The sequence below is a fragment of the Moschus berezovskii genome, chromosome 19 (assembly GCF_049115385.1).
Source record: "Moschus berezovskii isolate FMDL1 chromosome 19, NW_MosBer_1.0, whole genome shotgun sequence".
In the NCBI taxonomy this organism is placed as follows: domain Eukaryota; kingdom Metazoa; phylum Chordata; class Mammalia; order Artiodactyla; family Moschidae; genus Moschus; species Moschus berezovskii.
The window spans coordinates 48,407,777-48,551,955 of record NC_142478.1 but is presented as its reverse complement, the minus strand read 5'-3'; the positions used below and the strand labels follow the sequence as shown (position 1 = coordinate 48,551,955).

At 45.9% G+C, this 144,179-nt stretch overlaps 1 protein-coding gene across 4 annotated transcripts; it reads left to right on the top strand.

Moving 5' to 3' along the window:
* Positions 1-59,945: 59,945 nt before the first annotated feature.
* Positions 59,946-142,651, top strand: SFSWAP (splicing factor SWAP). 4 transcript variants are annotated; one of them, XM_088828093.1, is made up of 19 exons: positions 59,946-60,298; positions 62,832-63,001; positions 63,585-63,716; positions 67,902-67,987; positions 76,554-76,779; positions 77,683-77,795; positions 78,694-78,829; positions 99,137-99,377; positions 100,358-100,489; positions 101,061-101,154; positions 101,908-102,079; positions 108,806-109,036; positions 110,129-110,319; positions 122,245-122,510; positions 127,142-127,297; positions 128,521-128,646; positions 140,659-140,814; positions 141,914-141,986; positions 142,318-142,650. In XM_088828093.1, the coding sequence occupies exons 1-19, from the start codon at positions 60,081-60,083 to the stop codon at positions 142,381-142,383; spliced, it is 2,985 nt and encodes a 994-aa protein (XP_088684219.1). In that variant the 5' UTR covers positions 59,946-60,080; the 3' UTR covers positions 142,384-142,650. The 4 variants fall into 4 exon arrangements, with proteins under 4 accessions (XP_088684219.1, XP_088684220.1, XP_055260376.1 ...); XM_088828094.1 differs by lacking the exon at positions 108,806-109,036 and having other exon boundaries at positions 142,318-142,651; XM_055404401.2 differs by lacking the exon at positions 127,142-127,297 and having other exon boundaries at positions 142,318-142,649.
* Positions 142,652-144,179: the final 1,528 nt, after the last annotated feature.

Below are 144,179 nucleotides of genomic sequence, written 5' to 3'. Positions count from 1 at the left end.
GGAGTTCACTCAAACTCATGTCCATCGAGTCGGTGATGCCATCCAGCCATCTCATTCTCCGTCGTCCCCTTCTCCTCCCACCCCCAAACTTTCCCAGCATCAGAGTCTTTTCCAGTGAGTCAACTCGTCGCATGGGTGGCCAAAGTATTGCAGTTTCAGCTTTAGCATCAGTCCTTCCAATGAACACCCAGGATCGATCTCCTTTAGAATGGACTGGTTGGATCTCCTTCCAGTCCAAGGGACTCTCAGGAGTCTTCTCCAACACCACAGTTCAAAAGCATCAATTCTTCGGCGATCAGCTTTCTTCACAGTCCAACTCTCACATCCATACATGACCACGGGAAAAACCATTGCTTTGACTAGACGGACCTTGGTTGGCAAAGTAATGTCTCTGCTTTTTAATATATTATCAAGGTTGGTCATAACTTTCCTTCCAAGGAGCAAGCGTCTTTTAATTTCATGGCTACAATCAGCATCTGCAGTGATTTTGGAGCCCAGAAAAATAAAGTCTGACACTGTTTCCACTGTTTTTCCATCTATTTCCCATGAAGTGATGGGACCAGATGCCATGATCTTTGTTTTCTGAATGTTGAGCTTCAAGCCAACCTTTTCACTCTCCTCTTTCACTTTCATCAAGAGGCTTTTGAGTTCCTCTTCACTTTCTGCCATAAGGGTAGTGTCATCAGCATATCTGAGATTATTGATATTTCCCCCAGCAATCTTGATTCCAGCTTGTGCTTCTTCCAGCCCAGCGTTCCTCATGATGTACTCTGCATATAAGTTAAATAACCAAAGTGACAATATACAGCCTTGACGCACTCCTTTTCCTATTTGGAACCAGTCTGTTGTTCCATGTACAGTTCTGACTGTTGCTTCCTGACCTGCATACAGGTTTCTCAAGAGGCAGGTCAGGTGGTCTGGGATTCCCATCTCTTTCAGAATTTTCCACAGTTTATTGTGATCCACACAGTCAAAGGCTTTGGCGTAGTCAATGAAGCAGAAATAGATGCTCTTCTGGAACTCTCTTGCTTTCTCCATGATCCAGCAGATGTTGGCAATTTGATCTCTGGTGCCTCTGCCTTTTCTAAAACCAGCTTGAACATCTGGAAGTTCACGGTTCACATATTGCTGAAGCCTGGCTTGGAGAATTTTGAGCATGACTTTACTAGCGTGTGAGATGAGTGCAATTGTGCGGTAGTTTGAGCATTCTTTGGCATTCCCTTTCTTTGGGATTGGAATGAAGACTGACCTTTTCCAGTCCTGTGGCCACTGCTGAGTTTTCCAAATTTGCTGGCATATTGAGTGCAGCACTTTCACAGCATCATCTTTCAAGATTTGAAAAAGCTCAACTGGAATCCCATCACCACCACTAGCTTTGTTCGTAGTGATGCTTTCTAAGGCCCACTTGACTTCACATTCCAAGATGTCTGGCTCTAGGTCAGTGACCACGTTATCGTGACTATCTTGGTTGTGAAGATCTTTTTTGTACAGTTCTTCTGTGTATTCTTGCCACCTCTTCTTAATATCTTCTGCTTCTGTTAGGTCCATACCATTTCTGTCCTTTATCGAATGTGGTCCACTGGAGAAGGGAATGGCAAACCACTTCAGTATACTTGCCTTGAGAACCCCGTGAACAGTATCAAAGGGCAAAATGATAGGATACTGAATGAGGAATTCCCCAGGTCGGTAGGTGCCCAGTATGCTACTAGAGATCAGTGGAGAAGTAACTCTAGAAGGAATAAAGGGATGGAGCAAAAGCAAAACTAATACCCAGTTGTGGATGTGACTGATGATGGAAGCAAGGTCCAGTGCTGTAAAGAGCAATATTGCATAGGAACCTGGAATGTTAGGTCCATGAATCAAGCAAATTGGAAGTGGTCAAACAGGAGATGGCAAGGGTGAACATAGACATTCTAGGAATCAGTGAATTAAAATGGACTGGAATGGGTGAAGTTAACTCAGATGACCATTATATCTACTACTGTGGGCAGGAATCCCTTAGAAGAAATGGAGTAGCCATCATGGTCAACAAAAGAGTCTGAAATGCAGTACTTGGATTCAATCTTAAAAACAACAGAATGATTTCTGTTCGTTTCCAAGGCAAACCATTCAATATTACAGTAATCCAGGCCTATGCCCCAACTAGTAATGCTGAAGAAGCCGAAATTGAACGGTTCTATGAAGACCTACAAGAACTTTTAGAACTAACACCCAAAAAAGATGTCCTTTTCATTATAGGGGACTGGAATGCAAAAGTAGGAAGTCAAGAAACACCTGGAGTAACAGGCAAATTTGGCCTTGGAGCACGGAATGAAGCAGGGCAAAGGCTAATAGAGTTTTGCCAAGAAAATGCACTGGTCATAGCAAACACCCTCTTCCAACAACACAAGAGAAGACTCTCCCCATGGACATCACCAGATGGTCAACACCGAAATCAGATTGATTATATTCTTTGCAACCAAAGATGGAGAAGCTGTATACAGTTAGCAAAAACAAGACCAGGAGCTGACTGTGGCTCAGATCATGAACTCCTTATTGCCAAATTCAGACTTAAATTGAAGAAAGTAGGGAAAAACACTAGACCATTGAGATATGACCTAAATCAAATCCCTTATGATTATACAGTGGACGTGAGAAATAGATTTAAGGGACTAGATCTGATAGATAGAGTGCCTGATGAACTCTGGATGGAGGTTCATGACATTCTGCAGGAGACAGGGACCAAGACCATCCCCATGGAAAAGAAATGCAAAAACACAAAATGGCTGTCTGAGGAGGCCTTACAAATAGCTGTGAAAAGAAGAGAAGTGAAAAGCAAAGGAGAAAAGGAAAGATATAAGCATCTGAATGCAGAGTTCCAAAGAATAGCACGGAGAGATAAGAAAGCCTTCCTCAGTGATCAATGCAAAGAAATAGAGGAAAACAACAGAATTGGAAAAACAAGAGATCTCTTCAAGAAGCTTAGAGATTCCAAGGGAACATTTCATGCAAAAAGTATAGTACTGGCACCAAAACAGATACATAGATGAATGGAACCCAATAGAAATCCCAAAAGTAAAGCACATATGATCAGTTAATTTATGACACAGGAGGCAAGAATATACAGTAGGGAAAAATAGGCTCTTCATAAATGGTATTGGGAAAACTGGACAACTGCATGTGAAAGAATCAAACTGGACTACTTTCCTACACTATATGCAAAAAAAATCCTCTAAATGAATTAAAGATTTAAATGTTAAAATGATCTGAAGCCATAAAACTCCTGGAAGAAAGCAGGCAGTCTGCTCTTCGACATTGGTCTTAGCAGTATTTTTTTATATGTACCTGCAGACAAGAGGGGCTTCCCTGATAGCTCAGCTGGTAAAGAATCCACCTGCAATTCTGAAGACCCGGTTTGATCCCTGGGTTGGGAAGATCCCCTGGAGAAGGGAAAGGCTACTCACTCCAATATTCTGGTCTGGAGAATTCCATGGACTGTATATAGTCTGTGGGGTCACAAAGAGTTGGACACAACTGAGCAACTTTCATTTTCACTTTCTGACAAAAGAAATAAAGCAAAATAAATGAGACTACAAACTATAAAGCTTCTGCACAGTGAAGAAAACTGCCAAGACAAAAAAGCAGTCTACTGAAGAGGAGAAGACATTTGCAAATGTCCTGAATCGCTAAATTGTGTCCAACTCTTTGCAACCCCGTGGACTGTAGCCTGCTAAGCTCCTCTGTCCCTGGGGATTCTCCAGGCAAGAATACTGGAGTGGGTTGCCATTCCCTCGTCCAGGGAATCTTCCCAACCCAGGATCAAACCTAGGTCTCCCGCATTGCAGGCTAATTCTTTACCAACTGAGCCACCAGGAAATAACACATCAAATAAAGGGTTAATATCCAAAATATACAAAGAACTTGTATAACTCAGCATTTGAAAAAATAATTTAAAATTGGGCAAAGGTCCTGAATAGATGTCTTGTCAAAGAAGACATTTAGATGGTCGACAAACACATGAAAAGATGCTCGATATCAGGGAAATATAAGTCAAAACCACAATGAGATATCACCTTAGGCTTGTCAGAATGGCTGTTATCAAAAAGACAACAAATAAATATTGGCAAGGATTTAGAGAAAAGGGAAACCTCATGCACTGTTGGTGAGAATGTAAACTGGTATAGCCACTATGGAAAACAGTATGGAAGTTTCTCAAAAAATTAAAAATAGAACTAACATATAATTCACCAATTCTACTTCTGGTTATTTTTTCAAAGAAACAAAAAGTCTAGTTCAAAAGATACACACACCCCAATGTTAACAGCAACGTTGTTTATAATAGCCAAAATATGGAAACAACCCAAGTGTCCATCAACTGATGAATAGATAAGAAAGATGTGATACGTGTGTACAATGGAATATTACTTGGCCATAAAAAGAATGAAATTTTGACATCTGCAACACTGTGGATGGACCTGGAGGGTATTGTGCCAAGTGAAATAAGTCGGACAAAGAAAGACAATCATATGATTTCAACTGTATGTGGAACCTAAAAACTCAAATAAGAATGAACACAACAAAACAGAAGCACAGACCCAGAACACAAGGCTGTGGTTGCCAGAGGGTAGGGTGATGGGGGGATAAGTGAAACAGGTAGATTAAGACGTACTAACTTCCAGTCATAAAATAGAAAAATCACAATGATGTGATGTACAGCATAAGAATGTACTCAATAACACTGCAATTGCTTGTATGGTGACAGATTGCAGATAGACTTTACAAGGTGAACAGTTTATAATGCATAAAAGTATCAAATCACAATGTTGTACACCAAAACTAGTATAATAAGTCAATTATACTTCAATTAAAAGATAATAAATAAGAAATCTCAAGAAAATAAGGAAATTGTGTTAGTTAACGCTCAGTTTTACTTTCAAGTAGCCATGTTCTTCTCTCTGTCTTCTCTTTCTGTGTGCAAACTTTGATTTCCTTTGCCTCATATTGACTCTTCCCCACAGACCACCTAAAGTACCATAGAGACTCACACTGTCAATATAATCCCTCGGTATATAACAGATAAGATCCTCCCCTCTGTGATTCTGACTCAGAGGTCTCTACATGTTCCATGGGTGTCAGCAGCCCAGCTTTAGACCAGTTACCACAGCTAGGAAAGGGAGTCAGTTAAGAAGGCTGAAGTTTCATTTAAGAGAAGCATCTTCCAGAATGAGGTGGTGTGATCTCTTACTGCATCATGTATGTGGATGATAAATGCATGAGTGATACCCACATGCACCCCTTTCCCAAGAGTTTTTCACATGATATCCTATTTCATTCTCAAAACCTCATTGCCAAGTACTTCAGTTTTGCAAGTGAATAAATTAACATTCAGAGAGAAAAATTAATTTTCCATGCTGATTAACCCAGTGGGTGGTGGGGCTGAGATTCTAATACACATCTGACTCAGTGCCACCTGCTTTCTATGCCACTGATGACAAGCACAGTTACTAAACTTCTGCTTTCAGTAGTCTTTCTAGGACACTTGAAAGTTATTTTTTCCCATAATGATGTTTCCTAGGTTCAATCAAAGGTCTCTTCTAAGACTTCTCATCTTCCTTTAGCGTGTACATTGATGGCTTATTTGAAACATTTTCGTGGGCTGCAGAGAAGTAAACTGTCAACCACATCTAATGAACCACTGCTCATCTTACGTTTCTGTCACAGGAGGAGACAAGTATGTGAATCCTGACTTTGGAAGGAAAGATGAGCTTTCACAAAATGCATACACACATAACACACTCACATATAATCACTCTCGAATATACATACACACACTCACAAAGACACGTGTATGAACACATAGTCACCTTTGAGAAGTCACCCCAATATGCTCTTGGACGTGCATCTTTCTCTCCCCACATCTCATGGAGCCTGGTCCAGGCACTATGTCAGTTCTGCCCAGCAGAAGGAAGTCAGGGCACTTGTGCACATTGAGCTGGACACGACTGCATATTTCGTTACAGAGCTTGAACAAGTCACTGCTTCGCTCAAAGGAATGGCATCCCAGTAGTGGAAAGCTACCAGATGGACAAGATCATTTTGATCAGGAGCTAGATCTTCCTTCTGCACAGCATCACACTACTTGGATTACGACTTATATGCCCTTTGCAAAGTTGGTTCTGCATATGTGACGACCACACCTGAAGGGCAACCTACCATCCATGTGTATGATGTGGGTGAAGAGGAATTTTCAAGTTCAGCTGGTGTTCAGCTTTCCAGGACCATGAGATTACACATGGCTGAGTCCCTGGAGGGCTGTGGCATCATTACAACATTGATCCATCCATCCATCCATATTAACCAAGCTCCTAGTATGTGCAAGGAAATGCTACATTTTTAGGTAAGCAAATAAGAGGAGAAGAATTAGAGGTACAGTAGTCATAACAGGCTGAACTGTGCTGCATGAACAATATCAAATTTTCATTAGTTTAGAATTTTACAGATTTGTTCATCACTCATGCTACATGTTCATCATGAGTCATTGCAGGTGGAGCAGCCAACAACATAAATGCTGGTGGTTGCTATGCCGAAAAGAAAGAGAGTCCTTGAGAGTTTCACATTGGCAATTAAATGCTTTGATTGGATGGGCATGTGTCATTTTCATTCATAACTCATTTGAAGTGCAGTCCTTCCTTGTGATAAGCAGACATACATGGTGAACATCACTGTGACATCACATTGGGACTGTCTCTTTTATCGTGATTTTGCCCTCCAGCTTTTCCCAGGCTTGCTTCTGGCTCAGACCTGGAGTTTAGAACTTGGAGCATCTTTATTCACCTGTAGTTTTGTCCTAGGGCCCTTTCTATGGAGAATTAGACTTGACATTGCTACTTCCCTGTATCCACGGTCCTGTAAGGACTAGATAAATCCTTACTGATGATCTATAGATAATGAGTCACTCACTTGTGATGGAAACTTTAGCAATGCTCCACCACCCACTCTTGTGTATAAGATTTCCTGAGATGCTCAGAGAAACTACTTCTTACTGGGGGACAGGTGCTATCAGGTGACTAGAATGACCATACATATGGAACAATCTTCAATGACTATGGACTTTCCTTAAGGCAGGCAATTCATCTGCAAGGAAGGAGATGAATTTGTAAATCTGAAAAGTTTGCAAGTGTCACTTTTTTTAGTTCCCATCACAATACTCGGTTTTATGTTCCTCTAGAAGGAAATGGCAACCCACTCCAGTGTTCTTGCCTGGAGAATCCCAGGGACAGGGGAGCCTGGTAGGCTGCCATCTATGGGGTCGCACAGAGTCGGACACGATTGAAGTGACTTAGCAGCAGCAGCAGCAGAACAAGAGTTGGACTGTGAAGAAAGCTGATCGCCGAAGAATCGATGCTTTTGAACTGTGGTGCTGGAGAAGACTCTTGAGAGTCCCTTGGACTGTAAGGAGATCCAACAAGCCCATTCTAAAGGAGATCAATCCTGGATGTTCATTGGAGGGACTGATGCTAAAGCTGAAACTGCAATACTTTGGCCACCTCATGCGACGAGTTGACTCACTGGAAAAGACTCTGATGCTGGGAAAGGTTGGGGGCGGGAGGAGAAGGGGACGACGGAGAATGAGATGGCTGGATGGCATCACCGACTCTGTGGACATGAGTTTGAGTGAACTCCGGGAGTTGGTGATGGACAGGGAGGCCTGGCGTGCTGTAATTCATGGGGTCGCGGAGAGTCGGACACGACTGAGCGACTGAACTGAACTGAACTGAACTGAGAGCACTAGTTTAAAAAAATATGTCACTTGCTATTCCACATAAAGGGAGGTGGACTTGAGACTGAACATCATGGGACTTTATGTCCTAATGCTCTCCAGTATTTTGGTTGAAGTTTTTGGTTCACAGGTTTGGTGTGGGCTCTCCTTCCATGGAAGGCAGCACAGGAGATGCTAAGCTCATTATCTCTGGAAGATATTCCCTCTTGGCTGAACAATGGCTTTGGCCAATCTTATATAGGATATGTGTGTGAAAAGTATAAGTCCTTGTCCACACTGTTTAGGGTTAATTACTTTATGACTTTAGTTTTGAGGGCTCCAAAATCATTGCAGATGGTGATTGCAGCCATGAAATTAAAAGACACCTACTCCTTGGAAGGAAAGTTATGGCCAACCTAGACACCACATTAAAAAGCAGAGACATTACTTTGCCAACAAAGGTCCATCTAGTCAAGGCTATGGTTTTTCCAGTAGTCATGTATGGATGTGAGAGTTGCACTATAAAGAAAGCTGAACGCCGAAGAATTGCTGCTTTTGAACTGTGGTGCTGGAGAAGACTCTTGAGAGTCCCTTGGACTGCAAGGAGATTCAACCAGTCCATCCTAAAGGAGATCAGTCCTGGGTGTTCATTGGAAGGACTGATGTTGAAGCTGAAACTCCAGTACTTTGGCCACCTGATGCGAAGAGCTGACTCATTGGAAAAGACCCTGATGCTGGGAAAGATTGAGGGCAGGAGGAGAAGGGGATGGCAGAGGATGAGATGGGTTGGATGGCATCACTGACTCAATGGACATGAGTTTGGGTAAACTCCAGGAGTTGGTGATGGACAGGGAGGCCTGGCGTGCTGTGGTTCATGGGATCGCAAAGAGTCAGACATGACTGAGCGACTGAACTGTGTTCATAATACCCATTTATTTTATATAAATGATGTCAGTGGTTTATACTCTTCTTTTTTTAATATTAATTTATTTTTGGCTATATCGGGTCTCAGTTGCCGCATGCACGATCTTCATCGTGGCACAAGGGCTTCTCTCTAGTTGTGGCATGTGGGCTTCAGAGTGCCTGGCCTCTATGGCTGTAGCTCATGGACTTAGTTGCTCTGCGGCATGTGGGCTTTTAGTTCCCCAACCAGGGATCAAACCCACACCCCTGCATTGGAAGGAAGATTCTTAACCACTGGACCACCAGGGAAGTCCCTATACTCTTCTTTTACCTTCCACACCATAGTTGGAAGGTAAAAGATATGGTCCAGATACATATTGGTTCCATCTGCAAACTCCACTTGCCCCCGAGTCTTGGTCAAGCCATCTAACATCTGTCAAAACTCAGGGTTCTCCTCTGATCAATGACATCATAATGCTTAGCCCTCGCGGCTGTGGGGAGGGTTAGCAAGGACGGGAGCTGGTCGTTGTAGGGTGGATTTCAATTTCCATTTGTCTTCCTGAAAAAGAGCAGGACCCTATGGTCCTTGCCACTCCGTGTCCTCTGCCTGCCTTTTGCCTGTGGAAAAGCTTCAGTTGAAAAATAAGTTTAATTAGAGAAGCAGAAGCAAAGTGAAACAGGACAAAATATTAATAGTTTAGCCATTAAGCATAGTCAAGACCTTTTAGTTCCATCTCAAGGGCTAAAGATAATATTCTGAGCCATATCCTGTGAGCTGTCTTATGGATACTGAAACCCCCACCAGGTGGAATAAATTAACCACATGAAGACCAGACTGTAGCCATGACATTCACTGCCACAATTCCAAGAACTGGCCTCAAAGAAATGGGAACAAACTGATCCTAGAACTGAAGATTAACTGTACTTAAAACAATCAAGAAAATACTGCTCAGAACACTGATGACCAATTTCAAGATGACTGTCAGAGGTGACTGTGCTGTTTCTGCATTTAGCCTTCTCCCTTTGTCTATAAAAGCTCTTGCCCACTGATTGTCACCAGGGGGGTGGAGGGGGTCGGCCTTTGGACATGAATTCACACTACCCCCCACCCACCCCAGTTGCCAGCATCCAAAATAAAGCAAACTTTCCTTTCTACCAACCTGCCTCTTCATCGGCTTTGAAGTTGCAAGCAGCCAAACCCCCGCTTTCGGTAACATTACCTGTGGCTCTGACCTGAGAGGCGTGGAGGCTGTGGGAGCCCAGAGGTGATCCAGAATCTCTCTTTGTCCATTTCTTCAGGAGACAAGACCAACTTTACCTGCCCGAAGTGAGGAACCTGGCTGGGATTGTTGGGCAGCAGTTGGTTTTATTCCTACATGCTTTTCACCTGCCCAGGATTTGGGTGCATGGTTTTTGAAACATTTTTGGAGATTAAGCAGGAGTACTATACAGGACACTGTACACGTGCAAAGTTCCAAGAACTGAGAGAACACATTTACTGTCATGTCTCATGTGAAACATCAGTGTTTTCCCACTGAAGTCAGGAAAACATATTAAAGGTGCCTAATGGGCTATGGTTTTTCCCATGGTCATGTATGGACGTGAGAGTTGGACTGTGAAGAAAGCTGATCACCAAAGAATTGATGCTTTTGAACTGTGGTGCTGGAGAAGACTCTTGAGAATCCCTTGGACTGCAAGGAGATCCAACCAGTCCATTCTAGAGGAGATCAATCCTGGGTGTTCATTGGAAGGACTGATGCTAAAACTGAAACTCCAATACTTTGGCCACCTCATGTGACGAGTTGACTCACTGGAAAAGACTGATGCTGGGAGGGATTGGGGGCGGGAGGAGACAGGGACGACAGAGAATGAGATGGCTGGATGGCATCACCGACCTTGTGGACATGAGTTTGAGTGAACTCCGGGAGTTGGTGATGGACAGGGAGGCCTGGCGTGCTATGATTCATGGGGTCGCAAAGAGTCAGACACGACTGAGCAACTGAACTGAACTGAATGTCACTGACATGAACAACTTTTGTTGGAAGATCTGGGTAATGAGCGGTAATCTGGTAATGAGTGAATACATTTTTTAGACGACTACAAAGGAAGAGAGGCAGTCATTCATCTGTGCAGGATAGATAACTGTCTACATGCATGCATGCTAAGACGCTTCAGTTATGCCTGGCTCTGTGCGACCCTGTAGACTGTAGCCTGCCAGGCCTCTCTGTCCATGGGATTCTCCAGGCAAGAATACCGGAGTGGATTGCTGTGCCCTCCTCCAGGGGATCTTCCCAACCCAGGGACTGAACCCATGTCTCTTACTTGTCCTAGTGTTGGCAGGCATGTTCTTTACCACTAGCACCAATTGGGAAGCCCAGTTGCTTACACAGAAAACCCAATAACGAATATCACAAATCATAAGGACATAAAGAAAAATTCAATATAAAAAATCAAGATTGTCCTAATTATTAGCAGTAATCAGTTAGAAGATTCAATGCAAAAGTAATTTTCCGTCTACAATAGCAGTGAGATTTTAACATACCTGAGTGAGCCTAACTAATGGACGAGATCTTTACAAAGATGATGGCACATCCCTGCAAGACACCAAAACTCCCTGACAGGAGGGAGCAGCGATTTGCTGCATCCCTAAATAGGAAGCCTCAACATTATGTGGCTGACTTTCTTCCATTTTCATCTACACGTTCAGTACAACACCAACCAAAAGCTCAACATAGATTTTTAGAGATATTGACAAAATTCATCCTGAAGAGAAAGGGCAAAACAGTAAAGATAAGAAGTGTTAGTCGCTCAGTCGTGTCTGACCCTTTGTGACCCCATGGACTGTGGCTCACCAGGCTCCTCTGTCCATGGAATTCTCCAGACAGGAATACTGGAGTGGGTAGCCATTGCCTTCTCCAGAGGATCTTCTGATCCAGGGATTGAACCCGGGTCTCCTGCATTGCGGGGCTTCCCTGGTAGCTCACCTTAGTAAAGAATCCACCTTCAATGGAGGAGACCCCGATTCAATTCCTGAGTCGGGAAGTTCCCCTGGAGAAGGGATAGGCTATGGACTCCAGTATTCTTGGGCTTCTCTGGTAGCTCAGCTGGTAAAGAATCCACCTGTAATGTGGGAGACCCCAGGTTGATTCCTGGGCCAGGAAGATCCCCTGGAAAAGGAATAGTCTACCCACTCCAGTATTCTTGCCTGGAGAATCCCCATGGACAGAGGAGCCTGGCGGAGTATAGTCCATAGGGTCGCAAAGAGTCAGACACGACTGAATGACTAAGCACAGCACAGCACTCCTGCATTGCAGGCGGATTCTTTACCATCTGAGCCACCAGACGGAAGCCCCCCAAAGATAAGAAAAGAAGAAGAAAAAGAGGAAGGTGGGGGAGAGGGAAAATGGGGAGGATGGGGAGGAAGAGGGGGGAAGTGGTGATTCTCTCTCCAGGTTGGGCACGTAACAAAAGTACACAGAAAGGAGTGCTGGAGCTGACTGTGTAGAGCAAACAGATCAAGAAGCGTAACGAAAAGCCCAGAAACAGGTTCATTAGCATACATGATATTAATATACAAAAAAAGATATCAAATCCTCAGGGACTGATGGCATGAAATGGTGTTGAGACTCTTGTCTACTATTATGAAAGAAAAATAAAATTAATCTTCAGCCTCACACCATTTCCCAAAGTGATTTCAGGTGAATTTCAGACCTAAATGTAAAACAAAACTATAAAAGCATTGGACAAAATATAAGAAAGTATAACTTGGAGAGACAAAAGATCTCAAACAAGACACAGAAAAGGCAAAGGCTAAAATAAAGAACACATGGCTTGACTACCTCAAAATGTAAAATCCCTACACAACTCAAGATACAGTTAAGAATTACCCACAGACTTGGAGAAAGCACTCACACCATACAAAACAAAGGATCACAGACAGAAAATATCATCCCCTCCAAACAGCAATATGAAAAAGATAAGATAAGCAACTGGTAGAAATTCAGGCAAAGGATATAAACACACAATTCGTGAGAGAGAAATTACAAATGACCAACAGACATGAAAAATTCTCAGCTCAGTAGGAATGAGGGGAAAACACGTTAAAACAAGATACCCTTTCTCACCCATTTGATTGGCAAACGTGCAGGACTGACAATAGTATTAACAGAGATGTGTGGAAACAGGATTCCCACGTGCTGCTGGTGAGAATGTAGTTTGAATGGGTTTTTGTGGAGAGGAATCTGGGCACATCTATTGGCACAAAGACCTCACACGCCCTGGCTTCTCTACCTCCCAGATCTAACCTGGAGACATGCCCGTGCGTATGCAAAGGGGGCGAGAGACAGAGCATTCCCCACGACGTTCCCTGAAGGAGTCAGAGCTCGGAGGACAAATTTAATGTTTTACAGCGGATTCAATGCAGAGGAATCTGGTGGTTACAGTTCACAGAGCCTCGGAATCCTGGGGGAGGGTTTGCTGTAAAAGGGTGTGTGGGATAGTGTGGTTGTCAGGAAGGGGCATGCAGCTGCCCACCCCTCGACTATGATGCAGTGAGGCTGGGTCGGGGGGGTCTGTAAGTCTCACAAGGTGGCCATCACTGCAGGACAGACAGCGAATCTCAGGGAAGCAGTGCCTGTCCTTCCCTGGCTCAGCCAGCCCAGCCCAGTGGGCAGAGCCCTGACTGGTCAGTGTTTGCACCATACCAGTCCTTGTGGTATTAGGTTTACAGGGCTCTCTCACCTTTTGTGAGGATTAGCTGATGTTGGACTTCAGAGACACAGGATGGAGGCTGTGGAGACATGGCTACCAGGTCCATGATGAGAGTGCATCCTGCCCACAGGGCACTGCAGCCTGGTTCAGTGTGGCCCCCGTTCCTCCCTTATCACCAGCACATTGAAACATGCCTCCTGACCCAGGAGGCTACAGGGGTCCTCTCTCTTTGCTGGTCCTGGGACTCAAACACATCAACCTCTGAAGTCTGCAACCAAGAGAGATTGTTGAGTGTATTTAGATTCCTCTCTCTGAATGCAGGTGAAATTTTAATGAGCAAGATTGGTGATGCATGGGGTATTGTGTAATGTGTACAGAAGAAATTACCCCTCTGCTAAGCCAGCTCTGTGCTCTCATACACACATTGGCTCGATGCTGGGAAAACAAACACAGGCGCCAGGCATCCTGGGGACCCATTCTGGGGGAGAATCCACGGCAGGAAATGCTCCACTAATTAGCAGAGGAAACCATGATGGTCTGCCCTCAGAGGTCCCTCAGGAGGCTTTGTGGAAAGGACCAGGGACCTGATGGGTTACATGACTAAGTAGGAAACCCCTAGGGTTCTGAGCATGGGCCCCCCCACAGGGGAAGACACAGGGTTTGCTGAGCCCCTAAAGTTTTGCTACTTAGACTGGGATCTGTGGACCAACAGCATCTGCATCACCAGCAGCTCGTCATAAATGCAGATTCCCAGGCTTTCTCCTTCACATCTGCCCTTTGGTTGGAAATGAACCCTGAGCATGCTCAGGACACATGGCTGCCCAGGGCAAAGACCACACTTCCCAGCTTCCGTTGCAGCCTCAGAGGGCGTCTCACCAAGGGATTTGAGTTCTGACCAATGCACTATGAGCAGAGGTCACAGGAGCCACTTGTGTGATACCCTGAGAGGATGGAGGGGAGCCCTCCTCTCGCCCAGTCAGCTTGGGTCAGCTTCTTATCCAGGCCCAGGAGGACCCAGGAGAAAAGGAGATTTTTGTGAACTTTGGAGAAATGTGACCTGCTTCATGTGGTGATCAATTAGATCCCTGTGGCTGGGCTTCCAAAGCTGTGAAATAGGGGTGATGATAGTGATGATCCTGGTGATGATGGTGATGGGGATGGTGAAGATGGTGCCTTTTGCCAGGGAGATGAGGAGTTGTGATGAGGTAATGGCACGGCTTGGAGCACGCTTTGTGCTACTATTTTCATTATTATTATTTTCTCCCATTCTTGGTGGAGCTTTCCCCCTCCTCCCCTGGGCCCCTGGTTGTAAGGCAGGAAATGAGCTCCCCTTTAGAAACCTCCCTTCCCAGCTTGTCCTCAGCAGGAGGTCTCTACAGAAGGCTTGAATGCCCCCAGGCAAGAAGAAGACTCAGGTGGGTCCGCCAAGGGCCTCACTGAGCCTGGGATCCGGAAGGCTCACTGACAGAGCAAACCCTGTTTCCTGCTCTAGCACCAGGATCGGTGGTTCCCGCCATGCTTGGCTGAGGGGAATCAGGAATGGACGTCAGCGGCAGGTGCTGGGACTCTATGTTAATGGGGTTGATGTGCCCACCTCCTGGGCAGTTTCCAGGGGATGCATCAGAGCCGCCCCTGCAAGGAGGTGGGGCGGGGTTTCCCCTGCTGCTGTCTATACTCCAAAGCACATTGGCCTGGATCTGGAGGCAGACATGTCACAGGCCTGCCTGAGCATCTTCCCTCGTGTTTAACTGCACTCTCCCGTCCTTCTCTGTGAATGTCTATTCCTAGCGTCCGCCCACTTCTTTGTCAGATTTTCTCTGCTTGTTACTGATGGTGGAGGCCCCTTAGATGGTTCTGTGCCAAACCTCTGTCTGTTAAACACGACAAACGTCCTTCCGCATCTGCCCTGTGCCTTTGCCCTTGCGTAGGGGGTGGCGTTCTCCCTCAGGGGTCCACAGTTAATCACTAGCTCTGCGAAATGAGTTTTCTCACCTGCCCCTCCACCCTGCTCTCTCCGGCAACCAGTGGACGTTTCTCAACTAAATTGAATTCAGGGTGAAGCTTTGGAGAACTGGCGAGCCATCAGGAGAAAGAAAGTCTAATAACACAATTTTCCTGGCAGTTTCTGTTTTGACACATTTCCCCAGGAGACAGATTCAAGCTGGAGGCATTTGTAACCAGGCTGATCTTGGCCTGGAGACTGGAAGGCACCCATCCCTGCAGGGGTCCCTGGAGCCTCTCCCAGTGGAGGTGAAAGGCCAGAGGTGGAGCTTGGGGGAATCTTTGAAGACCCCAGGCACACAGGCTCTGGGGTCAGAGCTGTGGCATTTAGGGGGAGCCCGCAGAGCCCAGATGTTTTCTGGGCCATGACCTCCCTGCTCCGGGCTGCCCCTCACTGAGCATCCTGCTGTCAGGGTCCAGGTCTGGAGGAGTGGCCCCTGGACACGTGAGGATCCGGGGGTGTCTCAGCATTCAGGTCTCTCCTAAGGAACTGGGGGAGCAGCAGTCCTTCCCCTTCCTGCCTGGACCCCATCTCTGTGGGATAAATAATGCATTTCTCTGAAGCCTGTGATGAATGGTGAGGGCAGAGCGTTTGCCCTGGGCTGTGAGCAGATTTACTCCCCTACGTGCTCAAGAGGGAACCTGACCGAGAGCTGTGAGCTGGGCCTCCTGTGGGTGCTTGGGGGTGGGGTGGGGAGGGGAGAACCAGGAGCCCCCAGGGGTCCGTACAGAGTAGGGGAGCTGGTGGCCATCAGAGCCAATGTGCGTATCCTCTGAAGGCTGCCCTTGCCCCCAGGGGTCCCTGTGCCCCGGCACCTCCTGATTCCATGCCTGGGGGCCCCCTCCACCTCCCTTGGGCCATGGTCCCTGAAGTCAGCTTCCAGGGGAGCCTCAGATATGACCTGTGCTACTCCAATGGTTTCCTGTATGATTTAAGTGTTCATATTTGCATCTAAACTATTGTTGTAAATATAAAAACAAGTGGTAAAATTTATTCTAACAACCTAAAAGTTTAATCTTATTTGCATACATAAAATAACAGATGAAAAAGCCCATTGCAAGTCTAGAGCCACCATGGAAGAAAGAAAGAGCTCATATTTCAGTCCCAGTAACAGCGCTTCTTCCTGATTCTGGAACAAGGGGCTCTGCAGTTAACATCTTGCTCTGGGCCCACAGATCTTGCCCTTGACTCACCCTGAGAGCCCCTGGGGGGTTGCCATGTCCCCAGGCTCACCCTCAACCCCAGGCCCACACCAGGCTCTCTGAGGGGGGGTGGGCACCAGTCCATGCCTGAACTGTGTCCCTGGAGACCCCACTTCTCAAACGTCAGCTCTGCTGGCTCTGGGGCTTGGGGGATTGTCCAGGCTGCTGGGGTAAAGCTCTGCCGTTTGGGGCAAGTGTTACCCTCAGAGGGGGCTGGGGACTGAGGATGAGGGGTCTTGGGGGGTCTTGGAACAGGAGGCCCAGGGACAACTTGGAGGCCCCTCCAGCCCCCACCCCTTGTGCTGAGGCCTCTGTGGGGCCCCAGGATTGCAGGTCCCTAGAAGACAGGGTGATCCTGCCGGAAGTGTGGGGAGGCCCTTGCAGAGCCCTGACAGGCTTCCCCTCCCCCTGCTGAGGACACCCCTCTACCCGGGGGCCGTTTGAGCCAAGGGTAGCACTGAGCCCAGGTCTATGGACATCAGTGAGCAGAGCAGCTGGGAGCATCCATCCTGGGGTTCATGCTGTCCTGTCCCCGGGATGGATGCTCAAGGACAAATTGGAATCATCACCCAGAGTTGTTCTCAGCAGGGAGCACCCTCCCAAGCTCCTGCCAATCACACACAGTTTAGAAAGAAATTCATGAATTAAAACATTCGACAAGCTGTGAGTCATGCACATGGTGCCCAACGAATTGAAAAGAAAATCTTGAAAAATGCAGGCCTTCATTCTGCACCACAAAAATGAATGTGCTGCTCAGGCTCATAAATTTTTGGAAAGGGATTTTTGTCAAAGAATCAGAAACATTCTCTGCTCTCACAGCTATGACACAAGATCACAGCCTCCCCCAACCAGGAGAGACTCCCCTCAGTCCCTGGAGATGCCCAGGGACCTTCACCCGTGGGACCACGTGGGACCCTCAGCATTGAGGGCTTGGATGGTCCCAGAGCTGGGATGGATTGAATTTAAGACATTCCCTGGAATTCCAGAATTTGTAGACAAGCTTGTTGATTGTGGAGAAGCCAGAGGTGAAACAGCAGGAAAATGGGGAGCTGACAGGTGACAGAGAGTGTCACACTCTGGAGAATCAGGAAGATGTGTTTTGCCCAGTCTTCCCTCCATGAGTTCTTCCCACACCCATGTACATGCCAGCTGTCCTGTGTATCTGTAGAAAGACTTATTGTGAGGAATTGGAACAGGTACTTGTGGAGGCCTGTGCATCCAAAATCTGCAGGGTGGGCTGGAGACCCAGGAGAGCTGATGGTGAAGTCCCAGTCCGAAAGCCATCTGCTGCAGAATTCCCCCTTGACCTTGGGGGGGTCAGTCTTTCGTTGTATTCAAGCCATCACCTGATTAGACAAGGCCCACCCACACTAGGGAGGACAATCTGCTTTACTCAGCATCCACGATTCAAATGTCACTCTCATCTAGAAACACCCTCCGTTCCATTCCGTTCCATTGCTCAGTCGTGTCCGACTCTTTGCAACCCTGTGGACTGTACCCTAACCAGGCTTCTCCGTCCGTGGGATTCTCAAGGCAAGAATATTGGAGTGGGTTACCATTTCCTTCTCCATAGAAGAAACACCCTCACAGAACATCAACCAACTACCTGGGCACCGTAGCCCTGCCAGGTTGACACACAAAACCACACCTCACAGCCCCTCTCTCACATGTGCCCAGGCCATCCTTGTCTGATGTCTCTACTGGAGAAGCTGTCCTGATGTGAACACAGGACCAGGGGTAGGAAGGATGCAGGTGTGCAGAGGGTGGAGGGTAGGGTTGTTCCTGGCCTCAGGGTGTGAGCAAAGCAACATTACAGCAGAGCAGTGTCCTGCTGGGGGTCCACAGGAAGGTCTGGGGTGAACAGGCCAGTGAAGAGGGCAGGGGCAGACATGGAATGGAGCTCACGGATGGGAAGTCCTAGTGGACATCAGCTCCTTTGAGCCCAGCAGAAGGGCCCCTTCCCGGGTGCAGTTCTCTACCCTCCCCTTGGTTCTTGGGGGTATGATTCTTTGTGTTCACTCAACCCCTGAGTGGTGAGGGCTCATCTACCTACCATGAGGGAAGCTTGTGGAGCAGGCAGGTGACCCATAGGAGCCTATTAGAATCAGGCCTTATCTGAGTTAGAACCTGGGGAACCCAAGGAGCTCTCATCCCACTACCCAGGACCCTAGAAGGTTGTGGCTGGAGCTGCTGCCACCACCTCATCACCTCGGGGATTTTTCAAACTCATTAACAAGCTTTGGACAAGTAAATCGTGTTTTCTTTTATAATGACAACAAACATTAAAGCCCATTATAAAAGTGGAATAGAGTCAATGTCCCATTGTGGAGGGGAAAAGATGACGGTTTAGACTTTCTGTAATAACCAAGAGTGTATAAACAAATATCATAATGATCTGAGAATTGCATTGTGCCGAGAGCATCGCTTATTTCCAGCTGCGGCCATTCGGCTCCAGAGAGAACATGCTCGCTCCCCCACCCCACCCCACCCACACCAACTGGTAACTGGCTGCTGAGGAGACCTCTGTGGCCTCTGCCTGAGAATTTACAAGGTCACTGTCACAAGCCATTCATCCACCTCATGGTGTAGACAAGGGTGAGCATAGACGTGTTTATGCTGCTGTCAGAGTGACCTGCTAAGTGTCCATTAAATAGCATCAGCTCGCTCTGCATCACTTGACTTGGAGTAATTTTGATAACGTGCTAAGTAGGTAAAACAAGTGGAGAAATGAGCTACTTCCTGCTCCCCTCCCATCAGCTGCCCCCACAGCAGCACTGAAGTCTTCTTTAAATCCATAGCTCTGGAATGCACTGAGAATAAAATCCAAACTCCTCCCTGTGGCTGAGTCAGGACACACCGCCTCCCCCACCTCCCATATCTTCCTCCTCCCACTCCCTCCCAGCCACACTGGTCTTCTGTCCCTGAGCCCCTGGGTCCCCGGCCTCAGGGCCTTTGCACATGCTCTTCCCTCTGCCTGGAGCACTCTTCCTGCCAGTGGTCAGCTGGCTCCTCCTCACAGGGCAGGTCTCCCTCAGAGGAGCCTCAGACCAGTTAGGACAGAGACCCCGTCCTGCCCCTGCCCAGCCCCCTAGAGCACTGTCATCTTTCATTTCTCAGCCCTAGCACTGTGGATTTATCTGATGTCTGTGTGCATGCTCAGCTGCTTCAGTCATGTCCAACTCTTTGTGAACCTATGAACTATAGCCTGACATGCTCCTCTGTCCATAGGATTTTCCAGGCAAGAATACTGGAATGGATTGCATGCTGTCCTCCAGGGATCTTCCTGACCCAGATATTGAACCCACGTCTGCTGTGCCTCCTGCATTGCAACAATTCTTTACCTGCTGAGCCATCTGGAAACCTGCTCTAATGTCTCCATGTATTCATTTATAGTGTCTCTCTACCTGTCCTGGAGTAAAACAGCACCTGGCACGTAGCAGGTGTTGGTTGAGTGAATGAATGTGGACCTTGTTCAAGGTGATGATCGGTTGTGGAGAGGTCAGTTACCAGGTCCAACTTAGATACCAAGGCAAGCGGAGGAGGAGAGTCTAAGGTCATAGATTCACAGGTGGACCCAGAAAGACTGTTTCAACCGACATTTACAGCATATCACAAACAGCAGGATATTAAATATTAAACTGTATCAAACTCATTTTACCTTTAGGCAAAGCCAGAAATCCGGCTTTGCAGTCACCTATCCTTCTGTAAATTGCATTTTCAAGACAGCTCCCGAGAGCAAGTGAAAGCTCCATCCCCCATCACGTTCCTGTCCCTCTGACCTCCACCCCCAGTTCTGAGCTTGTGATTTTGTCCACCCGGGATCTGAGCACCGCACACGGGACAACAGGTGGGACCAGGATTTCCAGACACAGATGTGCGCACACCCTCCTGGACTCATGAGAACCATTCCTGCTGCATCGTGATCACCACCCCAGAGCTGTGGTGTGAAAACCCTGCAGGAACCGCACAGCCCAGCTGGGCTCACCTGCACCTGTCCTTTGGGCTTCCCAGGTGGCACTAGTAGTAAAGAATCCACCTGCCAAAGCAGGACACAAGGGACGCAGATTGGAAATGGCAACCTGCTCCAGTATTCTTGCCTGGAAAATTCCATGGACAGAGAAGCCTGACGGACTACAGTCCGTAGGGTCACGAAGAGTCAGACACAACTGAGTGAGCACACACCTGTTCTTCTTTGACCCTCTTTTCTTGGCACAGCCTCCTTGCCTCCAATGAAACCACGTCTGGCACCAACAGCCCTTCCTTCCAGGCAGGCGGGCTCCACTCCAGCATCAGACCCAACTTCCTGCTGTGCTTCTTGACTGAAAGGGACCCTCCACCCACCAGCTGCCAGAAGAGTCATTATTTCCTCAAAGAAATACCCTGCGCCTGGAATCACCCTGCACCCTCACTTTTCTCAGCAGGAATGTTGAAGCTGAGACCCCCTCCCTCCAGAGCAGCTGTGCAGGCCCTGGGCTTCTGCACCTCTGAGCCACCCTACCTCTCCCAGGGGTGCACTCGGGACCAGGACTGGAGTAGCCCCGGGGCAGGTGAGCATGGCTGGTGCAGGTTTGTCTGTCAAACAAGAAGCACTGCCTTTAGGAGGGGTAGATGTTCTTCTGTTCTCTGTAGTCTTCACCCACCCCCATGACTCACCTCCATGCCCCTGCACTCCTCGCATTCCTGTCTGTGTCCCAAGGACACGTGAGTTCATGGCCTTGCCCTCAGTCATTGTGGGGAGCTGTGGGTTGGAGCTGGACGTGAGGGGCTGAGCTGCCTGGAAGTGAGGGTCCCACACTTTGTGTCATCCTGGCAAGACCCCCCCTCTTCCCAGGGCTCTGAGCCTCCTAGATGGTTTTGGGTAAATTAGAAATGGACCCTTCCTCAGACTTGTTACTGCCATCTGCTGGGAAACCATGCCAGCATGTGTATAACTCCTACATGACTGTGGTGTGAGCTGTGCTGCTTGAGTGAAGCAGTGCACAACCTGAACAACAGCACCTGGCAGCCCCGCCTCCTCCTCTTCCGTGCCCCCTGCTCCTTCATCCTTCCCCAGAGTTCCGATCACCAGCTGATATTGTATATTTTATCTAATAAACATCTGTTTCACCTTTTGAATATATTTTCCATGAGGGTTGAGAGTTTCATCTGTTTTATTCAAGACTGTGTTTCCAGACAATAAAACTGTCTAACATAAAGTAGGGACTCAACAAATATGTGTTGAATAAATGAACCGATGAAGGAATGAGTTCTCCTTCCTTCTTTCCCCTCTGCACCTTCCGGTGTCACCAGTAGAGACAGTGAGCAAGGGTCACTGAGTTTTGTGCTGCCCTGACCAGCCTCAGGGATCTCGGACTTGGTCCAGGGGAGATGCTCAGAGCAAATTTGGGGCTAATTCCTCTGTTTGTAGAAGCTGCATCTGGGCACAGCTGCCAGGGACTCAATTATGCTGTTAAGTGAAGACAAAGAAAATGAACCGAGTTAGGTTGTGAGGTTTGAATGACTGCACAGCTGCCGAGGAGCCACTAGTGAAAAGTCAAGCTTTGACCGAAGTTTTGACTTCTGTAGAATTAAATGTTTACATTGAATATTAAATTCCTGAGCAGTGGAGGTGGGCTGGGAATGGTGGTGCCTGGGGGAGGAGATCACTTCCTAATTAGATGGAAGGAGGCTGATTCCATCTCGTGGGATCCTATTCTGATAACAAAACCTCCGCCCCATGACCTGGTGACTCTGTGAACCTCCAGAGAAAGCAGCAGTTTACCTTCATTGCTTTAAAGATAATGTAGGGCTTCCCTGGTGGCTCAGAGGTTAAAGCATCTGCCTCCAATGCGGGAGACCCGGGTTCGATCCCTGGGTCGGGAAGATCCCCTGGAGAAGGAAACGGTAACCCACTCCAGTATTCTTGCCTGGAGAATCCCATGGATGGAGAAGCCTGGTAGGCTACAGTCCACGGGGTCGCAAAGAGTCGGACACGACTGAGCGACGGAACGGAACGAAAATGTATAAAACTTCCCGCTTCTGCTCCAGTGAAGGGTCAGTGAGCTCAGGGGTCTGTCACCTCCTCCCAGGTTTATCCTAAGGCTTTTGCACACACAGGATAGGGATGTTAACCCAGCAGTTGTCAGCGCTCAGACAGTCGTTGAGGGACAATCACACCCAAACTGACTTTAACCCCAGGAGCTCTGCTCACATGACTGAAGCTGCAGGGGCAGGTGGGGACCAGATTCCAGTCTGCAGGTCCTGGGGTTCAAGGGACGTTGTTACCAGGTCTCCCTGAATCAGACATTCTCTCTGTCTCCTGTGAGTCCCATCCAGGGAGCCTCCCCTCTCCTGGAGCACAACGTCCACTCCCAGCTCAAGACTTGTGCTCTCTACTGACCCTCCTTCCCATGGTTCCAGACCCTGGGGTCCCACATCACATGCCCAATGCAATGGTTCCCCATCCTGAGCCCCTCCCTGTGACCTGGGCCCTGGGGCTACTCTGGAGCCTGGCAGCAGGCATGGGGGGTACAATGCCTCCCCCAGGTCCACATGCCAGACAGGAGGGGGACTGCCTCCAGGGATGGTGAGAGTGGATGGTGCTCATAAACCAGGAGACGCCAGCACCCAGTCCCCAGGTGAGCAAACAGGGCTCCCAACAGGTGACTGAGCTGCTGGACCACATGGCTGGCAGGAAGCAGAACTGGGGTCCCAAGGGCTTCCATCTGTCTGTCTGCCTGCCTGCAGGGTCCCGTCCTCACCACTCCCCCACAGGCTGTGTGTGCAGTGACTGCTCCCACTCGAGCATCTCTCCTGCTCCCTGAGTTAGAGTTAAGATGTCATGTGGATGTTCTGTGTATGTGAAGGGAAATGATGGCAGGGACTCAGGAGGAGCCGGGCGGTCTGCTCCTCAGAGATGATGGAACGACACGTGGCCACAGAGTGAGACAGATACACGGCTCCTGGGTCAGTGCAGGGACCTGCTGACCCAAAGCCCTCTGTCCCAGATGGACTCAGCCCCCATCTCCTGGGCTGCAAGGCTCTGATGGGGACATCTTTCTGGTAGAGAAATGGCAGATCCTGACTGACTGCTGTGCAGGCAGAGAAGGAAGTAGAGGACACAGCAGGGACTTGGAAACAGAAATTCAATAAGCACACTGATTATAAAGGCGGGAGACTGCTGAGAGTGGGGGGAGGGACACCCTGAGTTTGGCCACAGAGGAAACTACTGCCACAAGAGGGCTGGAGAGTGGTTGTTGGGAGGAGTGAGCAGACCAGGGGCTGGGTCTCCATCAAGTCCAGAGGGTCAGGCACAGGCGTCCAGAGTCCTCTCCCCGAGCAGCCACCCAGGAGGTCATGCCAGCAGGTCATGCCAGCACCTGTGACACGGTGTCACCATGGAAGCTCATCAGAGACTCAGTGCCCAGAGTTGCACTGGGAGCTGGCCAAGTAGCCAGCCTGCCTGGCATGTCCTCAAATCCCAGACCCGGGAGGGAAGCAGATGCCCAGCATCAACCATGTTGTCTTCACAGTGGTTTAGATGGGGGGGATGGGGATGGGGGAAGTCCTCTTTAGCACTGAGAAAAAATTCCCATCCGTATCGGGAACTCTTTGCGGTCCCGCTCCCAGACCCTCACTCAAGACAACTTTGCCAGCAGCCTTTCTAAGAATCGTGGTTCACGTGCCAGGTTAACTCTTTTCTGTACATTTTCTCACAGGGCTGCTCAGGGAGCAAGATGGAAGTCCAGAGAGTACACGGGCCATTCCCACGAGGGGACCCTGCTGAGAGTTATTACATCCAGAGGTGAGGATAGGATGGAGGAAGAGGAAGACCCCACCTGACTCCCCACAGAAAAGTCAGCTTGAAAAAACACACGGTCCACAACCTTTATGAGATGGTTACAACTGGGTGAATAGACACAAAACATAAGGAGATGTCATTGTGACGTGGATGAGATAAAGCAGCAAGGGTGTTTGTAAAGAAGTAGGGTTTTTGAGGGGTGACTGGAGGTAAGGTGTTATCAGTTCAAAATACACAGTTATGTCTATAAGATGTCTTCTGTAATCCCCTTGGTAACCACTCAGAAAATACCTATGGAGGATCCACCCAAAAATTGAGAAAGAAATCAAACATATCACTATATGAAAAACAAAACACAATGGAAGGCAATAAGAGAGGAAAGTCACTAAAGACACACAGAAAACAACATACAATGGCAATAGAAAGCCCTTCCCCATCAGTAATTTACATGCAATTTAATTACATGTAAACATGTTAAACTCCCCAGTCAAAACATATTGAGTGGCTGATGAATAAACAAACAAAATCCAAGTATATGCTGCCTACAAGAGTCTCACTTAATACACAAGGATGGGGACTTCCCTCGTGGTCCAGTGGATAAGACTCTGAGCTTCCAGTGCAGGGGACACGGGTTTGATCCCTGGTCAGAGAACTGAGTTCGCATGTGTCATGCGATGTAGCAAAAAAAAAAAAAAAAAAGTTAGACTCAGGGAGAGACACAGACTTAAAGTAAAAAGATGGAAATAGGTCCTCCACCAAACAGTGACCAGAAGTGAGCAGGGCGAGCTATACTTACACCTGATCTCACATTATAGACTTTCGTCTATAGTAAATAGAATCACAGGAAACAAAGAACATTGTATGATGATGAAACGGTCAATTCAGGAAGACAGAACAATTGTAAATATATATCCACACAACACGTAGTTCCTAATCACAGGAAGCAGCATTGGTAGAACTGAGGGGAGGCATAGATAGTAATGCAATGACAGCAGGATCACTTCCAGTAAGTGGTGGATCAGCTGGACAGAAGTTCAACAGAGATACATGGGGCTAAAGCAACATGGCAGGCACACGCAGAACATTGCACCCAACAATGGCAGATACACACCCTCCCCCAGCTCACACAGTGCATCCCCCAGGAGGAACCACACGCTAGGGCACAAAATGAGTCTTACCCACTCTAAGAAAATCGAGATCATACATGTATCTTTACTGACCAAAGTGGAATGAAACTAGAAATTGGCAACAAAGAAAAGCCAAGAATTCACAAACACATGGAAATTAAGACACAGTCTCTTGAACAATCCACGGGGAAAGAGGGAATCACAAGGGAAATTAGAAAATATCTCGAGACAAATGAAAATGGAACTCCTCATACCAAAACTTATTTGATCCAGCAAAAGCAGTGCTAAGAGGGAAGATTATAGCAGTAAATGCCTACATTTAAGGAGAAGAAAGCTCTCAAACGAGCAACATAACATTACACCTCAAGGAGAAAAAGGAGAGCAGATTAAACTAAAAGTTAGCAGATGAAAGGAAATCTTTAAGATTACTCCAGAAATAAACAAAATAAGAATAGAAATAATTAATGAAAGTAAATTTGTTTTTTAAGGATCAATAAAATTGTCAAATGCTTAGCTAAAAGAAAAACAGAGAAAAGACTTAAAAATCAGAAATGAAACAGAGACATTATAACTGATGCCAGGGAAATACACACGATCATGAGACTTCCTTAAACAATCATATCCACAAACTGGACAATTGAGAAGAAATGGATAAATTCCTAGAAACATACAACCTACCAAGACTGAATCAGGAAGAAATAGAAAATAGACTTCCAATTAATAAGGAGGCTGAATCATTAATCCAACATCCCAACAGAGAAAAACCCAGGACCAGGTGGCTTCACTGATGAATTCTACCAAACATCTCAGAATTAACACCAATCCTTCTCAAACTCTTCCAGAGAGTTCAAGAGGAGAGGACACTTCCAAACCCATTCCACGAGGTCCATGTTATGCTGTTAAATCCATATCAGACAGAGATAGTATAGAAAACTAAACCAATATCCCTGGTAAATATTGATGCAGAAATCCCAGCAGGCCCTAAGATCCTCCAGAACCCCTGGAGAGAGGCTGGAAGTGAGATGGCTGGGACTCACCTCCTTCCCATCCACCCCTCTTCCCTGGCCTCATGGGACCCCGAGGGCCCTCTTATTTGGACAAGAAGCCAGAAGCATCTGAGGCTGGCTAGGCAATCATGCTTCAATGAAGACTCCGATGGAGCTGATGAAGGACCAGGTTGGAGGGGCACCTCCCTTCTCATTAGCTGGCCTAACGAGCCTGCACCCCATGGATCCCATCTCAATGAATTATCAGCTGCTAATCAAAGGGACAATTGCCAAAACCACCCCACTACATCATGGGAGGGAGCGAGTGGGAGACTCCACCCCACCCCAGCCTCCAGGGACACCTCAGGTGTGATTAAGTAAGCATCCTGAGACAGACAGAGGTGAGTGTCCTCCTCCCATCCTGACTCCCAGAGCCGAGAGGCCAGCAGAAGTGCCCAAGTCTACTGGTGCTGGATTTGGTATGAAAAGGTGTGGGCTGGGGGAAAGGTGGTTTTAAAGACAAACAGATCATGTAGCTTCCCTGCTCCACACCCTCCAGTAGTTTCTCGACATCCTGGAACAACACAGTTTCAGGCTTGATCTTCAAGGCCCCCCTGATGCCCTCAGTTTACTTCCCCACTCCCCTCCCTTCTCTCTGTGCAGCTCCCACTTCAGGACCTTGCACCTGCCATGCCCACTCCCAGGACAGCCCTTCTCCCATCCTTACCTGACTCTCTCCCTATCTTCTTCCAGGCATCTGCCAAGCGCTGCCCCTCAGGAGCTCTGTCCTGACCCAGGCCCTGCTCTGCACACCCACCGCCCAGTCAACTTGCTCCTCTTCCCCATGTATTTCTGTTCACTCCCCTACACATGTATTGCTCTATCTGCTCACGGATCTGGGCAGCTCCATCTCTGAGGTTCCTGGGATTTCTCAGGGTCATCCTTGAAGTTCTCTTCCTGAGCTCTGACCCAGGAGCCTTCCCTCTGTTTCCTTTGCCTCCTGCCCCAGACCTTTCCCATCCACCTTTCAGGAGCCTTGCCCACCTGCAAGAGCTCCTTAGCCGCCCTTGTTCCTCTGGTCCAGGCCACGATCAGGTCTGAATTGCTAGCTCTTCCTTCACGTGCTGGGCCCTCAGCCCAGAGCAGCAGAGCTAGTGGACATATCCTCTGTCCACTGTCACTTGGAGACAGGTGAGCCCTCACACCTGGTGGGGGCTTTGTTCTTCCATTGCCAGGAGGTCACGCAGTGATGCTGAAAAGTCAACAGCATGGAACTGGCCTGACCATTTAGACTAAGATACTGAAGCCATTGGTGGTGTTGATGGTGTTTGATGTCCCTAAACAGCTTTTTTAGCACAAGGGTCTGGGCAGGGCCATGTTCCCTCACAGCCAGGTCCTGGGTGGTCCAGTTGCACTGAGTCCAGATGGAGTCTGTCCTCCTGGGAGGGCTGTCACCAGGACCTTAAAGAGCTGGAACCCTGACCATCCTTCCCCAGGGGCAGCACAGCCACTGCGCCCTGCACACCTGTAGGGGGCGCCGTTCATACGTTCACCCCTCTCCCCTTCAGATTCTCCCCCTTTGACGGAGAAACTACCAGGTTGCCAGATCCCATCAGCACCTGCCACTGCTGCTCGTTCTCACACTCACTTTGAAATTAGAACACGTATTTGTCTTATGACCGTGTCCATTCTTGGTTTGCAATTCACTGCAGAAACTCCCCTTCCGGTAATTTCCCTGCCCCGCTTTTCCCTGGTAATGATCACACACAATTACAGAGCTATGTTGGATTAAAGTCATAAAGAGCAGAGCTCGTGTGAGCAGGTCCTGGAGGAGTCGTTCCATGAGTGGACGGAGCAGCCTCAGGGAAGGGTCCTCTGTGCCTGGGCTCCCTCCATGGGGAGGCTCACCCCCTGGTGGATGTGCCATTTCTGGAACTTAAAATCCCCACGTGAGTACCCAAGGGGCTGCTTCTAGGGTGGTTCCGGGTGTGGGGCCTTCCCCAGCCCCTCTGCCCAGCTGCCCCACCTCCTCTCTGCCCCACCCTTGGGGTAGACCATGACTCAGGGACCCAGGTGACCCCACAGCTCCTGGCACCCGCCAGCTCATGGGAGCAGAGAGAGCCCATAGGAAGGCTGGGCTCCGAGGCTGCTCCTGGCTACACTCGCTGCCCGGGCTGACCTCCAGGAGACTCTGTGGACATCCCGTGACCGTCACCCGCTCTCGGGCCCAGGCCTGGCCACGTGCACATCTCACACCCTGGCCGCCGCCTTCGGTTCCGGGCTGGACACAGGCCCCGAGTCAGAGCGGTGAGACGTTGCCCGCGGATATCTGCTGGGACTCTGGTCACATAGAGGGCCTGCTTTCTCCGGGGCTGGCAGCTGCCGGGACGCCTGCCCGCGCTCAGGGACTGCATCCGCTCAGGTCCGGGGAGACGGCCTGTGAGCAGAGACGGGAGGGGCGGCCTCAGGCTGCTGCCCGAGCTCGGTCACCCCGAGTCTCTCTGCCCGGGACCTTGTCAGTTACAGGAGACAGAGCGCGCTCTCTGCACTCGGCTCATGTGTGGTGCGAGCCTGTGACTTGTGACCTCTGAGACCTCTGGACACCTGACCATTGTTAACATTGAGCAATGACACAGTTTTATCTGAGCTGGAAAGGAGGAGCTGAGGCCAAAGCAAGGATGAAAAGCACTCCCTATCCCCACACCCCCGCGGGCCCCTCTGCTCTGATGTCACTCTTCCTGCGGGGACAGCAGGGACAAGAGATGCCTCGTCCTCCAGATCCTGTTCCTGTCACCCCTCAGCCGGCCCTGGAGTCAGGCTCTCCCCACCCCCCCGACACCGCAAGTCAGCCTTCTCACGGGTTTGCAAGCTCAGAGCAGGGACAGGTTTCCAGGGGGACGGACTGTGGCCCCACCTGAGAGAGAGATTACAAACAAAGCTCCGTTTGGGATGGGGTGGGGGTGTGTTCCCCGCAGGGGCTGCTATAAACTGGTTATTAGTGTTACTGCTCAGACCCTGGTCCAGCATCCTTGGGGAGAAAACCATGTGTGTCCTTAAAAAAGAACAGAAAGTTCAGGAAATCAGAGGAGACTCCAGGAAGGGGGCATCTGACTCAGGAGGACTTGGTTGAAGCCAGTTCTGGTCCTTCCAGGTCGGAGCTGGTAGCTTTGGGAGATTCAGGAAAATGAGATGGAATCTGGGGCACAGAACGGGAGGTGGGGTGGGGCAGAGGAGCAGAAGGCTTTTCCTGTTTGCGTCACCAAAGCCAGAGCCGCTTATGTGAGAACAAGATTCACTAGTCTCTTACGCGGTTAATCTGATGCTGCTTGGAGGTGTTTGAGTAACACCTTCACTAAGTATTAAGAGAGGAATCAAGGACTTCCCTGACGATGCAGTGGTTAAGACTCCGCCCTTCCACTGCAGGAGGCAAGAGTTCGATCCTGGTCCGGAACTAAGATCCCACATGCCATGCAAGGTAGCCAAAAAAATTTTTTATAAAGGGGGAAGGGCAAAGGAATTTGTCGGCTTATGTGTAAGGGCCATTCATGGGATGAAGGCTCTGGGCACAGCTGGACCTTGAGTTTGCCCCTGTCTGTCTTTGTGTCTCTCCTGACATTGCCAGGCAGTTGTCTCCCTGTGGTCACACCGGGGGGGCACCTAGCACCTTCAGGCTTATACTTCCCAGATCTCTCTCTCCTGACGGCAGAGAAGGGGACACCATGGTCCAGCTTCCCTGTGGACCACGGAGTGTCCCCTGTGTCCAAGAAATGAACTGTCCCCAGTCACCAGGCTTGAAGGACATGCCTCCTGATGAGTGTACAGCTGAGTCCTGCCCCCTCGAGGGAGGGACTGAGAACGTGGTTGTGGTTCCCGAGGAGATGCTGGGCGGGTGCACGTACACACACGTGTGCACACGCTCATTTGTACTCACAAATGCTGTGCGCACATATGGACACACACACCTGTTCCAGAAGGAACAGAGAAAGCCCTGGACTGGGAACTGAGAGCTCCCTTTCTGATGGGGAACCTCAGGCCGGCACTTTCTGGGGGACGCTCACTGCCCACCTGGTGAGTGTGGATCAGGTGGGCTCTAACCAGGTGGGGCCAAGATCCCAAGACAGGACAGGTCAGGCAGAGGGTGAAGGGCAAGTGGATGTTCCATTCTAGGTAAGCAGATGGCGAGCAGGGCGCGGGAACATGACCACATGGCTTCCAGGTCAGCATCCACCCATCCTTCCCATCCTCCCTCCTAGTGAAGAACCACACCAGCTTCCTGTCCAGGGAGGACTTGGAGGGAGGGACAGGGCCTCAGGGGTCCAGAGGCAGGAGCTGTGGACACCGAGAGGACCAGGCTGACCTCAGGCGAGTGAGGCTCGGGAGGGCTGGTGGGGAAGCCATGTGAGGTTTCCTCTGCTCTCTGCTCCCCCAGGGAAGCTCTCTGGGGTCCTGGGGGCACACACATCTTTCCTGTGTGGACAGACAGAGATGGGAGCCCCCCAGATAGGGTCCACGGAGAGGAGATGAGTGAGAACCTGTGGTGAACGCCTGGCCCCATGGCCCTGGGCACATGCAGAGAGGCTGTCAGGGCCCTGGGTGTCCCCAGGAAGGGGGATCAGGGGACAGAGGTGAGGCAGAGGGTCACATTCCTCAGGCATCCTGCGCAGCTGCCTGATGCTGGGTACTCCCCTCCACAGACACACAGTTGAGGTAGGTCTCTGGTGCCTGGGTACCATGGTGACGGTGCCATAGCAACTCCCACCCCTGCAGTCTCCACGCCAGTGAAGGTGGGATTAATGAGTTTAGGTTCATTTAGTAATGTAATTGCCCTGGGGAGTCAGAATCTGAAGCCACTTTGATTGCAGGGTTCTGACCATCCAGGACCCGCCATGAGAGGACAGAGAGGAGACAGGGTCACAGGCGGGTCAGGAAGGAGCCGGAGCTTGGGACTCCCGTCTGCCGTCACTGCCATCTCCATGGCTGTGGGCAGGGGAGAGGAGGGAGGGCCCGGGCTGCAGGTGTGGGTTGCGTTTGCACGGTCCCTGTGGCTGGCAGCTTGCACTTTGGGTGGTTCACACTTGGGACATCATCAGGACCACAGCAGCCCCGGGTCCCTCCCAGGCTCCCTCCCCCTTCCTCCCAGGGACCATCTCCTCCATCCTGCCTCCCCCCCCACCTTGTATTTGTTTCTGTTTTAACCCCCTTCACGCACCCTTCACACACAGAAGTGACTGTGGTCTCTCTGAACATTTACAGGATGTAATCGTCCAGCCCCGATCCCCTGTGACTCGCTTATTGTGTTCAACTTGAGCTTTTGAGCATCTCTGTGTTAAAGGGCCTGCTGAACGTGCATTTTCAAAGCTGTATACAATTATTTGTACCACAATTTATTATCCATTCGATGGCTATTCATTCCACACATTTATTGCTTTGTTCTGTGAACAATGCTTCCATGTAGTTTGTCGAGAAGATTAAATCCATCTGTCTTATGTATCCATCCATCTTTCTATCTACCTACACTGAGCGTCGTGCCTGGCAGACAGAAGGAGCCACAGGTGTGTCATTATTATCCCTCGCACTTCACTTTCACACGTTGGAGAAGGAAATGGCAACCCACTCCAGTGTTCTTGCCTGGAGAATCCCAGGGACGGGGGAGCCTGGTGGGCTGCCGTCTATGGGGTCACACAGAGTCGGACACGACTGAAGTGACTTAGCGGCGGCGGCGGTAGGATCAGAGACAGTGCCTGAACTGGGCATTCTGTTAGCCGTGGCATGTGAATACACAGGTACACTCATTCACACACTCACACTCACCCTCACACAAGCATACTCTCCATGGCTGGATGTTATCAAAAGACACCATGGATTGATGTGGAGAATGTGGCCCCACCCACCACCAGTCTCATCTCTGACCTGTGACGGCTACACAGGGAAACAGACCCCAAGCAAGGCCAGCCAGGCCCTCTGGGCAGACAGAGGTGCAAGGCTCTGGCCCAGGGGAAGGCGTAGGAAAGAGAGGCTGGGAGAGGTCTTCTAGAGCTAGAGGGAGGTGAGCTTTCCCCAAACCAAAGAGCTGGGATCCACGGGCATGAGGTGTCAGAGGTTTACCAACTGTGCCCCACTAGGGGAATCTGAGGGCTCCATGGAGACACACCAGCACCCCTCATCCCATGGGGAATCAGTAGTGAGATGGCTTGCTGACCTCAGCATGGGGCCACAGACTCATTCCCACAAGTCTGGGGACCGCAGCCAGGTAGTCCAATGACCTCTGAGAAATTAAAGATCCAAACACACTGCTCCAGAGTGAAGCTGACCTGAGGCAGCATCTCCTGACCTCCATCCTGCTTTGGTCTCCACCCTAGGAGCCAGAGCCCCTGCCCAAGTTCCCGAGAGGGTCTGGGGGAGGGGGAGGAGTCTGAGGATGAGTGATTTGTCTATGAGCGAGCTCATTGCAGGATGTTCTCCACAAAGTGGTCTTTTCCTGTTTTCCTCAAGGATGTGATCCCACTGCTTAGGGCACCGTGGACACATGGTATGTAGTCAACATACCAGCAGGATGTGGCAGGACTTAGAGGTCTCCCCTGGGAGGTGGAGCCCTGCTGGAATGGGGTCCACAGGCCTGACTCTGGGTTGACCAGATGACTCATGGAAGGAAGGTCTTCAGTTCTATTCTAGAATGAGCACGCAAGAGAAGCTGGCGCTGAGATGATCCCAGAAAGAGGAGTTCCCACTGTAATCAAAAGTGGGGTCCAGCTGTTCACTGCATGAAAACCAATCAAGAGGCCAGGTTGGTGGAAAGGAAAGTTTGCTTTATTTTAGATGCTAGGGGTGAGGGCAGACTCCTGTCCAAAGGACTTCCACTGACCACCAGCAGGCAAGAGTTTTACTAGGCTGAGGGAGGGGGCTACGTGCATAAACAGCATGGTCAGCTCTGCCAGTCATCATGAAATTGGTCATCAGTGGTCTGACCAGCTTTGATTGTTTTAAGTAGTTATTCTTCAGTTTCAGGGTCAGTTTTTTCCCATTTCTTGGAGGCCAGTTCTCAGAACTGTGGCAGCTTATGTCATGGCTACAGTCTGATCATCATGTAGTTAACTTCTTCCACCTGGTGGGGGTTTCAGACACTATGAGACAGCTCACAGCAGATGGCTCAGAATATTGTCTACAGCCTTTGAGAAGGAACTAAATGTCCTCTGTGTTGCTTAATGACTAGAGTGTTATTACTTGGTCTCCTTTGACTGTTTTGCTTTGTTTCTGTATTTTCTCATTTCTCTGGTTAAACTTATTCTTTAGCTAAGTTTTCCACAGACGAAAGGTAGGCAGAGGACATGGTGGGTACTGGGGGGAGAAGGACCATAGAGTCCTGCTCTGTTTCACCGGGAGCAGCAGGACTCGAGATGAGAGAGGGACTGAACACTCCTGCTGAAGGAGGCTGTGGTTGTGTCTGTGCTGCTTTAACGAGGTTATCTGTCTACTCCCCACAACTCAGTGATGCCAACATGATGACTGTTCCCATTTCACAGATGGGCAAACTGAGTCTGAGCAGTGACATCATTGCCTCAGGTCTCAAGGCTGCGAGGTGGATTCTAGCTCAGGTTTGCCCAACCTCTCAGCCTGTGCTCTTCACGTCCTTCTGCCCCAGAGGTGGGTGTTCATTCAGCACATCGTGGAGTCCTTGGCGTATGGAGACCATGGGGCCTCCTATCCCAAATTCCAGGCTCTTCTTCACCCACTACAGCTGAGGTTCTGGCTTTTCTTTCCTCCCCCTCTCCCACCAGCATAGACGCAGACCCAGGGGCAGCAGTTCACGATGTCTAAAGCCGCCTTGGATGGCGCCTGGTCAGGACCTTTCTGACTCGGTCTCCACAGACTCTACATCACCAGCATATCAGCTTCAGCGGGAATCCCAGGGGGAGTAAACTGCAATAAACTCACTACCAGGAAGTAAGGGGCACAGCTCCAGCTCCAGGGATGTGGTCCTGAGTGACAGAGCTGCTGCTGCTGCTAAGTCACTTCAGTCGTGTCCGACTCTGTGTGACCCCATAGACGGAAGCCTACCAGGCTCCCCCGTCCCTGGGATTCTCCAGGCAAGAACACTGGAGTGGGTTGCCATTTCCTTCTCCAATGTGTGAAAGTGAAAAGTGAAAGTGAAGTCGTTCAGTCGTGTCCGACCCATAGCGACCCCACGGACTGCAGCCTACCAGGCTCCTCCATCCATGGGATTTTCTAGGCAAGAGTACTGGAGTGGCTCGCCATTGCCTTCTCCGGAGTGACAGAGCAGATGAAGCTTTATCAGGAGCCCAGCATCCCAAGTCATCAGTCCACAATCCAGTTCTCATGGGCTGAAGACTTAATTTGTCACTCAGGTGTGAAATAGGCAGGGCTTTCAGCCTTTTTTCCATGGCGCGGGCATGATGGATGATGTTTGAATGCACATCACTTTCCCCAGTGCTTAACTAAAGTCCAGAGAGCTTGTGCAGAGGGTGAGTGGACACAGCAGTTCTTGAACCCCTCACGACGACCTTTAATGAAAGTCATTCTTGTAGAAACTAAGAACACTGTAAAGCAATTATACTCCAAAAAAACCTTAGCCTACAAACCACATTTAATGTTTGCTTAATTGAATCGAAATTCTAAAAGTCAAACATTATCACAGAGTTAAACTTTTTGCCCTCAAATTGTCCATATATTGCTTTCAAAAGTCAAATAAGTTACTTTTAAAAGTCCTACAAATTTGAAAATACTATTTTCCTTAGTGTGGGGAACTCACAGTACCACTGCTAGTTTTGAAGTTGGTCTGTGTCTGTCTGTGCATGTATGCACCAAACACAAGATCCTATGTGTGTGTGCTCAGTCACTTCAGTCATGTCTGACTCTTTGTGACCCCATAGACTGTAGCCCACCAGACTCCTCTGTCCATGGGATTCTCCAGGCAAGAATACTGGAGTGGGTTGCCAAGCCCTTCTCCAGGGGATCTTCCCAACTGAGGGATCGAACCTGTGTCTCTTGCATCTCCTGCATTGTAGGCAAATTCTTTACCACTGAGCCACTGGGGAAGCCCATACAAGAGCCTATAAGCAGCTCTTAAGTTAAAATCTAGAAGAAAAAAAAAAGGTTACTGTCCACCATTCGCTCTGAACTTTTCCTCCCACCACCCCTCCACCTCTTTTGTGAATGGCTTTCCTTTAGGGGTTGACCCCCATATATCCCCCATACCGACCCACATGTCAGTGCTTGTGGTCTCAGGAGGCCCTTTATGTTTTCCTACCTGTGACTAGTATGACTTGAGTCCAGGCAATAAATTAACAGTTAATTAACATGGGACTTCCCTAGTGGTCCGGTGGTTAAGAACCCACCTGCCAATGCAGGAGACATCGGTTCAATCACTAGTCCAGGAAGATTCCACACGCCGAGAGGCAACTAAGCCCATGCACCCAGCTACTGAATCAGCCTTCCAGGGCCCCAAGAGCCACAACTAATGAGCCCTTGAGCTGCAACTCCTAAGGTCTGTGTGCCCTAGAACCTGTGCTCTGCAACGGGAAGCCACCGCAGTGAGAAGCCCGTGTGCCACAACAAGGAGTAGTCCCCTCTCGCTGAAACTAGGAAGCCTGAGCAAAGCAATAAAGGCCCAGTGCAGCCATATAAATAAATAAACGATTTTGTAAATGAACAGAAGCAGTTCTACCAGTAGAGTCTGATGCTGCTGTGAGCTGTGTGCTCCTGCTTCAATCATCCTTGTCCCCGCTTCCCTGTGGGAGAACCCTGGCTTGATTATATGTGTCTCAGTGTGTTCCTCCTTGGGTTTATCCCACCTGGGACTCTCTGTGCTTTCTGGACTTGGTTGACTATTTTCTTTCCCATGTTAGGAAAGTTTTCAGCTATTATCTCTTCAAATATTTTCTCAGGTCCTTTCTCTCTCTCTCTCTCTCTTCTCCTTCTGGGACCCCTATAATGCCAGTGTCAGTGTGTTTCATATTGTCCCAGAGATCTCTTAGGCTGTCTTCATTTTTTTTTTCATTCTTTTCTATATTCTGTTCTGAGGCAGTGATTTCTACAATTCTGTCCTCCAGGTCATTGATCCATTCTTCTGCCTCAGTTATTCTGCTATTCATTCCTTCTAGTGTATTATTCATCTTTGTTTGTTCTTTAGTTCTTGCAGGTCTTTGGTAAACATTTCTTGCATCTTCTTCATTGTCTTCCTGCGATCCTGGATCATCTTCACTATCATTATTCTGATTTATTTTTCTGGAAGGTTGCCTGTCTCCACTTCATTTATTTGTTTTTCTGGGGTTTTCTCTTGTCCCTTTATCTGGGACATAACTTTCTACTTTTTCACCCTGATTAACTTTCATCATGATTAATTTAGCCTCCTTCTTAGATGCTAAGAGGCTTGTGTAAGCTTCCTGGTGGGAGCCATGGGAAACACTGGCTTTTTCTCTGGTGGGCAGGGCCTTGTTCAGTAAAACTTTAATCCAATTATCTGCTGATTGATGGAGTTGTTCAGTTCAATTCAGTCACTCAGTCCTGTCTGACTCTCTGAGACCCCATGGACCGCAGCAGGCTTCCCAGTCCATCACCAACTCCCAGAGCTTGCTCAAACTCATGTCCATACAGTCAGTGATGCCATCCAACCATCTCATCCTATGTCATCCCCTTCTCCCCACTTCAATCTTTCCCAGCATCAGGGCCTTTCCCAATGAGTCAGTTCTTCACATCAAGCGGCCAAAGTATTGGAGCTTCAGCTTCAACATCAGTCCTTCCAATGAATATTCAGGATTGATTTCCTTTAGGATGGACTGATTTGATCTCCTTGCAGTCCAAGAGACTCTCAAGAACACCACAGTTCAAAAGCATCAATTCTTCGGTGCTCAGCTTTCTTTATGGTCCAACTCTCACATCTGTACATGACTACTGGAAAAACCATAGATTTGACTATATGGACCCTTGTCAGCAAAGTAATGTCTCTGCTTTTTAATATGCTGTCTAGGTTAATCATAGCTTTTCTTCCAAGGAGCAAAGCATCTTTTAATTTCATGGCTGCAGTAGCCCACACCTATTTGTGGTGCTTCCCACCAAGGCATCTAAACCAGCACACCTGGGTTTAATCATATGTGAGAGGAGCCCCATGGTGCCTGCAGGGGCTTCTTGAGTGGAAAGCAGGAGGGTCGTTGGGTGAGCATAAGAATCTGCAGGAACAGCAATTGTTACATCCTCTTGAAACCTTTGGGTGGTGTTTGGGGGGCTCTGAAGAGCTCCAGTACCACAGTCCTTTATGTCTCAGCACAGAAAATATTTCGGCCAGAGGCAAAGTGATAGATAAGAAGTGATTTACTAGAATAGGACACTTGTGAGGCTTACAAGTGGGCAGGTGAGGAGGTGCGTTGACCCAAGAACTTACTGGGCTACAGTTTTATGATCATAGGAAAAGTAGGGAGGAGGAGAAGAACTTCGTTGTCTTTCTTTGTATAGACATCATGCTTCCAACATCAGCTCCTCCTCCAGGTTGAGCAGAGTTTTCTTTTCCCTGCATGGTCATGCTAGGTCTGTGTGCAAATAGCATGTCCTAGGGATCATTCGGAGAAGGCAGACTTCACTTTCACTTTTCACTTTCACACATTGGAGAAGGAAATGGCAACCCACTCCAGTGTTCTTGCCTGGTGAATCCCAGGGACGGGGGAGCCTGGTGGGCTGCCGTCTATGGGGTCACACAGAGTCGGACACGACTGAAGTGACTTAGCAGCAGCAGCAGCAGCAGCAGGGGTCATTAACTTACTGAGCAGGATGTGGGTCTCCTGCCACCATTGTTTCACTGTTTGGGGGGCACGTTTCATGCTTCTGTTGCATGGTTTTGTTGCTAAGCAAGCCTGCTTGCTTGGTTCTGTGTTTTAGCAAACATTCTTTTGGACTAATCATTAACTTACAAGAGTCTCCCATATTTTTTCTACTTACAATCCCCTAATGGGATTAACCATTTAATCATCTACTTTATCCCTTTATTTTGTCCCTATCATTCTGGCTTAATCAACACCATGAGTCGCATCATCTAAGGGTCATTCAGACGGGGGTCTCCTCCCCTCTCCGGACAGGGGAGCATGGAGTTCACTCCCAGTGGGTGCATCCTTGTGCTCATTTCTGCCCTGTGAACATCGAAGTTATATTCACCTATATTACGCTTTAAATAGAGCTTGAAATGTGCCCAGTTGAGGAAATATTTACACATGATCAAGGAAATGTGACAGAAAAGAAGGTTCAACTGCAGGAAACTGCCCTGTTCTTGGAAGGAACCCAGATGGGAGTGCAGGCCCTGAGTGATGAGGCCATTGCAGAGACTTCATCCTGCACCTTTCCCTTCCCTGCCTCTGGAGCCGTGTCCTCAGGATGTGCTTCCTTCCTCTGTGTGGACTCTCTGTTGAGCCATCAAAGAGAGAAAGGGTTGTGGGAGACGTGGCCACAGATCCTTCCTGAAATGCCCCCATCCCCCTGAATGCCCAGAAGGTGTGCAGTGACCCTGAGGACCGGACACAGGCTGGGCAGGCGTCCTCTCAGGTGCCCCACAGGTGAGGGCGAGGGGCGACGGTGCGGATGGGCACAGAGGCTGCTCCACGTCCTGTTCCCCTCTGCCTGTGTCCAGTAATGGAGTCTGCACAAAAAAAAAAAAAAAAAACCTCTACATCCTCTCCAAGACATGCCAGGTGTCATGGAACTGTAGCTTCCCACTGCGTTTGCTCGTGACACCAAACACCTAGTTTACACCCATGGAATTGTCCACTGCTGGTAGTAAGCTGGCCAGCACATCCTCTCTGTGTCTAAAGGACATGGGGCAGCTCTTGTTGGTACTGAAACTGATTGTTGTCACTTCTGGGGGCTCCAAAGAGCTCCGGCACCACAGTCCTTCATGTCTCAGCACAGGAAAGAATTCAGCAAGAGGAAAAATGATAGATAAGAAGTGATTTATTGGACTAGGATGATCATGAGGCTTACAAGTGGGTGGGAGAGAGAAGTCATGCCCAAGAACTTACTGGGTTATAGTTTTAGAATCAAAGGAAAAGTGAGAAGGGGGAAATTTTTTCTTTGTCTCTCTTGAGATGTCATCCTTCCATCATCAGCTCCTCTTCCATCTTGGGCATGGGAGTTTTCTTGTCCCTACATGGTCAAGTTAGGTCCACAAACAACTGTTTTTCATGTGTGCAGAGAGCATGTCTTAGGGATGGGATCATCAACTTACTGAGCTTACTGGGCAGGATGTGGGTTTCATACCACCACTGTTTTATTGCTTTGGGGTATATCTCATGCTTCTACTGGAGAAGGCAATGGCATCCCACTCCAGTACTCTTGCCTGGAAAATCCCATGGACAGAGGAGCCTGGTAGGCTGCAGTCCATGGGGTCGCAAAGAGTCAGACATGACTGAGCGACTTCACTTTCACTTTTCACTTTCATGCACTGGAGAAGGAAATGGCAACCCACTCCAGTGTTCTTGTCTGGAGAATCCCAGGGATGGGGGAGCCTGGTGGACTGCCATCTATGGGGTTGCACAGAGTCGGACACGACTGAAGTGACTTAGCAGTAGCAGCATGCTTCTACTTCATGATTTTGTTGCTAATCAAGCCTGCTTGGTTTTGTGTTTACGCAAACCTGCTTTCTTGAGTAATTATTAATAGGGGTCTCCCACATATTTTCTACTTACAGTCCCCTAGGGGGGTTAACTATTTAATCACCTACTTTGTCCCTTTACTCTGTCCCTATCAGTACCACAGTCAGAAGAGATGTAAAGGTGAATGAGACCTGAGATGCCTCCAGTAGTGATGCAGGCAGGACCAAGATTATGTGCAGACTTCCCAGGACCCCAGGGGCAGCTGCTGTGGATTGACCTGGTAACTGTACAGGAGAGACCCTCAGACACTGCCTGGCCAGGCAATCAAGGTCAACATCAACAGTGATGAGTCGTGCTGATGGGAGGTGTTCTGGCTGATGGGATGGGAGGGCACTTCACTTCTGTACACCCATCACCCCAGGGTAATCATGAGAAAAACACCAGACAAATCCCAGTCTAAGCTCGTACTCCTTGCCACACAACAGGCCAATAATTGAGACAAGTCATTGGGACAAGGAATAGTGACTTTGTTGGGAAAGCCAGCTAATGGATGAAGAAGATGGTGGGCTCATGCCCCAAAGAACCATCTTGCCTGAGTTAGAATTCAGGTTCCTTTTCTACAAGTGGAGGAAGTAAGGTCACACTTCATGGTTCCCATCAGCCTCCGGATGGGATATGTTAATTACATCCTCCCTGAAGTCATTCACAGGTGGACCTGATCAGGCTATTTCTTGCGAGACAAACTGAAGTATTTTAGCTTAATGCTCATTACCTGGGAGGTGGGGTGCCCAGAGATGGGTCATTATGTAAAATTTAAGCTTATTGGCAACATCCCTTTAGTGATTATCCTGTAATAGAATATAAAGTATTCTTCGCTATTGCAAGAGGACAGAAGGAGAGGGAGGAGGTGCTAAGCCTGGACCCCAGGAGGAGACTGGTAGCAGGGACAAGGGAGTGGACCGTGGAGGGAACTCCTGGGAGGGTGAGCTCCCCACCCCAAGCTCAGGGGGTGGGGGTGAGATCTAATGCACATTTTATTTTCTATCAACTGATTAAATTTCTCTCTTAGCTCCAAGCAGCAAAGGACACTCACTGGTCCAGCGTTCTCTGCGTCCTGCTTCTCCCCCTGCATCATGTGACCTCACATGCCACAAACCGAAGCCCACAGCTCACAGGGATGGAGCAGGCATGGTTCCAGTCTCTCTGACCCTAAAGTCACTGATGCACCACTTCCCTCCCTGGGTGGGGAAGGAGGGACTGGACATTGTGGGTCCATTGGTATATGAGGACAAGGGGCCAGGGCTCCTGGGGAAATAGCTAGCTCTGGGGCTGGAGCAGGAAACACACAGGTGAGCGGGGAGCCCCTGGAAGTGCAAGCCCACATGCACACACACATAGGCCCATGTACATAATCACAGGACAGCACAGACTGGAAAGAGCTCCCATGGCCAAACTGGCAGAACTTGAACAAGGAACATAAACTCATATTGCCTTGCAACTCAACGTTTGAAATAAACACCCATAAACTTATACTGATATTGAGTAAATAAATGGTGAAGGATAGTCAAATCTCCAGTGCAGAAAAATCCCAAATAAAGTAAGTAGATCTCCCTCCTCAAGCAGGTGGACTTTTAAGTGTGGCCTGAGTCAGTGACTTCCTTCCAAGAAGGACAGTGTGGAAAGGGGAGAATGGTAACTGTACAGGAGAGACCCTCAGACACTGCCTGGCCAGGCAATCAAGGTCAACATCAACAGTGATGAGTCGTGCTGATGGGAGGTGTTCTGGCTGATGGGATGGGAGGGCACTTCACTTCTGTACACCCATCACCCCAGTGTAATCATGAGAAAAACACCAGACAAATCCCAGCATGAGATGTCCCACAAAGCATCTGACCAGCGCTCCTCAAAACTATCCAGGTCATCAAAACTGTCCAGGTAATCAAAACAAGGAAAGGGAGAAACTCTGAGCCAAAATAAACCTAGGAGACACGACATTTAAATGTAGTGTGGTCCCTGAAAGGGATCTGGGAACAGAAAAAGGACATTCAGGGAAAGTGAGGAAATCTGATGAAGTGTGGAATTCAGTTAAAAATGAATCCATGTTAAGTCAACTTATACTCCAATAAAAAAACTATTTTAGAAATTAATAACAATATCAGTTACACCAAAAAATGCAACAATATTCGTTCATTGATGGTGACAAATGTACAATGTCAGTAACTGCAGAAGCTGGCTTGCAGTAAATGGAAACCATATGTACCATCTTTGCAATAATTCTGTAAATCCAAAAGTGTTCTAAAATGTAAAGTGTATTAAAATTATATGAATACATACAGTGGGCACTGGGGTTGTGGAAACAAGGGTGCAGACCCATGACCCTTGAAGTTCATTTCCAGCGTGAAGTTGGATGTTGCCGTAAGAATCTCAGTCCTGAAAGATCTGCTCATTTTCCCAAGGCAACCAAAGTACTCTCAGCCCTTTATACTTGTATGTGTGGTTATGCTTTGTTTACCTCCACCCCAAATGAAGTATGTGATACTTGAAAGCATGGAGTATAAAAAGGGATTCAGTAGGGGGACTTTCTTCTTTGTTACTTTGGCCACAAAGCCTCATGATGGCCTCACTGGAGATAGTCAGGATGTGAACAAGTTTATACATATATATGGATGTATATCTACAGGGCTTCCCTGCTGGCTCAGATGGTAAAGAATCCACCTGCAATGCAGGAGACCCAGGTTCAATCCCTGAGCCATGAAGATCCCCTGGAGAAGAGAACGGCAACTCACTCCAGTATCCTTGCCAGGAGGATCCCAAGGACAGAAGAGCCTGGTGGGCTACAGTCCATGGGGTCGCAAAGATTCGGACATGATTTGAGCAACTAACACACATACATGTGTATCTACACATACGGTTTGTCCACAAATGGTAACACACACGTATATTTGTATACTATACAACCTTCCTTTCCTCAATGAACAAAAATTTCAAAGATTCTTCTGCATTAGAACTACCTGGCCATCACTATGGTCCAAGCCTGCAGGGTATCCATGGTACAGATGCCCACGATTCACTGAAGTGGTCCTCTCTCTGCAGATGTTTATCTCAGTCTTTTGTTACAACAGACAGCCTGCAGTGAACATCCTGGCACTGACATCCTTGTGCATATCACAGCACTATTTTTAATGCCTGCTCAGAGAGCTGCGAGAATATTGCACGATCATTTATTTAATGGATCCCTGTTTTTAAACATTTAGATTGCCTCCAATTTTTCCACCATTATAAATAGCATTGCTATGATCATAAATCTTCATACACACCCCGGAATATTTCCGTGGGATGAACTTCTGGAAGGAGGTGCTGAGTAAAAAGGTTTTAACCTTAAAGCTGCTTCAAGTTCATTTCACAAGAGCTGAGTCAGGCCTGCTTTGTCTGGTGGTGCAGGCTCCACACTGCCAGGAGGTCTCAGAAGGGGCAGGAAGGAGCCCCTGGTCCACTTCTCAGGTATCCAGGTGTCCCCTGGAGCAGAGAGGTTTTTCTCATCTGCACAAAGCCACTGCAGATGCTAGCAGGGCTCTAGCTGAATTGTCAGAGGCAGAGTCTGAGGTCAGAGAAGCCCTCTGATTGAAAGCACTCGCCTGGGCACCAGAGCCTCAGGGAATGGGGTCAGTGCCAGCAACTATTCGGCCTCATTCAGGTGACCCTGCGCATCATCTGGGGTGAGGGGCAGTGCGATCTCCCTTCTATCAACAGCCCTGGGCCTGTTACCAGCAGCAGGCATGGAGTCCCCCACTGGTCACCAGCTGAGTGATGCTTCTCTGGGTGCTGAGGGCTTGCCCAGTCCCCATAAATCACCCCACGTGGACGGTCCGTGTCCTGTGGTCCTGAGAGCCTATGGACCCCAGAATGGAGGGCAGGGCCTGGGCAGCAGAGGGATGGTGCTGGGGGCAGTGGGGAAGTCCCTGCCCCTGACAAGGGGCTTGGACAATTGGGACTTGGGGTGCCACTGAGCTGTGGGGCCCCTAATCATGTCCAGCACAGGGTGAGGTGTCAGGGTGTGGAGAGCAAGCTATAGAAGGGAAATCAGGGTGGTGAGGGAGATGCAAACAGATGCTGTCCTTGTGAAAACCTAGTCCCCGGGCTGGGGAGCACCTCTGTCTCCAGGAGCCTGCCGGGGCTCACCCAGCTCCTCTTCCATGAGGGTGGGTGTCTCAGCTGAATTCTCCCAAGGTTGTCATGATTATGCTTTCTGGTAAAATCCCAGCAGAGAGGCAGCCTCCATCCACAGCAAATAACAGCAGTCACAATAGAGTGGATCTAAGTGGATGGAAGACACTTAGAGTAACCTTTTCTATGACAATGTTCCAGACAGGTTTGCAGGGTCTGAATGGAAGCAGCCCCTCCAGGCGACTCTGTGATGGGAGAGTCAGGACCATCTTCACCGCAGAGGCAGCAGCAAGAGTCCGGGAGCTTCCAGCCGCCTTTGATTGCAGAGTTAATGCACTGACCTTGTGCGATTTCAAACCCCTGCTTGGTGCAAAAGCGGCTCTTCTGAGACGATGGGCTTTTAATGATCACCCTTGACCTTGTCAGCTCTGTGACTAAATCTACAAGAAAGAAACAGAGAGACAGAGAAAGGGAGAGAGAAGAAATGGCATCAGGACTGTCTTCCGGGAGATGCAGACCAGCCCTGCCAGGACCCTAATCTCTAGTCCTGTGAGGTGGGTCTGGGCAGGGGGCAAATTTGGCATTCTCCTTTTTCCTTCCTTTGCAAAGAGAGGAGGAACCAGAGCCAGAGGGTGGGGGCGGAGAGAGGGAGAGAAGCGTCTTATGATCCCAATAGGCACATCCACAGGTGTCCCTGATGGTGTCAGACCCGATCAGGGAGAGAGCAGGGTAGCCGGGCAGCTGGAGGGGTGGTGCTCATGACACAGGCAGCTGCCACCACCTCCCAACCCTCCCCGCCCTGTGGCTTTGAGCTCACCCGGCCCCTGACCATTGTTAATGCTGAAATAACATGAATGAGTCTCTAAATGTGATGAACAGGTACTGCCCCGAGTCCCCTAAGTGCCCAGCCTTCTGCCAGGTTCCCCCATAGATCCCTTAGGACCCGATGACTAAGGGATTAATGCCTGGCAAGACTGAGTCAGGGAGGGATGGGGGAGGGATGGGGCTACTTCCCAGCCCCTCAGTGTTTCCACACCAGAATCACCAGAATGTGGCCAAAGATTCCAGTTCTTTGAGAGTAGTTTCCAAATATGTAAATATTGCTTCAGATTTTTATATACTTTTTTTTTGCCAAACCATAAGGTAAGCAGAATCTTAGCTCCCCAATCAGGGTGAAATCCATGTCCCATCCCACCCGCCGGCCCCCAGCAGTGGAAGGCAGATTTGTAACCACTGGACCAGCAGGAAGTCCCCAGATTTAAAAAAAAAAAAAAAAACCTCCGTGGATCAAACTTGACCCATTCCAGACTGAATACAGACCGTAGGCAGCAGGGAGAGCTTTTTGGTCCAAAACCCACCTATGTCTTCAGTTCAGTTCAGTTCATTTCAGTCGTTCAGTCATGTCAGACTCTCTGCGACCCCATGAACCGCAGCATGCCAGGCCTCCCTGTCCATCACCAACTCCTGGAGTCCACCCAAACCCATGTCCATTGAGTCGGTGATGCCATCCAACCATCTCATCCTCTCTCATCCCCTTCTCCTCCTGCCCTCAATCTTTCCCAGCATCACGGTCTTTTCCAATGGGTCAGCTCTTCCCATCAGGTGGCCAAAGTATTGGAGTTTCAGCTTCAACTACACTCCTTCCAGTGAACACCCAGGACTGATCTCCTTGAGGATGGACTGGTTGGATCTCCTTGCAGTCCAAGGGACTCTCAAGAGTCTTCTCCAATACCACAGTTCAAAAGCATCAATTCTTTGGCAATCAGCTTTCTTTATAGTCCATATATGGTCATATCCATACATGACCACTGGTAAAACCACAGCTTTGACTAGATAGACCTTTGTTGGAAAAGTAATGTCTCTGCTTTTTAATATGCTGTCTAGGTTGGTCATAACTTTCCTTCCAAGGAGTAAGCGTCTTTTAATCTCATGGTTGCAGTCACCATCTGCAGTGATTTTGGAGCCCAGAAAAATAAAGTCAGCCACTGTTTCCACTGTTTCCCCATCTATTTGCCATGAAGTGATGGGACCAGATGCCATGATCTTAGTTTTCTGAATGTTGAGCCGTCTACACCCCCTAAATTCTGCAAAGCTTCAGGTCCCCTAAACCCACCAATTTTCATTTACATGGGGATTCAGACTTGGAAGCCCAGTGGAGCCAGGACATTTGGGGACATTGCCCAGGGGATGCTCAGGTGGGTTTTCTCCTTTTGATAATCTCCTCCCCCACTCATTCAAAAGACCCTGATTGGGCTCCCAGGGCCATGGGCAGGGCTGTGAAAGGCCCAGACAGCTTTACTCAGCACCTTGACAGAGTGAATTCCCTGAGATTTAACTCTGGGAACACAACAGTACCCCAGGTACAGGAAACACTGTTCATTGCCATCATTTCTATGCTATTCACTCACCAGCCATCATTATATGCTAATCAGCCTCTCCAGCCTACTGGACACGAGGTACTGCTTGCCTCCACTTCTATGTCTGGGCCCAGCACTGAAGTCACACCTCTGGGCTTCCTAGATCAAAACTTCCAGGTTTAGCCCACACCCCACTACTCTTTACCACCTCAGAGTCTGCCAGGCTGGGTGCCCCGGCTGCCAGCCTCTTAGGCAGGAGGTAGATGGTTCCCACTGAACCCCCCTGACCCAGGCCCTGGGAATCAGAAGGCAGAGGCCAGCTCTCTGTGGATTGGGCTCAGATCACGGAGACTGTCTGTGCATGTGCTAGCCTCACAGGCCTTTACTGGGTGAACACCTCCCTAACAGATCCTCCTAATGGCAAAACTACACAGCCCTGGCAGTGCGGTGGCGACAAATCCACCTGCCAATGCAGGAGATGCAGGTTTGAATCCTGGGCAGGGAACTAAGCTCTCACTTCAAATCACACCCACTGCTGTCTCTCTGAGATCAGATGCATCATCCAGCAAGGAGGCCCACATGGGAGGAGATTTCTCTTCCTGGAGCCCCCGGAGGAGGCAGCCATGGTGGGGGTGAAACAGTCCCATTCCCTGAGGAAGCACATCCCTACAGGGCACATCCAAGGGGACAGTTAAGGGGCAGATGCTCAGGCTGTTCCAGGGATCTGAGAAGCACTGACCCCCTTAGGGTCCCTCTGCCAGAGCCCCTTCATTAAAGCATGATTTCAGTTCAGTTCAGTTCAGTTCAGTTCAGTCGCTCAGTCGTGTCCGACTCTCCGCGACCCCATGAATCACAGCACGCCAGGCCTCCCTGTCCATCACCAACTCCCGGAGTACACTCAAACTCATGTCCACAGAGTCGGTGATGCCATCCAGCCATCTCATTCTCCGTCGTCCCCTTCTCCTCCCGCCCCCAACCTTTCCCAGCATCAGAGTCTTTTCCAGTGAGTCAACTCGTCGCATGAGGTGGCCAAAGTATTGGAGTTTCAGCTTTAGCATCAGTCCCTCCAATGAACATCCAGGATTGATCTCCTTTAGAATGGACTGGTTGGATCTCCTTGCAGTATAAGGGACTCTCAAGAGTCTTCTCCAACACCACAGTTCAAAAATATCGATTCTTCGGCGATCAGCTTTCTTCACAGTCCAACTCTCACATCCATACATGACCACGGGAAAAACCATTGCCTTGACTAGACGGACCTTGGTCGGCAAAGTAATGTCTCTGCTTTTTAATATACTATCAAGGTTGGTCATAACTTTCCTTCCAAGGAGCAAGCGTCTTTTAATTTCATGGCTGCAATCAGCATCTGCAGTGATTTTGGAGCCCAAAAATACAAAGTCTGACACTGTTTCCACTGTTTTTCCATCTATTTCCCATGAAGTGATGGGACCAGATGCCATGATCTTTGTTTTCTGAATGTTGAGCTTCAAGCCAACCTTTTCACTCTCCTCTTTCACTTTCATCAAGAGGCTTTTGAGTTCCTCTTCACTTTCTGCCATAAGGGTAGTGTCATCTGCATATCTGAGGTTATTGATATTTCTCCCAGCAATCTTGATTCCAGCTTGTGCTTCTTCCAGCCCAGCGTTCCTCATGATGTACTCTGCATATAAGTTAAATAAGCAAGGTGACAATATACAACCTTGACGCACTCCTTTTCCTATTTGGAACCAGTCTGTTGTTCCATGACCGGTTCTAACTGTTGCTTCCTGACCTGCATACAGGTTTCTCAAGAGGCAGGTCAGGTGGTCTGGGATTCCCATCTCTTTCAGAATGTTCCACAGTTTATTGTGATCCACACAGTCAAAGGCTTTGGCATAGTCAATGAAGCAGAAATAGATGTTTTTCTGAAACTCTCTTGCTTTCTCCATGATCTGGCTGCCTCAAATCACATTTAAAAGCATGTAAATCAGAGATTGCAAAGTGGTGACCTGAAGGAGAGATGTTTTGTTTGGCCAGCTTCTTTCCACTTTAAAAAGCAGAGGAAGAGGTTCACATAAAACCCCACACTTTTCACCTGCTCGTCAGCAGCCCTGGGCTGAGGTCCTCTTCAGCACTGTGGCATCCTCATTGGCGTCATATGCCTGACACGTTTCATATTCCAGATGCAGAGGCCAAGACTGTTTGGAGACTGTTTTTTTAAATAAAAATTTTATTGGAATATAATTGCTTTACATTTCTGCTGCATAACAATGTGAATCCACTATATGTGTACATATATCCCCTCCCTCTTGGACCTCCCTTTCAAACCCTGCCATCCCACCCCTCTAGGTCATCACAAAGCACTGAGCTGAGCTCCCTGTGCAATACAGCAGCTTCCCACTAGCTGTCTTTTACACATGGTAGGGTATATATGGGAGAAGGCAATGGCAAGCCACTCCAGTACTATTGCCTAGAAAATCCCATGGATGAAGGAGCCTGGTAGGCTGCAGTCTGTGGGGTCGCTAAGGGTCGGACACGACTGAGCGACTTCACTTTCACTTTTCACTTTCCACTTTCACACATTGGAGAAGGAAATGGCAACCCACTCCGGTGTTCTTGCCTGGAGAATCCCAGGGACGGGGGAGCCTGGTGGGCTTCCGTCTATGGGGTCACACAGAGTCGGACACGACTGAAGTGACTTAGCAGCAGCAGCAGCAGAGTATATATGTCAATCCTAACCTCCCAATTCATCCCATCCTCCCATTCTTCCCCTGTCCACATGTCCATTCTCTATGTCTGTGTCTTATTTCTGTTTTGCAAATAGGTTCATCTGTACCTTTTTTCTAGATTTCACACATATGTGTTAATATATGATTATTTGTCTTTCTGTCTCTGACTTACTTCGCTCTGAACCATAGACTGTAGGTCTATCCACATCATTACAAATGACCCAGTTTTGTTCCTTGTTATGGCTGAGTAATATTCCGTTGTATATATGTACCTAATCTTCTTTATCACTTCATCTGTCAGTGGACACTTGGGGGACCCTTAAAGAACCAGGTTGTTTGGGGGGTTGTAAGAATTTTGAGGCTTAGGAAAGATTTAATACGGGATAGATCAGTGAGTGGATAGCTGATTTGCCGAGACCACCTGCTCGTTGTGGAAGGAAATCCACTAAGAATTGGTCTTAGTGTCTCAGGGGAAAAAAAACAAACATTTTCCCACTTTGCTTCTGCCACTGATTTGGAGCAGAGTCTTGAGTGAAAGACAGGATCATTCAAGAATGACCCTGCATGAGGGCAGTTGGGTGCCACCATTTTCATTCTTTCGGGGCTCTTTTGACAGATGGCAAAGAATGTAACTTGACAACAGCATACTAAATGTTCTCACACGTGCTTCACACATCACCAGTGAACCTGCACACACTTTATACACTATGCCATGCCATGCTCCACTGCGCTAAGTCGCTTCTGACTCTCTGCGACCCTGTGGACTGTAGCCTGCCAGGCTCCTCTGTCCATGAGATTCTCCAGGCAAGAATACTGGAGTGAATTGCCATGCCCTCCTCCAGGGGATCTTCCAGACCCAGGGATCAAACCCCATCTCCTGCAGCTCCCACATTGTAGGCAGATGCTTTACCAGTGAGCCACAGGGGAAGCCGGCTTGTACATTATACATGCCCCAAAATTAACCCCACCACCACCACCACCGTGAGGGGCTGAATGCTTCCTGCAGTGGTCCTGGGCTCAGAGTGCCATGGAGCAACTAAGCCCAAGGGCTACAACTACTGAGCCTGTGCTCTAGAGCCCATGTTCCACAACAAAACAAGCTTCCACAATGAGAAGCCTGAGCACCACAGCTAGAGAGTAGCCCCCAATCTCTGCAACCAGAGAGAAGCCTGTGTAGTCAGGGAGATCCAGCACAGTCAAAAATAAATAATTTTTTTTTTAAAAAAAGAAAACATGTCAGTATATCATAATATATGGAAAAGATCATGATTTTTATATGAGCAAAAGATTTTAATAGGCACTTCACCAAAGAATATATCTGAATGGCTAAGTACATGAAAGACACTCGATATTATTCATCACTAGGGAAAAGCAAACTAAAGCCATAATGAGGTACACACCCCCTAGAATAGCTGTGAAATCAAAATGATGGGCTATGGAAAATGATGCAGCTATTTGGAAAACAGTTTGGTAGTTCCCCAAAAGTTAAATACAGAGTTACACATGTCTTCATCTCCCATTGCTGCTGTAACAAATGCAGCAGCTTGAAACAATACAAATGTTTTGTATTGTTACACCTCTGGAGATCAGGAGTCTTAAAGAGGCTGAAACCCAGGTGCCAGCAGGGCTGGTTCCACCTGAAGTCTCCAGGGGAGACTCTATTTCTTGCCTTCTTCTCTTCTAGAGGCACCGGCAACACTTCTAATCTGCTCCCATGTTCAAGGCTGGCCCCCCTGACTCCCAATTCCCGCTTATAAGGACACTTGTGACCACACTGAGCCTAAGCAGATGATCCGGGATAATCTCCTATCTCAAGATCCTTAACTTAATCCCATCTGCAAAGCCTCTCTGGCCATACTAGGTCACATTCATAGTGAACATGTGGGTACTGACGCTGAGACACATCTAACAGAAAAGGTGAAATGGGTGTTCCAGATGACGGGGGTGGGGGCTGGGAGGCACAAGACAGCTCCAGGTCAACTACTGATGGATTTCACACAGGAAACAACTTCCCTTCTTCCTGACTCTCATAGAGTATCTCAAGCTCTGACCCCAAATTTATCACAGTGGCTCAAGTCAGATGAAACAGTCTGTGAATGATACCAAACAGTGAAACTGGAATACAACTTCAATGGATGAAATGACAGGTAACAATTTGGTCGAGGGTAAAATGGATATTCTCATTTTCTTTAAGGTTTTTAAAGTAAGATTTCTTTCAAAGGCTAATATGTGCATAACAGGAAACCAAAATACAAAGTCATTCATATCACAGGCAGTTGACCGTCTGATGTATCCTTCTAGGTGTCATTTGCGTATTTTCAAAACTAAGCATCCATTTTTATGCAATTAAGACCACACAGTTATGTATCACTCTGTTCCACACATCATGAATATTTACCATTTCAAAGTCCCAAAGCTATGAATATTCTGATAACCAAGAATATATCAACTCAATCTGGAAGGAATAAAAAAGTAATCCTGCCTTTCTTGGTGGGTGACAAAAATTTCAGAAAACACAAAAATGGCAACAGGCCTCTAGATAAAGATACTAGCAGAGTTATGACTAAAATACTACATCCCCTTAATGTTCAATTAAAAATGAAACATAAAGCAACAGAGTACAAAAAGAATAATGCCTCCAAGAGGATTCATTATCTGATCTAAATTATTAAAATGTTAGCGAAGAGGTATATTTCCATTGAATTACTGAACAATGAGTTCCGCAGCACAGCCAAGAGATGTGCACACATCCATAAAGTGAAGCTGTTCAGTCATGTCCAACTCTTTGCAACCCCATGGACTGTAGCCTACCAGGTTCCTCCATCCATGGGATTTTCCAGGCAAGAATACTGGAGTGGGTTGCCATTTGGTCATCATCAAAATATAAACATGAACACATCCACACACACCCCTCCCTTATACTTCCTTCTGCCATCTGCCGCTAACCTAATGAACAAGTCCTGACATACATTTCTCAGAGACGGTTTAAGAATTCCATGCCCAAGATGTTGTTTTGTTGTTTTTTTTTAATCAATTACAACAAAGATAGTTGGGCTTCCAGGTGGCTCCAGTGGTAAGGAACCTGCCTGCCATAAGAGAGACATGAGATGCAAGTTCAGTCCCTGGGCTGGGGAGATCCCCTGGAGGAGGGCATGGCAACCCACTCCAGTATTCTTGCCTGGAGAATCCCACAGACAGGGGAGCCTGGTGGGCGACAGTCCACAGGGTTGCAAATGGTCGGACACTCCTGAGGCAGCGTGGTACACATGCACAACAAAGACATTTACAAACTGATTAATTCACTGGCTCAACTCATCCTACACTGTCACCTCGGGACTTCTAAAAAGCCAAGATGTTGCAAAATAAAGAATGAACCTTGTCTGCAATAAACTAGGTACTTTACAAAAATGCACGTAAGACGTAAAACTGTCTTCTAGATATGGAGATATTTAGCCAAGAGCCCTTTCCCTCAGCGTTCCTCCAGCATTTCAACGATGTACCAGACTACACCGAACTCCAAGACACTCCCACGAGACACAGCCCTTTCTAAAAACCAACAAAAGGACATCTCTTGAGGGTTATTTTACTACTTCTACTTTTAATGCACTTTGGGCATTGAAAAGAAAAGGGGAAAGGGCTTCTCTGGTGGCTCAGACAGTAAAGAATCTGTCTGCAATACAGAAGACCAAAGTTTGAACCCTAGGTTGGGAAGATCCCCTGGAGAAGGGAATGGAACCCACTCCAGTATTCTTGCCTGGAGAATTCCACTGACAGAGGAACCTGGCAGGCTACAGTCCATGGGGTTGCAAAGAATCGGCAACAGGCCTCTAGATAAAGATATTGGCAAGAGTTATGATTACAATACATTTCCTTAATGTTCAACTTTGGGCATTAGCACCTGCTTATTCTTTAATGCACAGCAATATCAACTAAAATGCACAAACACAACAACAGTCAGACAATCAGAACTTGTCTAAAGACTGATGCATACTGAAAGCTTCTCTCTGCACTTCCCTCCCTGTCCCCTACTCCCACCCTCACCCCCAGTGAACGGTCAGCTTACCCTCCAAGACTCGTTTAACAAGGCCACTCCCCAAATACAACCATTCCTGTCAATTAACAGAAAACATACTTTAAAAATGTTACTTTAACTATCTACTTTCAAAATAGGCCACGTACTTTTACACATCTAGAAAGGCTAGATGTTTCAAATCAGGGTTTAAGTTTGTCCAGTATACATACACGTAGCAGCAATGAGTACACTGCACACAGAGGCTAGCTAGTCCAAACTGTCATCTAAATAGAACCACTCTAGCCAAGAATGACACCCCTTCTCATCTCCAGCAACCCAGTGGACAAATCTAACAAGCATCTGTAATGCTTAGGGGGGATTTTAACAATTTCACTTCCACCAGTCGTTTTCAGAATCTTTCCTATGAAGTTTAATATGAAGTGTACCCAATGTATTTATTTGCTATTTTTGTCATACACTGGCAACCTCTTTAACATCTAGGAAGACTAGATGTTGTAAACTTGGACATTTATCCCTTACCTACAGCAATGAGATCAAACTAGTCAATCCTAAAGGAAATCAACCCTTGGAAGGATGGATGCTGAAGCTGAAGCTCCAGTACTTTGGCTACCTGATGAGAAAAGCTGACTCACTGGAAAAGACCCTGATGCTGGGGAAGACTGAAGGCAGGAGAAGGGGACGACAGAGGATGAGACGGTTGGGCGGCACCAACTCAATGGACATGAGTTTGAGGAAGCTCCAGGAGATGGTGATGGACAGGGAAGCCTGGTGTTCTGCAGTCCATGGGGTTGCAAAGAGTTGGACACGACTGAGTGACTGAACAACAATCCTTATGAACACTATATACACAGGTATGTAAAACAAAATGCAGAGACACATAAGGGGCAATGGTTAATCTTGCTTCACTATAAACACACTAGTATAAATGCCCTGGTACTTTCTTTTTCCCTGAACCAGCACAAACAAAATAAAGTGTGCTGCTCAGAGACGTGGTTAAATCATTCCATTTCTAGAATTTTTTAAAAAGGATATAGCTACAAAATATATTATTTCATGACCTCTATTTTTAACATACTTTGCGCACTTCTAAACATCTAGAAAGACTAGATGTTTCAAATAAGAACTTAAGTTTATCCACTATATACACAGTAGTGTTGAATAAACTAGACACCGGTAACAATGGCTATATTCAAAAGTATCCTCTACAAAGGAAAATTCTAGTCTAGAATCTTTCATGTCTCCCAATTCCTCCTTTTCACCACCCAGCCAGCAGTGGGCGGTAAGTACAGGCACATGTCACTTAGATATGATTTACAATTTCACTTCCAAAGGTCCTTTTCAGAAGACAGCCTTTCAATGAATTTTTACACAAAGTGTACAAAATGTGTTAGTTTACTAACCCCATTTTTGTCATTTACTGGCAATCTCTTTAATATCTAGAAACTAGATATTATAAAATTGGGACCCATTTGTCCAGTATATATACATCAAAGTTAAACGAAATACATTTAACATAAATGCTAAATTGAAATGTTCTACACATCTTTTGCAGTCTTCCCTCCCACCTCCCTCAACCCAATGAAAAAGAACAGAGTATACTGTTCAGACAAGAGGTTTAACAATTCCATTTCCAGTAAGTGGTGGATCTGTGCCGTTCATAAATGAAGGTGACCACAGGCTCAGGTGTGACATGGCCAAGTCACACACCAAGGATCAAAGACCTATCCGTCCAGTGTTGACAGCAGGAATAGAGATCTCCCCTTACACATCTGAGCCAAGCAGCGGCCCAAGTAGGAGGGGAACAATCACAATAAAAATCAAATCCCATACCTGCCGGGTGGGTGGCCCACAAGCTGGAGAATAATACCAGAGAAGTTCTCCCACTGTTGTGAAGGCTCTGAACCCTAGGTCAGGCCTCCCAGGCTGGGGATCCGACAAAAGGACTGGGAATCCCGAGGGAATCTGACCTTGAAGGCCAGTGGGATTTGATTACAGGACTTCCATAGGACTGGGGGAAACAGAGACTCCAGCCTTGGAGGGCACAAACAAAATCTTGTGCACAGCAAGACCCAGAGGAAAGGAGCAGCCACTCCACAGGAGACTGAACCAAAACTACCTGCTAGTACTGGAGGGCTCCTGTGGAGGTGTGGGTCAGCAGGGCCTCACCACAGGGATGGGGGCACTGGGAGCAGCTGTCCTGGAAAGTCCCCATTGGCGAAAACCCTCTTGGAGGTCACCATTAACCCTATCATAGAGCCCTTAAACCAAGGGCCGGGTCACCTCAGGCCAAACAACTACCAGGGAGGGAGCACACCACCACCAATCAGCAGATAATCGGTTTAAAGCTTTAGTGAGCAAAATCCAGTTTTTCCCATCACCAGTCCCTTCCATCAGAAAGCCTACACCAGCCTCTTAGCCTCCTCCATCAGAGAGCAGACAGAACCAAGAAGGATCATAATCCCACAGTGGCTAAACAGTACAGAAAGTTAATCACGAGGAAAAAGTAGAAAGTTATGTCCCAGATAAAGGGACAAGATAAATCCCCAGAAAAAAAAAAAAAAAAACCTAAATGGAGAGAGGCAATCTTTCAGAAAAAGAATTCAGAATAATGATAGTGATGATCCAGGATCTTGGGTAAACAATGGAGAAAATGCAAGAAATGTTTACCACAGACCTACAAGAATTAAAGTAACAGAAATAAATACACTAGAAGGAATCAATAGCAAGTATGAACTTCCACTTACCGCGTCACTCTGCTTAAGCCCCCAAATTGTATGCAATTATTTTATATTGTTAGGTTAATCATGTTCCCATTATGGCTTGCAACCGTAATCATCTTTTGTCTGGCTATTGATACTCGGGGAGTTGTTGATGGACAGGGAGGCCTGCTGTGCTGCGATTCATGGGGTTGCAAAGAGTCGGACATGACTGAGCGACTGAACTGACTGACTGTGAAATTTGATAACCATCTTTTGCTACTGTGATTATGTTAACTATTACCTAATCATGTTATATCATGATTGGTCAACAGAAAAGTAATAGAATTCTATATCACCGAACTATCATAGTTTAACCTGTAATCACTTTTTAAAATCCAGATGCATATCAGAACCATCTTGGAATTTTTTGAAAAATACAAATGCCCAGGTATTGCTTTTTTTCTCCAAGGCTCCAGATATATTTCTAATGAGCAGCCATATTTTAAAACAACTGGACTATAGGAGGATTTTTTACTTTTACCTAGTTTGTTTCACTTTTTCTACTTCATATTCAGTGCTCCCACTTCATTTAGTTTGTTTTCCAATTTTTCTATCCCTTCTATGTTCTTTCTCAAGTTTTTATCAATTGTAGTAGAAAAGCTTTTGAATAAATATATATATAAATAGTATGTATAATATATATATCTTAGAAAACTTTTGAATTTTTGCCTAACTAAAAAATAAAGAGAACTCTTTACATTAAAAAAAAAATTTTAATAGTACTGGTGAAGACAGATAAAAAAATGAGATGTTTGTTTGCAGTCCAAGTTTTTGTTATTATTTTTTGCTAAGAAATGCGTCTCTTCCTGAGGTTCCAAAGCTTCTGAAAATAACAAAATGGAAGGGATGGGGAAGAAACTCACTTGTGAATGGTTAAATATATGGTATCTTTAAAAACAAGATTCCCTCACCAACACACACACTACTGTACTGGCACAACACTATATTTTTTTCCATCTTCAAACTAGGTTATTAAAATATCCAGTTGAAGGAGACAAGCCCGGGTCACACTGCAGACAAGATGCTTTCATGTTGAGAACATAACAGCAGAGGTGAGCTGGAAGGGCATTCCGACATTCAGTGTATAGCATGAGACGGCAACCCGGTAAGAAATATCCACTTACAAAATATTCCAACAGAACAGATTTATCTTTACATGTCTGTCTCCCCACCTTGATCAGGAGCCTTTCAAAGACAGGGATCATCAACTCTCTTATTTCCAGTGCTGAGCACATTCAGCCTGGCAAGACAGTTGCCTTGATGGGTAGGAGCACAGGCCCTGAGGGCATGCAGCCAGGGATGTGTGACCTTGGATGAGTTAACAAACATCTCCAGGTAAAGACTGAGATCACAGGACAACTTCAATCAAAGAATAGAATTCAACTGAGCAAACCTTAAAGATCTTACTGGTTTATTCAATGATTCATAAATCAGGCAGCATCCAAATTAACATAAAGAAGCACCAAAAAAGCTGTACAAAACAACTTTTATAGGGGACTTCCTTGGTGGTCCAGTGGCTAAGACTCCATGTTCCCAATGCAGGGGACCTGGGTTCAATCCCTCGTCAGGGAACTAGATCCCTGCATGCCACAATTTAAGACCCAGCACAGCCAAATATATATAAAACCTTTCATAGGTAGAAGGGAACAGGAACAAGAAGTCATACTAGCCCCAAAACAGGTTGGTTATTGCAAGATTACTCTCCTGGAGGAGGTGGCAGGGGTCTAAAAGCAAGTGACCTAACTAGTGCTAACTAGTGCTTATCAGGTGATTCCTGATTTGCTGATTTAAGATTCCATTTCTAGGAGAGCCAAAACCATAATTAAATCAGGTCTTAGTTTGATGACATAAGGCTTAGCATCATCAACCCCATTTGGGGACTTGTTTTGTTTCTCACCGGGCCTCATGAGGACCAAATGGGTCCTACATGTGCTTGGGAAGGCACCTATCTGCCCTCAACACCACTGATGCCCTTCCATCCAGTGTTACAAGAGGCTTGGTCTGCAGGCTGAGCATACAGGCTTCCTTGCCCACTGGCTTCACCTCCGTTCAACAAATGCTGTTTGGGTGCTGGAGGGCAGAGGCGGTGTATTTGTCTGCTTCTCTGTTTTGAATGGTATCTCCTGTTTTATCTGTATCTTCTTCCTGATTCTAGGTCTCGGCACAGCCCTTCCTTCACAACCAAAGCAGGTACCCCACCCCAGCTCTGAAGAAGCAACCAACTCCAGCCTCCATGGTAGTGGGGGTGCTGGTTCGTTGGGCTCAGGGTTACCCCACCTACCTGTTTTCAGCTCTTCCTAGACCTCTATTGGAGAAGGAAATGGCAATCCACTGCAGTATTCTTGCCTAAAGAATCCTGTGGACAGAGGAGCCTGGTGGGCTGCTGTCTATGGGGTCGCACAAAGTCGGACACGACTGAAGCGACTTAGCAGCAACATCAGTAGACCTTTATTACCAGCTCAGTGTATTAATTTCCCTCTGCAGAACCACCTTTGTTCTCTTAACTGAACCCGGGTTCTTAACCACTGGACCACCAGGGTGCTCCATTTTAGCCTAATTTTGACTGAAATTTAGGATTGGAATCACAAAGGTACTATTTGCACTTTTCTGTCTTGCTTCCTTTGCTCAAAATTGTTTCCGATTCATCTGGTTTCTTGCTTGTAACTGCAGCTCATTCAGTTTCATTGTATATTGCACTGTGTATATAACTACAATTTATTTTAGCATTCTGTTGTCAATGGACACTTGGGTTGATTCCAGTCTGGGGCCATTCAAGAAGGATGCTATAAACACTTGTGTCCAGGTCTCCTACAGCATTCCGGGTATCACATGAGGGTACCCATCATGGTATCCACAGACAAATGGAACTGCAGGGTACAGGTAAATACGTTGAACTTCATCAGAGTGACAGTCTCCAAAAGTAGTTGTACCAGTAAACTAAAGAAGAGTAAGAAACGAAACAAACCAAAGCAAAATCAGCCCGCATTCAATTGACAGGTCTCCACAAACGGAGTTCCCACCACTCTCCTCCCACACGGGTCCCCAGGACCACAAAATCCGTCAAGGCAAGAGGCTTCGCATCTTACTAAGATCTCTGACAATCGCTGAGGAAACCTTCTGATGGAGGCGAGACTAGGGTCATGACCCCCAGGACCGAGAAGAAACCAGGGCTTCAGAAAAGACACGAGACCTGCTCCCAAGGCACACCCTTGTCAACCTCCCGGGCCCCAGAATCCCTGGCCCAAAGCAGTCGATGCAACGACCCACGGCCCCCCTGCCTCACGACCCCACGGCCCCCAAGCACTCGACTCCACGGTCCCAGAGCACCCGAGGCCACGGCCCCCAAAGCGCCGACCCCATGGCCCCAGACAACTCCACAACCCACGCCCCAGAGTGACCGACTCCACGGTGCCTCGGCCTCAGCGCTCCCGACCCCAGAACACTCAACCCCACGACCGCATGGCCCCACGGCCCGCAAGCACCCGACCCGACGGGCCCTGGCCCCAGAGTGGACGGCCCAGGGCCCGGCTGACATAAAAGCCTCTCCCAGGAACCAAGAGCGCCCGCCCCACCAAGCCGCGTACGCAGCGCACGGAGCGCCCGCCCTCCTCCCGCCCAGGGCCGGGACGCGCCCGGGTGTAGGTAACGCACGATCCGAAGCCGCGCTTTCGCCACCGCTCTGGACTGCCGTTGCAGAAAATCCACTCCAAAAATGCGCTTTCCTCTGATAACGGAAGTTCCTAACGTGGCGGCACCTCCGAACGCGAAAAGCTAGAGTCAGATATTTTTTAGAGGCTCAAACAACGCGAGTGGATTATCTAACCGGTGGAATCTGCTCGCCGGAAGTAGGGCTGCACCTCGCCGGAAGTTGCGCTCCTCCATTTTATTGCCCGCAATGGCGGCAGTGTCTAGGTTGGGGCCGAGATGCGGCGCTCTTAACTGAGCGGGTAGGCCAAGCGGAGGCTTCAGGGACATCGGCCGCGGCGCAGAAGAAAACAAGCCTGGACGCCGAGGACGCTGTCATGTACGGCGCGAGCGGAGGCCGCACCAAAAGCGAGAGGAAAAGCGGCGCGAAGGAGGAGACCGGGCCCGGCGGTGCCGGCGGTGGGGGGAACCGAGTGGAGCTGCTGGTCTTCGGCTATGCCTGCAAGCTGTTCCGAGACGATGAGCGGGCCCTGGCCCAGGAACAGGGACAGCACCTCATCCCCTGGATGGGGGACCACAAGATCCTCATCGACAGGTCGGTTCCTCCCCCCACCCGCCGGTCCTCCCCTTCCCTCGCCCGCTTGATTTCGTCTGATGTTGACTTGATGGCCAGGACTGAAAGGGGTTTTCTGGAGTCATCGGGGATCTGGGGGACACCCCTCCCCTGTCCCCACATCCCCCTGGTTTTGGGGGGGAGGGGATGGTGAAACCTGTCCTAAGGCACTGGCTGGAGCTGCGTGCCGCGTCGGTCGCCGGAGGGATCGTCTCTGCTCCAGCAGCCCCTCACGACCCCTCACTCTTGTCGCTGGGTTGCAGTTGCCACTCCGGGCAGTGGAAGCTGCCCGGGCCCTGGGCCTCTCCTGACCGGCGCTCTGGGGCCCTCCGTGCTCCCGCAGCTCCGTGTGGTGGGAGGGCAGCCCGAAACGCCGCAAGCTGATGTCGCGATTAGAGACCTCTTGGACCCCAAGAGCTGGCTTTGAACCTCTCTTATCCCCAAGGCTCTCTGTGAAGCGCGCGTATTTTGCTGTCATGACATTTGATCCCCCACCTCATTCCTCCCCCTTCCTGTGTTAATCCGATGAGTTTCACAGATTCAGGCTGAAGTTGCCAATCAATTGAAGGCCAGTTGACTTTGACTTTTTGCAGACACTGGCCTTGCTCTTAGAGGTACTACTGTTCTTAGGGCTGGTTTCACTGTCTCTTAATACTGAAGGGTGGAGCTGAGACAGAGATGTTCTTTTCAAATCAAACATGCTTTTAGGTAGTCACTCTGGAGGGTATTTGGCCACTTTGAACAGAGGGGTCATGGGATTGAAATTTCTAAAGATGTTTGATTTGAAAAGGATGACCTTACATGATGTAGGTTGTTTGCTCCCCTCCCCTCCCATGTTTTCAGTCCCCTTTTCTCCTTGGGATTTTTGTTTGTGGGTTTGGTTTTTGCCAATTTGGCAACTCTGCTTCTGGGGCCCGGACTGAAAAGTAACCGTGACCAACCATTAAACTGTGGAATAGTCTCTCCGAGTGAAGGAAGCCCATCGTTTGAGACAATTAAAACTGGATTCTACAAAGCCCTGGAACCTGACTATAGGGATGACCTCTGAGCTGGCCAGAATGGACACATTAATGACCAAACGCCTTTTCCATCCCCGACGTTTCCACTTGGAGTTAGATCTAGACAAGAAGAACTCGTGGAGGGAGGGTCGCCAGCTCAGGTCTGGACCTGAGGGCCCCAGCACTCTGCTCAAGCATGCTGTACCTTTAAACTGTGGTTTCTATTGAATGATGCTGCCTGAGTTGTCAGGCGGCTTCCTTTTGCAAAGTGTTACTTGTGGTATTGTTAAAGTTTGATAAGCGAGGAAGTCTGAGCTTTTTATACAGTTTTCCATATCATTCTGTACATGATGTGAGTTAGGTCTTCCAAAACCAGTGGGGAGCAAACGCTACACATGTAGATGTGTAATATTTTAAGATAATGATCTACATTTGTAAGTTAAGGAGGTTTACAGCATAGTAAAAATAACTTTTAAATTTAATAATATGCAATAACTTGGCTACCCTGAAATATTTGGCCTTTTTTCCTGTAAATGTCTTTTTTTCCCTATGTTTTCTAGTCCTCATTACAAAAGTCAGCATTAAAATATTAAGCAGACTTTTGTCTCTCTACATCTGTTTTTGCAACCCTAAATCTGAGTGTTTTAAGTAAAATTCCCTAATTCACTCATTATCTGAGAGTTGCACTTTGACAGCATCTTCATTGAACTTTTTGTATTTAAAAACATAGCAGAAAGTGCTTCCTTAGTCTTCATCTGGCTAACATATCTATGGGTCCATGCAAGTGCACATGGCTGTGTGTTCATGTATGTATATCCTGGGGGCATAAAGTTTAGAAGCACATATTTTATGCTGCATCTTCTAATAGTTTTGCTCTGTTTCTAGTGAACCTCCTTAAACTGCACGTATATGTCACTGTTCCTATGTATGTGTGTCTCTCTATCACATAACCCAGCACTTATTTCCTCAGCCAAGTGGCTAGGGGGCGAGCCTAGCCAAGATTTTACCTCCAATGGACGCAAGTTTCTTTGGTGAAGATCTCTCCTGAGAGTTCGGGACTAGCAGAAAGAAGCGAGGAAATTTCGACCGTTTGGTTCTTACGGATAGGTATTTATGTATTCGGTTTGTGTGAATGTAAGCTATGATATTTGACTTTTCAGAAAAAAAAGTTTTTTCTTTTTTTTTTTTCTTTCTTACAAATGGCATTGAATGGTTAACCAAACCATAAAGGGTAAGAACTGCCACTGAAGTGGATACCATTTAAGCTATTAAAGGATTGTTTACCTTTAATTATAAGTTTTATCATATGTTAGAAAGGAATTTAGACTTTGTTAAGATAACTTGAGTTTAAAAGTAGGTGAGATATGACTAGCCAAATTAAATATAATGAGAATTTTTATGTTTGCTTTAATATTTTTATTTCTTTGTTTTAATTGGTAAGTATACATAGAAAACGTCACACACGAACCAACCCAAACGTTAATTTCTTCCCATTGACCAGCATGTTCATATTACAGATATGATGGGCGCGGTCACCTGCATGACCTTTCTGAGTACGATGCTGAGTATTCCACATGGAACAGAGATTACCAGCTCTCCGAAGAGGAGGCACGAATAGAGACCCTGTGTGATGAAGAGAGGTATTTAGCCTTGCATACGGACTTGCTTGAGGAGGAGGCAAGGCAAGGTACTGCTCAAGAAAAACTTACTTAAGCAACAAACTTTTTAAAAAATTTTTAAGTATTTAAAAGTTTACTCCCATTCATTTTTTTATACTCACTCTTTCTGATATTATCTTGACAGTACCCAGTGGATTGGAAAAACAGCAGTCTTTGCGTTCTGAGAGGACCTCAGGATAGTTTATATATAGAGCCACAGAGAATTTTCCCAGCTTTTGAGGGCAGACTGGGATTTGAAAAAACAAAAACCAAACTCTTTAACTGTTCTTCTTTAACAGTATCGTATAAATTAAAATTGATGTTCTTGTCTTTGCCATAACAATCTTTAATATAGTTCTTAATCCCCAAGTTTCTCAGCAGGAAGAAATTTTCCACAAAAGACGTGTAATCCGCTGTCTGTGGTAAACATGTACTGGCAAAAGTACATATTGATAGATGTGAAGTGTGAAATTTAAAAAAACATTTTTGCCTCGAAAAGAGGTTGGAAAAAGTGTGTTGTATGCTTAACTGATAGCCACAACTTTAGAAATATATAAAATGTTTCTCAGTAAATTTCTGCTTCTGTTAACATAATTCTCATTTTTGTTCAAGAGGAAGAATACAAGCGGTTGAGTGAAGCGCTGGCGGAGGACGGAAGCTATAATGCAGTGGGATTCACCTACGGCAGTGATTACTATGACCCATCGGAACCCACGGAGGAAGAGGAACCTTCCAAACAGAGAGGTGAGGTGAGGGGGCTGCCCGGGCAATGATGCCGGGCAAGCACTGCGTGTAACCATCGAGTCTTCAGGGCACGATTATGGGCACTAAACAGCCACAGTGTCACCGTGGGACAGGGAGGAAACATGATTGATGTTAGGGTGAAACAAAGCTGAGGAGTAGGAAAGGAATTGTTGCTGGAAGTGGGGAATAAATTCACAGTTCAGTTATCTTCCAAGGATCTGGTTGCCTTTTTCTTTCTTTCTTTTGGATTCATGGAGCAGGAAGTTACTCTGGATTCTGTGTTTCCGGACGGGCAGTGTATGTGTTGAAATCCACAGTAACTCATTCTCAGGGCATTGAAGGGACAGGCATTAACCACCCTCCTGCTAACCTGCTTCTTCATAGCCGCTCCAAGAGTGAAATAATGACAGGTGTCCTGGTTAGGCTCAATAGGCCCTAGGACATAGACTTACCACAGTATTTTAAAGGAAGTAATATTTACCTAGAAATAAAGATTCTAAATTTATGCATTTTTGGATTAACTCTGAATATTTTTTTAAATAAACGATAGTGCTACTAAAAAAAACTGGAGCTGTGCAATTCAGAAATAAACTCCACATTCACTTTGACAGGCCCTGAGAACACCTTTATTACAGCCCTGCATACTGGTCAGTCATGGATTATCAATAGTGATAACACACACTTGAAACATTAAGGTTGGATCACTTTATTCAGGATATTCTGTTTAAAGAGAAGAAGAACTTCAGAAACTTATTCAAATGTTTGGAGTAACGAACTGGAGTCACATAGAGAAACGGAATTCTGGAGCTAGCTGAACCTTTGATAAGGACTTACTTAATTGTTTTCTCCTCAAGTAACAAATCTTCCGGCAAGTATGAAGTAACTGTGGCAGTTACTATCAAATGCCATCTGCCCTGCACATTAAAATGCCTGTGCCCTGCAGCCACGCTAGGGTTCTCCCGGCTTCTTCGCCATGGGGCATGACAGCAAGATATGGAGGCCAGCTCATATAGACACTTGCCTCGTTGCCCTTGCTTTCATTCTGCTCATTACTTTATGGGCATAAGAATCACTGTTGCACAGCTTTGTTCTGCAAGCTTCTCAAGAGTTTTCCCAGATGTAATTTTAATCATATTGAGTTAAAGCCTAGTTAAGGTATTAAACACCTCCTTGCATTAACTTTTGAATCTGAGCAGACCTCAGGAGTTAGGGTGCGGCGGACATGTTCTTGCAGGTTTGAGAAGTATACACTCATTCCTTAATCTAGAGTAAGTCATCCGTCTTCGGATTCCAGACAGTTCCAGTTTTGTTATTGTCTCTGAGCCTTGTACATTATGTTTGCTTTAAATATGCAGTGTTTGATCAGAAGGAAGGAATGTACACTATCTCCATTTCACAATGGAAGAACTGAGATCCATAGAACCCAGATGGCTTTTGCAAGGTCAATCGACTATTTTGGGAAAATCTACAGTAATATTTTCTTAACATGTTAGATCGGGGATCAGCAAACTATGACTGAAGACCCAGCTGGCGCGTTTCTGTGAAGTTATTTTAGAACAGCCATGCTCATCTGTCCCTGTTTTGTCTGTGCGGCTTTTGCACTTCATTGACAAAGCGGAGTAGTTGAGACGGAGGCCACCTGGCCAAAGAGCCAGGAATATTTACTGTCTGGCTTTTTGCAGAAAGATGTCGCAAACGCCTGTTCTAGGTGTTGGGCACCTGTCTCAGTGTAATTGTTGGGCTACCTGATGTCAGATACGGTTAGATTATTGAAAACACTCCAGTATTCTTGCCTGGGAAATCCCATGGGCAGAGGAGCCTAGTGGGCTACAGTCCATGGGGTTGCAAAAGATTTGGACACAGCTTAACAGCTAAATAACAACAACATTGAATTTTAAGAACTTCAGTGTGGCTTAGTTTCTCTTCCAAGTTTTAGTGTATTTTCTCTTTAATGTAAATTCTCCATATTTAAAATCTTGTTTCTGTAACCATATTCTCAGAACTTTGCTTTGTGTGCTGATTAATTTTTTTAGTGGAAGTTGGGCCCCTGTAAAACTTACAGCTCAACTTTTAATTTACCCTAGTATAAATAAAATGCTACATATACAAATAACATGTATGCGTGCACAGACACACATACATACTTGTATGTGTACCTGTGCATACACACACTTTTTAAATAGAATACAGGTTGGTACCCAGTACCACTAACAACCAGATTGTCCTTTACTGCTGCATTATCTTACAGTTTAAAATTTTAATTTTTGTTTATTTTTCTGAGTCACCAACATGTCTCAATATTCCTTGATTTCCAAAAATGCCATACGGTTGACCGTTGAGCAACACAGGTGTGAACTGGGGAGGTCTGCTTATTGTCAGATTTTTTTTCTTCTTTCACTATAAAGCAGGACTGTGCTGTTGGTCAAATCCACAGAAATGGAGCCACAGATACAGAGGACCAGCTCTGGGATTTGAGCATCCCTGGATTTTGGTGCCCCTGCAGACACTGAGGGGCGACTGCCCTGTCCTGGTGTTCAATTGCTGTAAATCCTTGTGATATTAACCAGAGCCTTTGACGGCGCCTTTAGTTCTGTATAACTTCTCTGTTCCCTTTCTGCAGCTTACTGTTTCCAGCCCAGTTCCATCCTTTATTTTCACAGGTTTTCATCATTATCACCTATCCCTTTTTTTTTTTTAACAAGAAAAGATTTAAATTTACTTGAATCTGAGTTAGCATTACAAAAGTTGGTTTTTATTTTGTGCTACTAAAACCATTTTTCTGCAAAGAAAATTATGTGTAAGTACAGAGCAAATCTGTAACCTACCTGTTCCAAATAGCTCTTTTGCTCCGAATTCCTTTATTTTCGAGAACAGCTTAGCACTAAGGACAGGCTATTTGAACAAAGTTTATACCACTTTGTCATTTTAGGGAGATACTGTAAAGTTATACATCTATATATTCATACCTTTGGCCTCAGTCCCAAAGAAATTTGGGGATTTTAAGCTGTTACTTGGCATATTGCAAACCAGTGTTTCTAATACTTACCAGTTCTGCTGTGTCATTTGGCTACTGGAGCTGAACAGAGAGGTTGCTGATTACAGGGAACTTTCGGGCCATAGTAAGTCTTCAGTTCTTGGGAGAGAGCAAGGGTATGTGAGCTGGTGGGACAGTGGTGAATACTCTTACTTAATCAATCTGTGTCTCCTCAGACTGCAGTCACCAGGTCTTTGTGTACTGTGAGCCTATATAAAATTCCTTCTTGGTTTCGCAGAGAATTAAGTTTGAAATTGTTGTCTCTTCAAGAGACTCCATTATGTACAATGGAGCTATTTGTTTTAATGAAGACTTACTGTTTATCTCACATCATCTTTTTTGAAAGAAGAAATAAGTAGATGTTGAAATTCTTAAAAATGTTGGCTTTTACAAGTTTTCTAGTATGTTTTTATACATTTCACTATATCCTTTTAAATTGTTCATTAAATTGAGATGTATATAGGTACCTTAGAATTCAGAAAGTTACAGTGTGTAGTGTCTTGTCTTACTTCCAGTAGACAGATGTTTGTTAAGTGAACCGTTAAACAAGAAATGAAAGTAGACATACATCTGATTATTTGTGAAGAGAGAGGTTGTTTGCTTGGGTGGAGAGGTCTTGGCAGTTACATGTAGGGAAGTTATGGTTCAGTGATGAAAATGGTTGTCTTGCAATCGAGGACCCTGTGCTATACCTGGGCCTCTGGGGAACCTACCCAGATAGTTTGGACGGTGGGCTTAGCAGATCAGAGGGGCTGGGAAGGAGGAGAGCTGGAAGTGTGTCACATGCCTGCTACGAGCACAGCCTTGGGGTAGAAATGCTCACATGCATTGACTCACTGCACCCGCACCATGGTCCTGGAGTCCACGCTGCCACTGTGTCTGTACCAGGAAGGAAACAGACAAGAACAAGGGAGGCGTGGCCCCATGCTGCACCACCCCAGCCCCTCTGGGATCTGGTGAGGTACTTTTGCCCACAGGTAGCACAGTGGACACAGAATAGAGAGTGGAAGTGTTTCTGGGAGCTGTGATGTGCGACAGGACCACGAGGGCCGGGCGATGCTCCTGCCGCTCTCCCTCCGCTGTTGCTCACTGATGGTGGCGCCCTCTCTTCAGGTCGTGGTTCTGAAGTTTTACGTTTTCTTTTTATATAGAAAAAAATGAGGCTGAAAATTTGGAGGAAAACGAGGAGCCTTTCATTGCCCCATTAGGACTGAACGTGCCGCCTGATGTGGAGCTGGTAGGTGTCTTTGTTCTTCACGATGCTATTCACCGCTGTTAGCGTTTACCGGGAAGTACTGATGTGAGAGCCTCACCACAGCCACAGCCACCTTACAGTTTGTGTGATGCTTTACAATTGTTTTTGAATTAATGGAGGAAAAATCATCACACACCGCCTATTTTTCTCTAAAGAAAAAGAGAAACATTACAGCAGAATCACTAGACTAGAGCATCAGGGGCGGGGGAACTGGCTCACTCTCAGAGACCATGTGGTTGAATCCCCAGGTTTTACCAGCGCAGAAAAACCTAGTCAGAATTCCTGGTGAGGAGACTGTTAGCCACATTTAAGTGTAAAAACCCTCTTGCTCAAAGCAGCTTGGCTTCAGTAAAGTTGCTCTGGTCTATCTTTCTTTAATGTGGTTTTTGTGGGCGGCTATGGTTTTTTCCGTGGTCATGTATGGATGTGAGAGTTGGACTGTGAAGAAAGCTGAGCGCCGAAGAATTGATGCTTTTGAACTGTGGTGCTGGAGAAGACTCTTGAGAGTCCCCTGGACTACAAGGAGATCCAACCAGTCCATTCTAAAGATCAATCCTGGGTGTTCATTGGAAGGACTGATGCTAAAGCTGAAACTCCAATACTTTGGCCACCTCATGCGACGAGTTGACTCACTGGAAAAGAGTCTGATGCTGGGAGGGATTGGGGGTGGGAGGAGACAGGGACGACAGAGAATGAGATGGCTGGATGGCATCACCGACTCGATGGACATGAGTTTGAGTGAACTCCGGGAGTTGGTGATAGACAGGGAGGCCTGGCATGCTGTGATTCATGGGGTCGCAAAGAGTCGGACACGACTGAGCGACTGAACTGAACTGAAGATAAGTGTCTTCACCTTGACATTCCCTTGGCACACTCCGCCTGGTTTTCCTCTCTAGTATGTCGAGACCCTGCGGTGTCTTCCAGGCAGCCCCTGTGCTCAATAGGAGCACCAGGGTGGCATCCTCTCCACCTTAGTGCCCTGCAGCTGCTTACTGGCGGAGTTGGATTAATCTCACCTCACCTGGCTATTGCAGCTACATTTGGTTAAGGTTACATTGTAACAGGCCTCATCAAGGGTTTTCCACCTGTTACCTCACTTAATGCTAGTGAGCCTATGAAGTAGTTTCCTGTTACTATCTCTCTTTCACAGATGAAGAGAGGTAAAGAAGTTGGATCACACACAGCAGGCAGGAACTCTGACTCATAGTCTTTTAACTGTTGGGCCATCATAAGTTGCAATGCTTTGTGAGATCCCTACATGTTTATTAGGGATGTTTAAAACATTTTTGTTGCATGTACATACTCAGAAAAGGGCTGTTTTGCTCATTGTAAAGTTTTTTCTTTGGCGTCTTTCTACCATGGATGTGGGTATTCCAGTTCCTTCTGTGTGTACCACTATAGCTTCACTGAATAAACAGTGGACACTGAAAACTCACAGAAGTCTTTTGCATTCTCCTCACGTGGGCATGACACCTCCCGTATTTAGTGCAGCATTGGATTTGATGGTTCTTCCTCTTTAGTTTTGGTAATATAGAGTTTTATTATTTTTCTGTTGACCAGTCGTGATACAGTGGTATCAAGTGAGTAGTAGTTAACATAATCACAGTAGAGAAACATGTTTATCAGTCAATGACCAGACAAAAAGTAAAAGGTGATCACAATCACAAGCCATAATGGGAGCATGATTAGCTTCACAGTATAAAAAAGGTACATGCAGTTTGGGGGGGTCAGGCAGAGTGACGTGCTAAGTGGAAGTGCGTGCACGCACGTGTTTCATCTGCCCAGTCTCTTGTCTTTTGGTTGGTGCATTTGATCCATTTACATGTAAGGTAATTAAAGATATGTATGATTCTATTGCCATAGTCTTAATTATTTTGGATTTGTCTTCTGTAGGTCTTTTGCTTCTTTTGTGTTTCCTGCCTAAAGATGTTCCTTTAGTATTTGTTGTAAAGCTGGTTTGGTGTTGCTGAATTCTCTTAACTTTTGCTTGCCTGGGAAGCTTTTGATTTTTGCATCAAATCTGTATGAGAGTCTTGCTGGGTAGGGAAATCTTGGTCATAGGTTCTTCTCTTTCATCGCTTTAAATATATATCTTGCCACTCCCTTCTGGCTTGTAGAGTTTCTGTTGAGAAATCAGCTGATAAACCTGATGGGAGTTTCCTTGAATGTTATTTGTTGTTTTTCCCTTGCTGCTTTTAATATTTTATCTTCCTCTTTAATTTTTGTCAGTTTGATTACTGTGTGTCTCAGTGTGTTCCTCCTTGGGTATATCCTGTCTGGGACTCTCTGCTTCCTGGACTTGGTTGGTTGTTTCTTTTCCCTTGTTAGGGAAGTTTTCAGCTATTTTCTCTTCAAATATTTTCTCAGGTCTTTTCTCTCTCTCTTCTCCTTCTGGGACCCCTATAATGCAAATGTTGGTGCGTTTAACATTGTCCCAGAGGTCTCTTAGGCTGTCTTCTTTTTTTTTTTTTTTCTTTCATTTTTCGTGTATTCTGTTCTGAGGCAGTGAGTTCCACCATTCTGTCCTCCAAGTCATTTATCTGTTCTTCTGCCTCGGTTACCTCAGTTATTCTGCTGTTGATTCCTTCTAGTGTATTATTCATCTCTGTTCTTATAGGTCTCTGGTAAACATTTCTTGCATCTTCTCCATTGTTTTCCCAAGATCCTGGATCATCTTCAGTATCATTATTCTGAATTCTTTTTCTGGCAGGTTCCTTCTCCACTTCATTTAGTTGTTTTTCTGGAGTTTTATGATGTCCCTTCATCTGGGATATAACTTTCTTCTTTTTCATTTTGATTAACTTTCTGTAATACGGTTTGTGTTTTAGCCGCTTTGGGACTGTGCCTCTTGCTTATTCTGTCTGCCCTCTGATGGAGGAGGCTAAAAGGCTTGTGTAAGCTTCCTGATGGGAGGGACTGGCATGGGAAAAACTGGCTCTTGGTCTGGTGGCCAGGGCCTTGCTTAGTAAAGTTTTAATCCAATTATCTGCTGATGGGTGGGGTTGCACTCCCTCCCTGCTAGTTGTTTGGCCTGAGGCAACTCAGCCCTGGGGTCTGCTAGCTCTATGGTAGGGTTAATGGTGACCTCAAAGAGGGCTGATGCCAACGGGGACCCTCCCAACCTGATGTTGCCAGTGCCCCGGGCCCCGCAGTGAGCCCCTGCCAACCCACACCTTCACAGGAGGCCCCCCAACACTAGCAGGTGGTTTTGGTACGGTCTCCTGTGGGGTCACTGCTCCTTTCCTCTGAATCTTGGTGTGCACAACATGTCGTACCCTCCAGGACTGAAGTCTGTTTCCCCCAGTCCTGTGGAAGTCCTATAACCAAATCCCACTGGCCTGCAAGGTCAGATTCCCTGGGGATTCCCAGTCCTTTTATCAGATCCCCAGGCTGGGAAGCCTGACATGGGGTTCAGAACCTTCGCAACACTGGGAGAACTTCTTTGATAGTAGTATTCTCCAGTTTGCAGGTCACCCACTCAGTGGGTATAGGATTTGATTTTACCGTGATTGTGCCTCTCCTACAGTCTTGCTGCAGCTTCTTCTTTGTCTTTAGATGTGGGGTGTCTTTTTGGGGGGGTTCCAGTGTCCTCCTGTCAATGGTTGTTTAACAGCTAGTTGTGATTTTGGTGCTCTTGCAGGAGATGAACACATGTCCTTCTGCTCCACCGCCTTGAACTGGAAGTCTGCTCTCTTCTGATGTTATTATATAATGGTCTCTTGAGTAGGAAATTGCTCTGTGTGGAAACCACTTGTGAGTGCTCAGTGGGTCTCCAGTGGACAGCTTGCTTTTCCTTTATGGTGATAGTAGTTGATTTTTCATAATTACTGTGAATTGGAGCAGTGATCCGCTGTGTGCATTATACACTGTCGTGTCCACGTTAGTGGAGAAGCTCTAGTAGACAGATGTCTGTGTCATCTATTCCATCTCGGTTACTAAATGTTGAGTCTGCTGGCATGTATTTATATGGACGCATGCTGCCTGGGTGGGCAGGGGCTTCTCTAGCTCCTGGCCATGCGGGGCTGGGGATGGTAAAGAGAGCAGGTGCTTTAGGGGTTCTTGGTTTCTCAATTAAGTTTTTGGTTTAGAACCCAATGGCTGCAAGGGCTCTGGGGTTTTGTGTGAAGGGTTAGAAGCAATTAAGAAGTCACGGCACCCTGGGGATGTGTGCTGGTACAGGCTCGAGGATGGCCACTTGTTTCAGGTCCAGCCCCTAGACTAGACTCAAGCCCCTCAGGTGGCCTCACAGCTCTATTTTAGCTTTTTATACTGTCTGGCTACTTGTATGTTTCTTGGGAAATAAGGACCTAGTTTTTGCCAGAATATGTAGCCCAAAGCTTGTCCTAACAGTGTTTGCAGTTACCTGTCCCTTTCCCAGGCTTTGTCACCTCGAGTTCTGCACACGCCCAGGCCCGTTTGTGGCTGTGTTGTCTTGCACTGCAGGGAAGGTAGAGGGCGTGTCTCAATCTGGTCTCTCACGCACCTGAGGTGCCGTGGGCCTTCTGGGCCTGTTTTGTGCCTTCTTGCATTCCCCTCAAGCCGTGGGGACCAGAAGCGCTGCTGCTCAGCAAACCCACCTGAGTGTATTTACATGGGAAATGCGCTTTGTTGTTCAGTCGCTCAGTCACGTCTGACTCTTTGCGACCCCGTGGACTCCAGCACACCAGGCTTCCTTGTCCTTCACAGTCTCCCAGAGTTTGCTCAGACTCATGCCCATTGAACTGGTGATGCCATCCAACCATCTCATCTTCTGTCGTCCCCTTCTCCTCCTGCCTCAGTCTTCCCCAGCATCAGGGTCTGTTCCAATGAGTCGGCTCTTTGCATCAGGTGGCCCAAGTGTTGGAGCTTCAGCTTCAGTGTCAGTCCTTCCAATGAAATGTGCTTGTTTAACTTACTTTATGGACAGAAGGAAAAGGGGGAAGGATTCAATGCACAGTTCCCATCATGGGCTGGGTTTCCGTCCAGTAGGTTAATAGCAACAGCAGATAAAGAGTGTTCACTCAGCAGGTGCTGTGAGCCAGGCACTGTGCTGCTTGGCTTCTCAGTCCCCCTGACACCAGTATTTCTGTGACGAGGACACAGGCTAGAGCTGTCAAGAGTAGCTGCCCCAGGTCAGCCTGGGGGTCAGGCCTGCACTTGCAGCCCAGAGCCATTGCAGAGCTTGGGGCCACATGTTTACGCTCGTTGAAGGTTGTTCTGATTAGAGCGTTAATTCTCACCATGTCTTTAGCTGGTGTGTTGCCATGGGATGGGGGTGGGGAAAAAATTTATTTACCCATGTCCCTGTGGAGTTCGTGTGTTTTCTCAGGAGATTGTGAGGACTGTTCATATATGATGAGCGCTAACTAACCCCTGGTCCAGTATGTGTTGTGCATGTTTGTTCTTCTGGTACTTTATTTATTAACTATTTGTCTCTCTTTCCATGCAGAATTTAAATGTGTTTGTAAAAACACATATGTCACCATGTTCCTTTCTGGCTTCAGGATTTTGAATCTGGTTTTAGTAGACCTTTCCACCCCTGACAGCCCTGTATTCCCTGCTGTTACATCCATAGTTTTGTTTTTACAATGCAGTTCATGACTCAATCTGATATTTATTTGGGGCTGTGACCACAGAGGGCTTCCCTGATAGTTCAGTTGGTAAAGAATCCACCTATAATGCAGGAGACCCCAGTTCGATTCCTGGGTCAGGAAGAGCTGCTGGAGAAGGGATTGGCTACCCACTCCAGTATTCTTGGGCTTCCCTTTTGGCTCAGCTGGTAAAGAATTTGCCTATAATGTGGGAGACCTGGGTTTGATCCCTGGGTTGGGAAGATCCCCTGGAGAAGGAAATGGCTACCCACTCCAGTATTCCAGCCTGAAGAATTTGACGGACTGTATAGTCCATGGGGTCACAAACAGTTGGAGACAACTGAGTGACTTTCACTTCCATGATCACAGAGGAGGAAAGGGCCAGCCCAGCTGCTCTTGGGGTTCCTCACTTATTCACCCCATGTGCCACCCAATCTGGCCCCTCATTCTCACCCAGCTCCTGGGATCTGAGCTCCAGTCTTTTCAGAGCTTTTTGGAAATCTCATGTTGGTGCAGGTTTTCTGACCTCACATACTGTTGTCCCATTTTTGATTCCTACTCTGGAGTTCTTAGAGCCACGTTAATTTGGGGGGATCTGGGAGGTGTTAGCCCCCCTTCTTGGGCTCAGTCACTTTCTTAAGGCACTTTCTTAAATTTGAAAATCATTTTCCCCCGTATTAGTCTTTGTAACATATGCGTATTAAATGTTGGGCATATCCTTAAAATCTCATCTTTTGGTAGGGATGATCATATTCTTAAATAGAAAAGTATTTTTCTAAAACTTACATGATAGAGCAAAGAATGTCTTTCTCCAGACCAAGCGTTTGTCTTGTATACACTTGCTTCAGTAGCAGATCTTGAAAGGACATTCATAAATTACTTTGTTTCTCTATACTCATCGTCGCTTTATGAAATTACCTGTCTGTCTCTCTGTAACCACTGTAGCCATAATACTGCCCAACGCATGGGTGGGTCATGAGAGAACATCTCTACTTGTGGGAGCAGATGGAGTTATATTTTCCCATAAGGATCATTATTCTGAAGTAATCATAAATAATTATCATATATGCACTGACTCAAAAATTAATCTTCCTGTTGAGCCAAAGCCACTGAAAACATGCATCAGCATCCAGACTTAAGTGCCCAGTGGGCCTTTAACATGGCCTGTGGTTTATTTTAGGATCAGTAAATAGCTTTAAGTGTAGACATTTATGCTGTTCAAGAGTGAAGGACGTCATTAGTTCAGGAGTCACATTTGAGAATTAAGTCATTGTTATTCTGTGAAGGATTCAGGCCTGAAGTGACAATAAGCATCTTGACTGTGCGTCATTAATGAGAGGTCATTTCCCACTTTATTTGCGTGTAATTTTCTAGTATTAATCTTTTCATTGATATTAATAAAAGTATTTCAGATGTGTGGCTTCCAGCTTCTGGTCTGAGGGGCTCCATGTGTGGGTAGGAATTGCTCAGCTCAGGATGTGGTAGAGGTAACTTAGCAGCAGGTGTAGGAAAGAGGTGGGGTCTGATTCCTAGTAGTAAACTCACTCTAAGGCAACAAGATGATTGACCCGGTAAACGTGGGTGAAACCCTCCCTGTTCTGGCCAGACCATACCTTGCTGTTTAGTTGCTAAGTCATGTCCAGTTCTTTGCAACCTCATGAACTGCAGCACGCTAGGCTTCCGTGTCATTCACTATCTCCCTGAGTTTGCTCAAACTTGTGTCCACTGAGTCAGTGATGTCATCCAACCATCTCATCCTCTGTCACCATCTTCTCCTCCTGCCTTCAATCTTTCCCGGCATCAGGGTCTTTTCCAGTGAGGTGACTCTTCCCATTACGTGTCCAGAGTATTGGAGCTTCAGCATTAGTCCTTCCAGTGAATATTCAGGATTGATTAATTGGATCTCCTTACTGTCCAAGGGACTCTCAAGAATCTTCTCTAGTACCACAGTTCGAAGGCATCAATTCTTCAGTCTCAGCCTTCTTGATGGTCCAGCTCTCACATCTGTACATGACTACTGGAAAAACTATAGTTTTGGCTATATGAACCTTTGTTGGCAAAGTGATGTCTCTGCTTTTTAATATGCTATCTAGGTTTGTCATAGCTTTTCTTCCAAGGATCAGGTGTCTTATAATTTCGTGGCTGCAGTCACCATCTGCAGTGATTCTTGAGCCCAAAGAGAAGTGATTCTTCAGTTCAGTTCAGTCGCTCAGTCGTGTCCGATTCTCCACGACCCCATGAATCACAGCACGCCAGGCCTCCCTGTCCATCACCAACTCCCGGAGTTCACTCAAACTCATGTCCATCGAGTCGGTGATGCTATCCAGCCATCTCATTCTCCGTCGTCCCCTTCTCCTCCCGCCCCCAACCTTTCCCAGCATCAGACTCTTTTCCAGTGAGTCAACGTGTCGCATGAGGTGGCCAAAGTATTGGAGTTTCAGCTTTAGCATCAGTCCTTCCAATGAACACCCAGGATCGATCTCCCTTAGAATGGACTGGTTGGATCTCCTTGCGGTACAAGGGACTCTCAAGAGTCTTCTCCAACACCACAGATTCTTAGATCCTTGAAAAGCTTGTTAAAACATGCACCCTGTCCTAGAAATATGCATGTGTATGTGCTGAGTTTACGTACAACTTCCCAGAAGATTCATAACTCTCTGAAGCCTGTCTTGGAACCATGTTTAAGGGTGCCCTATGGAAACCTGTCGATTTTTTTACAAAAGTCTTCCTCCTGTCAGTTCAGTACAAAGCTAGAATGTCCTGCCTCAGCATGGGAGTTTTCTCCTCACAGAGTTCAGAAACTGGGTGTCGTGTGACAGGGGCCAGTGTCACGGTCTGTTCAAACTAGGCTCTTCCCATTGAAATGTCTGTAATTTCTTATAGTTGGCAATAAAAACCAGGGTCACTTCTATGTTTTGAGTCACATAGTCAGTGGACAAGAGAACAAATTGGTGACATGAATGTGTGTGTTTTCTCAGCCACCAACAGCCAAAATGCACGCCATCATTGAGCGCACGGCCAACTTCGTGTGCAAACAAGGTGCACAGTTCGAGATAATGCTGAAAGCCAAGCAGGCCCGAAACTCTCAATTTGACTTTCTACGCTTCGATCACTACCTCAACCCCTACTACAAATTCATCCAGAAAGCGATGAAAGAAGGACGGTATACGGTACTGGCAGAAAACAAAAGTGAAGAGAAAAAGAGTACGTGAGACTGTTTCTGTCCTGCGTTGGTTGGGGTGGAGTGGGGCAGGGGTAAGGGGGGACCCTGGAGAAGTGTAGGGAGAGTCATCCTCATAGATATAAGCTTGAAGTCTGCACTGCAGAACTTCAGAACGTTTATGAAGTCCTGCTGCCAAGGCCTGAGGATTAAACCTGCTGGTGCTCCATAGTCTAGTGTGACACTCTTCCTGATAAGTCTGAAAATATGTTAGATTCTTAATTAATATTTTTATAGATTGGTGATGTAGAATTAAATGTTGATGCCATCAGAGCATAACCATGTAGGTTGGAAATAATTCCTTCCTTTGGGCTGTTGAACGTGTCACAGAGAAAGCAGCAGGCTTATGCTTTGTGGATGGTTCTAGGGTCCACGCCCAGTTAGGGCTTAAGGTTGAGTGTCTAAATTTGGAGTTCTTACGGCAAAGGCTAATTAAGTATTTCGGATAACATCCTGAGACAGCTGTATATCTGTCTGCCACTGAATTTTTCTTTCAGCTGAAACATGATTTTCAAAATCAGTTCTGTCAGTCTTACTACAGACCTTACCTTCTCCATGTTGGTCTCCTGTAGGTTTCTAAAATACCTGTTGCTGTTATTTTACCTTCATAAATCAGTAAGATTTTTGCCTCTTTTGTAAAAAATGTGAATATTCAGTGGCCCCTGACCGGTAAATGCCAGAGGGGAGGTGCCACTGGGCCACCACTTTCTCATCACCTGCCTTGCTGTTGAGTAACTTGGGGGGCAGTGAGATGGGGAGTATTTCCCAGAGGGATTATTTGGACAGATAACTGAGGAATGGACGCACATAGTTCTGCCTCTGTCTGTTCCTGCATCCTCACACAATGTATTTGTACCTTAAAGTCTTGAAACGTGCTTTGCTTTCAGAGTCGGGCGTCAGCTCTGACAATGAAGACGATGACGACGAGGAGGATGGCAGTTACCTGCACCCATCCCTCTTCGCCTCAAAGAAGTGCAGCCGCCTAGAGGAGCTCGTGAAGGTGCTGGTCTCCTTGCAGAACACAACTGCCAGTTTAACCTTGGGACGTTGTTAAGCAAGCACGTTTGTGTGTAATAGCTCTATTTTGTTTTATGATGGTTGAGGTATATTTTGCCGTTTTGTTTGACTTGGCAGCAAAGGATTTGGTCCGTTTATTTCTTATGTGTCCTGTTTTATATAATCACAAGCAGATTATTTTCATTTCATTATATTTGTGATATTTTTTACTATTTGGACTATTTAGAATGAGTAAAATGTTGGTTAAGACTTAGAAAATGGGTTTTTCATACAGATTTTTTGATGAGAGGATTTCATAGGTGCACAGAATATGTGCTGCTTGAAACCATCTGTCACAGGAAACATAATGTGTTACCTAAAAAACCTAAAAGAATTTTTTTTCATCCTTATCATTAGGAGTTAATCCACACCCCTCATGCTGCCATTTATGATGTGAGAAAATGGGTTCCTCAGACCTAAGCTTATCTTTTCAGCAGTCACGCAGTGTGGCTGATCGATTGGACGTTAAAAGCTGCTGGTGATTAAAAATGAGAAATTGCTTTGAGGAGGGTCGCAGTTTGAGATTTTGAGTGAATTTGGAGGCTGACACTTTTCTCAGCAGCAGTCTAGTCCTGATCTCCCGTCCTTACTTTCCCTCATGTCATTAGGAAGAGTGAAGTGATTCATTTATTCAGTTCCTCTGGATCTCACGACCAGCTCAAGCTCTCAGCCACAATTAGTTAGGACCTCCTTGTGTGCACGCATGTTTACATGCATGTGCTGAGGTTTTTCTGAAGCATAGATACTGTTCTAAAGTTGAGATGAACCTTCTTGCCACAGAAGGGTTCTGCGTGATTCTGAATGCAGGAAATGGTGTGACCTGGCATCTTCTTTCTCTGCAGCCTTTGAAGGTGGTAGACCCTGATCACCCCCTTGCAGCACTGGTCCGTAAAGCCCAGGCCGACAGTCCTGCCCCCACCCCACCCACGGCGGATGGTGCAGCCGTGCAGCCCTCCCAGGTGGAGTACACCACTGACTGTAAGTATTTTGTTGTGTGCTTCCCAGCAGGGTGTCAAAAAAGTATGAAAGCTGGCGCGCAGGTCTGGTAGAGGTGCCTTGAGGAACCTTTATGTTGAACATCCTTAGGACGTGGCCTCATCCTCTTGCTTGTTGCTTCATATTGGCAAGATGGCTGCCCTGTCACCAGCATCAGCCCTGCATTCCAGGGCGGATGAAGAGGAAGGGCAAGAGCAGAAGCAGTGTCATATGGTCTTCTCATCCTACAGCATAGGCTGGGCAATGGACTTTCATTTGGACACATTGCTGCCCTAAATAAAATCAGTTCTGTTAAGAAGAGCAGGGAGAACAGACATTGGTGGACGTGTAGTGTTGTCTGCCATGGTCACTTTGCTGAAAAAGACACAGGGCTTAAAACTGTCTAATATGCACCTTGGAATTGTTTTCGGTTCCTACTTATTCTCTCTGATTGCTACTCTTTTTAATCTTAAGATTACTAATAGAATGCAAATCTTGAAGTTTTATTCAAGAAATTATTTGAAAGTATTTAACCTTGGTCTTACTACCAGGTCTTTTTAAAATTATTTTATTCAGAGGTTAAATATTGAATGAGAGAAGAACCTTTAGCAAAGCCACAGGAATTCTGTTCAGCCTACATCTGGTATCTGATACAGTGAATCCATCTATAAAGCTTGTCACTCTCAGCGATTAGAGGGTCAGCCTGAGCTTAATTCCAAGGGCTTGTTTTGGGGGAATGAAGCTTTTGTTAAAAATGATAACTGTGTCCTTATGCACTTCCTGTCTGGTACTGACATGCAATAATGTATAATTTTGATGTGCTAGATTAACATTCTTAGACTTCAGAGATCAGTTGCTTTAGTGAACTTAATGTGTATGTCCTTATAAAAAACCTCTTAGAGAACTCAGGTAACATCTTTAATTCTTAAGTCAAATGAAATATTTCTTAAAATGTTCAAATCAAAGAGCGGATCTGGCCCTGTTTCATCTCACCTGCTGGTTAGGGTTTGGGCATGGGGTGTGGTGGACCTGTCATAATAAGCGGAAATGCCTGCAGCACTTTGTAAATCACTCCCCAGGGGCTTTCTGTGTAGACAGCCAGCACAGGTGAATCTACTGCTGCCTCAGCCCAAGGTGCAAGCCCGCTGAGCGGGACATCTCCAGTTTTCTTCTTCCTTGCCATCCCTTATCAGACCTGTCCTTGAATTTCCATAAGTTTAGTGTGCTGTCCCTGCACCTCCACTGGATTCCTAGAGCTATCAAACTTTCTTAAATTGGGAAGGAATAGAAATTTGGGACTGAGTGGCAGTTACCTGGTTATTCTGGGTGCTTATCACTAGTGTACATGCAGTTAACTGTGATATCAGTAATGGCTCAGCGTGTCTAGAGACCCTGTAGGTCTGGGCAGGGGAGTAGCCAAGCGAAAGAAGCTGCTCAGTGACTCAGGATTTCACTGCAAGGTCCCGTGGTCTGATTGTTGACCATGGTCTGGGCCAAGTAGTGGCAGGATGAAAGGGGTGGGCAGGTCCCAGGGAGCCCATGACTTCAGTCCCTTCTGCCACCCACCAGGGGCCCCAGAGGCCAGGGTGACTCATGGCAGCCTCTTCCCCCGGGTAATCTCACCGTTGCTCTTTGCAACTTCTGTGAACCAGTTTATAGGTGAGAAGTCTTGCTTCCCTGCGTGATCCATGACCCCAGATGGAGATATTCCAGTCAGGGGGCACCATTAGTAACCGGCTCTTCCCCTCAACAAAATAGTTGTTTTGATGGTCATCATTCTCTAGTGACTCAGCTGGTAAAGAATTCACCTGCAATGCAGGAGACCTGGGTTCAACCCCTGGGTTGGAAAGATCCCTGGAGAAGGGAGAGGCTACCCACTCCAGTATTCTGGCCTGGAGAATTCCATGGACTGTATAGTCCATTGGGTCGCAAAGAGTCAGACACAACTAAGCGACTTTCACTTCACTTCATCTCCTTCACATGTGCAAGAGTGACAGACATGAGCAGGAGAGGGCCTTTGGGGGGTCTTTCCTGGACACACCCTGCATCGAGGGCAGCCTCACATCTGCCCAGGCCCACAGAGATGAAGGAGTTGGTACTGACAGAATGTGTGGCTGATTAGACATGGCAAAGGCAGGGACCAACTTCTAGGTATTCCAGAGAAGCAAGGAATCTAGCATGTTTGGGTGAAACATCTCAACTCACAGATACTGGCAGTGAATTCGTATTTTGTAAACATATAAGGCAGTCCAGCAAAACATACGGCAAGCCAGATGCTACTCACAGGTGCCTGCATCGAACCTCTGCTGTGGGTGCAGGAGAGATCACAGGCTGTGGGTCAGAGGGAGGTCACAGAGCTCCTCTGTGGAGACTGTGCTCAGCAGTAGTCAGCTCTGCCTAGAGGCTGGGGAGCAGGCTCTGAAGCGTCCTTCAGATTTCACACAGATTTAAATGCATTGTTCCAGGAGCACGACCAGTTTTATTGAAATGAGGAGGACAAAAACCAGATTCCTTCCTGGTAAGAAGTGAATGGGTGGTGTGCACGACCCCTTGGCTCCTTCTGGGCCTTGCCTGTGAAGAGGGGTGCAGGGACAGCACGTAGTGAAGGAAACATTCCCTGAGAGCCCTCCCTCCAGGATCAGCCCTTTGGGTTGCCATGACAACAACCCATCTAACATCCAAGAGTTTTAGGGTGGGAGAGGTGGCCTGGGTATTCCCAGGAAGAGCCCTGGGCTAGAATTTGGCTCTGGATCAGAAAAATGCTTAGAGGAAGTAAATACACATAGCTGTACTTAGGTTCTTAAAGAAGTTTGTTTTTATTTGTGGTTAGATTCTTAAAAATTAGCAAGCAAGAATATGAAAAATTTGAAAGAGAGGCACAATAAAGGGCCACCTCTGATGTGGCCCATAATATAGTCAAGTGACAAGTTATAATAGAAGTCCTCGGGAGGTCTGAATAAACTGGTGATTTAAGGAGAGCGTGTGATTAAAACAGGTCTGAAAATGCTCCGTCCATACGTTCCTGAACGTGTGCCCCTGTTGACTCACTCTGGGCATGGGCCACACCCTTGCCTCTGACGGGCATACTCACCATGGCCAGCCTGGGTTCCGTGAGGTGAGGTGAGGCGAGGTGCACGTCAAGAGCAGGACCCCAGGCTTGCGGTGTCTTCCTTCTGCACTTTCACAGTTCTTTCTCCCTCCTTGGGTTCCACAGCAGTTTTTTGTTGTTGTATTTTAAGCAATAGGTGTTTTAACCCATCTTTTAAAGGATTTAGTTTCATTTTCACAGAAGCAGCCATTCTCTTTTCCCACCCAGATTTCATCTGTTTGCATACATTTTAATTAAATACCTACATTCCAGTACATTTAATTGGAAAATGTTTAAAAGTTAAAAACTCTGCTGGTAAAAGCAGAAAGGCTCAGCCTTCTAAGGAGGAACGTCCTGGCCTGGTGTGCTAGTGCCTCCTGGGGCCTCCCCAGCACAAATCCCAGGAGACTCTTCAGAGGGAGAAGATGAATGAGCCCCCCAGAGACAGGTTCAAATGAGGAAGGGCTGGCTTATGAAAAGCATGGTGTCAGGAAAAAGCTATTCAGAAAAGATCCCATTAAAACCTCGCCTTTTATCTAACAGCAGAATCACTTCCATGTTTAAGTGCCAGATGTGAGAGTCTCAGGAAAGTAAGTATACTTTAACAGATAAAGAATCATCTATTTAAACCAACAGACATGATATTTTAACTAATGGAAAAAAAACCATCAAGAAAGCAGAAAAAACTAATAATACACAAACAGCTTTTACAGTCAAGTAGGAAAAAAAATAACTTACAGTACAGTAGAAAAAATGAACTGTAGTATATATAATTCACAAAGGTAAAAAAAGACAATACAATTTTTTTTTAAAAAAGGTTTACCCTTGCTGCTCACTCAAATGGCATTGTATCTGCTGACTTTAGAACCTAACCTCCACGGAAAATAAAATCCAACATTTCTTTTAAATCAGGCTGCAGCAAATATATGAAGAATCTGAGACTTCATTATGATAAAAAAAAAATCCATTCCCAGGCACATGAGAATACTTTGAAATTATATATCTTAAGATAAAATAGAAGTTTCTGGGCTATGGAAAATGTTCTTTTGGGTATACCATGTTTAACTTCTTAGTAATCACAGATTAAATAAAAGAGATGCAAATGACCCTACAGTGACATGTCATTTTTCAGCTGTCACATAAGCAAAGCACAAGGTTGTCACATAAGCAAAGCACAAGGTTGACAGCACTCACTTGTTGCTGGTGAGAGTGTAGACTTGTATCCAGTAGAGTGGAGGGCAAGTGGACAGTGTAGACCAGAACTAAAATGCACCTGCCTTCGACCCAGAATTTCTCCTATATTTCTACAAATATATGTGTAAAGATTGCACTACAAGAATGTTCACTGTGGGACTTCCCTTATAGCTCAGTTGGTAAAGAGTCTGCCTGCAATTCAGGAGATTGGGTTTGATTCCTGGGTCAGGAAGATCCCCTGGAGAAGGAAATGGCAACCCACTGCAGTATTCTTGCCTGGAGAATCCCATGGACAGAGGTGCCTGGCAGGCTGCAGTCCATGGGATCGCAAGAGTAGGATACGACTTTACGACTAAACTGTCACCACCATGTGGTGGTTCAGTGGCTAGGACTCTGTGCTCCCAATGTAGGGAGCCTGGGTTTGATCCCTGGTCAGGCAACTAGGTCCTCCATGCTGCAGCTGAGACCCAGAGCAACCAAATAAATAGGTAAAAAGAAAAAACAAAGAAATGTTCATTGTAAAAAAGATTTTTATTAGTAGCACAAGGCTGAGCTGTTGTCTCTGTCCTTCAGGGAAGACTAATGGAGTAAGCATCAGGGCATGCATGTGTGTGGCGGGCTGCTGGAGTTAGAGAGGAGCGGGAGGCCCTGCCTGGGGTGCTTGGTGTGGGTGAGGGCAGAAGGCCCAGGAGTCGGTTTTGGTGTGAGACCATCAGCATTCAGTTCAGAAGTGGAAAGACAGGTTAGAAACTGGTACTCATGGTGCCCTCAGAAGAGGACCTAGAAGAAGAAAGTGCAGGGCAAGAGAGTGACTCCTTCCTTGGACATTTGTACTCCTTTAAACCTTCACAGAAAAAATACAGACTTGGGTGATGCTTATTTTGAAACACTGGTATCCTGAGTTAATTCTTTGCAGTTCTGTGATTTAATGACAGGACTGTTTTGTCAGCTCTCCCTGTATTCTGTTGAGGCTGAAGCAGTCCCTGTGACAGCTTTTATCCCAAAAAACAGGCTGTGGTGCCCACCTGCTGGGGGCCATCTAGGTAGCTGGAGTCTAAGTTTTTCTGTCTTTTTGTATGACTTGGTATTTAATAATCACCTTAGAATGTACTCAGTTGTCCTTTGTTATTTACTTTCTGCTGATCGGAGATTTTCCTAGATTTGGCAGTCTAGGAAGAAAAGCATCTGTTTTTAAAAGAATTTTTTCTCGAAGTTCCTTAAATATAGATATATGAAACTTAATCTCTTTCACTTATTAGTCTGACAGTGAACTGTCATTCATGCTGTTAGCTGTTCTTATTTGGCTGTCTTATGCTATTTAGCTATAAATCCTTACCAAAGAGCATAATAAATAAAATTAATTACTGCAGGAAGCAGTAATGCTGAAATACTACCCACTATTATAGCATGTGGTTTTTTTTTTTAAATAAAATGCCAACTCAGTTTTTTTTTAATGTTCTATAAATAACTTAAGTGAAATTAAACCACATCACGTGGCTGCAGTAGATATTTTCTTGCTTCTTCCCAGTTTTTAAAATGTGGTTTTGCTGTTGCTTTTAGCATTTTTTTTCCTGCAAAGTCATGACCTTGAAATGCTTTACTTACCTTCCAAACTCTCCTTTAGAAATGACTTTATTGTAATTCAAGTGAAGTAGAAGGGGAAAAGTAAAAATATTACCCAAGATGTCACCATCCAGAAATAGCCATTTTTAACATTAGGTGAACATCATTAACAGTGGAAAAGACTGAGGTAATTGTGGGGACAAAGGGGGGAAAATGAAAGCTCATACCTTTAGGATACAGAGATAATTTTTATGAAAAGATGTTTTTAAAAATTGATGTGTAGTGTGTTAAAGTGAAAATAAGCTTTATATTTTATTTGAATTTAGTTGAAGAACCTATAATCAAAATCAAAGTGAAGTAATTCCTGAACGTCAGATAAAAGTTTCTTCCGAGAATTCAGTTCTAAAGGTTAGGAAAACATTAGAGAGGTTGGAATTGTAGGGTGTGGTTTTTTTTTTTGTTTGTTTGTTTCTTAAGCTTTTTATTTTTTATTTTAGACATTATTAATCAACTAAGAAACTAGAGAAAATTAAATCTTCATTAAAATGTGCTTAGATTGTGAGAGTTAAAAGTAGCATTTATGTTCAGTTCTGTAACCATAATTCCCTGGTTGATTATTCTGAGTTCTTTGGGTTAGGTTTTTTTGTCAGAGCATCTCTGTTTGAGTTCTTTATCTGATTCATTTCTTGGTCATTAGAATTTCATAAACAAGTAGGTTTTTTGCAAGGTTTCTATTTCATACGTACTTTAAAAGTGCCTGCCTTTGACCCTGGTGTAGAAAGGAAAAATTGTCTGGGTATAAAATTCTTGGGTGGCATATTGTTTCTCTGAGATCTTTGTAAACTGAAATTTCACATGGTCCTTCCTCTCAGAGAAACCTTGGTTGGCTGACTTTTGCCACTGACTAGTTGTGTGGGTTAGTTGTTTTGGTTTTCATTAGTCACTCCTGGGTGCTGTTCTCTGAGATCTCATGTTCAAAAATGTTTTTGTTGCCCTTTGACATAAATAGCAACTTGGCTGAGAATAGTTCACTTACTCACACTTTCTTGGAACTTGGGAGAATTGCTGAGTGAAAAGGGAGAGAGTGGCCAGCTCCATCTCCCCCCTTAAGAGCCTACTTTTTCTGACTAGATACCTTAAAAATTCTTTCTTTGTTCTTAAATTTTAATAACTTACAATGAAGTCCTCAGTTTTCCTGGAATTTATTGCATACCCTTTTCAGTCGAAGATTCTGTTCTCGTTTCAGGAAAATTATATTGTACCTCTGAATGTCTTTTAAAAGATGCCACCTTCCTTATTTTGGATCATCTTTTTCTTCTGTGTCTGTCATTTTCTCTTTTTTGTTTTAATCTCTGTTTCTCTTTGGCATTCAGCATGATCACATCCACCTCCTGTCCCATCTTCTCCTTACTTTGATTTTTTTCAACTATGACTGTTCTGTTCCTTACAGTTTAAAATGTACCAGCTTGATAGCAGTGGTGTTTGGGTCCTCAGTTTGTTTTCTAAGCTCTTCAGCAAGGTTTACAAACCTTTCCTGTAAAGATCCAGATGTAAGTGTTTCTAGTATGGTGACTGAGCGCTCTCTATGGCTGCTGTTGGTGGAGTGTGAAAGCTGTTCTGACTGTTGGGAACAGAGGCGTGTAACTGGGCCTGATAGAGCTTGATTTATGGACATCGAAATTTGAATTTCATAGAATATTTGCATCATGAAATGTTGTTTTATTGGGTGGTTTTTGGTTTTATTTTTGAACCATTTGAAACTGCGAAGCCATCCTGAGCTCTCCCAGGCTGTACTGAAGCAGACACACAGGCCTGGTTCCTGACCCCGCTCAGCATGATCCCTTCCATCCCATTGCTTGCTTTACTTCCTTTCTTTGTGCTCGATTGAATTCCTGTCTCTCCAGATTCGTCTGTGGCCCAAACTGCTTGGGTTCCGTTTCCTTCCAGACTCAGTTCCTTGCTGTCTGTGAAGCATGTTCCTTGCTGGATTCCTTTTGCGGGACCTCTTCCTTTTCACCTTCCCCTTCGCCCTTCACCCTGCCTGCTTTGGCAGCTCTGTCCAGACCTCTAGTCCCAGCACCAGGTGCCCCCCTCTACTCCATTCACACCTGCTCTGAATGCTTTGTCTGCCCTCCCAAGTGCAGCTCCTCTGGAGACTCCATTCTCTGCTCTCGTGGGATCCTAATAATGCCCTGGAGTAGATGTCCTTCCCCAAGTCGGCCCCCACACCCCCGCAGCCTCACCTCACCCTGGGCTCCTGGTCACACACTTGAGCCTCCTGCCTTCTTCACCCGGACTCCCCAGAATCCGTTCTTATGTAACTTGTCTCCTGAACCGAAACACAGTATAAAATATTCAGATCATTTTGCTTGAGGGTCACTGATGAAGACTTTAAGTAATGGTTGGAGACAGGGCATCCTGAGAAATAACTTGTATTTGCAAAAAATAGAGCGATTACTCTGGCCTTAAAGTTCCAGAGTCACATGTTCACATGTCTAAAACTGATTCCCTTGAGTGGTTTCCTGGCTTTACAAGTGAGATATTCTCAGCGTCCTCTTCCAGTTTGATGACAGCACAACAGGTCTCCTTTTGTTCGGGATTTTTTTTCCCTTGAACACTGGGCTAGAAAATTCCTGGTGGTCCAGTGGTTAAGACTCCATGCTTCCACTGCAGGGGCTGAGAGTTCCATCCCTGGTCAGGGAAGTAAGATCTGCAGTTGACTTTTTTAAATCAAAAATTCCATTTGTGGAGGGGAAAGTGTTTTAGCTTCAGAGTAAACAAAAAATGCTAGGTGTGTGGCACTCTCCCAGGTGACATACCACAGCCTGCAGACAGAATCCAGCCCACCACCTGTGTGTGCGACCATGAGCTAAGAACAGGCTTTACAGTCATCTTGGTGATGGGGACACTATGAATCCTAATTCAGTGGAAGTTTTACTGTGTAAAAGGAATTGTATTCTTCCCACTAGTAGACCTGTGCCCCTCCCCCCCAAAAAAAAAAACCCTGCACTCAATTATTTTTACTGTATTTTGAATTTCAGCAATTTAAAAATATGTGGGAATTTGTTTTTACTCACTATTAAGTGCCTGTATAATATCCTCAGTGTTGCTGCTTGATCCATGACCCTTACATAATTACTACCTGGATTTCTATAGGAAAAATTTACCAACCCTTGGTCTATACCAAAATTACTTAAGAGACCTTACCTGAATATGAGTATTCTTATTTTATTTACTGCTTTTTTATTAATATGATAGCCCTACAAACTTTAGCGTTATAGCAAAGACCTGTTTCGTTAAGACTCCAGCATTTACAGTGTATTGTTGTGGTAGGAAGCCTTCTCACCATCACCCCATAACTTGACTGCATCCAGAGCAGAACTCTCGTCTTGGCCCCCCATGTCCCTGTTTGAGGGCACAGCCCCAACCTTCACTTTGTCATTCAGGCTAGAGCATCAGGCGTCACCTCAGTTTTCTCTTCCCGATTCCCACACCTTGCTGCGCATCCTTGGGGATCACGTTCAGGGCCTGTCTCGAATCTGACCCTCCTCACCACATACGCTGCTGCCTCTCTGGCCTCGTCATCTGTTGTAGCCCCTATCCGTCTTGGTGAGCCTTCCCGTAGCCTGTGCTTCCTCTGGCGGTCAGTGGAAGCCCTGCCACCTCCCTGCTCAGACCGTTCTCTTGATTTCCCACGCCACGTAAATTCCAGAAATTCACTCTCCACCTTGCCCTGCGCTGTCACACTGTTCTTCCTGTGCTAAGTGGGTTCTGACCACAGGGCTTTTGCACTGGCTCCTCATCGGCCTGAAATGCTCCTCCTCTGAGCTTTCGCTGCTCAGGTCAGGTATTCCCTGGCCTTGCAGAGCGTCCTTTCCTCTAGTTCATCCTCTTCTCACATGCCCTGTCCTATGTTACCATAACCCTTGTCAGAACTGGAGCTTACTTTGTTTATTCCTTGGTTTACTTTCGTACTCTGACTCGCCATACAGAAGTTCCCAGAGGGTGGGATTTGTCTGTCGCAGGTACTACTGTCTCCCCAGCTTTAGGTGCCTCTCTAATGCAAGGACCTGTGTAGTAAATATTGGCTGGATGGACCAAAGAAAGGAAAGACTAACCATGATGTAATACATTGAAGAGGAGAATGAATAATGTTAACTCTGAACTCTGGCCTGAGCTCAGACTATGGTAAACAGGATAAATTACTTATCTCTTTGATTAAAATAATTTTTAAGTGTCCCAAAGTAATACATATATTTTAAAGTCAAATAATAAATGCTTTAACTGTTGTGAGTTTTTGATGATTCCTTCATATCTCTAAATTATGTATTTATAGCACTGTTTCTAGATTTATCAGCTCTAGATTTTCTCTGACGTCTTTTTGCTGTGACAAATGATGGTTCGGCTCACTTGTGCCTCTTTGAAGTCTGCTCTAATACCCTAAATTTTGCTCATATTACTCCTTTAGTTTTGGTTTTGGATACTTTGTAACTTTAATATGCTTCAACCTCTGTTTCCTAATCAAAATTCAAAAGGGAACAATTCAGAAATAGTTTATACATGAATCCTATGCACCAATTCAATTCCCCTGCAAAGTTTTGGACCTGTCTGTCTGTCCTGATCTCTGTCAGAGGAGCCCCAGCTGTCAGGTGCCAGGACAGTCAGCCAGGTCACTGCTTTGACTTCTTCGCCTCCAGTTTGCAGAGACATTGAATGATGTGCGCTCTTGTTAACGGTGCCATCTTCTTAAGCAAGTCTTGATGCTGGATGCTTCATGTTTGCTGCTTCGGCAACTTCTCTGTGATATTGGTGGTTGCATTCACGGTCTGCATCGTGGTGACTGACAACTGTGTTTCTGAGCTGTATGCCTTGGGTACCATTCTAGACAACCCTGTTCCCAGCCTGCAGCCCCCGGTGTTCTGGTAACTTCCAGGCATTGCTTTCGTGGGTTAGGGCTATTTTCTCCTGGTTGGTTTGTTTACTCCTTTATTTTACTAGAGCATGTCCTCCAGTAGTTTGCCAAGAAAGAAAGGGTACACAGGAAGACCAATTTTTTAGTTTTTTTAATCCTTGATTGTCTGAAAATGTCTAGATACTGCTCTCACACATGATAGGTCATTTGAGTGGACCCAGAATTGTGGGTTGAATATTGCCCCTCAGAGTTCAGAAGGTGCCAGATTTCTGTCTCCTAGAAGCCTGTGCCCTGTGTCATTCCAGTTCCTACTCTTCCACTTGTGATTTATGTAGGCATTGAACAAGCTGGCATTGCGGTCAAGTGATGCTGGTGATAGCCACAGCCGTGTTTCCTCCATCGCGGAGCATCACAGAATCAACAGGAGCCCTGGGGGAGTGAGTGCACAGTGCTGGCAGATGGAGCCAGGAAGGCCCTTGAGCCAAGGCTTTCAGGCAGATGCCTCACAGAAGGGGAGCATGGCTGGGGACCTGATGGGGAGGGTTCCCAGCAGAGGAGTGATGTGGCTGGATGGGCGGGGAGGGCTCTGTCTACTCGAGCAAGGGGACCCTGGAGCTTCCGGGGCAGCAGTCAGAAGACATCTGATTCTGGGGAGTCGGATGTTGGTCTGAGAGACCACGGAAGCCAGGCTGACCTGGTGGGAGGAGGCTTGACTCAGCTGCAGCAAGCAGGAGGTGCCCATGCATGGGGACAACCCTGTTCTGGACACAGTCCATCTGTGAGGTTTATGAGATGTCCCAGTGCAAGTGTTGAGTAGGCACTTAATGTACTGGTTCAGCTCAGGGCTGGAGATGGCAGTTCTGGAATCAGCAAGTATAAACAGGATTTAAAGTCATTGAACTTGTTAGAAAAGTCCTGGGATGCAGGCTGGGGGCCAGGCGGTGACCTTGAGGGGGCGCAGCTGCTGCTGCCCAGGCCCGCTCAGCTGGTAACACAGTGCTGCTTCTTCACATTCTCGTGTGAATAGAGTAGATCGATGTAAGAATATAGTCATTTCTCCACAGAACTCGGGAAAGCTATTTTCGTTTTTAATACAAACACATGTTTATCTTCCAGAATTGACAGCAAGTATTGCTCACCAGGTCTCTAATCTCCAAGAACCCTTCCAGTGCTGACATTCTCTTCTAAGAGTTAGATTTATTTATATGAGATTTAAGATTGCATACAGATATCAGTAAATTAGCTCTGATTTTTGCAGGAAGCCAACTGAATAGAAGGGCTTTGAAGTAATTAGGCAGGTCTGTGTGACCCTGGGTTCCACAGCTGTCTAAGCACACACAGTATCGAGGAGGAAGTTCTTAAGGATGTGCCTGGTGCTTTTAAGCAACTTGATTTTTCCCATACATGGCACCCCACTCCAGTACTCTTGCCTGGAAAATCCCATGGATGGAGGAGCCTGGTGGGCTGCAGTCCATGGGGTCACTAAGAGTCGGACACAACTGAGCGACTTCCCTTTCACTTTTCACTTTCATGCATTGGAGACGGAAATGGCAGCCTACTCCAGTGTTCTTGCCTGGAGAATCCCAGGGATGGGGAGCCTGGTGGGCTGCCGTCTATGGGGTCGCACAGAGTCGGACACGACTGAAGCGACTTAGCAGCAGCAGCAGCAGCATACCTCCCCTTGGAAAGTGTAGGCCCCCACTGAAATATCTCTCTTGGGTTTATTGGAGTAGGTGTTTGTGGTACTCAGTGATTTTTATTAAAATCGCATCGACATTTAACTTGGGATAAAGCCCAATCCCCTCTTGGAAAATTCACAGAAAATCCTGAAATCAACAGCAGACCTAGTAAGGAGCAGTCTGTCATGGAAGCTCAGGGGGAAACGGAACCGCAGGGGCCCTTTGGAACCCTGCACCTTCCCTCTCCCCCAAACCCCTGCCCTAGTTGAGTCTGGGACACAGTGGTGAGTTCCAGGAACCAGACCTCTGTCTTTCCTCCGTCTGGTCCAGGCATTGTCAAAACTTAGGAGAATTTCTGAGTTGGGAGCTGTACTCAAAAGCACATGTGTTCTAGTTGGTGGTCATGTCAAAGGGCTTCAAGGACTTAAAGAGCTGTGAGGCCCCACTGGAGAAGCGCACGTCTGCAGTGAGTGTTGCGGGGTGGTGTCGGGTGCCCAGCCTCTCACTCTTGGAGAACGTCTCAGTCCAAGTGTATTTAGGAGGCACATGTGCCCTGCAGTCAGCAGACTTTGCTTTAAACACGTCTCTGGTGCCTGCTCTGTCCTGGGACCTGTGCAGGTGGCCTGGCACTGCCCTCTGTGCCAACAGCCCAGATTGCAGAGAACAGCCCCAGCAATGGGTATTCAGGAAGGCAGAGCAGAGCCTCCTGGGGTAGGAGATGGTAAGTTGCAGGTGTTCAACATAGTGATTCACAATTTTTAAAGGTTCAGTTCAGTTCAGTCACTCAGTTGTGTCCGACTCTTTGCGACCCCATGAATCACAGCACACCAGGCCTCCCTGTCTATCACCAACTCCTGGAGTTCACTCAAACTCATGTCCATCGAGTCGGTGATGCCATCCAGCCATCTCATCTCTGCCGTCCCCTTCTCCTCCCACCCCCAATCCCTCCCAGCATCAGACTTTTCCAGTGAGTCAACTCGTCGCATGAGGTGGCCAAAGTATTGGAGTTTCAGCTTTAGCATCAGTCCTTCCAATGAACACCCAGGATTGATCTCCTTTAGAATGGACTGATTGGATCTCCTTGCAGTCCAAGGGACTCTCAAGAGTCTTCTCCAGCACCACAGTTCAAAAGCATCAATTCTTCGGCGCTCAGCTTTCTTCACAGTCCAACTCTCACATCCATACATGACCACTGGAAATACCATAGCCTTGACTATACAGACCTTGGTTGGCAAAGTAATATCTCTGCTTTTTAATATACTGTCTAGGTTGGTCATAACTTTCCTTCCAAGGAGTAAGTGTCTTTTAATTTCATGGCTACAATCAGCATCCGCAGTGATTTTGGAGCCCAAAAAAATAAAGTCTGACACTGTTTCCACTGTTTCCCCATCTATTTCCCATGAAGTGATGGGACCAGATGCCATGATCTTCATTTTCTGAATGTTGAGCTTCAAGCCAACCTTTTCACTCTCCTCTTTCACTTTCATCAAGAGGTTTTTGAGTTCCTCTTCACTTTCTGCCATAAGGGTGGTGTCACCTGCATATCTGAGGTTATTGATATTTCTCCCGGCAATCTTGATTCCAGCTTTTGCTTCTTCCAGCCCAGCGTTCCTCATGATGTATTCTGCATATAAGTTAAATAAGCAAGGTGACAATATACAACCTTGACGTACTCCTTTTCCTATTTGGAACCAGTCCGTTGTTCCATGTCCAGTTCTGACTGTTGCTTCCTGGATATTCCATTAATAGTTATTATAAAATATTAGCTGTGCTCCCTGTGCTGTGCAGTGTATCCTTGTAGCTTGTTTTTTTAGTAAAATTTTTTAATAATTTTAAATTTTTATTTATTTTTGGCTGCGCTGGGTCTTTGTTGCTGCACGTGGACTTTCTCACGGTGCAGCGAGCAGAGACTACTCTCTCGCTGAGGTGCTCAGGCTTCTCACTGTGGTGGCTTCTCTTGTTATAGAGCACAGGCTCTCTGGCACATGGGCTTAGTTGCCCCACGGTTTGTGGGGTCTTCCCAGACCAGGTATCAAACCCGTATCCCCCGCATTGGCAGGTGGATTCTTAACCACAGGACCACCAGGGAAGTCGCACTTGTTTGTTTTATACATTATAGTTTGTACCTCTTATTAATCTCCTGTCCTTATCTTGGCCCTCCCTGCTTCCCTCTCCCCACTGGTAACCACTGGTTTGCTCTCTCTGTGAGTCTGCTTCTTTTCTGTTATATTCACTAATCTGTTGTCGTTTTTAAAATTCCACATGCAAGTGATGTCATCTAGTATTTGTCTTTCTCTGTCTGACTTATGTCACTTATGACGCCCTCCAGTTCCACCCCTGTTGCTGCAGGTGGCGGGATTTCATTCTTTTTATGACTGAGTAGTAGTCCACTGTGTGTATATACTACATTTTCTTTATCATTCAGCTACTGATGGATACTTAGGTTGCTTCCGTATCTTGGCTATTGTAAACAATGCTATGAAAATTAGCGTGCATGTATCTTCAGGTTAGTATTTTCTTTTTTTCCGATATATGTTTATTTGATTTTTAGTTTTTTGAGAAACCTCCATGCTGTTTGCTACAGTGGCGGCACTAATTTACATTCCTACCAACAGTGTATAAGGGGTCCCTTTCCTATACATCCTCACCAGGGTTTGTTATTTGTTGGACGTAAAAAAACCTAGGAAGGACTTCATAGCAGGTAGAAGACATGGTTTGGAGGTGCCAGGGTCAGAAATGAGGGGCACGGTGCTGTTCACCATAAATTGGGGGGCAAGACAGGACAGGCGTGGGTCTTTGCTGAGATTGGCCCTGTCACATCCGCCCAGACCTCAGTGTCTGTGGTGAAAAAAACAGAAACAACTTGCTCCGTAAAATCTTTTCATCTGTGACATTCCATGCACAGAGAATCTTGGAGAAATGGCCTCATGATTGGCCACAGTGTAGAGTTCTCAGCTGTGGTGTTGCCCCAGCAGGCACCTTGCAGCACAGCAAGTCTGCATTCTCAGCTCACCACGCCTCAGATGTTTCATTGCCATAGGGTTATTTTTGGATGTACACGGATTTTCAAATTCCTGTTCACCTTTGCGAGGTATAATTAGAATTTATTGGAAGGGACTCACAGAGTTCTTGTGTAAGAAGTGAGAGGGCATCCCGAACATGTTGTACCTAGGTTTCTGATTCCAGTCTGTCCTCTGCAAGACTCCCCAGAGTGGATCCTGGGGTGGCCCTAGGGTTTGCAGCCTGAGCCCTATTTCCAGCATGGGAATCCCCACAACCTGAGTAAGCCCAAGGCTTAAGAGATGCCTCCGGGTTTGGAAGCTTTGCTTGATTTTCACACCTGGAGATGGATTCATTTTTTCTTTTTGAGGTCAGCTATGCATTTTAAATTTCTCCTTTATTTTAGCACACGTTTTTAGATATTTGTAATGGGTGAGTTCTTGAGTTAATCTACCATTTCTCTGACAGGCCCATTTTTAGTCTTTGTTTTAATTTAATATGATGGGTAGCTCAGGTATAGACTGATGGTTAATCTGCATATCCATATCAAAACTTTCAAAGGGATGTTACTCAGTTTTAAAAGTAATTTATTCACTTCTATTAGGATGCATTAAATTATGATTGCATAATATACAATCGAAACTTAATTACAGACTTTTTTTATTTCATATTTGTTTCATTGGTTATGGCTACATTTTTTAAATGTATTTGACTTGTTTTCAGGCAAGAGGCTAACTGTCCGGAACAGGACGTGGAGTGTCCTGTCCTCGAGGTGTGGCATTTTGGACAGCACCTGCTGTCCCCTCTGCCCGGTATGCACGGTGTGCTCCGTCGGGGGCTGGGGGCAGGGCACACCCTGCTCTTGCTGATGCTGCCTCCCCTGTGGTGGTGGCTCTGCCCACGGGGTGAGAAGCAGGACCCTGGTAGCTTGATTATCTGAAGGGGATGAAGGGAAACGTAATTCCATTTTTTCAAGGTTATGGTTTATCTCTCAGAGGCTTCTCTTCATATTCAGATACCTCCGTTGGTTAGGAAAAGCTTGCATATGAACGTTCTGTCAGTTTGTCCACCCATCAAACTCTGTGTGCTGAGTGCTGGACTTAGAGAGCTAACCTCCCTTTCCTCCCTCAACCCCCAGCCCTTTGTGGTCTCATCTCTGCCCACGCCTTCCTTTGGAGGTGTGTTCTGAATGTCTCCATGCTGAAGATCATGTAGAGAGGATGTTGAGGCCACACATCTTACTCTGAAAATGTGGAATATTGTTGTGAACGTGAACGGTGGTTGGTGCACAGCATCAAGCCAGAGAGTTACAACCTGGGAATTGAGACATGTGTAATTAACAGAGAGCAAGTCATTAGCATCTGCGGATACACCCGCAGCACATGTGAACTATGCAGTCATTCCAGCCGAGGACGGCAGGGTTCTGGTCCAGCTGCTAGGAGAGGTAGGGAGCTGCTGCACCACCTGCATCTTCCCTGCATGGCCTGCTGGACACCACGGGCAGTGAATAGCTCTCGCTATTTATAAATGTTTTTGTCTTAAAGTAAGTTAATTGAAAATCAAAATAAAATTCCTTACTTAGAAAAATCTTTCACCATCCTCTAATGAAGAGGAAATTAAATCTCTGTAGTCAGAACCAGTTGCTTATCTATAATAGGATTAGAAATTTTAAACGCTTAATTAGATCATTGGGTCTTCTGTGGTTTCACTGGTTTTGAATTTTTTTCCCTCACCAAAAAAAAAACAATAAACTTACAGAAATTTTTATTGTTTTTTTTTTTTTGCTTTTTGTTTTTAAATAGTCTCTGTCTTACAGATGCTATCCTGTGTGGGCAAGATATGTAAGAAGTTATTGTACATCACTGTTTATAATAATAAAGCCCCAAAGTGATCTCAGTGTCCATTAGGACTTGTTAAATAAATTGCAGTTCATCTCTATGCTGAGGTGGGGACATGCAGTGGTTACAGAGCAGCACAGCTTTGTAGACAAGATGACTTACTTCCAAGACGAATGTATGCTTGTTTATTTTTGAAGTGTAGTTAATTTCCAGTGTTGTGTTAGTTTCTGCTGTACATCAAAGTGATTCAGTTTTTTATATACACACACACACACAGATGTATATGGGTTTCCCTAGTGGCTCAGATAGTAAAGAACCTGCCTGTAATGTGGGAGACTTAGGTTCGATCCCTGGGTTGGGAAGATCTGCTGGAGGAGGGCATGGCAACCCACTCCAGTATTCTTGCCTGGAGAATCCCCATGGACAGAGGATCCTGTGGGCTACAGTCCATGGGGTCGCAAATAGTCGTACACAACTGAACGACTAAACACACACATACATATATATACATGTATGTATATGAGATATGTATCAGATTCATTTATAATATCTGTTCAGTTCAGTTCAGTCGCTTAGTCGTGTCCGACTCTTTGCGACCCCATCAACCATAGCACGCCAGGCCTTCCTGTCCATCACCAACTCCCGGAGTTCACTCAGACTCATGTCCATCGAGTCGGTGATGCCATCCAGCCATCTCATTCTCTGCCGTCCCCGTCTCCTCCTACCCCCAATCCCTCCTAGCATCAGACTCTTTTCCAGTGAGTCAACTCGTCGCATGAGGTGGCCAAAGTATTGGAGTTTCAGCTTTAGCATCAGTCCTTCCAATGAACACCCAGGATTGATCTCCTTTAGAATGGACTGGTTGGATCTCCTTGCAGTCCAAGGGACTCTCAAGAGACTTCTCCAGCACCACAGTTCAAAAGCATCAATTCTTCGGCGCTCAGCTTTCTTCACAGTCCAACTCTCACATCCATACATGACCACGGGAAAAAACATAGCCTTGACTATACGGACCTTGGTTGGCAAAGTAATGTCTCTGCTTTTTAATATGCTATCTAGGCTGGTCATAACTTTCCTTCCAAGGAGCAAGCGTCTTTTAATTTCATGGCTGCAATCAGCATCCGAAGTGATTATATCTGTTGTATATAATATATGTTCTTTTTCATATTCAGTTCTATTGTAGTTTATTAAAAGATACTGGGTAGTTCTCTGCTATACAGTAGGACCTTATTGTTTTATCTATTTTATATATAGCAGTATGTATCTGATAATCCCAGACACCTAATTTATGTCTCCTCCTTCCCTCTTTGGTATTGTTTTCTATGACTGTGAGACTGTTTCTCTATTGTAAATAAGTTCATTTGTATCATATTTTGGATTATGCATGTGAAAGTAGCTCAGTCATATCCGACTCTTTGCGACCCCATGGACTGTATCCATGGAATTCTCCAGGCCAGAATACTGGAGTGGGTAGCCTTTCCCTTCTCCAGGGCATCTTCCCTACCCAGGAATCGAACCAGGGTCTCCTACATTGCAGGCAGATTCTTTACCAAAGAGCTATGAGGGAAGCCCATTTACATTCTGCATGTAAATGATATCAAATATATTTGTCTCTCTTTCTGACTTAGTTCACTAAGTAATAATCTCAGGTCCATTCATGTTGCTACAGATGGCATTATTTCATTCTTTTTTGTGGATGAGTAATATTCTGTTGGGTTTCAAGAATCCACCCACAATGCAGGAGACACAGGTTTGATCCCTGGGTCAGAAAGATCCCCTGGAGCAGGAAATGGCAACCATTCCAGTATTCTTGCCTGGGAAATCTCATGAACAGAGGAGTCTTGGCAGGCTACAGTCCATGGGGTCACAAAAGAGTCAGGCACGACTTAACAACAATAGTATTCCATTGTACATATATATCACATCTTTATCCATTCATCTATTGATGGATATTTAAGCTGCTTCCATATCTTGGCTATTGTAAATTGTGCCGCTTTGAACATTGGGGTGTGTGTCTTTTAGAATTAGGGTTTTCTCTGGATGTAGGCCCAAGAGCGAAATTGCTGGATCATAGGGTGGCTCTAGTTTTTAAGGAATAAGGAATCTCCATACTGCTCTCCATAGTGGCAGCACCCATTTACATTCCCACCAACAGTGTAGGAGGATTCCCTGTTCTCATACCCTCTTCATCATTTATTATTTGTAGACTTTTTCATGATGGCCATTCTGATCAGTGAGAGGTGATACCTTGTGTTTTTAATGCATTGCCCTGATAATTAGCAGTGTTGACCATCTTTTTTGTGTGCTTATTGGCCCTTGTGTGTTTTCCCTGGAGAAATGTCTGTTTGGGTCTTCTACCCATTTTTTGACTGGGTGGTTTGTTTCCTTGTTATTGAGGTATATGAGCTGTTTGTGTATTTTGGAAATTAAGCCCTTGTTGGTCACGTCATCATACCTTCTCCCATTCTGTGAGTTGTCTTTTCATTTCATTTATAATTTCCTTTGTTGTGTAAGAACTTATGAAGTTTTATTGGATCGCATTTGTTAGTTTTTGCGTTTGTGTCTGTTGCCTTGGGAGCCTCGGAAAACAATTTCTGCCAAGACGGGTTTTTAAGAGGAGAGGAGTGAATGTAAAGAGCGGAGAGTTGGGGTCAAACAGGGAAGCCAGTGGAGGAGTTCAGTCCTCAGACAGTCATCTCACAAGACACGCAAGGAGGGGAGCTGGTCTACTGGACGGGGGAGTTTGTCCTAATCTGCCATTCTGCAGCTTGTGTAGGCACGGGGCTTCTCTGAATGTCCCCGTGCATGCTCAGATTCCATTGTTCCTGGGTGTGTGTCTGGACGTTGTCCAGTTCTTCCAAATTGTGTTGCCCCCTGGGCACCCTTTCTTATATCACAAAAATAAAATACATGGTTGACATTGGACAGAAGGGACACTGCATTTGAGCAAGTGTCCCTTTCTCCCTGCATTGTGTATTCTAGCCCACTGGGCCATCATTTGCCACTCTCATGCCCTCAAAATGTGTCTCTTCACAGCAACGGTGGCAGCCATGTACTATAGCTACTACATGCTGCCAGACGGCACCTACTGCCTGGCACCTCCCCCTCCAGGGGTCGACGTTGCCACTTACTACAGCACCCTTCCTGCCGGGGTGGCCGTGTCCAGCTCCACCGGAGTGACTGCCACTGCCCCACCCCCTCCAGGGACCACGCCACCTCCCCCACCAACCACGGCGGAGACGAGCAGTGGGGTGACCTCCACCACCATCACCACAAGGTATGCTCTCCTGCTGACCGCCTGGAGCACGTATGTTCTTGGTTTGCGCTTCTTTATAATGCGGGTCACACAGAGGGTCTCTGTTATCTGAGTATTTATTATCCAAGTCCCCAACATTACAGGGTTGATCATGACATAGGCACTTAGAGCAGTGACATTTAACCAACTGAGAAAATTCCCTCCCTGTTAGCATCCCACACCCCTCCCCTGAGCCCCCAGCATCTGTTCTTTCCCATGTGTCACCATCTCAGGTGGACAGTACCAGCTATAGTCAGTGTGGAGTCAAGTTATTTGCCAAAAACCCAGATTTCATAAAGTTGATGCAAGTGAATCTCTCCCAAACTGTTGGGAAACGGGGACCTGGCCATCAGCCCAGCAAACCATTGACTCACAGAGCTAACACGGCAGGGACTAAACCCCCAGCCCTTGTCAGGGGTGGTGTGCAGAGGACTCTGAGTGTCTCAGTTGAGCAGGCACTTTGTAAGAGGCACTGGACCGTGCTGAAAAGATGCTCAGGAAACTTGACAGAACACTTGGGTATTTTTGTAGAAATGACCCACTTTCTGAACATGCTAAGAAAGTCAAAGATGAAACTATGGGTGATGAATTATGCTAACCATCATTTTTAAGATAAAAAAAATCCACACTTGGTTTATTCTTGGTTACTTCTGAGAATTAGCAATTGGAGGGAAACGGGAGGAGATGATCCTGTTTTCATGACCTTAAGTGTCACTTTGAGTAAAACCCCTGTTTTCACAATCAGCAATGATATTTCAGTCCCTGTTTCAAGTGGATTGACTTTGATTAGTTTTCTGGAATCCCAGTCATCTCAGATAAGAGCTTCCCTGTCTCTGTGTAACTTACCTGTTGGTGGGAACTGAGACAGTGCAAGTCCTCCTCCAGCCACTGTGCCGGCTGCCCCGACGAGTGATCTGGGGGAGGGCCTAGTGCTGTGGGTGTGACTCTGTTCTTCTCTGCAGTGCACTTGCTCCCGTGGCCACCATCATCCCCCCGCCCCCCGACATCCAGCCTGTGATTGACAAGTTGGCAGAGTACGTGGCCAGGAACGGCCTTAAGTTTGAGACCAGCGTTCGGGCCAAGAATGATCAACGGTGAGTGAAGGAGTTTCTATGGGGTAGGTGGATGGTATTTGAGGTTTAGTTTAGCTTCTTTTTTTAACCTAGCTACATAATTCTTTATATATACACATATGGATTTAATCCTATGTTTAGATAAATATATCTTGTTCAGTTACTTTGAGTTCGGATGGTGGTCTTTTTTATTGTTACAATCTTTTATTCACTCAGTTTGTTTTGCTTCATTTTTTAAAAATATTGGACCTGCCTAAAAGAAAAGGCTGGAATTCATGCTTTTCAAGAATCTGCTGTGGAAGTTTAGACCCACACTTCACCTTGTATTTTTAATCAAATAATGTTCCATGCTCAGATTGAAACGTAAAAACAGGAGGCTGTGGTTGCAGCACAATCTGTGTGACCGTGGATGAGCGCTCTGCCCCAGTCTCCTGGGTCTGTAAAGTGTGTGGGGGGTGTTGTGGCTGCCACGAGGGGTTGTTGAGATCCTGGGAGTCGGTCCCTGTGAAGTCAGGGCAGGTCTGGTTGGTCGGAGCTGAGGTGTTGCGGTGGGCGTGTCTTATTGAGTGACTCAACCCTTCTCTGTTCCTAGGTTTGAGTTCCTGCAGCCGTGGCACCAGTATAATGCCTATTACGAGTTTAAGAAGCAGTTCTTCCTCCAGAAAGAAGGGGGCGAGAATGCACAGGTATATGTGGGGAGATGGTCTGATTCTCAAGATGAGTACTGATAGGGCTTGTCCATTTCACACTTGCTTTTAGGTGTAGTGGGTGTCTTGGGTTTACTGACTTACTTTTCTCCCCTCTCTCTGTTTTATACCTGTTAAAACCTTTGACCACATTCACAGTTCATTGATGATCATTTGTCCAGTCAAGGGTGCTGCCCACCATTGTCCTTGAGGGCCGCCTGCTAGCAGCTCCCTTCACAACTTCCCTCCCTGCAAACGGCCCCACACTTGATTCTTAGGTACCTGTTGGAAGCATTTCTTCCTGTCCTTATAATCCTTTCTTCTTCCTCTCCTCTCCTGTCCTCATTTACATGGACACCCTGATGTTTTTTAAAACCTGTTTTGGTAGAGAACATATCAGTGGATTTTCTCATGTTTTTATCTCTGACTGCTCAAACTGAAGAAAATGGACTTATCTGTAGGTGCCGGGCATAATTTGGTATTCTAAATGTGTTCTTAGTGATCGATTTCCACAGAAGTTGTGGGCATTTGTTCCCAAAACGGTGTTAGAGGGGAAATACCTCCTACTCCTCTTTTCAGTCTTTTCTATCAGAAAATAGTAAATCTGAGTTATGAAGTATGCTCCTTAGTGTTACTTAGGCAGTAACATAGCAGTGCTGTTGTCCCATGAAATATACATACACTCTGTCTGTTTCCTGACATATCCTGCGTCATTTCTGGTGAGCAGTTCAGAGTCATGTTTAACCTCTGCAGGCTGTGTCAGCACCGGAAGAGACTCCTGCAGAGTCTGCTCCTGAAAAGCCGAGTGACGTTGGGGAAGATAGTGTGTCTGAAGATGCAGCCGAAGCAGGGGGAAGAGGTGTTTCCTCGGGGAAGAAGGAGGCATCGTCCAGCAGAGCCGTCCCAGACGGGAAGCTTGTGAAAGGTACGCTGCCCTCGCTACCGAGAGTTCCATTCTTGATCTTGTACCTCGTCAATGTCACCTTAAATTAGCAAGGAAGAGCACTAGACCACTTACGGTCAGCTGCCTTCAACCATAGGACAGGAGGGAATGGCTGCCCCTTTTAAGCTGCTGTAATGAAACTTGCTTACTTCATAGCATATGGGTTAGCCAACAGGTTTGTTCAAGTTTTTCTGTACTGTCTTATGGAAAAACCTGAACAAGGTTTTAGGCCAATCCAATACTTTCTTGATTTTGAATTTGGGGTCATTTGGATACAAACTCATCTTAGGTATACATTTGTTTTAACAGACTATTCTCATGTTAGGGTTAATGGAAACGTTTCGAATTTTTCAAATAATGTTTTGTACCCCCTTGGACTTCTGAAACTACATGCAGACTTTTGTGCCAATGGAATTAGTTTTCTTTATTTGTTAAGGCAGTTCCCTTGAGGGTCTCTGCCAGGCAGTATTCCATTCACTCCATTCCAGTTTCCCTTTATGTTCTTGGGAGGAATTTTTCAACTACCAGGACAGACATACAGAGAGAAAAAAAGCTGATACAGGCACATTAGCAGAGAACCCTGTGTTGTAGAACATACGAAGAAGCAGTGAATTCCACCAAGTGGGAACAAGAAAGGGCGTGCAGGGGGGAAGGGACTCCCAGAAATAGGGGCTCACCCCCAGACAGGGGCAGTGCCATCTGAGATGCGTGGCTGGTTCAGAGATGGGAAGCAGTCTGAGTGACTCAGGTGTCAAGTGGGGCATACCCACCAAGGTAGCCTCAGCCAGCTCTTGGGGCTTTGCCCTCCTGGTGGGTCCTGGGGCTCCCGACAGGGGCAAAACACCTTACAGCATAAATCAGAGGAGTCTCTTTGCCCCGTGTGGTGAGTGTGTGAAGCAGAGAAACCACATGGGAGGTTTGGAGTGGAGCTGATGGCCTCCAGTGGAGGACAGGCACTGCAGCTAGTGCTCGGGTGAAAGGAAAGACAAAGGAGATGCAGGATGGGCCAGGATCACAGGAACGCCTTTTCTGAGTAACCAAAGACAAGTTTATCAGGAGTAACCAAAATGACCCAAATGAATAACTAGGAAACCAGTGATTTAGGAGAGCAGGAAAGCATCTGTAAGCCTCTCAGTATAGGAGGTTCCCTGAGCATGCGTGTTTCATCTGCCACCCCTCCCAGCTGTCTTCAGACTCTCATTGGAATAACCAAAGGATTGTAGTAAGTAGAGAGTAAAAACCGTTACTAGTAAATCAATTATTCTTCAATTAAAAATTATAAAAGGAGGGTGGGGTTGGTTACTGCTCCAGAAGCTGGGGGAACGTGCTTAAGAAAGACAAGCCAGCCCATCTGGACTTTAGTTTATAGGAACAAGCAGACATTTGGGGAGTCAGTGGCAATGACCCTTAGGAGAACCCACTGTCAACCAAAGAAGGGAGCAGGCCAAAGACCAGAACAGCCAGGAGCGTCTGAGGGCAGCCGGGCCCTGTCGGTGTGATCCGGTACAGTGGGTCAGCCCTTCAGCCAAGGTTACTGCCCACCGTGGGGCACTCCTCCACTCTCCTGTGAGTGCCCGGTAATTCACCAGATGAAACCATGCTTGCCTCCTTGCACTCTCTGATTCTGAGACGCCTGAGAGCTGCAGGTGTCTGACAGAACCCACCCTGCCTGAGACAGATCACTGCACCTGCAGAGAGGCAAGAGTTCAGAAGGACATGCATCTGAGCCCTTGGAAGCAGTTACTAAGTTATAGGAAAATTCTTTTACTCTCTGATTTCTATTCTCACAGAATTAAAAGGTACTGTAAAATTAGTGTAACTGATAATCCAGCATCTGGAAAAGATTTAGAAAAAGATTGCCAATTTTTAAAATATCATAAAGCACTCAAAATCAGATTGGATGAGAAAACAAGTTCAGAATTTTCCTCAGATTTCCAAGGAAAAGGATAAAGATGGAAGAAAAGCCATCTAGATAGAAAAATAGGTTGTCCTCCTCAGGGGAAAAAAAGCAGGCTGGCCCGTTAGACATGTATCTATAGCATTAAATGTCAGGGAATTAAGGTGTATCAGATTCTGAATGCAAAGTATTCTAAACGCTGGAGCAGAGTTTACAGATGTGGCAATGCCCTGAAATAGTCAAAGTAAGTGAAAACAAGACTATTATCAAAAAATTATCAAATGCAGTGAAAAACTTAAAAGAAAAACCTATAATTTCTTATGTTTGTAAAGAAAAAATAAAAATAAACCAAGCATTCAACTCAAGAACCTAGGAAGAAACTGTAAAATGCGTGTAAGGAAAGCAGAAAAGGAAAATCACTAAAAAAAAAAAGCAGAAATCAGTGAGGAAATAATAAAAGACCAGTTAAACTTTTCATCATTGTGCAAGTTTAATACAGTGTAGACAAGAAAGCAAATGTACAACATAATGAAAAAAGAAAGAAAAGGACTTGTTTTTAAGTACACAGAAACAATATATAACTAAATTTGAAAATTTTGAAAACAAATGATAAAATTGTCTAAGAAAGTATGAATTGGTAAAATGATCTCCAGAGAGGCAGTAAAATAGATCTATGAAGTGAAGTGAAGTTCATGTCAGTCGTGTCCGACTTTGTGACCCCAAGGACTGTAACCTACCAGGCTCCTCCATCCATGGGATTTTCCAGGCAAGAATAGATCTATAGGCCTAAAAGAATTTAGAAAACATTGGTCCATGAAATACCTATAAAAGCAGGCAGGCAAGGACAAGGTCAAGGTCAAGGTAATTTGTGATTTAAGCTCCTCCAGAGCCCAAAGATGGAAAGTTCAAAAGCTCTTGAGCCCCAGTACCTTAGCCCCACAAAGCCTAGCAACGTGCAGGCCAGGAGCCCTGGGAAGCCCAGATGTTAGCTTCTCAGATGGAAGCAAGTTCGGAAGAGCAGTAAGAGCAAGTGTGGGCAGGTGGGGTTCCTTGCAGAAGTCCCAGTGTGGCACCGCAGCAAAAAATCTCCCAGTACAGCCAGTCTTACCACCAGACAGGTGCTAGAAAAACACCCACAGTTCCCAAGATGCTTATGAGACAGCTTTCCTAGTATGACAATAATTGATGTTGGAAAAACAGGCTCTCCATTTGAAAAAAATTAGACTATTACACCCCACCTGACAATAATAATGATTCCAGACAAAGTGTTTAAATGCAGAAACTAAAACCATAAAAGGAGAAGAAAATTAGATAGTTCTTTCCTAGTCTTTAAAGTTGGAAAGGACTGCCTAAGAATTTAAGCCATAAATGATAAAGAGAGATTAATAAGTCTGGCAGGAGCTGGGCCCGTATAGAGTTGAAAGACAAATGTCAGGACAGCAGTGATTGCTAATAATAACAGAAGATAAAAGGTTAAAAGCCTTGCTATAGGAAGAGTTCTTGTGAATCAATAAGAAAAGTCACTGCAGTAGAAAAACAAAGGGCATGAAAGGATAGTTCACAAAAGAAAAATAGGTGGTACGTGAACAGATTTTTAAAATATATCTTCACTGACAAGATACTGTTCTTTGCCTCTGCTTTGTAAGTTAGAAAGTAAAAGAGAGGGTGTGGGCGGCTGGGGCCTCACAGACCGTCCATGGAGTGTTGGTAAGGCCTCTGTAGAGGAGGGAGCCTGGTGGTGGAGACACACCTCTAAACACAGATGCCCTCCCGCTCCTGGAAACGGCTGGTTCCCAGGCTGTCTCAGCCAGGTGTTCATCACAAGGCTCGTGAGCTTTCAAAAATAAAAAATTGGGAACAGCTGTGGGAGACTGAAATAAACCGGCATGTCCATACTATGACTGCCATTTATTAAAATGATGTATGTTGACATGGAAAGATGTCTACACTTTTTATGTGGAAAGGCGTCGCTTGTTATGTGGAAATAATAAGTGGGCTAAAAACTGTAAAGCGTGGTTCTATTTTCCTGTATTTGTGCGCATACACATGTTTGTGCCTCGGAACCATCCACTGATAATATTCAGATCATTTTTTTCCCATATCCGAGTTGCAGTTGTCTTTGATTTTGTTCACCTGTGTTTTCACAATTTCCCACTGAGAATATATTTTACCATAGAAGTTAAAAGTTATTAATGATCTTAAGAAAGGAAGCATATCTGATGTGGAAGGCAGAGGGCCATACACTGTGGGTTCACTCACAAGTGTTTCCTGAGAGTCGGTCCGGACCTGGGCCACGTTAGTGCTGCAGTCCTTGCCTGTTCCAGGCTCCAGGTGAGCAGACCACACACACAGTACAAACTGTGAAGAGTGGCCTGAAGGAGGAGAGGCCAGCAGGCCCTGTCCGAGGAGAGGCTTCATTTGAGAAGAGCCAAGGAAGAAAGCCAGGCGTGGAAAAGAGGGCAACAGCTCCAGGCAGAGGACAGGGCCAGCCCGGAACATAGTGGGAAAGGTGGCCAGGAGCCTGGGTTTCATCCTAACACAACAGGAAACTAAAGGCTGTAAGAAGTTTTCTTCACATGGTGTGATGTGACTTGCAAATAAGCTTCCATGTAGAAGCAATAGGTGTATAATTGAATAATTCTGCAAAGGAAGTAATTCCTAATCGCCTGCTTTCAGGCTTAGCTATACTGGGAAAGTTACTTCACCTTTTTAACCTCAGTTTCCTTATCTGTAAATGGGGAGGCCTGATCATTTCTGTCTCTTCCTGGGGTCACAAATGTGAAGTAAGGTGAGGCGTGTAGACTGCATATTAGTTCTCTTATTTTAAGTCACTTTAAAGTATATGCATGGTGTTGGCGTGCATTAAGCTTTGTTCCATAAGTTTTCCTTTTAATGTATTTGTTGGTTGAATTTATTTTAGTTTGGAGGCCTGAAGATGGGGAGTAATTATTTTAAAATTGTTTTGTGATATAGTACTTTAGCCCCAAGTTAACTTGACGTAGTTTTGATTAACATTTAACTGAGGTTTTCTTTTATAGTGACATGTTTCTTTGACTCTGATTTATTAAAGAGACCTAGAGGCAATACAGGGTTAATGTTATGATACTTTTTTCTTATGAAAAATTTCAAACAAGTACAAAAACAGAGCCTGACGAAATAGTCGCCACACACACATGCAGCACTGAGCGGCCAGCTCCCGTGGCCAGCACTGACTAATTTTATCTATAGACTCAGTCCAGCCCACTGCTAGGATATTCTGAAGCAGATCCCAACATCTTGGCATTTTATCCATCAGTGTGAGTGCATGTATCTCCAAAAGATAAGGGCTATTCTTAACATAACCACAGTAAAATGATTAATATTGACTTTCCCAACAAAGTGTATTTTTCCTCCCATGTTCTTTGTCTGGGGATTGTTAGGAATGCGCACCACCCTGCACAGTCCAAGTGCGTAGCATTGCATAATCAACACAGAGGCTGATTTTGCCCCCTTTGATTCTGACTTATGAAATAGCACTTTGTATGTGTGTTAGTCGCTCGGTCCTGTCTCTTTGCCACCCAGTGGACTGTAGCCCACCAGGCTCCTGTCCATGGAATTCTCCTGGCAAGAATACTGGAGTGGGTAGCCATTCCCTTCTCCAGGGGATCTTCCTGACCCAGGGATCAAACCCGGGTGGCACCTGCATTGCAGGCAGATTCTTTACCATCTGAGCCATCAGGGAAGCCCACTTTACCAACATTGAACATCTTAGGGTGTGCTTTGTACCTTGAGGTGATTATTGATGAGAGATGATTATATTTCAGTGATCAGATTATTTACCAGCTTCAAGTCACATGCGGATTTGGAACCGTAAAATGCTGAAAGTGGGGACGCCTCGGGTGTCAGCTGAGTGAGCTTACCCTCACAACCCCAGCCACTTCAGAACCTGCCTTTGTTAACCCAGATCTACTTCCTCCTCAGAGTTGGCTCATTTGTGCTGCACTTAAATCACCCTTCATTGTGGTTTACTTGAGTAGCTTTCATCAGTAATAACACATGGTTTTTAAAATAAAGTATCTTATTACAACCAGTTAGGTGTTGTTAGGAACCATTTACCATAGTGTCTGAGGAAGAAGGGACCCAGTGAGTGAGTGTTGAGTGGATGGCGGGAAGGGGAAGAAGATTGTTTCCTTTTGGGCCTTTGTATTTCTCTTAAATTAAAAATCCCAAATATTCTAGGAGAGAAAAAATTGAACCACCTAAATTTTTGTTACCTTAGGTTTAAAATTGTCTTACAGGTTCAGAGAATAGTTTGACATAATGCCTGGCACAAAGTAGGCACCCAGTCAAATGTTTGCTGAATAAAGGAATAGATTATCTTGCTTTTGTAAAAATTAAAAAAGTATTTTATATAGTTGGGATTTTTTTTTTTAAGTAACTTTTAATAGTGGAGTCGCATCATATGCTTACTTACAGAAACTCAGCTATGTGCTGAGCCCAGAAAAAGAAGGAAAACATCAACAAAAATTGACCATTTGGCCCTGCAGTGACCCCAGCTGGCACTCGGTGTGTGTGTCCTGACGTGGCCCGAGTTGAAGCCGGTGCTTTGCAGTGCCCTGCATCTGGCCTGGGGTGTGTGACATCCTTCTAAAGGCCCTCTGACATCATGGGCACTACCTACTGCCCCTAGACCCTCCCTCTGCGTAAGATGTGGCTCCACTCGAGACGTTGCTCCCACCAGCTGATGCTCATGTGAATGGTGGGGCCGAGATTTTTGCTTTGTGCTTCCAGTTACTTAAAAATGTATTACCATTTTCACCTTTTCTCAATAGCTTCATTTGCTCCAATAAGCTTTGCAATCAAGGCCAAAGAAAATGATCTACTTCCCCTGGAAAAAAATCGTGTTAAGCTAGATGATGACAGTGATGATGATGAAGAAAGCAAAGAAGGCCAAGAAAGTTCTAGTAGCGCTACAAACACTAACCCGGCAGTTGCCCCACCCTGTGTAGTTGTTGAGGAGAAGCGGCCTCAACTTACCCAGGAGGAGCTAGAAGCAAAGCAAGGTTTGTCAAATGTTTTAAACTTCTTAAAAGAAAAGTATGTACATACAAGATTAACCTACTAAGCCAAAAATACGGGACTGCCGACTACAGTCTCCAGCCTTTGAAATCAGGACCACTGGGGAGCTGTGTGATGTTTTTGTTCAGCTGAGAAGCTGTCAAGTGAGGAGCACTGCTGTTCATCAAGCTCAGATGCAGTGCCCTCGGCAATTTGTTTTCCAAGGAGGAGCTGAGAGTGGCCGAGAGTGCTTTAATGGCAGCCCTGGGGCAAATGCTCAGCCCCTGTTCCCAGCTCGGGTTAATGTTCTGAGCCAGCAGGTGCCCTTCTGTGAGGTCTCTCCCTACAGAACCATCGGACCCTTGAAGGGGCCGGGGCCCCTACTGGTTTTCAGACTGTGGCTCGACTGCATGGGTCACAGTGTGGCCGCCGCTCGCCTCTGACGCGTGACCAGCAGTGTTGTGGGGAATGTCTTGTCAGGTTCTACCCTTCTTTCAAAATAAGCACTGTTCTTCTCTAACTAAAGTCATTAACAATCCTTAACTGGTTTTGTGAACTTTTTCTGTGTATACACAGACAGATCACACAGCATTGATAAAAGGTAACTCTAACCACAGGAGGCCCTGGAACTTGAGATATGCTATAGTTCATCTCTCTAGCACACATATGTTCATGCCTGTGTCTCTAAATCTGCATTTACTGCGTGTGAACTCAACTGTGTGTCAGTTCATTTGGCATAAAACACTTTTCACAGAGTGTTCATTGCCTGGTATGGCTGTTTGGGCACTTGTATATGAGAACCATTCCAAGAGTCTCATCATTCCAGGTTTCACTGCTATGGAGCCCCATCAGCTTTCTGACTTTGAGTTTGAAAGTAAATTTATGAAAAGTACTAATAAAATAAGCATTATAAACTAATTCTCTCAGAAATCTGTTTGCCTGATTTGTTGACCTTTCCTGAAATCGGTATCATGTTCATGTTTTAAAGTAACTGCATTGTATCTCATGACCGTGCTACTGCCCGTGAAAATTAAAACAGCAAGTATTATAAAATACTGCTTGCTCTAAACATCTTTTTTCTTTGTTTATTCCTTAAGCAAAGCAAAAGTTGGAGGATCGACTGGCAGCTGCTGCCAGGGAAAAGCTGGCCCAAGCGTCTAAGGAATCAAAGGAGAAACAGCTCCAAGCAGAACGTAAAAGAAAAGCCGCTTTATTTTTACAGACCTTAAAAAATCCTCTGCCAGAAGCGGAAGTCGGGAAAGTTGAAGAGAGTCCTTTCAGCGTAGAGGTGAGTTTAAAAAGGGTCCACATCAGTGCTCTGAACCAAGCACCACTGGTAGAAGTACCTGCGTGTGAATCCTGCAGCCTCTCGGCTCTCGAGCTGCGTGAAGGCTGTGGGCAGCCCCTGCGCCTCTCCCCCGTGGGATGGAGCGCCTGTCCAGGCAGACCGTGGAGGGACCGTGGAGTTCAGTTCCAGACCTGGCAGCAGAGTGAGGCACGCGCATTTCTTGGTTTCCCTGTGTGTGTCACAGTTATATTACACTATACCGTAGTCTGTAAAGTGTGCAGGTACGTAGGCCTGAAAGATAAATACATACCTTAATTTAAAAATCCTTTGATGCCCAAAAATGCCAGCCATCCTCTGAGCCTTTAGCAAGTTGTAACCTTTTTGCAGTAGTAACTTTGCTGATCACAGATCAAATAATGAAAAAGGTTTGAAATAATGCAAGAATTACCAGACTGTGACACAGATGTGAAGTAAGCAGATGCTGTTGGGAAGATGGCCTTAATAGACTTGCTCGACACAGAGGTGCTGCAAACCTGCAATTTGTAAAAAGAAAAAAAAAAAAAAAGCAGTGTCTGTGAATTCCAACAATTTGGGAAAAAACAAACCATAGTATCTGTGGAAATGAGGTCTGCCTGTACTGTATAGCTGGGGTCAACAAGATTCTGATGAAAACTCCCAGAATACACGTACACACACCACATTCTGGGTACAGCGTCAGAGTCCAGGCCTTTGGGCCCAGGTTGGGAACCTGTGCTTTGTGGCGACCTCACAGGAGCAATAGAACGTCGCCTCTGAGGTACCCACCTCAGGCCTGGACAGACCCACTAGAGCACTGATGTTCCTGCCATCGCAGCAGCCCTTGATCTCACTCTTAGGGTTAAAGTCTTACTCAGGGATCTAGGTTACTATCAGCACTTCAATTAAAAGAAAAGTGAGATAAGATACGGTCAGTGTCATCTTCTCTTAAGACAAGTTGTGAGGTCAGAGCCTCACAACTCTTTCCTGAGCTGTAGGACCAGAACTTAGCCCCCCAGCCCATTTCCTCCCTTCAGAAGGCTGTGGAGGGGGGTTGGACTGCTCAGAGCAGGGCTTGCACCACTTCACCAAGTGTCCCCGAAATGTCTTTTGCAGCTGCCTTTCCCCTGTAATGTAGAACGGGCCCTTTGCACCTTTTACTTTAATTACGTTGACATTTCTAAGAGTCTAGAGCCATTATTCACAACTGATTTTTGCTGCATGCAGCCGCAGGTTTATTTGTTTCTCCGTGGAAAGCAGCATTTTTCAGCATTGTGTTGAAGGTCGAATCAGCTTTCTCCCCTCAGGAATCAGTCTGAAATTCAAATCTGGCAGGAGGCCTCAAAAATAATAGCTGGATCATACTGGGGAGCAGTGAGCGCCGGCTTACATGGCGCCTTCCTTGGGGTGGCCCGCTGCCACCAGCCGGGCCAAAAACAGGCATGCCCAGGAAGGCACCCTCAGTCATTGCCCAGCTTTGGGAGGACCTCTGGGCCAGTGCAGGGGTGAAACTGGAAGCCACTCAGACTGCGTTAGATGTAAAAGGAGGAAGAGGCAGGATATGGAGCAGCTCCACTTTATGGTGGCAGCTGTAAAAATTACGCATATAGCACCAGGGCAGGGAACTTAGGAAGCCAGGGAACTGCCTCCATGGGAGGGGTGTGAGTGGCTCTTTTCATTTTCCTTATTTGGATGTCACTCAGGCAGTGAATAAGGGACTTAATTAAAAGTTATCCACATACATAGATACTTTCACCAGTTATTTTACATGGGTGCATCTATACTTTCTAATAAAATGTGTCTAAATGCAAACTCAGTCACAGCCAGAGTCAGTCATCGTTAATCCAGTTTTTCTATCTGCTGAACTGTCGGTATTGTCACAGGTACCAGAATCGCTCCCTTGTAAACACAAAATAGCCTGAGACTTAGGTTCTTATCCTTTTTGTCTTTTTTGTGGCATCTCCCCACTGTGTTCTTTTCAAGCATGTGTTTTAAATCCGTAATACCTTAGAAATGAGTGCTTATGCTTCATGTTTAAATCATTGGGTCGATCTTCCTGGACATCTGGTGGGAAAGATTATAGCTACTAAACTATTTCAACAAAAATGTTAACGGTACTTGCAGGTGGTGATGGATATCTTTAATGACTTTGAAACAAAATACCTGAATTAAATTGGCAGCTATCATAAATGAGATTCATACTTGAAAATATTTTCAGTCTAAAGCAGCTTCTGGAGACAGGTGACCCTGACTCTGTTGACAATTTCCTGTGCACTTGACTCACATGCTGACTTGTCCGACCCCACTGCTCAGGTGTATCATTTTAGTGTCCAGGGACTTGGAGTTCAGTGGTGTCAGCCCAGTGGGAATAGACGGCCCCCAGCTCCATTCTGAGCAGACACACGTAGGGCCAAATAGGGTCCCTCAAAACCTGGCGCTTTGCAGCTTATCTGCCTGAGAGGCACTTTCTGTTTTTACTTTGCTTTGTATAAAAGCAGTACATACATGTGGTTTATAAGTTCAAATGCTCAAGTGAGGTGTAAAATAAAGAGTAAAAGTCCTTTACTGTTTTAACCCTTTTCATGGATATAGTTTAGTGGCACAAAGTGCGTTTATGTTGTTATGCAACCATCACCACCATCCCTCTTAAAAACTTTTTCATCTCCCCAAATGTAAACTGTCCCCATTTAACACCAACTCCCCACTCCCCTTCCCCAGCCTCTGGCACCCACCATCGTACTTATCTACATATAAGTTTTTTTAAAAATTATTTACTTATTTACTTGGCCACAGCAGGTCTTAGCTACAGCATTCAGGATCTTCAGTCTTAGTTGCTACCCATAGGATCTTTAGTTGTGGCATGCGGGATCTAGATCCCCAACCAGGGTTTGAACCCAGGTCCCCTGCATTGGGAGCATGGAGTCTTAGCCACTGGACCACCAGGGAAGTAAGTTCTGTATGTATAGAATATTACGATAGGACTGTGCCCTATCCATTTTTCTGGTGTCCTGATTTTTTTTCACTGACTCCAGAGATCTTGCCATACCAATGGCAGAGTGATGCTTGGTGTGTAATAAACACTTAGCAACTGTTCACTGGATGCATGACCATCAATCCTTTCACACATCAGCCCTTATATCAAGCTCATCTGCATGTGCTGTGCACTGTTCACCCCTCCCTGCTCTCAGAAACATGGGCCCTACTCAGGGTTTTACTGCATAGCGGCTCGTGTGACTTTTGCACTCACTGAGATGAGTGTACCCACAGAGTAAATCCCTGACCGTGAAATTGTTTATTACACTTCCGATTTTTAAATTTAATTTACCGTTAAATTAGGCCCTACAACGATTATTGCAGTTCTGGGGTGGGGTGGGGATGTTTTTGTTTTGTTTGTCTCCCTTGTGTAAGAATATAACTTTGTTGCCTCCCTGCCAGCATTGGTTGTCATCCACCTTAATTCTCAGTCTGATAGGTGGGAAAATGCTATCTGTTTGGTTTAACTACATATTTTAATTATAGGGGACACTGAGTAACTTTTCACAGGTTTCATGGCCTTTCTGTTCTGCTGAGAACACCCTCTATGGCCTTTGCTCTTCTCTTGGCTGATTGTCTGTCTCTGCTGTTTTTGTGTTAGCTCTATGTCATCAGCATTACCAACAGTTTCTTTTTTGTCTTTTAATCTGCCCCACTGGGAATTTATTTCACTTTGAGGAGCATATAACTAGGCCCAACACAAACCACTAAGTCACACATCTTCTCCCACTAGTGTAAAGGGCTCCCTTTATTGTATACTGAATTCCCACTTGGGTTTGCTCTATTTTTATATTCTTGTCTGTTCAGTTCCATTGGTCTTTTTGTTAGGAGAGGTGATTTTATGTTTAGGTATAACTTTTAAGGATGTCTTGAAGTGTATTTATTGATGTGGACAGATACTAGTATGTTAAATGTTTAAGCAGTATGTGAAATGTATAAAACCCTATTCATAAGTAGTTCTTAGAAATCTGCGTATGTACCATCCCATTCTGTGTGTGTGTCCGTGCACACGTGCGCTGTTAATTCAAAATGAAGAGAAATCAGAAGTTTTGAATCAAGTCCCTGCTGAATCATGGCATCATTTACATGGTAACAGCAGTCTTCAATACTTTGTTTAGATGCAGTAACTTTTTTCGGGTTAATGATCCTGCCAGGTTTAAGGTCCAGCAAGAGTTTGAAAAGAAAAGGGGAACAAAAATCAACCCATGTTTGCTGAGCCTCTCTGATAGTTCAGGGAGCTTTGAGGTATGAATTAGAAACCTGTTTCTCATGACCAGTCGCTTTTGTGTAGTTGGCATCTGCACGTGGACATTTCTCCCACGTTGGCCCTGTAAGGTGCAGAGCAGCTCTGCGTGTGTGGGTGAGGGCCCCGGGCCCCCAGGACAGCAGATGGCACTGGGACTGTGAGGAACCTGGATCATTTGGAAAGGGGACGGAGTAGCAAGGAGGCCCAGAGACTCACCTGCGGGGGAGGCCGGTGAAGCCTGTGCCATGTCATAATGCCTGAGCCCTGCATCGCAGGGCCTGTGGGGGAGGCGCAGAAAAAGACCTGACACAGGCAGGTCTGGGAGAGGCTGAACCACTGGCTGCAGTACGAGTGGGACGCTGGTGAGCTAAAGCAGTGTTTCCACGGGAAGGGTGTGTGTGGAGCAGCATTGGCAAGGCTGGCAGCAGCACTCCCAAGCAAACACAGCTGATGAGAAGGGAGGAGAGGGTGCCAACGGAGTGGAAAATGCAGAGTCATCTGGAAAGAGGTCTCAGCAGTCAGACCTGGGCCATTGCCCTGCCTGGGAGGGTTGCAGGGCCATGCCCAGCACGGATAGAAATTTGCAAATACAGTTCTAGAGGATGCATTTCAAAGTCTGATTTCAAACGTTATCTTGAGTCTTTTGTATAATTATCCCACTTCCTAGTTAATGTAGTGTTACTTCAGAAATAAGGTTTTATTTTTCAATGTGTGTTAGTCTGCTTTTGAGCAATTTGTTTTCCCACAGCAGGAAATAGTAGTTGCTAGTTTGTGTGCTAACTTGTTGGCAAATACTTCATTGTGATCAAAGACAGATTAGTATTTTTCAGTGTTACCAACAAAAGGGATGTCAGTTTTTAAATACTCATATGAGTAACTGATCTTTCTAAAGTTCCTTTTGATTTTGCCTGCTCACGACTCAGACCAGCCTATGCTCTCCCCCCGCCCATGATGATTTGTGCCTTGGTCATCCTTGCTGTAATATTAACATTCTGTCCCTGAGAGGCCGCTTTGCTTGTTTGGCACTGGTTGCCACGTGGTTCTGTTGCTGTGTCTCCTGTGGGCATCGCAGGCAGCTTCGCACAGGTCACTGTGTGCAGGGCCTTAGCCAGACACCTTCAGAAACCAGACACAGGACATGTGGAGCTGCAAGGAAGGTATTGACTCAGCAGTGGCTTAGTCTCCCAGGTTATTCATATAATTCATAGTATAAATTAACGGGTCATGTGACTCCTTCAGGATATACACTATACAGTATGGTCACTGCTAACCACACGTGACAATTTCAGTTTTGTTTCTGTTAAAGTTTTGTTTTTTTTTAACGTAGACCATTTTTAAAGTCTTTATTGAATTTGTTACAGTATTGTTTCTGTTTAATGTTTTTACTTTTTTTAGCCAGGAGGCATGTGGGAGAGACCAGGGGTCAAGCCTGCACCCCCTGCATTGGAAGGCAAAGTCTTAACCAGGGGACCACCAAGGGACTCCCTGGCAGTTTCAGTTAAACTTAATTAAAATTTGGGCTTCAGGTTTTTGACCACACTAGCCATATTTCAGGTGCTCCATAGCCATACATGGCTGGTAGCTAAATGCAGTGGGTGGTGCAGAAACAAACATTTCCACCACCGCAGCACAGTCTACATTACAGAGCTAGCTGGGTATTCATTCTTTTTGCCAACCGTTTAAAAATCCAAATTGCTGCATCAGTCGGGGCTCTATATTACAAATGGTAGAAACCTACCCTACTGCCCCCAAATGAATTAAGCAAAACCACTAACTAGTCGGGTTTGCTTTCTGAGTTGTGAGGGTAGCACAGCTCACAGGACATCACGGAGCATCTCAAGGATGCATCTGCAGGCCCAGCCTCCCCTGGCTGGCCACACTCTCCAGCTCTGTATTGTGGCAGCTGTCATATCAGTGTGCATTTTAAAAAAAAATCAAAATTGATAAATTTCTGTGTAGCCATTTTAATACTGAAGATGGAAAAAAAACATTTTTGGCATATTATTATTTATTATTTCAAGAAAGATAAAAAAATACAACTGAAATGCCCAAAAAAAAAAAAAAAGTGTGCATTGTATAGAGAAGGGGCTGCCACGGATGAGACGTGTTAGAAGTGGTTTTTGAAGTTTAGTGCTGAAGGTGTCTCACTAGACAAGGCTCCATAGTTGGGTAGACCAGCTGATAGCGTTCAGATCAAGACATTAATTAAGAACAATCAATTTTATACCACCTGGGAGATAGCCGACGCACTCAAAATATTCAAATCAGGCACTGAGGATCATTTGCACCAGCTTGGTTGGGTTAATCACTTTGATGTCTGGGCTCCATGTAAGTTAAACAAGAAAACCTTCTTGACCATACTTCCACATGCAATTCTTTACTGAAATGTAATGAAACAGTCCATTTTTAAAACAAATTGTGACAGGTGATGAAAGTAGATACAATAATGTGGAACAGAAGAGATCATGCGGCAGGCCAAATACACCAAAGGTCAGTCTTCATTCAGAGAAAGTGATATTGTGCATATGGTAATATTGGAAGGGAGTCTTCTATTATGAGCTCCTTCCGGAAAACCAGACCAATTAATTCCAACAAGTACTGCTTCAAAATAGACAAATTGAAAGCCGCACTCAACAAAAAGTGTCTGGAAATAGTCGACAGAAAACAAATAATCTTCGAATGGGGTACCACAAGACCGCGCATTTCTTTAATGATCAGGCAAAATCGCCTGGCTGAGGAGGCAGCTGTTTCCTTGGCTGGGAAGTTCTGATCCATCTGCTGTATTCACCAGACATTGCACCTTCAGATGTCCATGTATTTCGGTCTTTACAAAGTTCTCTCAGTGGAAGAAATTTCAGTTTCCTGAAAGATTATAAAAGGCACCTGGCTCAAAAAGATAAAAAGTGTTGGAAAGATGGAATTACAAAAGTGAAAGAAGTCACTTAGTCATGTCTGACTCTTTGCAACACTATGGACTATAGCCCACCAGGCTCCTCCTCCATCCATGGGATTTTCCAGGACAAGAATACTGGAGTGGGTTGCCATTTTTTTCTCCAGGGGATCGTCCTGACCTAGGGATCGAACTCAGTCCTCCCACATTGCAGGCAGACTCTACCCTCTGAGCCACAAGGGAATCCCTGGAATTACAAAACTGCCTGGAAAACAGCAGAAGGTAGTAGAACAAACAGAATGATGAGTGTGCTGTTCAATGCAGTTCTTGGGGAAAATGAAAAATGTGTCTTTTGTTTTTACTTAAAAACCAAAGGAGCTTTTTGGTCAACCCAGTAGTTCCATGGCTCGTGTCGTAAATATCCATGAACTGCTTCCTCTGTGTTGCTGGGGTGTGTACCCCACCCCCAGCTGTGCACACAGGAACACCTTTGGTGTAGTTGGAGAGGCCAGAACGCACCCCTGTCCTGTCATGTGCCACGTGCTGGGATGCTCCCCGACAGTGGAGGCCAGGAAGTCCACCTCCCAAGCAGTCATGGGGGCCCTGGGAGACCAGGTCCTCCTGCTTATGTTTGGGTAGAGCACCTGAATCTCTGCACGTCTCTTAAACTCTGTATTTTTACTTACATTCTGGGCATAAGTACCACTGTGGGCTAAACTGGGCTTCTCCCTTGGCTGCTGGTGACCCTGCATGAGAGGCGTGACCTGAGCCTGTTTCTTCCAGGGGCGGTCACGAGAGCCACTGCCCTGGGCTGTAGGATGTGTCATGAAGTTTCTGAATTTCAGAAGCACGGGCATGTTGCGGAGAACGTACATCTCCAGACTGCTGAGACATGCTGGCACACACAGCCTGCCCCTGACGTCACCATTGTGGGGGCTACCACTGGTTATCCTTTTTTGTTATTATTCTCAAGTCTAACTGCTGGATTTTTAATGTCCTCTTTGTACTTTTAAGCTGAAAAAACAGGTCATCACAACGCATCATCTTAATTCTGCCCAGCCAAGCGCCGCCCCCACGCCTACCCCCAGGTTGCTGATTTTTACTTTAATGGTGAAGGGTAATCGATCATTTTATTAGAATAAATAGATCCTATGACTTAATTGCAAGTTATATTTCTAATATATTGATTTACTTATTCCCTCGCCTCAAAATGAAATAAACTATAACCACAGTGGTAAAATAAGTGTTACTAACGATGGGCATTAAGACAAAGGCAACAGAAGCAGTAATGAAGTTCAGAGATACAAATCATCAGGCTGGCAGTAACATAGAAATAGGAATTCATCTAATGAGCTGCCACTCCCCGCTCCTGCTGGCCTGATAGGGCTGCCTGCAGCGCCTCGTCCCCCTGGTTCCTGTCCTTTGCAGACGTCCTTGGGGGGACATATTTTCCCCTTCTCCCCTCTTACTGCAGCGCTCATTATCACTCATCAGTGCTGTTCTTCTGTCCCCTGTGCACGAGAAGGAGAAAGCCATCCTGTGTTTCTCTTCATTCAGCCATCCACTTAGATAAAAGATGGAGTCCCAGTTCTCCTAAAACGGGCTCTCTGGTTCCCAGGGAAATTCCCCACAGCAGCCCCGACTGCCCCTGTGGTCCCTGGGCCCTGACCTTCAGCGTTCCTAGAGGCCTCGCGTGTGCTGGCCTGGAAATTCTTAGTGGTGACTTTTACCCCAATTCCATTTCTTTTTCATGCAGGTATGTGTGTGTGCATGCGTGCTTAGTCGTGTCTGACTCTCTGTGGTCCCATCGACTGTAGCCCACCAGGCTCCTCTGCCCGTGGGATTCTCCAGGCAAGAATACTGGAGTAGGTTGCCATTTTCTCCTCCAGGGCATCTTCCCGACCCAGGATCCAACCTGCATCTCTTGGATCTGCTGCATTGGCAGGTGGATTCTTTATCACTAGTGCCACCGGGGAAGCCCTACATATATTCCTAATTTAGACTCCATGGTTATTGCGGTTCTTTAATGCACTAAAATCTGGTTTTCCAGCCTGGCAACAGCAGAGTTCTCTACAAGCCAATGGATGCGGGGGTGAAGGGGGCAGCACTTCCTTTCCTCCAACCTCTAAAGTCAGAACACTCACTACATTTTATTAGTCTTAATTTATTGTACCATTTTGTATGTGTGTTTAGAGAGTGCCAGAGTGGGAATTAGGTGTTCTTAGATGTAAAGTTTTGTATCTACATGTTAGAATTGTTTAACAACAACCAATTATTTTAAAATTTAACCTGAAAAAATATTATTGCAGGACTTCCCTGGCGGTCCAGTGGTTAAGAATCCTCGATTCCACTGCAGGGGGCACAGGTTCGATCCCCAGTTGAGGAACTAAGATCCTTCAAGCCATGCCAAGTAACACCAAAAAAAAAAAAAGCAGGAAGAAAAAGATTACTGCACTAAAATAATTTGAAGTGAGAAAGACATTTTTGACAAGAAGAACTGTCTCATGATGAAATGGGTTCCCTGGAGACAGTTTAAGCAAAACCTTAAAAACGCCCTGGGCAGCATTGCCATGATGGAGAAGAGTGAAGGCCCTACAGGAACACCAGGTGGCTGTGTGCCCTTCCACAGCGGGCCTGGTTACTCAGGGTATTTCAGTGAGAATAAACTGCTTTGGGAGCAGGGCATATTGTTCTTGAGCGATTCTCAGCCCCGCTGCCTCTCAGCTCATGGTAAATGAAAGATGTGAAGACAATGTGTTGTGAGTGTAAACAACAGAGGCTGACAGGAAGTCAGAGCCCTGCTCTCTGGGCATACTCCTAACGGAGGGGCAACATCTTTGTCTGGTGGCTGGCCCACAAGACCACCATCACGGTTCCTCTCAAATCAGGGGGAAGAAGCATAACTTGAGAAGAATCATTTGCACAAAGTGTTGTTTTGCCCCATCCAGTTGGCCTTGTCCAGATGGACCCAAGGAGAAGGGAAGCCAGGTCTCCTGGAGCCCACCACTGCCAACAGCCAGCACCCACTCGGGGCTGCAGCCCCTGCCTGGGATTTTTTTTTTTTTTTTCATGAATCTTAACAGCTTGAAAGTTCTGAGGCACAAAATGATAAATTCCAGATTTTTTGGTATATCTCTGTGTGTGGTGTTTACTGGGTGTAGTTAAAATTCACGTAAACTGAATCAAGGAAATGACCTTTCTCAGGATGAGGGGAAGGGGCTGAAGGTGGGTGGCTGCAGTTGCAAATATAAAATGCGGTGGTTTGGGGGGTGTTTTTTGTGGTTTTCTTGTGTGTGGCTTTTTTGTTTTTGTTTTTTGTAAATTCACTTTTTTTTAATCTTACAGTGTGACATGAACAATGTTAATGTCAATAAAATAGGACTGCCACATCATTTTTAAAGTTGAGTAGTAATTCCCTTCCTGGTTGGACTGTAGTGAACAAGTCCTAGAAATGGGGCTGCTCTGGATACACTGCTGAGAGTGGTGGCTCCTTGATGTATGTGCTGGTGTCTTGACATGAAAGTTCAGTAGGCAGCAGCCCTAAGATCTGTGCACTCTCTGTGTATCTGTCATACTTGGATAAGACTGATAACCCATTAAGTGAAATTCCTTGCTATGTTGATAACATGTGGAGTAAGGCTGGCTTGCGTTGATGGGATTGTCTTGTCTGTGGTTCCCATTAGTGGCTTTATTTTTTTTCTTTCAGTTTTACTGAGGTATAATTGTGTCAACTGAAAAAAGGTGCACATCAAGTTTTATTTGGGACAAAAATGAGGATGATAGCCCGGGAGACAGCCTATCAGACCTCTGAGGAACTGCTCCTGAGAGGTGGGGGGCAGGGTCTGTATATATGTGAGTTTGGAGAAGGCGGTATGTGCAGTGAAGCACACGTTTTGGCGGAAGATGGCTGCTTATCATGAGGAGCAGATGTCTCCATTAGTAATGTTAGTGCTTTTCTAGACATGAGGAGATACGAGAATGGCTCTTAGAATCTTCTGTAAAGGTCTAACTATCTGAAGGCACATTCTGCCAGTTTTTCCCAAAGCACAGAGGGTCTCTTTCCTGGTCTCTGCCCTGAACTTCTTGCAGGGTGTGTCAAGTGTCAGCAACTCCAGTGACCAGTGACTTCATCCCTGTAGCACCACATGGTGAGGGACCATCTTCCAGTTAGCAGTTGACATGTCACACTGTGTTAAAGGTGCATGGCGTGATCTGACTTAGATAAAATACGCAGTAATCAACTCAGTGACTTAATACCCACTGCCTCATACAAAGAAAGGAATGAGTGTTCCTAGTGACAAAAAAGTTTTTTTTTTTAATCAAAGAGGAACCTCTTTTGGTTCAGGCAGAACAGAGATCCATAAAAACCTGGTGCTAGCAGTTTGAAGAATCTCCTTTTTAGTGGGAAGTCACAATTATTTAGGAAAGAGCAAGCGGGGCTCTTTTCCTAACACAGCCCTCCATGTGCCGCGTTTCTTTTCTCAGATCCAGCCTCCAGAGCCTGGCAGGCTGGGGACAGGACCCTGCACAGGAAGGCTCGGCCGTGAGAGGTAGGCATTCGTGCTCTTGGCCTCTGAGGAGCCATCATTCTCCCAGAGATGCCGGGGGTATATTCAGAGCCACAGACGGAGGCATGGGCTGCTCTAACAGACTAGAGCGCCAAAGTCGGAATCTTATGAACACACATTTTGAAACAGCATATCTTCCTTGCTGAAATCCGGACGTGTGCTTCTGTTTCCAGGAGGCTGGTACCGTGCCCTGTCCTCTACTGGCTGGAGGCAGACCTCTGCCAGCTGTAGACGTGAAGCCTCCAGAAGGGCGCTCGAGCCGAAGCAAAGACCCGCCGAGAGAAGAAGAAAGAGAGAGGAAAAAGAAAAAGCACAAAAAACGGTCTCGAACAAGATCGCGGTCTCCCAAGTATCATTCGTCGTCCAAGTCCAGGTCTAGGTCTCACTCAAAAGCAAAGCATTGTCTTCCCAGTGCCTATCGGACAGCGCGGCGCTCGAGGTGAGTGTGCAGGGCGCCCCCGCGGCCGGGCGTCGGGTGCGGGGCGGAAACCGCTGCTCCTGCTCGCCAGCAGGGGGCGCGGGGCTCCCCTCCCCCGGCTCGCCGCAAGCACAGACCCACACACCTGCGTGTTTTTACGCAGAGGTGCGTCCTGCAATCTCATATCTTTTCAAAATATTTTTTAACCCGACTTTCCAAAATTCATCAGCTACTGCCAGGTTTTTCTTAAAAGAGAGGTATTTAAATTTTTAACAGGTCTTGGGAGCAAGCCTAGCGTATTTGCTGAAAATGTGTGGAAAATTCACAGGGTTGGAGGTGTTTTGTTTGGTTAATGAGTCTACGTTCCCAGGCTAATTCCGTTTGAATGTGTATCTGCCAAAACAAGAGACAAGTGCACTGTGGCTGTGTTCAGCCTCCCTGGCACAGCACCTGCAAGTGCCCGTAAAGGAGAAAACACAGCGGCACAAATCTGTTTTCTCAATTAATCTGCTTCTCCAACCTCCCACTAACAGTCACTGTTCAACCAAAAGCCACCTTCTGAGGAGCCAGCTTTTGAGGAAGCAGCTTAAGGTTTTATGCAACAGAAATAATAAACACGAAAACCTGTAAGGATCACAGAAATTAGTGCTTAGTGAAACAGGTACTTTTCTGATTTTTAAAGCATCTGACTTGCAGGAGGTTCAGTAAAGCAAGTTTCTAGTTTTAAAACTTAACTCACGCCTTCTGATTTTTTACTGAATGTCAACTAACTGAATGTTAGTGTCTCTAACACAGCACTTGTACTAATCTACTTCTACAATTGATGTTCTTTCCTTTCCGTGGGAAAAATGCAGATGGCCCTATACTTTTTATTTTTTATATTTAAAAAACTGTACTTGTATACACATTAGCCTTTCTTGAATATACCCTAAAACAACATGCTTCCTAGTTTTTACCTAGACCAAACGGTCGAGGCTTGACAAGTATTTACCCTTGTCTACAATGAAATCAGGTTTACCTCCACGATAAATAAATTTGATCTTCGGCTCTGCGTTTTTGCTGGTTCTTCAGAAGTTCTGTCCCTTGCTCTCCCTGTCTCTCCCTCTCTCTCTCACACACACACCTTGTTGTTTAATTAAATGAACAACTCTGTTGACACATTTCCAATTTTTGAAAGTTCCCCGGGAACTTGTATGTATATATCAAAACTAGGGTTTCTTATTTGAAAAAATTTCTTATGATATAGTGGAAGTAAATAAATAGGCCTGTACAAGCCCTATGAATAATAACCATACCCAGTAAAATCCTTCCTAGATTTCATTTATTTCAGGGCTCAAAAGGAAGAAGGTATAATCTACTCCTAAATCCCCTTCTCGGGGCTTGATAATGCTCAGGGCTCCTTAGATTGCTTCTTATGTAAGAAATGAGTTGGTTTTCATGGCGCATGCTTAGCACAAACAGTAGGTGCAGATGTCTAGTTCTTACATGAACCCATCTGGTCAGACATAATGGCCACAGACTTTTCCCCAGGTTGGTCTGTTCAGAACTAGAAGTGTTCATGAAACACTTGGAATTTCAACTTTCTAGGATTTCTATGGTTTTTATTGGCTATAGTAGAATAAGTCATTATGTATATTATGTTAGTATTTTTAAAATAGTTTTTATTTTAGAATAGACTTACATATTTTATATGCAAGTGTATTTTATATTGTTTTCATATATTCAGTGCTGACAAGTGCAAGAAGCAAAATCCTGATCCTTAGTGTATAATTTTCAGTTAAAGAAAAAATTAAGATTAAAAAATTGTTAATATGAGTTCTGTGATGGCAAGTCGACAATTTTACCTTAATTTAACCAACAAAGTAGTTTACTCAGTGTAAAGAGAGCTGAATATTTTCATAATTCTCAAACTTTTAAAAAAATCTCAGTAGTATCTATGGAGAAGGAAATGGCAACCCACTCCAGTATTCTTGCCTGGAGAATTCCATTGACAAAAGAGCCTGGAAGGCTACAGTCAATGGGGTCCCGAAGAGTAGGACATAACTAAACAACTAAGACACACACACACACACACACACACACACAGTAGTATCTATGTGATACTTTTAGTTAATTTTAGTTAAATCAGCTGACTTAAGTTCACTAAATAAGTCAGATCTTTGGTGTTTGATTTTACAGCTTAGATAAAGTATCAAGGCAAAGTGCAACTTTATTATAAATTGTTTTTTAAAAATAATATTATAAAACAAAGCCTTCAAAGTATTTGTCCAGGAAGTTTTGCCTTTAAAGCTTGTATGTGACAGTGATGCTCTTTGAAATCAGACCAACCCTGAGCTGAGGTCACTGAAGTGGGTTGCAGGTCTGGTTGGATGTGTGGAGACCAGCTGTCCTGTGGTTGGTCTCTGGGTCCTAGGGACATAAGTCAGGAAGTTACCTTCACCAGGTAGGATCCTTTCTCAGATCTTATTTCTGAGAAGAGTGAGTTTTATTTGATAAAACTGTATCTTTTTCTAAGATGATTATAGACCTGCTTTCTTAATCCAAGCTCACATTAATAATTTCTAGGGACCCAACTGAATTTCGAATGCAGCAGTTATGAAATGAGAAAGGTGGTGTTCTTGGTAATATGAATTGTTTGAAATGTAAAAGAAAAAAATTAAGTTTTAACCAAAATATTGAAGTTGCTAATAGTAACTATCATAATTATTTCTTTAACTGTCTTTTCAGATAGAATAACCCATTACAGACATAATGTCTACATAGGACATATTAGACTTGTTTCTTGGGCCTGACACAATTTAATCGATTGTTTTAAAAAGACTACTGCCAGCTTCAAGTAAAATGACTTTTGTTAATATTTCTGCTTGGGGTAGGATGCTACAGTTGAAATATATTTTCTTTTGTGTATTAAATTACTGAAGTCCTATGTAAAAGAGAGTTAAGATTAAAAAGCTTTACTATCATAAGTAATTTTTATGTTAATATATTAATGCTTGTGTGGTTGAAGTCCCATTTATCAAATATGTCTAAATTATTGATGAGTCTGCCTCTCCAAAGGTGAATTAGTCATAGAAAAATCTTTGGTTTTGGAAATCAGTCTGTTGCTTCTCAGAAAGCACAGTGATTACCGCAAGGCAGTATTTAGTGTCTTTTAAATCAACATTGATTAAAGTATAAGACTTCTTTCTCTGTTGTTTTCTGCTTTTATATCAAATTAGGTTTTATATCTTAATGGGAGAAAGATGTACTCATGCAATTTACTGCCTAAAATTAAAATCCAGTTTTAACAATTTAGGTGTTTTAAAACTAAACTCAATGAGACTAAAGCTTGAAATTCAGTTTATTTGTAAAGCTTTTAATAAGATCACCTGTGGTGTCATTTCATTGGTTAGTTTGTGTCTAAGGGGAGGTTTCTAGGTAGAACTCTGCACCTGCACATTTTGAGGGGTTCTCTGTGGAGGATAATGGGCCCTTGTGTCACTTCCTGAAGTAAAGATCCCCCAGGGCTTTCACTCAAGGAGAAGCTGGAGGTTAACGTGGCTTTTATAACAGTTATATTTAATGTTCAAGAAGAACTCAGGTGGGTAAAATTGGGGTCATATTTTAGTTTGAAATTTGTAATTCCTCACTTCTTCCCCCTGATAAACTGCATATCTAGTCAGTGAGTGATTGGTTTATCTCCTGATCCTGATCTTTAAAGATGTTCCCACGAGGAGACAGTTGATATGCTGGTTTCCAGGAAGTGAGTCGTAACCCCACACAGAGCCACAGCCATTGATAATAGTGTTAGGGAGAAAAGCTGTGGGAGACACTGGCCCCTCAGGAGAGGAGGAAGGATTTGTGAGTGAAGTTGGGTCCACAGTTCAAAAGTGAAAAGAACTAAAACCTGGGATCCTCTTGGTTATTCAAGCCAGTTGGTACCAGATCCTTGCTGCCCGGGCACCAGTGACACTTGTTGGGTTTCATGGGGACCTGTGAGTAGTACAGTAACAGGAGTGAAGAGTGGGTCTCAGAAGTGGTTAACCGCTGGCAGAGGAAGCTATTTATAAATATCTCATCGTTCAGACAAAAGATTTCCTTATGCTTTTATTTGACAGCAAACCATTATGATTATTTAAGAAAAAAATATCCAAGTTGCATTATGCTTGAAGGTTTTTGAGTTCAGATTATTTCATCTCTGTAAGAAGGCCTCTGGTCACGTTATACAGATGATTTACGTAAAGAATGGAATTCCTGTTTCTTGCACTGTGTCATGGTAGCAATATTAAGAGCCTATTTAATAGAATAAAAACATTAGAGCTTCTTTAATCAAAATAAAACCCAAGTATTATCTGGCATAGCTCACGGCCCTTAATTCTGAGATGGGCTTTTTTCCCAGATAACTTGAAATCTACTGGTAACAGCCACTTCACTTTAAGGAAATCTAATACTCATAGCCACCGCTAAATGGTATTGTATTTCAAAGTTACGAATTTGCAGACATTAAAAACTAATCCATCTTCCTGATTATTGAGTTTATTGTAGAATTCTGCGTCTGAGCGTTCCATAGTTGCTATAGTTTTGATTAAGCAGAGCCCTTTTTTCAGGGTTCTAGTACTGCCCAGCTCAGCACATTTTATTCTGAATGTGAAGTGTGTCCCTCCATATCACAGACCCACAGCCTCCCCAGGGACACTGAGCACGGATCCTTGTCAGAGCAGCTCGGCAGTGGCAGCAGCAGCAGAGCGGGACAGTTATCAGGCAGCTTCGACCACGAGCAGATTTGACTCCTGGAGCTCTTTTGAGGGGAAACCTGGTAAAATGTCAAGGTGTCTGACTGACCTCACCTTTGTAATCTGTTACTTAAATCTTAGGAAAGGTCTGGAAAATCAAAACTGCTGTATAAGCTGAGAAGCAGTTGTGTGGGAGGAGCCCCAGAGTCAAGGGGAGTTGATCCCGGAGCAGGTTCCGTCTGTGGTTGTGTTTTTTCAGGAATGACTCAGGGTTTTCTCCATGACACAGAGGGTGGAATGTGATTACAGGCTGATCTTTGCAACAACCATGTGTGTTGTTTGGGAGGTTTGGTTGTAACTAGAATGATTCAGTGTAGAATTTTTTTAGATGACAAAAATCAAAACATCTCCTCTTTACATTGGTTTTGAGTGTGTTGTCATAGAAACAGAACAGAAATAAATTGTGGGGTTTTTTTGGTGGTTTTTTTTTTTTTGCTCAGATATCTGCTTATTTCAGATTTCCCCAAAATAGTATTTTCACTGAATGGACAAAAAACTTAAATAAGTCCTAAACCCATTATTAAAGGTCTCTTCTTAAGGACCTGACCCCACAGGTGAGGGTCTGGAGTTGGAGTTCTGTGTGTCTCTGTGGGACACTGCATGAATAGAATAGTCCTTTTCCAGGCACAGGAAAGGGAAGAGTAAAACATTAGACATCTCAGAAACAAATGATTTAGCCAAAATTTTCATGGAAATGGCATGGTCTGAATTGGATTGAAGGTTTAGGCTTCCTGCCAGTGGGCCTGCAGCCTGTTCTTCATGCTGAGAGCCCATAACGTGAGTGCATACAAGAGAAATTTCCAAGGCACCTTCTAACTTTATTCTGTTTAGTTTCTTTCTCTTGCCAGTATTCAGAACAAGTAGAAAAACTCACTAGAGTCTCAGTGCCTTTCCTTCCCTAATTTTGATAGAAATATCAGTGAGCTGAACATTTTTAGAGCAAAGGCAAGAGGGAGGAAGAGCAGCAGCAGGCCCGCGTCCACCAAGACCCGCAGTGAGGCGCCCAGTCAGGGAGCTGGCCGCTGCCAGCCACCAGCTCATGGGTCCAGCCTCAGCATGAGTTGTGCCCCTGTTAGAAGCTTAGGATTGGTGTGAGGAGCGCTCTGCCTCTGAGCCTGGATGCCGTTCTGGATCGGCAGAGTAGGGAGGCTGGGGGAGGGCCTCAGAGGACAGGCCGGGGCTGGCCGCCACCTCAGTGGTGGAGGTGCTCCCCTGCCCCCACACGCAGAGGACTGAAACGCCTGCCTTCCTCTGCCTAGGTCCAGGTCCCGGTCCCCTCGGAGACGAGCGCACTCCCCCGAGAGACGACGGGAGGACAGGAGCGTCCCCACTGCCTACCGGATGAGCAACAGCCCTGGAGTCAGCAGGAAGCGGACCCGGTCCAGGTAGGCAACCGCGCTTTCGCAGACTTGGGACCTGCACTGGGAAGGCGGGGCTTCCGCATCCGCAGCACAGAGCTGTCGGGAACCAGGGGAGCAGCTACTTTGACTGATCCTGTTGTCCTGGCAGCGTTTCCACTGCTCTGGAACTCTCACAGGCAGAGGGGAACTTGCCGTGCTAGAGCCAGGGACCATCTGTCGTGGGGCCTCCATTTTCCCCAAGTGTAGCTGCCCCTTGGACCCCCCACACACAGCACCTTATCCTCTATCTATCGAGAAGGGAAAGGACGGTAGGGATGAATGACAAGGAAAATCAGAAGTTCAAGTCTCAAGTGGGTCCCTGCTCCTCAGGTGGCCAGGCCCCAGCTTCGGCTCCCAGGAATGGGCCTGAGAGCAGGGACAGGGGCTGTCCTCTGACCCCTTGACCACTGGAGGAGACCTGTCTGTTGAGGAAGGTGAGGGAGCCAGGTTCCCACATCACCGCCACCCCTGGTCTGGGCCTCTGACACTCAGCAAGCCGGGGCCCCTGCTCTCGCTCCCAGGGAGAGAGCCCCAGCACCACCCCTGATGTGAGAAGACACAGAACCCAAGCCAGGAGCAGGGCCGGTGGCTGGTGGACCGGTGAGCGTCTCCCTCTCAGCCAAGCATGGCCATCTGGTGACCATCCCGTCCGGTGTGGCTGATGCCGCCTGAGTACTTCAAGTCACTTGGCTTCTGTGTTTCCATTTGCCCCAGAAGTGAGGCTTGTTTTTTGTGCCCTGGCTCTGGAGTTAAGCAGGCCCCAGCTGTTGTAGTGTATTGCTATCCCGGCGACTAAGGCATCCAGAAACAGGCAGTATGCCATTGTTGCCCATCATAGTCTCAGATTTCATGAGGCTGTGCTGCTCAGTGTGTGTGTGTGTGTGTGTCAGGACATCCGGAGTTTCAGAACCTTCTGGAGCCTTCCCAAGGACAGATCTGAATTTCAGGTGTCTGCCATTCTTGGGCAAATGAACCCAACCATCACCCAAACCTGCCCCAGAGAGCCCCCTCCATCAGCACTGCCCTTAACAGGAAGAGTTCTAAAAGGCATTGCTAGCCAAATGATGTTCCTGCATTCTGGCTAGTTATGTGATCATTCCATTAAATGATAAAATGTCATCTCATTTTCTTAAAACAGAAAAATCAGAAAGGAGCTGTGAAGCTAATATATTTCAGCAAAGACTTCATGTACAGACTCATTCCGTCTGTTTATAAATTTCATTTTGTGCCTTAAAAATCCCTCACTAAGCATACGTGACTGTTCCAGGATAACATGATGAAAAGTGAAGTCCATTTTAAATTTTATTCCTTATGCAAGTAATTGACATTTGAAATTTATCATCACCCTTGGTATATGTAAAGGGCATGGTCTAAAATTAATTCCTTGTAGCTGAAAATTTCTCCTAACAGAAGAGTTCTTGCTTTACCCTCAAATTAGCCCTTGCATTAAAAGAGCTATCACTTGAGACTATGGTAATTATATTAGGATTCATCAGAGCTTGTGTTATCATCGGAACTTTAAGTCTGACAAAAGAAGTTAAGATTAATCCCACTGCAGGGCCCAGCTGCCCTGCCCTGGTAGATGGGATTAAGCCTGTGACCTGACTCTGAGGGGTTGTGGATGGTGGTGGATTCAGGGGGAACCTAGAGGAGTTGAACATGTGCATGATTACTGGTCGATTTCATGGTGGTGATTATAAACTCAGAGTTTTCTCTCAGTTCAGTCACTCAGTTATGTCTGACTCTTTGCAACCCCATGAACTGTAGCATACCAGGCTTCCCTGTCCATCACCAACTCCTGGACCTTGCTAAAACTCACATCCATCGAGTCGGTGATGCTATCCAACCATCTCATTCTCTGTCGTCCCCTTCTCCTCCTGCCCGCAGTCTTTCCCAGAACCAGGGTCTTTTCCAATGAGTCAGTTCTTCGCATCAGGTGGCCAAAGTATTGGAGCTTCAGCATCAGTCCTTCCAATGAATATTCAGGACTGATTTCTTTTAGGATGGACTGGTTTGATCTCCTTGCAGTCCAAGGGACTCTCAAGAGTCTTCTCCAACACCACAGTTCAAAAGCATCAATTCTTCGGCACTCAGCTTTCCTTATAGTACAACTCTCACATCCATGCATGACCACTGGAAAAACCATAGCTTTGACTAGACAGACCTTTGTCAGCAAAGTAATGTCTCTGCTTTTTAATATACGCTGTCTAGGTTTGTCATCACCTCATGGCAAATAGAGGGGGAAAGAATGGAAACAGCGACAGACTTTCTTTCCTTGGGCTCCAGAATCACTGCAGATGGTGACTGCAGCCATGAAATTAAAAAGATGCTTGCTCCTTAGAAGAAAAGCTATGACAAACCTAGAGTTGTCTCTGGGTCCAGAATATGTTCTTTTATCGGGCAAGTTATATAAACCCAACAGTCAGGCTGTTCCCTCTGTCCTACTCAGAGCCGCTGCCGGAGTGGGGAGGGGGGTCTCTACTTCAGCACAGCAGCAGGTAGCTAATTATGTACCAAGTCAGGGTGACTAATCCCATCAGGTCCCCCAACTGAGGGGAAAGTGCCTCCTCCCAGATTTGAAGGATTATTCCTACAAGCTGATCATTGAATGCTTCTTTTGCGCCGACGTTTTTTTTTTTTGTTTGTTTGTTTGTTTTTTGGAAAAATTTTAACTTACTGGAAAATTTTGAATTTACTTAGAAATAGTACAGTGAACAGCCACCTGCATTTAGCTTGTGGCTCAGTTCACTGTTAGTGTTCTTCCCACATTTGGGAACATCTTTCCTCTCCCTCCCTCTCCCTCCCTCCCACCTTTCTGTATGTGCATTTCATGACTTACCCAAGTCCAGGCCAGGCCAGGACATTGAAGACGCCACACTCCGGGTTTGTCTTACTGTGTCCTCTTGGCTGTGTTGCTGCTAAGTATCTGGGGCAAGAGTACTGTATACTGTGTAAATGCTGCTATGTAACTTCCCATGGTATCACACAGATGCACAAGTGTCCCTTTGTCCCGTTACCAGTGACTCTGAGTTTGATGACTTGGTTAAGGTTGCACTTGCTTTGTACCTTTTTCTCTTTGAACTGGCAGGTAATCTGTGGGTGGCACTGTACAGTGTGAATGTCTGTTGCCAGCAGCTTTCTCCTCATTTTTTCTCTAAAGATACCCCACCCTTTGTTTAGTATCATTGTGGATTTTGGGTTTGGGGAATTTGTTTTATATTGATTGTATAATAATCCATTGCCATTATATTCCATTTGATAGTGACATTGTCTCACATTTGGCCCCATTGTTCCTTGAGCACTTTGTCACTTTTGACCCAAGATACTCTAGGTTTAGCTGGTGCTTCCCCTACCTTGGCCCTGGGGTCAGTCATTTCTCCTAGGAATCATGGTTCCTTTTAGTGAGTGTTTAGAAATCTAAATCTGGGCAGAGTGAATATTTTTTAAAGTAAAATTCATGAAAATGTTTAGCCAAATCATATTATCATATACTCCAACAGGAAGTCCCCATTACTTTATAACAGTAAATAGTGATTGATTGAGGGGGTGGTTAGCATTGAATTTCTACAGCTCAGCACTGCACTGAGCACATCAGTAAATGTTTAGCAAGTGAGTGAATGGGAATATACGCTATTCTGTGTTTCTTACATCACACGTGACGTGTTGTTAATTCATTGTAGACTATGACTGTCAGAGGTTGCATATCATAATTCCCTAGAGCAACCGATGAAGAAAGGCTAAAATATAATAGAGACTGTTAAAGAGAACATTAGAAATGCTTTATTAATGCAAAAGAAAGCAGAAAAGTGGGGAGGGGAAGGGAAAAGAACAAATAGACAACTAGAAGGCAAAAGGGATTGTTAACACCATCTGTACAAATAATTACATTAAATGTAAGTAGACTAAAAGCTCTAGTTAAAAAGCAGAAATTTAGACTACTTTAAAGTACAAAACCTAATACTAAGCTGCTTATAAGAGACACTTTAAATACACAAATACTTTGAGATCTAAAAGACTGAAAAAAAATATACCATACAGGGCTAATAAGAAGAAAGGCAATATTATTTGGCAGTTTTAATAGGAGACCACATAGACTTGAAGCAATGGTGCCAGAAATTAAGAAGGCCTTTTCATAATGATAAAGGGATCAGTTCTTCATGAGCACGTAATGTTTTAGATGTGAGCATTGAATAAAAGCTTTAAAATACTTGAAACAGAAACTGAAAGAATTAAAGGGAAAAAAAATCAGGCAGTATAACAGTACAGATGCAGCAAATGTGAACAGCACCATTAACCACCTAAACACTATGCCCTGCAGTGAAGCATGTACACTCTCATGATGCGCGCGGGTCAGTCACCAAGCTAGACCATTCTCTGTACCACCGAATTAGTGCCAGTACGTTCAGATAATGAGAGTTTCAGATAAAACAGAGCGTGTCTTCCTACCACATGACTAAGTGTGTGTGCGTGCTAAGTTGCTCAGTCGTCGTGTCCGACTCTGTGCAACCCCATGGACTGCAGCCTGCCAGGCTCCTCTGTCCATGGGATTCTCCAGCCAAGAATACTGGATTGGGTTTCCATGTCCTCCTTCAGGGGATCTTCCCAACACAGGGATTGAACCTGAGTCTCTTACGTCCCTGCATTGGCAGGCAGGTTCTTCACTACTAGCAACACATAGGAAGGCTGACTTTAAGTATAAAAATCTATAAAAGGATATCTGGAAAGATCCCAAATATTTGAAAATTACTCATAGGTCAAAGAAGAAATCACAAGAGAAAGTAGAAAATAGTTTGAAGTGAATAATAATGAAAATGTAACACTCAAGTCTGTGGGGTGCAGTTGTGCTCAGAAAGAAGTTACTAGCTTTAAATGTTTATATTTAAAAAAGAACAAAGTCTAAAAACTGTGATCTAATCTTCTGTCTTAAGCTAGAAAAAAGAACAAATTAAACCAAAAGTAAGTAGAAGCAAGGAAATAATAAAAGTAAGATCACAAATCAACAAAACAGAAAACAGACTCACAGAGGAAAATAGTAAAACCAAATGGTGGTTCTTTGAAAATGATTTTTTAATTGATTAATCTGTTTTTAGATTGATCAAGAATGAAAGACCCAATAGATATTAAAAGAATAATAAGAAAATAAATACCTTGCCAATAAACTTAACAATTTAGGTGAAATGGACAAATTTCCTTGAAAGAAACAAACTACAAATGGACAACAGAAGAAATGGAAAGTCTAAATAGTTCCATATCTGCTAAAGGAATCTAATTTATAATTTAAAAACTTTCCACAAAACTCAGGCCCAGATGACTTTTATCAGTAGAGTCTAACATTCATTCAAGGAAAAGGAGAACACCAATTTTATAGACACTTCAAAGGAAATAGAAGCGAGAACACTTCATGAGACCACCCTGAAGCAGATGGGCAGGTGTGCGCACATCTGTGTGGTGTGGAATGTGTTTTGTCAGGGGATATAGATGTAGTCATGAACTAATATTCTCAGGAAAATAAGTGCAAAAATTCTTAACAAAATATTAGCTGATTTGAGTGTAGCAGTTTACTAGAAAGATAATACATCAGGACCAAATGGGATTTGTCTCAGAAGTGCAGAGTTCTATAACATTAAAAAACCAGTCATTGTAATTCACAGTGCTGACAAAATAAATTAAGAAAATCATATGACATCTCAATAGATGCAGAAAAAAGTATTTGACACAATTGATCACCCATTCATTAAAAAGAAAAATGGGGGGGAAATATTTTTGGCAAAAGCAGGAATAGAAGGAAATCTTTTCCATCCAATTTTATTTTTTGCTGCACCCAGCAGCTTTCAGGAACTTAGTTCCCTAACCAGGGACTGAACCCTGGCCCTCAGCAGTGAAAAGGTGGTGTCCTAACCACTGGACCACCAGGGAATTCCTGAAGGGCATCTTTGAAAAACCTGCAACTAACATCACACTTCCTAGTGCCTTCCTCTGAGATTAGAGACGAGGCCAGGGTGTCTGCTGTGTAATAGAATTCATAACCACAACAGTAAGGCAAGAAAAAGAAATAGAAGGCATAAAGATTGCAATGGAAAATGTAAAACTGTGTCTTATATAATTATGAAAAATCTGAAGGAGCCTCTTATTTCTGTATACTATTGTAAAACACGGAGAAGGCAGTGGCACCCCACTCCAGTCCTCTTGCCTGGAAAATCCCATGGACGGAGGAGCCTGGTGGGCTGCAGTCCATGGAGTCGCTAAGAGTTGGACACGACTGAGCAACTTCACTTTCACTTTTCACTTTCATGCATTGGAGAAGGAAATGGCAACCCACTCCAGTGTTCTTGCCTGGAGAATCCCAGGGATGGGGGAGCCTGGAGGGCTGCTGTCTATGGGGTTGCACAGGGTCAGACATGACTGAAGCGACTTAGCAGCAGCAGCAACATAAAACAATTTAAAGTGAAGTTAAAATCTATACCATCCATGACAGTATCAGAAAGGCAGACTACTTATGGATTAAATGTAAGGAAACATGTAAGATCTCTCTGCAGTGAAAACCATAAAACATTTCAGAGAAAATGTTTAGGAAACTTAAAGAAATGGAGAGAAAGTCCATATTCATGGATTGGAAGGCTCGGTATTAGTCAGATGCTCTTCTCCACAAATTGATCTGTAGATCCAATACAGTCCCAGTCAAAACTCTCGTGGGCTTCTTGTAGGTATTGGCAAACTGACTAGCAGTCAGAACAACCTTGAGGACTTCCCTGGTAGTCCAATGGTTGAGAGTCCTACTGCCATTGCCAGAGTCACAGGTTCAATCCCTGGTCCAGGAAGATCCCACATGCCACAGAGCCACTAAGCCCACGAGCCACAAATGCTGAAGCTCACGCTCTAGAGCCCATGCTCTGCAACAAGAGAAGCCACAAGCCTGCTCCACAACTAGAGAGTAGCCCCTGCTCGCCCCAAGTAGAGAAAAGCCCGCATGTAGCAACAAAGACCCGGCACAGCCAAAAACAAAAAGAAAATTTAAAAAAAAACTTTGAAAACTAAATTGGAAGACTTTTACTATTAATTCAAGACTTACTAGAAAGCTTCATCAATCAGACAGTATGTACTGTACACCTTTAAGAGGTAAAGAGCCAAAACAGTGCAGTGAGGAAAGTCTTTTCAACAAAATTTGTTTGAATAACTGGATATCAAAATGGAAGAACAGTGACCTGTACCCCATATACCAAGTTTAACTTAATATGTTTCACAGACCTAAATGTGAAAACTGAAACCATTCTTTTATTCTTTTTCTTTAAGAAAATGAGAATGCATTTAATGAAGTGACAGAGAATCTTGAGGATACAGAAAATTCCACCGTAAGAGGAAAAGATTATAAATTTGACTTCATTGAAATTAAAAATTTCATTCAAAAGGCACAGTTAAGAAACTGCATTAACAGGCCCCAGATGGGGAGAAATATTTGCATTGTGTATCTTTGACAAAAGCCTGTGTCAATACCAAAAAGCCAACCCCATAGAAAAGGGGCAGACTTGCTTGAAAAGACGTTTCATGACAGAATATATTTAAGGTCCTCGTCTCCATCAGTCTGGAAGGATGTTGTTGTTGAGCTGTCAAGGAGAAAAACTACCGTGGCTTCCAGTTCTCTGATGAGCGCTTGGATGCACAGCCTTCTGGTCAAGCATCTGCGACTTCATATTGCTGGAGCATTTTCTGTGTGCCTGGGAGTTGAGTTTTTCTCTTAAGTTTGCTGTGGGTGAATCAGGAAAGAAGGCATACGCAGTTTCCTACACAAATTGTGATTCCATAAAAGATCTGGCAATGAGGAAGGCTCGTGTCTTTCAGAGTGCAAAGTGATTTTGGAATGTAAAGGATTTCTTTGGGTTGAGTTCCATGGTAGTTTGTCACTTAACCTGTGTTCCTGAAGTATGAACTATGAATATCTGGGCTAAGGAATAGTTTCTCTTGATAAATAAACAACTAATAAATACTGTGCATGAGAAAAAGAATATATTTAAATAACCAGTGAAGATAGCATATGAAAAGATGCTTAGCTTCATTAGTCATCTGTTAGGGAAATACAGATTAAAACCACAATGCGGTGCTCTTTTCACTGACAGGAATAGCCGGAAATAAGCAAGCCGGGTATTACCTATTAAGTGTCGACAAGTGTGTGAGCAGCCGTAATCCTGAGATGTAGCTGCAGGGCAGGGGCAGGGTAGTGCAGCACTTGGGAAACGGTTTGGCGGTTTCTTACAGAGTTACACGTATACTGCTCCATGGCCCAGGTCTGCTAGTCCCAGGTGTCCACTCCCCATCAGCATTTGCCTGCAAGTGCCCATTTGATTCGTAATTGCCAAAATTGGAAACAACTAAAGTATCAGTTAACAGGAGAAAGCCTAAACTGTACGAAGGCAAATTCATACAGTATATAATCAAAATAGGAACCATTACAATCAACACATTTTTTTTGCCAATGAGAAATAAGTTTGTTTCTTCCTATAGCATAAAAATCTGTGCTTCGGGATTCGACCAACTCTTGGAAAGCATTTTCTGCGTCCTGCTGGTTGCAGAAGCATTTTCCCTGCAAAAAGTTGTTGGGATGCTTGAAGAAGTGATAATCACTGGCAAGAGGTCAGGTGAATATGGCAGATGAGGCAAAACCTCGTAGCCCAATTTGTTCAACTTTTGAAGTGTTGGTTATGCAGTGTGCGGTTGGGTATGGTACAGATGAATTGGGCCCGTTCTGTTGACCAGTGCCGGCTGCAGGTGTTGCAGTTTTCAGTGCATCTCATTAATTTGCTGAGCATACTCCTCAGATGTAATGGTTTTCACCAGGATTCAAAAAGCTATAGTGGATCAGACTAGCAGCAGACCACCACACAGTGACTATAACCTTTTTTTGGTGCAAGTTTGGCTTTGAGAAGTGCTTTGGAGCTTCTTCTTGGTCCAGCCACTGAGCTGGTTGTCGCCACTTGTATAAAAATCCACTTTTTGTGGCAGTCCAATCAAGAAATGGTTCATTGTTGTGTACAATAAGGGAAGATGACACTTCCAAAGGACAGTTTTTCTGACTTGCAGTCAGCTCATGAGACACCCATTTAATGAGCTTTTTCACCTTTCCAGTTTGCTTCAAAAGCCAGAAGACCATAGAATGGTCGATACTGAGCTCTTTGGCAACTTCTCGGGTAGTTGTAAGAGGATCAGCTTCAGTGAGCCTCTCCAGTTGGTCATTGCCCGCTTCCCATGGCCGCCTACTGCACTCCTCATCTTCAAGGCTCTCATCTCCTTTGCAAAACTTCTTGAACTACCACTGCACTATGCTTTGGTTAGCAGTTCCTGAGCTAAATGCTTTGTTGATGTTGTGAGTTGTCTCTGATGCTTTATGACCCATTTTGAACTCTAATAAGAAAATCGCTCGAATTTGCTTTTTATCTCACATCATTTCTAAAATAAACAGCAAGTAATGTCATTCAGTTCAGTTCAGTCGCTCAGTTGTGTCCGACTCTTTGCGACCCCATGAATCACAGCACGCCAGGCCTCCCTGTCCATCACCAACTCCCGGAGTTCACTCAAACTCATATCCATCGAGTCAGTGATGCCATCCAGCCATCTCATTCTCTGTCGTCCCCTTCTCCTCCCGCCCCTAATCCCTCCCAGCATCAGAGTCTTTTCCAGTGAGTCAGCTTGTCGCATGAGGTGGCCAAAGTATTGCAGTTTGAGCTTTAGCATCAGTCCTTCCAATGAACACCCAGGATTGATCTCCTCCAGAATGGACTGGTTGGATCTCCTTGCAGTCCAAGGGACTCTCAAGAGTCTTCTCCAGCACCACAGTTCAAAAGCATCAATTCTTCGGCGCTCAGCTTTCTCCCCAGTCCAACTCTCACATCCATACATGACCACTGGAAAAACCATAGCCTTGAAAAAAAAAAAAACATAAAGCAAGAAAATTGTTTTAAAATGATGTATATAACAAAACCACATTTATTTAAGAATGTATTCCAGTGTCAAACAGCAAAGTTCAGCAGTGTGAAACCGCAGTTACTTTTGCAACAACCTCATACGTGCTAGAAGTCAGAGCAGTGGGTGCTGTGAGGGAGGGGAAGGAGATGCAGATGGCAGAGCATCAGTGGAAGAACCTTCTGGATGATGGAATGTCCCTTATCGTGAGAGGTTTCTAGGTTTCACCATGTCTGCAACTTGCCAGAATCAACAAACGGCACTTCAGACCTTTGCACTTTGCTATATGTAAAGCACACCTCAATTTAAAATAATATTCTTAATAATTAGATGACTTAATTCCTTAAGCAAACACTTGGAAAGTTTTGTTATGAGATCAAGTTGTAGTGATTTACAGGTCAGGATTGCTAACCTACCTTTATTTCATATCGGCAGCCATAGTAGCTTAGCTAGATTTGGGGTTGAAGTCACTTTTTTTTCCCCCCTGCTTCCTTTGAAATCCTAGGCATGTGTTTACAGACACAAATTCACAAAACCTCTGCAGTATAGGAAGTAGGCCTGTGGTATGCACTTTCCACCTCTGTGTGTCCAGCCCCAGGAACCGCCTCTTCTTTCTCAACCACTTCTCTTCATCCAGGCCTGCACAGAGGTCACCTGCCCACAGCCCAGCTCACTGGTGGACACTTTCCACAGCTGAAGTCACCAGGCTGTTACTACCCAGGGCCAGGCCCTGGTGCTGTGGTTGAGGCAGAGCCAGAAAGCTATGCCCTACCAGACGGGAGGATCAGCTTGCTTCTCTGGCTCAGCAGTCTGCTATGCCAAGGGCCCACGGGAGCTGAACCAGGGCCTGGACTCAAGCACAAGCCCCCTCAGGTGCCCGGGGTGGCCCTGCCTGGACCCCACACTCTGCTACCAAGGCAGATAGGGGCACCAGGGAAATGCCCTGGTGAGTGACAGGTCAGGGGCAGGTGAAATGGTGAGAGGACCTGAGGACAGACCCTGGGATGTCTGCAGGTTGGGGAGGGCCTGCAAGCCGCCTGAGTCCTGAGGAGCCGAGAGGAGTCTGAGCTATGCAGGCGGTGACCTGGGGTGTCCGTATTTAGAGCAGTACATATTTGCAGGGGTCACTATAGCACTGGGAGCCTGTCATCCACCCTCCAGCTGGCACCCTGCACAGTTTGGCCATCAGGCACATGAGATTCGCAGTGACCTATGTCTGCAAAGAATCTCCCAGAAATACTCAGTCACAGCAAAAGGGCAGGCTGCGGAGGCCTCTGTGCTGTGTGCCGGGGTGGGCTTCTCAAGGACTGGCAACAGGTGGTCTTTCAGGAGAAGCCCAGAGGAGGGGCTCAGCGCCCGTCTGCACATCCATGCTTTCCCCATCTACACACGTTTCCACTTTCTTGAGGTGTCTTAGGGGCATGGGAAGGAGGGCCACAGGGCAGGAGGTAGCACGAGACCTTCGGGAAGCTCAGGGATCTTCTTCTCTGGGCAGGGGAGGGCTCTGGAAAGGGGAGACGGAGTTGGGGGCACATTTCTGACATGGAATTGCAGGCCTTGGGGACTTGGAGCATGTGGGCCACAGTCAGCGAGACGCGGTCGTGGGGACCAGCAGGAGCACAGGCAGCCCCGGGGGACTGTCTGCCTCAGGCCACAAGGACACACTGAGCTTTTGTGTTCTCAGTGCTTGGTTTTAATAATTTTCCATTTCTGGCTGGAAATTCCTGTTAAGTCAGCATAAATGAACAGGAAGCATAAACAGCACTCAGTTGCCTATCTTGGGTGTTTAAATACAGATAAAGTGCTGAGCATGTTGTAAACCCACAGGCATCTGACTTCAGGACTTCTGTCTCAAAGGTGGTCTACATTTCACTTCTTGCATGGCTTTATATTGTTACACCCATCCCCTTTTCAAGTTAAATGTACATAGTTCTTAAAAAGAGTTAATGTGTATAGAAGGGGGAAGTTGCTGAATTCTCCTGGAACACACCCAGCACTCCTTCAGAGCCAGCACTGTGCCTTTGTCTAACACCACTTTCCTTCCAGGAGCCCCCACGAGAAGAAGAAGAAGAGACGCTCACGGTCACGGACCAAGTCTAAGGCCGGATCTCAGCCAGCCTCCCCGAGCAAGCAGCCCACACGCCGCCACTCGGCCAGCATCTCTCCTGTGGAGAGCCGGGGCTCCAGCCAGGAGCGCTCCAGGTAGCCCCACCCTGACCCACCCTGACCTCTGGGCCGCGCAGGGGAGCTGAGAGGGGGTGGGTGCGCTGTCTAACCCCCAGACCCCTGCTCCCACACCCTCCTCTGTGTGTTACTCAGGCTCAAAGTGAGCTGAAGGCGGACACAGAGGTCAGAGAATCGAGGCCGCCTCCTGCACCCCACACCCTGGGCTGCCCTGACCCCCGCTGTGAGGCAGAGGGAACCTGGGAGCAGGTGTGGGGCCTCCCCTCCCAGACCTCGGCGCGAGTCCTGGGGAAGCACCTACCTCAGATGTAATGTGGCAGCAGCCGCCCTGATGATGCTGCCTTTGTGCTCACACGGGCCGTGTGGGCTGGGAGTCGCCCCCTGTGCGGAGCCCCGTGTGACCACGGGAAGGGAGCAGGCACAGGAGTGCATGGGGACTGAGCCCCAGAGCAGACGGGGGTGAAGCTTCCCAAACGCAGGCTGCAGGGCCATGGGAGTCCACACTGACCATCACAGCCTCCCCACACCCACAAGGTGGCTGTCCAAGGACTGGCTGCCCTGGTTGTTGGGAGGTATCTGCCAGACAACACCATTTCATAAAGCCACCCCCTCCCATCCACCCAGAGGGGCGCTGGGATTGTCCCCTCCTGCCTGTAGACCCACTGTTTCCATGAGTGTGAATTTTGGCCCATCTCCCCCAAAACTGGCGGGTGAGTGGCAGAGACCATAGCTCACTTGGGGTGAATCAAAAACCAAGCTGTGGCTTCTTCAAAGGTAAATGATGGAGTACAGGCTCCATCATCCCTTGTGTGTCACGTCCATGCCCCCAAAAGTCCAAACAATGGGCCGGAGGCGCCTACTCAGGTTACGGTCAGGCTCTGGGAAGGCATGCCAGCTGTCCTCCTTTTCTTCAGCATTTTTTAAATGTATCTTACATGATGTTTGTATGAAAATATCTTTTGAGTTAGGTTACATTTTATGAAATATTTCAAATTTCTGTTACCTAATTAGACAAGTAAAATACATACATTCATAAGGTGGCTTTATTTTTTAAAGATGCTGGAAACAATGGCTCAAAGTCTTCTTAAGCCCCGAGTTCTCTCTCTCTTTGCATTAGGGGAGTCTCTCAGGAAAAGGACGGCCAGATCTCCTCGGCCATCGTTTCTTCCGTGCAGAGCAAAATCACTCAGGTAAGGCGGGGGCCAGTCTCTCTTCCCTCCCATCTTACTGTGAAGGGGCTAGCCTTCACTTCCTTCTCCTCTCACGGGTGCTGACGGGGGTCCTGGGCTGCTTGCCTGGAGGTCCCGGGGTGCTGAGCCCTGAGCTTCCCTCTCCGGGCAGGCCTGTGTCCTCCTTCCCGGGTGACCTGTGTGGCCGACTCCTGGGCCCTGAGCCCGTGAGCCCACCTCGGGTCCCAGCACTGGGGCCGGGACGGAACCCTGCCCTGAGCGCATCCACGGCCCCCAGCACGTCGCCCCCAGTCTCCTCTGTGTTCAGCTCACCTCGTCTCTCCCCACACAGGACCTCATGGCCAAAGTAAGAGCGATGCTAGCAGCTTCCAAAAACATGCAGACCAGCGCCTCCTGAGACACGGACCTCGGGCGACTGGGCAACTGCGCTCCCGAAGCCGGCAGAGCAGAGAGCCCCGACCTGCACAGACCATCCCCCCCGGGGCTCCTGGACAGTTGGCGGGTTTTGTAAATTAATTTTTGATGACATTTTCAGTTTAAGATTTTTGACCAGCAGTCTCTTACCTGTATATTTGTAAATAATATCATGTTTCTGTGAAAATGTATTATCAAATAAAATGGGAGGAAAACACCTTTTTTAGCTAGTAACTGTGGGCAGTTTCTTCCTTGTCTGGCTTGTGAGTTTTTTTTACTGTTTGTCATCTATCATTGGCCTCTAACACTTGTTATGTGGGCATCAGGGGATGTGGGGATGGCTGTTGGTTTTGCCAGTCTGACAACAACACCCCTACCCAGGCATACAACCACCACTATCCCCCACCCCTGGCTCCTGCACCCCCAACTGTGGTCAGAGCTCAGCACTCCCTGCACGAGGGCGCAGGGCCACTGCCGTCTCGGCTCCTCGCAGAGCAGGAGAGGCAAGCAGCCTGGAGCCCCCCTCCTCCAGGCAAGGCATCGCTGTGTGGGTGGGTTCCTATCTTTAGCACCTGTGTCCTCCATGTTCACTGGGAGGGATGGTGCTGAACACGGCTGTCCTTTCACTGAACCCTGCTCGCTCGGCCCCCTGGTGACCCCCAGCGTATTCTCACCCCACTGTAGGCTTCGGCCACGACCATGAGAGGGCAGCTTGACTGCCACGTGGGCCTTTCTCTGCAGCGTACCCGAGGCCCCAGGCAGTGCACAGACGCCTATGCCTTATTTAAAGCAGCAGCAGTGAGGGCCTGCTGCCTCTTGTCAATGGTTTGAAGTTATCCTCCCAGTAAGACGGTTCCGCGCTGCTCACTCACACACTCCCCTGTGCCAAAGTCAGAATTCATCTTGGTTCTGCCAGTTTTCCAGAACCAGAAAATGGATCCTTTAGATGTTCCTTCTCAGAAAGCAGACGCCTTCCCAGGGGTCTTGCTGAGGACGGTCAGGAAGATAACGACACACCCCTGGAACCAACTGTCCAAGGTCGGGCTGGAGGAGGACGGGGCAGGTACATGCAGAGCTGAGGGCGAGGAGCTGCTTCCCGCTCCGGCTGTAGTCCTGCTGCTGGGTGGACGCATATGCCCGTCAGTGCCTTGCACACCTGTCCCTTCACACAGCGGTGGCGTTCTGTACTTTGTCCTACGGGCTTGCCTTTGAGACAGTGCCCTGTCAGCAGTTAAGGCCCCACCCTGGCCACCACCATCCAACAGACACAAGCCTGGCGCACGGACCCAGTGCTTGCATGTCGAGGGCATCCTCTTTTTTTTTTCCTGCTGTCTGAACAGTCCCTGCATGACAGCCACACCGGACATCCTGGAACAGACGTCACCTGAGTACACAGGTACCACGGAGTCTCCAGTGGAAGTCCCAGGGTATGTATCCTTTTGATTTTGATGCGAATAATTGTCCTCCAGAAAGGGCTCTTTGCCAGTCAAACATGAGTGTCTTTTCAGCATCCTCATCAAAGCAGTGTGACTCACACGTCAGCTTGGCTGAATCAGAGAGATGAAAAGTTCTCACATTTTCATTTCGTTTCTTTAATTATGAGCAAGATTGAGCAGCTTCTCTTGTATTTATAAATCCCTTTGTATTTCTCCTCTGCAAACCAGCCCTTTGCTTCGACTCTCTACTCCTATTGAGTTGCTTATTGCACAGTAAGCACCCCTTTCTGTATTACTTACTTTGTAAGTAATTTTCTCCCAATTTTTCACCTCTCTTTTAACT

What these genes read in the sequence shown, in the direction of transcription:
- SFSWAP (XM_088828093.1), top strand. Translation starts at nt 60,081, where the DNA reads ATGTACGGCGCGAGCGGAGGCCGCACCAAAAGCGAGAGGAAAAGCGGC. An exon ending in CACAAGATCCTCATCGACAG is followed by an intron (nt 60,299 to 62,831) that starts GTCGGTTCCTCC and finishes TTCATATTACAG; the next exon opens with ATATGATGGGCGCGGTCACC. An exon ending in AGGAAGCGGACCCGGTCCAG is followed by an intron (nt 128,647 to 140,658) that starts GTAGGCAACCGC and finishes CTTTCCTTCCAG; the next exon opens with GAGCCCCCACGAGAAGAAGA.